This window comes from Globicephala melas, chromosome 1 (genome assembly GCF_963455315.2).
Source record: "Globicephala melas chromosome 1, mGloMel1.2, whole genome shotgun sequence".
NCBI lineage: Eukaryota > Metazoa > Chordata > Mammalia > Artiodactyla > Delphinidae > Globicephala > Globicephala melas.
In genome coordinates, this window is record NC_083314.1 from 149535531 (window position 1) to 149652516 (window position 116986).

Sequence of the window (116986 nt, forward strand, 5' to 3'; positions counted from 1 at the left end):
CAGAGTTCAGTGAGGCAAGACACTGACATGAATACTAACTACAATACAAGGCAAACTGACCAGTGCCATCTCAGAAGAGGGGCAAGGAGGGTTAGAGAACACTACTGGGTGCTGTGGGGAATGCATGTCTTGCTAGACCATGGTACCTGCCCTGAAGCACCCATGGCTTAACAGGGAATAGAGGGTAGATGATATTAAAATCTCAAAGAATATATATTCCATCCAAGAGACAGGAGGCGCTCTGAGTTCAGAGTTGGTCTCAAAATATATACACGTTAACAATACCACTAACATCTATTATTGGGGGCTTACCATGAGCCAGGCATGGTGCTGAGCCCTTTACTTGGATCGTCTCAGTCCTTCTAACAACCCAATGAGATCAGCAGAAACCTGCTGGTTGGTGGGATGTGCTGCTGCTCTCCTTGCACCCCCTGCCTTCCCCCACCTCCAGCTCAGAAAAGAGGGCAGCTTCCCAATCACCTCAAACCCGTTCCAATAGCCAGCTCAGGCCTTAAGAAGTCATGGGTGTCTCTTGAACAAGCCCTTGCTCTGAGAAACAGGTGTGCCAGTTATCCTGCCAACAACTTAAGAACAGAATGCACTCATTATACATTTGTGATTCATCCAAACTTTCTTTCAAGAGCCATCATGTTCTACCTAAAGGAGGACCTTTTTATGCTCTGTTTCATACCACGTGGAACATTTTGGTCTTGGCAATTCTCTTAATGTGGCAGGGTGGTGGCAGCATGTTTATCCCTATTCTGCTAAAGGAGGGACTTGGTGCACGAAAAGGCAAGAGATGACTTGAAGGTCGCTGCTTCAGGAACCAAGCCAGGAATAGAAGGCCGTGCTCCAGACTTAATGGTATCATTGGTAACGCCCACTGAGCAGGCTTATCCCTCAAATTCACAGGGCTACTGCTGAGCCCTCTGGGCCTCAGGAACTGCAAGAGCCACAACAAAAATCAGTTCATACGACTTACGAATCCTCCCAAGCTGCCTAGAGCTTTCAGAACAAAGTCCCTTTGGATCAGCTCACAAGAGCTTTAAGAACTGGTCTCTGGTGACTTCTCCAGGCGCATCTATTGCTAGGCCCCTCTGACTCCCTTAGCTCCAGCCAGTCCGGATGACCGGCAGTTCCCCAAATACACTCTGCTGTTCTTCCCTCTGCTCTGATCTTAGCATAGACTTTGCCAGCTTTTCCCCCTTCATCAAGTTAATTCTTACTTGTCTTTCAAAGCTCCACTGAAACATCTCTCCCAGAGCCTTCCCTGGCACTTAACCCCCTCTACGCTGTCCCCACCTGGTGTGTACTCCCCTGAGCGTCCCCAGCATTTTGTGCTCTGCCTTTACAAGGCTGTCTCTCCCAGAGACTGGACACTCCTCAGAGACACAGATCATATCTTACTGGACATTGTATTCCCAGGGTCCAGCATGAAGCCCAGCACAGAGAGAGAAGATACCAGTGACTGTTGAATAAATTCCTCTTGGATGACTGCTCAGCTCAGACCACCTGTGTCCGCAAACATCCCTCGTACAATGAGACCCAGCCTTGGCAAACCCATCGTGATTATGCCCCAGGCCAGCCCCAGGCAGTGGCCATTTCGCTTGTTCTTACTGCAGAGGCTGCATGTGAAAACAAAGCCAAGGAGCCATCAGAGGAGGCAGCTGGTCCAGGGTTTGTAAGCAAAAGGAACTGAGACAGCGAACAAACTTGGGGAGCAAAACAATTATTTTTACCAGCCTGGCACGTTCAAGCTCCTGTCTTGGCTTACCAGGGCTTAGCATTAAAAAGATCTCATACACGCTATCTAGTAACTAGTTTTCAACTGTACTTCAAGAACATCCCAACAGTTCCTCGAGGTGGGGATCCTGGTAGCCTCGTCCTTATCCCCAGCTCACCCAGAGAGAAGCAAGGTTTTTGTTTTTGTTTTTGTTTTTGTACTGGGCTTCCCATAAGCTGTCATTTGAAGAAACCGTTTCCAAGAAAGACCGAAGAAAACCTTGTCAAGTTTAACCTCCCACCCACCACAGCAGCCCTGCCTACAGCATCTCCAAGCCATTGGGCAACTGTTCGAAAACTTCCAGGGACTGCAAGCTCTCTACCCTGCTGGCTGACCTGGGCCCTGCAGAGACAGCTCTGAGTGATTGCGAGTTTGTCCCCACCATGCACTGAAATCTAACCATCTCTCCCTCCCCTCACTGGGCTTTGTTCTGCCCCACATAACTGGAGCCTCCCAGAAAAGTCTGTTGGCTTTTCTACCCCACAGCATCTCCTGCTGATGTGTGAAGATAGCTCTCAAGTTGCCTTGGAGTCTTTTCAGCAAATGGAGCAACCTTCTGTCTTTCCTTATATGACCCAAAACCCCAGCCCATGCTTCTGGACAAACTCACCAGAGTCTGCTTCACCGTTGGGGCCTGGAGTTAAGCCAAAGATAATCCTGTGGGGTGACCAGAGTGGATTTAGGATGGAAGTCCTTTGGAAGTTGGCCTGGCCCACTCTGAAGTCACCTCTCCACCGTGCCCTCCCCTCAACCTCGTCCCCACTTCCACCCTCAGCTGTCTTCCCAGGATCTGCTGTCAAACATGGCTTTTCCTACCTGGAACTCTTGACTTTTGGGTCTCTACACTTATCCCTATATCATTTCATCTGACTGGTTTCAGCCCAGCATTCCCATCACATCTTGACTTGAACCTTGCCTGTTGCCGGGAACCCATGTCCCTCCCTACAGATGTGATACTCGCTTTTCCTTGGTGCTCTTCTACACCTGCCATGGCAGTAATCAGAGGTAATCAGAGGTGTCCCCTCAAGTGTTTCACTTACTCCACCCCCTCCCCCCCACACACACACAAAAATCCTTGCCTTGGTTTGAAGCATCACTACTGGGTCATGTTTGACTTTTGGTCCATTGTGATCCCCAGATCACTTTTTTTTTTTTTTTTTTTTTTTTGGCGGTACACGGGCCTCTCACTGTTGTGGCCTCTCCCGTTGCGGAGCACAGGCTCCGGACGCGCAGGCTCAGCGGCCGTGGCTCACGGGCCCAGCCGCTCCGTGGCATGTGGGATCTCCCCGGACCGGGGCACGAACCCGTGTCCCCTGCACCGGCAGGCAGACTCTCAACCACTGCGCCACCAGGGAAGCCCCCCAGATCACTTTTGTTGTTATTGTTCCGACACTCATGATTTGGCATGAATCCTCACCTTGCATTCTTATTTCTTCAGTCTACATTTATTTTCGCATTTTGGCTCTGCCTCTGGTCAGGTGGGAAGAAGCTGACAGATCTTATATTTTGACACTGATTTCGCAGGGGAGAAGAGGAAGCACAGAGGTGTTTTCCTGAGTCTCACTTGGTGTATGATTTCCAACAGACTGAGGTATTTGCTTCCACTACCTAAGTTTCTTCCATTTGATGTTTTTCAACAATACTATGAGGATAACATTACTCCCATCTTACAAATGAGGACACTGGGGAGACAGCATCGTAGATGTTAAGAGTAAGGACTAAATTAGAATCTCAGCTCTGCCTTTGGACAAATTACTCAATCTCTCTGAGCCTTTTTTTAAAAAATTAATTAATTAGTTAATTTATTGGCTGTGTTTGGTCTTCATTGCTGCGTGCGGGCTTTCTCTAGTTGTGGAGAGCAGGGACTACTCTTTGTTGCAATGCAGGGGCTTCTCATTGCGGTGGCTTCTCTTGTTGCAGAGCATGGGCTCTAGGCGCATGGGCTTCAGTAGTTGTGGCACACGGGCTCTAGAGTGCAGGCTCAGTAGTTGTGGCACACGGGCTCTAGAGTGCAGGCTCAGTAGTTGTGGCGCACGGGCTTAGTTGCTCTGAGGCATGTGGGATCTTCCCAGACCAGGGCTCAAACCCGTGTCCCCTGCATTGGCAGGCGGATTCTTAACCACTGCGCCACCAGGGAAGTCTTCTCTGAGCCTTTGTATTCTCACCTGTAAATTTAAAAGTTAATGTTCCTATCTCAAAAGTTAAGAAAATAATTAAATGATACATGTAGAGTACTTAGCTCCATACTTCACACATAATACAAGTACAGAGTAGTAGCTGTTAGATTAAGTTCTTTACCTTTTCAAGGCACACGTCTCCTATATAGACGAGGTGGGAACTTCTGCTTCTGGAACATAGATCTTCTACTTCTAGAACACAAGTTTCTGTTGTGCTATTTTTCCTGCACTGTATTTGCCATTTTCAGAAATTCTCTTCCAAGAATTTAAAGAGGCTTGAGCAATAGTAATCATGCCAGAGAGCATGACATTAGGAATTGGGGAATCTCAAGGCTGGATTCACAAGCTGGCGGGCGGGAGCAAGGAGGGGAAGGCTGGGTTAAGCCCAGACCAGAGCATACAGGTTGGAGTGACCACTATTTCTCTCTCCTTAACCACCAGCTGGCTGGACCTAGTGCCCATACCTGGACAAAGAAAGGGAGGTGTGGATGCAGGACTCAGAGCCTGGGAGCTGACATCTGGGTCAGGAGCCAGGTGGCACTTGAAGTTCCAGGCCAAGGTGCAGGGCCTGCCAGATTATTTGGCTTATCAGACCAAGTTACTCCTGATTACAGACCGCTACTTACTTAATTCCTTGCCAACTCACCGCACATAACAGTTTACAGCTTAAAGAGACCAAAGCCTGTAATTTACCCACCTGGTTGGGCATCAGAAACACCTGAAGAACTTGCCAAAGATGTTGATTCTTGGGCCCCACCACTGAAATATGGATTCTTTTGGTCTGGAAAACAATTTTTTTAAAAATCTCTAGGTAATTCTGAGGCTCAGCCTGGTTTGGGAACCCCTGCAAAAATTAGTGATTTTTATAGCTGAGGAAAAAGACCCCAAACCAGGTGAAATGACTTCCCCTACATCACACAGGGTATTGGTAGCAACATTCCTTCCATCCTTTTGTTGCAAATTTTCTCTGCACTTTCGTCCCAGGCAACACAAGTGGAAGATATCTGAAAAATAAGGATTTGATTATTGTCTGCTTCTAGGGACAATTTCTGGGGAGACACTAGCTGTTCCTAGCATGTCTTGGGTGAGGACCTTGAGGGATGACAGAGGAAAGCAGAGGCCTTCTGACCCTTGAAGTCCAGATAGCTTCCTCGTTCAGTTGTGAGAGCTGAGAATTCCCCAGGCCCATGACCCCTGGAGCCCAATGCTGGATAATCTGTTGCACTGGGTTATTGTGCCTGGCCCCTGTAGCTGCATGGAGAATTGTGTGTTGCCTGTGTAGGCTGAAGCTCTCCGTCCATCGTATGTGCATTTGCTCTCGCCTGTGGTGAGGGAGCAGAGGCAGATGATGTACGGAGAGCTGGGCAGGCAGCAATGATGGAGAATGGATGGAAACTCAGCTACAAAGCTCAGCTGGGAGACTCACACCCCACTGGAGCTGGGATTGATTGGCTGCAACTTTCTCGCCCTTCTCACTTTTTCTCAGAGACAGCAGCCTGCACTGTGTCCTCTGGGTGTCCCGGTGGAGAAGGAATTGCTCTCACGGTCAGGCAAGCTCTGGGTATCTCAGAGGTGATCTACCACGTGCCTTATTCCCAGAGGCAGGCGACCCTCCACCCTAGAAGCCAAGTGACCCTCCAGTAGCCTTCTGCTTCCTGAACCCCTTCTCTCTGTACTTGGTCTCCTCCCTATCTCCTTCTCCTTTTCTACCCTCGGCTCACACTAAGTGACGTACTTTCTTGGGTGCTATCTGTATGGAGTATGACCTGTCCCAGCAGATTTCGCCAGGGTATCAAAGAGTAAGCAAGAAGTCTAAGGTGGTGTCAAGGTTACTGAGGATGGTTGATGATCTTAATGCTGTTAATTGCATTAACACGGATCCAGGTACGCATGTCTGCATTCATCTACTTTCCCAGAACACTTAGAAAAGTGCCTACCCCCTTTCAAATTTGTTCTCCTTTCCCTAACCTACAGGGTGGGTCATGTGACTACATCTGCTAAGCGCTCAGGCAATGTTGGGCAAGGGGGTGGACCATGAATGGAGTTGGGAGGCGTGGGTTTGAGTCCCAGCTCTGCCACTTTCAGGCTGTACCCCTTGGCCAAGTCATTTCACCTTTTGCTGCCAATACTCACCTCCCATGGTTGTTGCAGGACTCAAAAACGTCTGGAGTGATGAAAACACTTTGTGAACCAGAAAATCCCATACAACAGTTAGTTATTGCTACAGTGTTCCAGGGGAGAAGGTAAAAGAAATAAGAACCCACTTTTAAGGGTTTACAATCCAAAGGGAAGACAATAATCTCATGGGCTTAAGCAAGGAGCATTTCTGCAAAGCACTAAGAACTTTCTGTGCCAAGGGCTCCCCCCTGAGGAGGGTTGGTTCCAGGCAGCTGGCATAAGGCAGGAAGACTTCCTGGAAGAGAAAAGCACACGCCCTTAGTTCTCTTAGCCTTGGGCAATACTGTGCTCCTACAGATGCTTCTTGAAAAAGGCCCAAATGCAGCCCATGACCAGCTGGATAACAACTTCAGGAAGTCACAGGCTGTACTTGCCATGGAATCCAGACTCCACGGAGTGCAGTGTGGGTCTCCACCAAGAAGTAGTTCCCGCCCACTGCCTGAATTGCTGCTTCCTGGATGTGGGGGACACAGTTTTCCCATTTCCAGGAAATGAAGCCACAAAGGCACCTAGGGGTTCTCCCAAAGAGAACTGCAGGGCAGAGTTTGGGGTGTCATCCTAACATGTCCAAGGCGTTCTTCCCCCTTAAGGGGATTGTCTTTCTCTCTTTCATGCCCCTCCATCCCTCCCTCTGGAGGGAAGGACAACTTAACAGCTACAGAAAGACAAATCTCCCTCCTTCCCAGGGTTGATGAGAGGAAGAAAAGACAAAATGCATCTCCAGCACATGTGTAGAGACGGTTCAGAGAATGTCTGTCATCATCAGTATTTATCTGTGGGCTGATCCCTTTTGCTCCCTGCTCCTCAGTTTTCTCATGTACTCTGTTGAGATTAGACTGAGTGATAGCCAAGGACCCTTCCCCTTTAAGAACCACCCCCTCTCTGACCTGCTGCTTACTTAGCATCTTCTGCAGCCTCAGTCTTATGAGCTATGAAGTGGGACACCTGGGCCTAGTGGAAGTTCCTCAGAAGACTGAGGCTTTGTCATCACCTACAAAGCAAGGGCAATATCTGCACCTGGCCCCAGAACAGTGCCTGCCATCTAATGAGCCCTCAGTAAATACTTATGGAATAAATGAATGAATGAACAAATGAATGAAATAGATATACTGTTTCCACCCCACCATGCTGCCTCTGTAAGATGTTAAAACTATACTAATTTACCACTTTTATTATTAGAAGACATCACCCTAGCCCTCTTGGAAGTCTCCCATTTTTACCCCACCCCACAAGTACCAATAGTATATGGGGAACGGGAAGAGGTTATCTTAGTCCATCAGGCTGCTATAACAGAATACCATAGATGTGATGGCTTATAAACAACAGAAATGTATTTTTCATAGTTCTGGAGGCTGGGGAGTCCAAGATGAAGGCATCCACAGATTCAGTGTCTGGTGAGGACCTCCTTCCTGGTTCATAAACAGCTGTCATCTCACTGTGTCCTCACATGGTGGAAGGGGGAAGGGGATTCCCAGTCTCTTTTATATGGGCACTAATCCCATTCCTGAGGGCCCTACCCTCATAGCCTGATCACCTCCCAAAGGCTTCATCTCCAAATACCATCACAGTGGGGGTTAGGTTTCAACATATGAAACTGGGGGGACACAAGCATTCAGTCCATAATAGAGGTTCTCAAACCTTAGTCTTCTATATAAACACCACTGGGGAGCTTGCTAAATGGCAGATTCATGGGCTCACCCCAGAGACACTGAAACAAAATCTTTATGAGAAGAGGCCCAGAAATCTGCCCTTAGTGTAGTTCCTTTTTTAAACACTTTATTGTTGAAATGTTCAAACATTGAGCCAATAATAGCATGAAACCAGGTCCCTATGATCCAACATTTAAAAATTTCAACACATGACAATCTGGTTTCATTTATATCCCCACCCACTTTTCCTCCAAATCCTGGATATCATATTGTTTCATCCATATATACTTCCATTTATATTTCTAAAAGACAAGTACTTTTTAAAAATTCCTAAAATAAATAACAATAATTCCTTAATACTATCAAAAGTGCAGTCATATTCAAATTTCCCCAATTGTCTCATAACTTTTTTTAACATGATAGGAATTTTTATTGAAATCAGATTAAATTTATTCATTAATTTAGGGGAAAATCAACATCTTTTTTTTTAATTAATTAATTTTTTTGGCCGCGTTGGGTCTTCGTTGCTGTGAGCGGGCTTTCTCTAGTTGCGAGCGGGAGCTACTCTTCCTTGCAGTGCGCGGGTTTCTCATTGCGGTGGCTTCTCTTGTTGCAGAGCACGGGCTCTAGGCACGTGGACTTCAGTAGTTGTGGAGCTTGGGCTCTAGAGTGCAGGCTCCATAGTTGTGGTGCACAGGCTGAGTTGCTCGCAGCATGTGGGATCTTCCTGGACCAGGGCTCGAACCAGTGCCCCCTGAATTGGCAGGCGGCCTCTTTACTGCGCCACAAGGGAAGTCCCAACATCTTTAATAATGACAGTGTTTCTATCTGAGAATGCATATCTTTCCATTTGCTCAGCTTATTTTGTATCCATCAGTGTTAAAGTTTTTTCATATAGGTTTGCATCTCTTGTTAGATTTATTATTAGTTATTTTATCATTTTTTGTTGCCATTGTAAGTGGGACTTTCTTTTTCCATTATATTTTCTAGCTAGCTGTAGTTTGAATATATGAAAGCTATTTATTTATGTATATTTTTGTACTCTGCTACCTTACTGAGTTCTCTTATTGTTTATAGTAAATTTTTAGTTGGCTTCCTGTGTTTTCTAGGGAGACAACCGTACTGTCTGCAAATAATAGCATTTTCCTTCTTTTCCATTTTTACACTTCTGATGTCTTTCTCTTACCTAATTGCATTGGCTATTACCTCCAATATAATGTTAAATAATAGACGTGGGCATCCTCATCTTGTTTGTGACTTTAGTAGAAATGATTCTTGAATTACCGCTTAACAATTAGCAGTTCTTAAAAAAATAAATATTAGTACCATAACTACTCCATTTGGCTCTGAAAAACATATATTTTATCACATTAGGAAAAATGCCCTTGATTTCTATCTTATAGAGTTACTTTTAAAAATCAAGTGTTGATTTTGTCAAATGTTTTTCCAGTACATATGGAGATAATTTGATTTTCACCCTAGATCTATAAATGATGAATTTTATTAATAGTGTTCCTAATTTTTGGTGGTTTTTTAAAAAAATTTAAGTCTAGTTGATTTACCATGCTGTGCTAGTTTCTGATGTACAACAAAATGATTGAGATATATATATGTATTTTTTTCAGTTTCTTTTCCATTAGAGGTTATTAGAAGATATTGAATATAGTTCCCTGTGCTATACAGTAGGTCCTTGCTGTTTATCTATTTTACATATAGTAGTGTGTATCTGTTAGTCCTATAACTTTTCTTTTTACAGTTGGTTTGTTCAAATCAGGATCCAAATAAGATCCATACCTTGCAACTGGATAGTCTTTTAAGTCAGTTTTTTAAAATTCATTTTTTAACAATTTTAGACTCACATAAAAGTTGCAAAAATGATACAGAATTCCTGTGTACCCTTTACCCAGCCTCCTCCAATGATAGCCTTACATAACCATAGTAGAATTATCAAAACCAGGAAATTGGCATCAGTACAATACTATTTTTTTTTTTTAATTTATCGCCTCACTAGTGAGTGACCTCTGCTCAATTTCCTTAGGCTTCTCTGACTTGCCTTATTCACGAGGCACTCTTTTTATTTCTTTCTTTCTTTATTTATTTATTTTTGGCTGTGTTGGGTCTTCGTTTCTGTGCGAGGGCTTTCTCTAGTTGCGGCGAGGGGGGGCCACTCTTCATCGTGGTGCGCGGGCCTCTCACTGTCGCGGCCTCTCTTGTTGCGGAGCACAGGCTCTAGACGCACAGGCTCAGTAGTTGTGGCTCACGGGCCCAGTTGCTCCGCAGCATGTGGGATCCTCTCGGACCAGGGCTCGAACCCATGTCCCCTGCATTGGCAGGTGGATTCTCAACCACTGCGCCACCAGGGAAGCCCAGTACAATACTATTAAAACTACAGACTTTATTTGGATTTTACCAGTTTTTGTATGTACTCATTTTTCATTTTTCTCCTTTTGTATATAAGTCTATGAAATTTTATCACATGCATAGGTTTGTCAGGATACAGAACTGTCAGGATACAGAACTGTCACCCACAAAGTCCTCTGTGCGATCTCTTTTTTAAAATTTATTTTATTGAAGTATAGTTGATTTACAATGTTGTGTTAATTTCTACTGTACAGCAAAGTGATCCACATATATATATATACATATATATATATATATATGTATATATGTTCTTTTTCATAGTCTTTTCCATTATGGTTTATGTGCTATGTCTTTATAGTTGCATGCACCTTGGCAACTCTACCTTCTGGCAACCACTGATCTGCTCTCCATCACTATCATTTTGTTATTTTGAGAATTTATATAAATGAAATCATATAGTATATTACCTTTTAAGGTTGAATTTTTTCACTCAGCATAATGCCCTTGAAACCATCCAAGTTGTTACAAATATCAATAGTTGATTTGTTTTTATTGCTGAGTAATTTTCCATATGGTCACTTTTAACTAATAGGTGTCCCCTCATCTCTTTTGTTTTCTTGCTATTTATTTATTGAGAATCTAACCTAAGAATTTTCCTCATTCTGGATTTTGCTGATTTCATCCCCAGTGTCATTTCACTTGTTCCTCTATTCCCAGTCCTTTATATAACTGATAGTTAGATTTCCAGGCCTAGTCAGAATCAGATGGTTCTCTGTAAGGAACCTCCATCCCTACTGGCAACTCTGAGGCATATGTTACTGAATACACTTGGAGAAAGGATACTGCGGAGGAAGGAAGAAAATGCCATAGGGACTGGAGCAGTCTGAAGAGGCTTGCCTGTAGGAGAAGGGCTATGAACTGGGGTGGTGCTCCAGGCAGGCAGCTTCAGAGGCTGAATGTGAGGCACCACTGTGGCAGAGGAGCGGTTAGGGTTGGACAGAACGTCCTGTGCAGGCTTCGTGGTGGGTTCTATGGAAGTCTGAGCCTGGGACACTGGTGAACCTCCCCCCACCCGACTATCACCTCCACTCATGGGACACTTCTGAGCTGAGAACAAACCCAAGTGATTGGAGGGCGTGCACCTGGGGGAGGGGGCAGTGCCTAGCAGGGCCATGTTGGGGGTCAGGTCGGGGGGCTGTGAAATTGTCCTAAGGCCCTTATGCACCCCAGGTTTCCACCACAGCCTCTAGAGGTCTCCTTGCCTCCAACTCGAGAGGTGGATGGGGAGCTGAGAGGGAGGAGGACCTTGGAGCATGGGCAAGGTTCTCAAGGTCAAGAGGGCACTCCTGCTCTTCAGAGGGACTGAAACCCTTTGAAGCCCATGTCACAGGGGGGCTGTGCCATTTTCGCTTGCACACTTCCCTCCGGAGAAGTGAGTGTAGCCATCCAGGCTGCATGGTTGGAGAGCTCTGATGTGCCAAGTGTCTCCTCGTGTTATCATGGTCTCTGCCCCGTGCCCTCCAGGACCAGAGAAATAAGTGCAGTCCCTCTTCTACACAAAAGCCTGCAGGGTGCTTGAAGGCAGTACCCCTAGAAAGACTGGCTGCAGACTTCTGCTGCTTATGAGGACTAGCACATCTGATCCTCACAGCTCTTCCATGGGAGGCTTATTATTACTATTGTTGTTGTTGTTTCTTTGTTTTGTTTTGTTTTGTTTTGTTTTGCCATGCCACTCGGCATGTGGGATCTTAGTTCCCCGACCAGGGATCGAACCCATGCCCCCTGCAGTGGACACGTGGAGTCTTAACCACTAGACCCCCAGGGAAGTCCCAGTTGTTGTTGTTTCTGTATTACAGAAGCGGAGATAGGCTCAGAGAGGTCCCACAGAATTTTGATGTACATACTTCTCAACCTTGTCTTCCCCTGTCACATTCCCTTGAAACTTGTCTTCTTCAAGCTAAAGGAAGTCCAACCTTAATTCCTCTTACTGCCATGAGGGTGTCCTTTGCTTTTCCTCAGTGTGCCAGGATGGAAGACCCAGGATAGGAGATCCTACCTTCTGGGCAGGGAGGGGCAGAAACTGAAATAGAAACCTTTTCTTGGGAGAGTGAGGAGAAGGTGGGCCCCATCAGACTACAGGAGAAGCCTGTAGTCTGGTGGGGTGAGCTGGGACTACTGTTGCTCATTCTGGGAGAAGTTTGGGATTGGGGGGCCTTTCCTGGCATGGGAGGGGCTAGGGAGTTCGCAGGGAGAGGTCACTCTGTATCAGTGGAGTCACTGGGTACAGGCCCACAGAGGCAGGAGCAGGAAGCTGGTCTTGATAAGGCACTTGGAATGGTATGGCTGGAAGATGCTTTTGTGGTACAGATGGGGAAAAGTGAGGCCCAGAGAGGGGCAGAGGCTTTCCCAGAGACACAGAGCAGGGCAGGAGCCCAGGTCTGGACACCACTCCACTGCCACTTGGCTCTCCCATCAAGGAGCCTGGGCTGTGCAGTGGGAGAGGGTACATCTTCAACTAGGTCCTTGACGACTCCTGCCAAGCTTCAGAGATGGCCTTATATGAACACTTATCATACTCAGGACACAGTGTCAGGGAACAGTGCCTGTCCTGTGTAGGTAGGCAGTGCTGTGGTATTACAGCATGCCATCAGAGAGGGTAGGAGTAACCCAAGGACACACAGCTAATACATGGTAAAGCCTGGACCTTGTTCTCCAAGGTCTGGGTCTTCTCAGCCCCAACAGAGCCTCCTGGAAGAACACAGTCTCTCTAGCCCAGACTGAGAGTCATAGGAAGGGGGTACAGGATGTTTGTGGGATCTGGGCTATCTCTGGCTTCTCCCAACCCTTCCACCTGCCTCCCATCCCACATGCCAGCCTGTCAGCTTGTATTGAGGCAGACACCCAGGGGCTCTGTTGATAAGCTGGGAACTCCTGAAGTTTCTTCAAAATGGATCATCTAAATTTCCCACAGTGTAAGATTCCATGCTTTTCACTCTTCAGCAAGCAAACTCCTGCTTATCTTATAAAACCCAGCTCAGAGGTACAGCAAATGACGATGTACAAAGCCACAGAGGGAGTCACATCACATTCCAAAGAATCTTACAGTCCATGATCTCTGACCACAATGAAATACCATTAGAAGTCAACAAGAAATATAAACCTCCCATAGGTTGAGAAACTAAAAAACACACTTCTAGATCATCCATGGGTTAAAGAGGAAATGACAATGAAATTATGAAATATTTAGAACTGAATGATAAGGAAAGCACAAGCAGTTTCTACTTCCTTTGTGAAGTCAAAGTCCCTGGGCCCACGTGCTGAGTATCTTCCGCTGCCCCTCCAGATGCACTCCAACCTCCTCCTCCAAGCTCTAGGTCCCAGGAGGCTGACCTCTATGGGCTGCATCAACTGGTTCCCTTGCCCTTGGCTTCTGGTAGGATTTGGCCAATGGGGAAATCTTGCCAGAAATCAGAGGGAGGGAAGTGGGGTCCCTTTTACCCCCAGTCTTTTGCAGTATGATTGCTGTGGGCTGGGTATGTCCCTCAAGCTCGGGCCACAGCTCTGGTCAGTAATGCCATCCTCATGGCTCCCACTTTTACCCCTCCCTCCAGCTCAGGATAGACAGCAAAGGGCTACTAGTCCTTTGGTGATATGCTATCCCTGTGGTTTCCTTACACCCTGACTATACTTGTAAACACTGCTTTCTTTAAACTCTCCTCAAAGCACCCACTTTGGGTATTCCATGTGTTTCACGCCGATAACTCCACACTTACCAAGTGCTCGCTGTCAGTCCATAACCGTGTTCTCACAACTGGATGACTAAGCTCGGACCTCGTGTTATCTCTGTGTGTTGACCCCCCAGCTGACCTGTCAGCACCTGAGGCCAGCAACTGGGTCAGCTCCGTCTCCTGATCCCCTGCTCTCAGTGCACAGCCATGCTGAATAAAGGGTATTAATTACGATATCAAATAAATGAAGGACTAGGTTTGAATTCCTTCTGCATACACTAGAGCATGCAAATGTTGGCCTATAGAGGATCTGGGGCTGAGTTAAGACTCAGACACCAAAAAAAAAGAGAGCTTTAGACTGGGATAAAAATAGGTATTCAACAAAAGAAAGAATCTTCAGTTCTATGAGCTAAGATGTTTAAGGATCCAGTGTGTTCTCATGCCATCCAGCAAGCAGAAGATCCAGACACAAGGGGAGCCCAGTGGGGCTTCTGTGCCATGTAAATGCCCATCTCCTGCCTCGAGCTCTCCCTTATCCCTGCCTGCTCACCTCTCATACCCCTCCAAGGTGACTTCTGTAGCCCATCTGTCTGCCTTGGCTCTCCCACCCTAGAAGGCCTCGAACCTTCCCTACCACCCTAGGGCAGAGCCAGCCAACTGGTCCCTGGGCCTGGGGCGCACCGTGTGCATTTTGTGCTGCTGCAGAATATTTGTCTGCCCTCAGGGGAAGAACCCAAGTAGAAAGTAGCAAAAGCAAATCAGGTCTTGAAGTCTTTGGATTTGGCTGGAAGAAAGTAAGGAAAGAAGCTATCCCAAAGTGGGAACAGCTGGAACAAAAATGTGGTGGGGGAAATGGGGTGACTTCCGCCCAGGAGTGAGGACCATCTGCCCAGCCTAAGTCAAGACCCCAGCCCTGGTGGGGGAGTTGAAAGTCTGTGATTTGAGCACTCTTGAGGGCCAGTCCTTTCAGTGCTGGGGTAAGGGACTCAGCTCATTGTACGCAAGGCATTCATTCATTAAGTGCCTGCTATGTGCCAGGCACTATGCCAGGAGCTGAGGGTATGGGAGTGCATAGTGATCTCCAGCTCAGGGACACACGAGACACAGAAGATTCTAGGAGGGCAAGGAAACCACCATTATCCAGCTCCAGACAGAAGCTGGGCTTGTCCCCATTTTACAGTCGAAGAAGTTGAGGCTGCCTCCTTGGCCCTCCTGAGAGGGCCAGCTCTTAGTCCTTTGCCCCTGGGAAGCTGGGGGAGCGATACAGACTCTCCGGAAAGGCGGGGGTATTGGGGTTGGGGGGGTCCCCTCTCCCCGCCCCTTCCCCGCCCCCTGGCCGCAGCGTGGCCGGGCAGGGAGGGCCGGGGCGGAGTTGGCGTCGCCTTGGGGCGGGAGGGCGACGCGGGCTCGGCAGGCAGACGGGCGAGAGGACCGGCGCGGCCGGCGACGAGCAAAAGGAGGGGACCGCCTGCTGGGGATGTGACCTCGCGGCCAGAGTGGACTCGCGCTAGCCCACCCGGCGGACCCCGTGAGTGCCCCTCGCGCCCCGCCGCGCACACGGCCCAGCCTCGTTTCCACTTTCATTTCTCCGGCCGTCCCGGCGTGGCACCGTCCCGAGGCGACCTGTGCCCGAGCAGGCTGGCCACAGCCCTCGGTCCGTGTCCGAAGCTCTGAGCTGGAAAGTCGGGGCTGGGGTTGAGGCGAGTCGGTTGAGTAGGGCGTGTCTTCGGAGGCGGAAATTTCAGGCCTGCTCCTCTGGGTCCTACGACCCGTCTGTCCTGGCGTCTGGGCTGGGGAGGCAGGGGCGTCAGGGGTCCTGGGAGAGGCCGAGGAGTGGTCGTAGGTGGCCAAGCGCCGCGGGGAAGAGCTGGGAGTCCTCGCCTCTACTTTTCTCTTGGATCTCAGCCCTCAGCCCTCCCGCCTGCCCCCACCCCCAACACACCAACACACACCACACACACACACACACACACACACACCAACACACACACACACCACACATACACCACACACACACCAACACACGCACACAACACACACACCAACACACACACACACCCCACATGCACACACACCACACACACATTAACACACACACACCAACACACACACACACCACACATACACCACATGCACACACACCACACACACACCACACACACATTAACACACACACACACAACACACACCACGCACACAACACACACACCAACACACACAACACACACAACACACACACACACACACCTGCACTACTCTAGGCTGGATTCTGGCTTCAGACTGGGGCCAAGATCCTGGGTCAGGCCTGGGGGAGTGGCAGGTGTGGCTGAGCATCAGAAGCAGGCAGGGCCCCTCTGTGGTCTTCATTTGGGAAACCAAGATGCTCACCCAGGGAGCAAGCCATCACTAGCCACTTTAGGAGTGAAGGGACATCCAGAGTTAGGAAACGGGGGCCAAGAGGGGGAATGGCCATGGTTCGGAAGTTCAGGGAGGGGACAGAGATTCTGTGAGAGTTAGAAACTCAGTAAAGGGATGGGAGTGGGAAGTGAAGACAGACAAGTGGCACGGATACAAGGGCATCTATCCATCCTCCCACCCCCAAGCTTTCATTTTCCTGGGGAAAGACCCGGGCCTTGAAATTGTGCAGCAGGAAGGTGGGACTCTAGCTCACTGGTTAGGACACCAAAGTTGCTGTGGGGTGTGGGGAAGGCTCGGTGTGCTGGGGGAACAGGAATTAGGTTGGTCTAGTTGATGGGAAGATGCTTCCCCTTTCCCTTCACTCCCCTCCTTTCCCCTTATCTCCACCAGACCAGCGACCAGGCAGTGCAGGAAAATGGCCCTTTACTAGTTGTCATGCCCCACCTTATCCCAGTGTCCAGTTTTGCCATTGGAGATCCCCTGCCTATAACTTGCTGTGTGAATGCAGTCTCCTCAAGTCCCCTTACTGGGCCTCAGTTTCCCCATCCATACAAGAAGTGGGTTGGGCCAGTTGATTTCTCAGGGCTATTTCAATCCTATGATTCTTGATTTTGAGCTTTCCTTAAAGCCTGAGCATCCGCTATGTGCCAGGCCCTGACCGAGGCTGGGGGGTGGGGCTGGTGGGGGACCAAATGGCCAAAGAGTAATCTCCACCTAAGGACAAAGAGATCTGGGTTCAGTAGAGGGGCTGTGGGAGGAGGTAGCATTCAACCTGACAGTGTGAGTCAAGCCAAGGGACCAGTGTAAGAAAACACACAGAAGCAGGAGTTGGGGGCATGTTCAGGGATCAGGAAGAAGCCCAGGGTAGTTTCTGTAGGGAAGTGAGGCAGGAAAGCTAGGGTGAGGTGTTGAATGCCAGGGTGAGGGACTGTTGGTAGCTGTCACTGAGGGGGGCTGTGCAAAGGTGGAGAGCCCAGGGACCCAACCTAATTGCAGTGTGAATGATTTTGGAAGGTCCTGCCCCAAGCAGAGTTTAGAATGCAGGCTGCAATTCAAGCATGGAAATCTCCTCTTGGATCAGGAAGTCCCACACTGGGAACTTCTTTGGGTGAGAAGTTGAGGGGTGGGGGATGGATGACCTGCCACATCTTTGAGGTTTTTTCAAGAGGACAAGATCTTGCTGGGAGACCTGCCCCTACTCTCCAAACTCCTCTCATTTTACTTGACTTCCCCTTCATGGCCTGTGTGTTGCGTGTTTTAGACTTCTCCACTAGCTTGACTTGTCTGACATGATGACCCACATGTACCTTTGGTTACATCCAATTGTCACCTTGTTCCCACCCTCCCTTCCCCAAACCTGTCCCAGTATTTCTAGAGATGTGAGAAAGGAAAATACTCCAGTGTCAGCTCTGAGGTCAAGGCCAGGCTTTGTGGCTGTATTCAAGCCTCAGTCTAGGGTTAGAGTCCAGGACTCAAATTGACCAGGGTCAGGGCCAGGTCACAGTTCAGCCTGCAGCCCAAAAGCTCAGTGTTTAGCCTACACTTAGCCTTAGTGCTCAGTCTGGGGTCAGGATCAGTGCTCATGTGGCTAAATTCCAGTGGGTACTTGGCTCTGCATTTCCCAAGAGCTCACACACTCACAGGGGAGATGAGGTGACTACCCTGGAAGTCCCAGGAACTTGGCCTGTGACTGACGGAGGAAGTTGCATGGCCCAATCCATGCCTGCTGTAGGGGTCACCCAGCAGTGGTGGATGAGACTAGAACCCAGGTCTCCAGCCTCAAAGCCTGGGGCTCTTATCACCGTCCCCAAAGTCTGTTTGGAGACTGAGATCCTTCAATTCTAAGAGGCAAAGCAAATCCTTCTGAATTCTGGATGGGCCCAGCTGGGTGATTTGACTGCATTTTCCTACCTTCCAGTGCCGGGCACATAGTATGTGCTATAGGAATGTCTACTGAATGTCAGGTGCAGTGGGAGGGGCCGCCGGCTGTTCTGGTTTGTGTTTCAGGCTGGAGGAGGCTAGCTTGGGAGGAAGGATCTCCAGCCACTGCTGGAGGAAGTGGTGCCCTTCTGGACCTGCCACCTCCCCCTCCCTCCAGTGCCTGCAGCCACACTCAGAGGCCACCCAGCTGGCCATACGAGAGCGCTTTCCTTTCAGGGTAATAAAAGGAAAGTACATTTTTGGTAGAAAAGTCCCTTGTGCTCCCTGGGAATCCCCGGTGGCCGGATGGACTGCGGGATATCTCAGAGGAAGCCGAGGGTGGGGGCTCTCCCCCTAGCCCCAGGACAATGCAGGCCGGCTCTCCCACGCTTTACCAACTAGCCCATGGGATCCCCAGAGGTCATCTTGTCCAGGCCTCTGCCTCCTGCAGGGGCCTCTGCCTGCAGGAAGCCTCTGCCAGCTCTCTAATGGTTCACAGCAAGTCTGAGGAGCACCTGTCTGGAGCCCAGGCCCAGCCCTCTCTGAGACACAATGAAAGTGGAGAGGAAACTAAACAAGATGGGAGGGCTGTGGACGCTTGGCAGGGGGAGCTAGGGTATCTGGAAATAGGGCAGGATGCTGGACTGTGGGGATGAGGAGGATTTAGATTCCAGGCAGAGAATTCCAGGCCAAAAGCCGAGAGGTGGGAGGGAAATGATGTGTTGGGAAGTCAAGCCCATTTGGTAAGGACCTGACCACCATGCTCCCCCATGCCCTTGGCCCTGGCAGGGCATCCGCAGGGCCTGCCCCTGGACCCCTGGCCCTCGGCCTATCCTGGCCATGGCGCTGTGCCTGAAGCAGGTGTTCGCCAAAGACAAGACGTTCAGGCCGCGGAAGCGCTTCGAGCCGGGCACACAGCGCTTTGAGCTGTATAAGAAGGCGCAGGCGTCGCTCAAGTCGGGTCTGGACCTGCGCAGTGTGGTGAGGCTGCCACCGGGCGAGAACATCGACGACTGGATCGCCGTGCACGTGGTGGACTTCTTCAACCGCATCAACCTCATCTACGGTACCATGGCCGAGCGCTGCAGCGAGATCAGCTGCCCGGTCATGGCCGGCGGGCCCCGCTACGAGTACCGCTGGCAGGACGAGCGCCAGTACCGGCGGCCGGCCAAGCTCTCGGCGCCTCGCTACATGGCATTGCTCATGGACTGGATTGAGGGCCTCATCAACGACGAGGATGTCTTTCCCACGCGCGTGGGTGAGTGCCGCCTGGCAGGCAGGTCAGGCCTGGCTAGGGAGGAAGGGAGCCAGCGGGGCCCATCGCGCAGATGAGGCATTTAGCTTGATACAGCCATGTTGTAGAAGAGGAAACGGAGGCTCAGGGAGATCGTGTCTGCTCAAGATTGAGCATCTTGAGCTAGGGCTGCCTGGCTCCCAGTTTGGGGCCTCTTTTTGTCTGAAGCTTGAGTGTCCCTCCAGGGAACACCCTGGCAAGACCACTGTGATTCTCAAAACCTTCCAGAACAAGTGCCTCAAGGTGCTCCTAGCAGGTCGCCCGCCCTGCTTGGGCTGATCTGACTTGCAGCCTCCTGGGAGTCCCCTCTGACTCCTGGCCCCAGGAAAGGGAAAGGGGTGGGGCCCCATGGGGGCCAGACGGTATGTCCTCCTCAGTGGGCTCTGAAGGCAGAATTTTCCCTGTCAAGCCCAATCCATGGAGCCTTTTCTTTTCTCAGCTGGGCAGCCTGGGCAGGTGAGGGTGGGGAGAGGAGATGAATGATGTCATCCTGGTCCGGCTTCCCCACCCAAGGGCAGCAAGACACGGTATTGGCTCAGGAGCTGAGCAGGCATGACCCTGTGTTCATCACAGCAGCCGCGCCCCACCTGGCCTCCTGTTCATCTGTGTTAAGGCTATGGGAATCAGAGATGGGCGGGGCAGGGTGGTCAGGCCCGGAGGGGAGAAGTCTGAATGCTGAGGGCCTTGAGTCACAAATCAGTGCCCACGCCCCTCCACAGTCAGTGGCCTTCCATTTCCTGCACTATCAGGTCCAACATGGGTATCTTCACTTCACATGAGAGGAAACAGGCCGAGAGAGGGAGAGTGCACCGAATCAGGAGGGACTCAGAACCAGCTCAGGTCTCTTGAGGCCCAGGGCCCCACATCTAGATGGACAGGACAAGTCTGAGGGACCTCGGCTGGGCCTGGAAGGGCTCACAGGGAGACAGGGCTCAGCCCCACCCGAGAGCAGTGAGGAAGGGGAAGGGCCTCATGGAGTGGGGAGAGTCAGTGTGGGCCTGCGTCTGACCGCTTGTTCCCTTCTAGCCTTCACCCCCAGGCCTGTGCGATCCCAGGTGCCTGTGCCTTAATTCTGGGATGGCTCTGCCACCGCAGAGAAGAGAGAGTAGCCCCCAAGATCTCCACCGTGAGCATGGGGGACTGTACAGAAATTGTGCCTTTTTCACAGGTCCTGGACCTTGTCTCTGGCAGGGTCTGTGGCATTTATCCGAGGGGTGCTGCAGTGCAGTGCAAAGAGGGCTTGAATCCTGCCTCCAGTCTGTATTAATTAATAGTTGTGTGGCCTTGGGCAAGTGGTTCCACATTTATGCACCTCTGTTTTATCAGATCTAGAATGGCTGCCATACCCATTATCATACCAGGCTAAAGGTGCAAAGGACCCAGCACAGGGCCTGGCTCACAGATGGAAGGTTCTTGTGAGTCTTATTGACTATTTGAAGGACTGAGAGATATACGAACTTGTTCATGAAGATTTAGTAATTCTCAGGATTGGCGTCTGGGGCCTGCCGTGTGAATGTTGCGAAGGGGAAGGAGTCGGTAGGGCTGGAGAGGCAAGTCAGGATCAGATCATGAAAGGCCTTGAGCAGGCGCCATGCTGGGAAGTTAGGACTCAATCCTGAAGGCCCATATTCTTAAAAATGGACCCCAGATATTGATGAACTCTCCTTGGAATTGCATCCAAGGGTGTTGTGTGCGAGCACCTACAGATGCGCATGTTTCTGGGGAGAGTTTTGGCATAACTTCTATTATAGTCTAAGAAGGGTTGGTCAGTGACCCAACAAAGTAGCAGAGTCCTGTTCAGGGTGATGGGAAAATCAGAAGATGATTTGTATTTCAGCAGAGGAGAGGCACAGTGCTTCATTAAAAAGGGAAGTATGGGAGAAAGCAAACCTTGATCTCTGTTTCCCACAGGGAAGTGTGCTAGGGAAGAGGCCATCTTGGGCAGAGGCTGCCTGTGTCGGGGAGGGCAGGGTTGGGCAGAGTTTCATCATCAGATTGCTGATGCCCCATATCTGCCCATCCCGCCCCCTAGGAGTTCCCTTCCCCAAGAACTTCCAGCAGGTCTGCACCAAGATCCTGACCCGCCTCTTCCGCGTCTTTGTGCATGTCTACATCCACCACTTCGACAGCATTCTCAGCATGGGGGCCGAGGCGCACGTCAACACCTGTTACAAGCACTTCTATTACTTCATCCGTGAGTTCAGCCTGGTGGACCAGCGGGAGCTGGAGCCACTGGTGAGGCCAAGCCCCTACTGCCCTCCCCCACCAGGGCTAGCCTCTGAGTTTTCAGATCCGAAGGCTACCTGCTTTAAGAAAATCCAATATCCAAGTGGATATGTTAGGGGACCGCAATTCATTTAACAATGGATTTTGTACTTTAATAGCGACTTCATTCAAGTATCAGTTTACAAACACAGATCTGCAGCCTGGAGTTGGGAGGCGGTGGTGGCGGGAAGGGGCCAGGCTCAGGCAGAAGAGTAGCCAGGCCCTGTGGTTTGGAAACGGGCTGCCTGGCAGGTTGAGCTCTGACTGACCCCTCCCCACCTTGTGTCTCTGCAGAGGGAGATGACAGAGCGGATCTGTCACTGAGCCCAGACCTGGACCTTGTTGCCCATCAGATGGACCATCTGAACACAGAGTGGCCAGGGAGGGGACCCTCAGAAGTCTGGTAGCAGAGGGACCTGAAGGCCCTGGGGCCCCTCCACACACCCAAAGCCCCTGGACTTCTGGTTCTCAGGAGTCTGCCCACATGTCCCCCTGACTGTTTGTGAGTGGAGTAGGGAAGAGCTTAAAGGTGGGCAGACAGGTAAAAAGGAGCAGCTAAACCCTTAGCATGAAGTCTAGTCTGCTCTGACACTTGACCCTTCCACGGTGGTTGCCAGGCCTGTTTGGGGAACGTGGATGTGGCTGAAGTGACGGCAAGAAAGATGCAAGAGCATGAGCAGCCTGTGAGTGGACACGGATGACACGTGTGTATCGGTGTGTACGTGTATGATTTTGACTGTGGGGTGTGTCTGTGAGAGCTACGTGCCTTAGACTGTTCCTGGCACATAGTAGGCCCTCCATAAATGTTAGGTAAATTGATGGATGGATGGAAGGGAAGGAAGGAAGGAAGTAGGGATTAGGGCCATCGGACCATGACCACTTAGGAATGATGACGAGTCAGTCTCCCCATTTGGTGTGTCTGACTGTGTGTGTAAGTGCACGAACTGTGGTGGTAGATGTGGCTCCATGTTTGAATCTTCCAGGCTACCATCTTCCATCAGCATGAGCTCTGGGGAGCCACTGATGGGGGGAGGTAGGAAGGGGGGCCCTGCCCTGACTAAAATCCTGGCCCACCATAGGTTCTGATTTGCTCAGCTAGAGATGCCCAGGAGCTGTCATTTCCCCCATCCCTCTGCCTCCAGAAGGCCTGATTATAGATAGCCTCATGGGCGTCAGGGGTGATTCTTCATGTCCACAAAGATCCCCAGTCTTTAAATCAGGAATCATACACTCCAGTCTAGCTTCCTGAATCTCCAGATGTGGTTGTGAGGATCTGAAGCCCAGCACAAGATCATCCTCCAGCCCACAAAGCTAGTGAGCTTGAATTGGGAAGCTCCGGAGCCTTATCTCCCACCTGAGACATTGAGGACCACATAGCTGTGAATGGACTCTTCCAGGCTTGGAGAGCCCCCATCCTGCAAGTGCCTGCCTCCTTCCCAACCATCCCTGAAATATTCCAGCTGGTTGGATCTCAGAGCATAGCTGTCCACAGAGACACTGGCCATGCCCAGCCCTGCGCCCAGACCCACAGGTGGGGAAACTGAGGCAGGGACAAGGCCCTCCTCTCCTGGAGACTCCAGGCTGGGGGGCCAGGATGGAGAGCCAGAAGGAATCTGAGGATCATCCAGTCTCACTCAGAATCATCCACGTACATGGGAGGAAACTGAAGCCAGAGGAGAGGCGGGAGAAGCTGTCCAAGGCCTCCCAGCAAAGCTTTTGTGGAGCTGGAGTGGAAACCAGGGGTTCTGACTCCCACCCCTGGCCTGTGGATTGCTACACAGGGAGATGAGATGCACTCCAAAGGAGGGAGCTTCTCTCCAGGATACAACTGTTCCTGCTTTGAGCAAGGATTTCTAGTCTGATGCCAGAGTACCCCACCACCCCTGTGGTCTGCTGGGGTTGTCTGCTGAGCCAAAACTCCAAAATCATGCCCCTCTCCATGGCCCCGCAGCTGCCAGATCTCTGGGGAAGCAGATGGGGCTCCTGGGTCCAGCCAGCTGGACCTGGGACAGCTGCCTCCAGAGAAGTTCCCGAGGGAAGCACTGGCCCAGCAGCTTTGCCAGAAGCTCTGGTGTGAGGGGGGTGGTGGCGGGTGGTGTCAAAGGTTCTGCCAAGGAGGACTGTGGATTGGAAGATGGAGTCTAGGCTATGGCCAGTACTGATTATGCGGCAGGGGGCGGGGGATGTATTTTTTTGTGAAACAGAGGGAAATTTTATTGTTGTTATTTTTGGTAAAATAAAGGAGGCAAACTAAAGGCCCTGGTGGGAAGCTGTGGTCTGGGTGCCACATGGCTCCTGGGAAGGCTGTGGAAGGAACTGGGCCAGAATGGGGCAGGGAGGGCTTTTTGTCCTGAGATCCTGGGCCATGTGGAGGGCTGGCTGATGTGGTCATGTCTGGCCCAGCTCTCCAGGGTGGGGTCACCAAGGTTTTCCCAGGGCTCTGAGAATCCTAGGCCCAGAATTCCTGGGCTAGGCTAGGAACCTCAGAGTGGGGAGGGCTTCGGGGAACTCAGTCTCTTGGGAAAGTCTTTCCTTGTTTTAGCTCAGGTCACCTGGCACTGGCTACTCTCACTCCACCCCCTTAATCTGGGTGGTTTATTGGAGCTAATGGGTTAAGGTACAGGGCAGAAATACAGCCCTAACTGTAATCACAGCAGAGGAAACACTTCTCAAAAGAAGGCTGTCTGTCGGGTGCTGGCTAGAGCTCCAAGTGGTGGCAAGACATGGGGCTGACTCCTGAGCTTCTTCCCCAGGAGACACCTGACACTCTTAGCTCAGGTCTTGCCATCAGTCCACTGCCCCTTACCCTCAACTGCCCAGCCAAGAGTTGAAAACCAGCTTGGTTCTTAAGAGTCAGCAGAGGCCCACCTAGAGCTCTTCCTTCTACCCGAGGAGACAGCCTGGCTTTGTGCAGTGCCTCTCCTGGGAGACAGAGACCTGGGTTCCAGTCCCAGCCCAGCCCCCAAGGTACTCTGGCATGTACTGCATGATCAGGTGTGGGAGTGAGGGACTTAGATCTCTAAGCGCCTTCATTACAGTCTGTGGATCGTTCACAATAATAATACTGTGTGTTAGGTACAGCTCTAGATGCTTGACGTATAATAGCTTGTTGAATCGTTTGTCTTTGGCTAGTTGCCTAGCTCCCTTCCTGGTGCCCGGTATCCCTCCTTTCATTGCTGTAGGAACTGTAAGGCCCTGCACTCTGCAGCCCCTTCTTCTGGCTTACCAGAGGAGGCCCCAGTCCAGCATTCTAAAAGGTGGCTCTGCTTGCATACCTCCTATGGCAGGTCACACACTACTTCCTCAATTACTGGACAGCTTAGACTCTTAGAAACTTCAGGCTCTGGGATCATAGTTGTTCTGGAATACACCATATGAGCGTAGACTTATCTCAGAACTGTGTGGCCAAGGCCTGCACCTTACATGAGAATGTCTGAATACATCAGGAAGCCCTCACAAAACTACTTTAAGAAATTCAGAGAGGGATGCTTGCAGAAGACTAGACAGAGAAAGGAGAAGATAAAAGAGAGAGCTGAGGCCTCGCTACACAGAGAAAAGAGCCCCCCATAGGGCAAAACTTGGCAGGAGAGGATCCTTGGAGAGGCAATGTATTGAAGGTAGAGGGATAGTTTGGCTTGCTTCCTCATTCCCTGCTCCAAATATTTTTATGACTCTTGAGCCAACAGGAAAACAAAGCCGTCTGCAGCCTAGCTGCCCAGCCATTCTCCCCACCTTGGAGCAGAGCATTCACCTGCTGAGTAAAAGATAGCCCACCACCCTTGGCCCCCAGGAACACTGCAGCCTCTTGGAAGTTTCCTGCTGCCACTCCCACTGCCCCACCATCAGGAGCTGTGTGGAGTGTGTGGTGAAGGGAGCCACAGGCATGGCTGGAGCTCAACTGATTTGGGAAGCCCTTCTTTAAGCCATTCCTCCTCTGAGCCCCCCAGAGCCCTCATCTCTGCTGTTAACTGAAGTTGGTTGCCATGCAGGGAACACAGCAATTTTGGGAACCTGAGCTGGAACACAGACCTGAGTGACTGAGGATCATCTAGCTCTTGAGACATTCAGGGAACAGAGATGGGAACAGGCTAGCACAGCCTCTGAGTATTTGAGGCTTGGATGGGCCTGGAAGGCAATGGTGGGAGAGGTCAACTTACACAGGGGCTTTCAGGTTGAACTGAGAGATTCTGGAAGTGACTTTCTTAATACAGAAGCTTGGGAGAACCCGCCCTGCCTCCAGCTGTCACCCAGACTGGGAAATCTAGCAAAGCCCTGAATGTTCCCTATTGTTCCAGACCTCCTTCCATCATACAGATGAGAAGACTGAGCCCAGAAGGGGAAAGGGGAACGAACATTTGTCGGGTGGATGATGGGAAGGAAGTCCAAGAGGCTCTTTCACGAGCATTGCTCACCAGACCCTCACAGCAATCCTGACACAGGCAGGGAGGGATGTTTACTTCCATTTCACAACGGAGGAAACACACTCAGTTAGGGCCTGCCTTAACCTCAAGTCAGCACTCTCACTCCCTCATCACACTTGCAGCCTGGGGGAGGGTCGGGGGTTGGTTGAAATATTAATTTATTTGCAGGTAGTTTTCTGCAAGAAATGAACTTCTTACGTTTTTTATTTTAAACCACCATTACCTACTGGGGGTAATACTTTACTCAAGGAGAAACTCTCATGGTGAAATTACAGGCACGCAAACCTTTTAAGAAATTTTACAGAATTCGTTCTCGTCTTTAAAAAGATTGGCAGCATTTCCCCATATGTAAAAGGGATTTTAAAAATTCCTTCCCGGCATGCAGAAGTGCTCGGTAAATATAATTATACCTGCTGCTGCCGTGCCTCCTCCCTCCTTGCGCTTCCCGGGTTTCCCGACCTCCACTCAGGAAAGGGACGGCCAGAAGGAGCTAAGCCTTGCCCCCTATCCCAGCAACCTCCCCGCCCTTCACCCGTCACGCCTGCGCAGTTTGCTTAGCCCCCACTCGCTGGGCGTGGCCATCAGGGCGCAGGCGCAGCTCCTACACGCCGTCGGGCCCACCTCTCGGGGCTAGTATATCTTCTTCCGTGTTCTTGGCTGAGCGAGCAGGTGGTTGGTGTGCGCGACAGGCCTTGCCGGGAGTCAGCTGAGGTAAAGCCCAGACAGCGAGGTTTCCCTGCCAGTGAAATGGTGCGGGGAGCGGGGTGGGTTTGTGAATGAGTCGTGTGCCTGGGACGGAGCAGTCGGGGCTTTCAGAACGGCCCGAGGTCACGACCAGAGTCTGCTGCGGGGGGCGGGGACAGCCGAAGGGGACGCTTCTTTAGGGCTCTCCTTTGGCAGGGCTCCGTCTGGGACGAGCTCTGGGTGCAGCGTGTGTTTCCGGTCCGGGCTCAGCCTGTGCCTAGGGTCGGGGCTTGGGTTGTGACAGGTGTCTGAGATCGGAGCTCATCCTGGGGCCAGCTTGAGACTCAGTCCCTATCAGGCTATATGGCTGGGCTCAGGGCTCAGACAGTCCAACGTCATGAATAGTTTTTCATGTGAGGAATTTATCATATCTGTGTACTCCATTATTTTAAAGTTAGATGTTTTCATTTAAAAGCCCCTGACATAGGTGGGTCGCTGTACAGTGAGGAGAGAGAATAGTGTCAGGTACCGTCTCTCTCCATAGGGAGTTTCCAGGCTACCTGTCACATGGTCAGTAGCAGATAAGAGGCCATCGCTGGTGACAGGATTGAAGTGTTGGAAGTGCTTGAGTTTGGGTCAGGCAGTCGTGGGTTCAGATCTCACCTCTGCCACTTCCTAGCTGTGTGTTCTCAAGAAAGTCATTTCCCCTCTCAGAGCTTTAGTTTCTCCTGTATTAAAAGAGCTTAGGAGGGTCATTGTGAAGGTTGAATGGGGTTACATGAGTCACCTTGTATGGCACCTGTCATGAATTGGGTGCTGAATATTTGGCACATGAAATGGGTGTGATATCTAGGAATTAGGTCATTTTGGACTGGGGTACTTTAGAGAGGCCTTTGAGGGAAGAGTTAAGGTGACTTAGGTCTTGAAGCCTCAGTGGGATTTATCGGTGGAACTGACCTTGCAGGTTGGGTCAGTGCTTACTGACCAGTGCCCATGTGCCCAGCACTGTGCTGGGCATTTCATATATATTGTTTCACTAGATCTGCAGCCTCTGACCAAGTGCTTTCGGCCCCACTGTACTTAGCTTCAGCCCCTGTAAAGAAGGCTTGGCTGGAAGTGATATAAAGAGGAGATCCAGGGTTGGTTTTTTATGCGGAGCTGGGCCAGGTGGAGACTTTGGTGCTCCCTCCCCAACTTCTCCCGCATCAGCTCTTCCTGTTCTGTGATCCATAGGGTTAATTGGGTTTTTTACTTTGTCTGGAAGTCCTGTTATGCTAGCAGATTTTGACGGTTAACGGGCCTGGCAAGGGAACACCTCTTAAACTCAGATTACATGAAGCTGAACCTGGGCAGTGAGAAGCTCTGTGAACAGGAGCTGTTGGATTCCAACACATACTTATGAAGCTTCCCATAGTAATCTAGTAATTTGGTTCCTTTTGCATCCTTTTCATGGGTGCCCATGTGATCTTCCTGAGACAGTGTTCTCATCATGTTATATCTCTGCTCAGAAACCTTGGTGGGCCTCATTGCCTGCCATATAGACTTTGGACTCTTCAGCCTCGTGGATGAGTCCCTCCATAATCTGTTCCCAAATCTCTCTCCTGCCCTGTTTCCCTTTGTTCTCCCAAACCTGCACCCTGTGGCCCAGGCAAAATAAACTAGTTTGTTTTTTTTTTTTCTCTAGTACTCCCTGCATGTTCCTTTGCCTATATTCCATCTTCCTGAGGTTCCCACCTCCCCATCTTTCAAGGCCTGTGTCTCATGTAGCTTGTCATTGAAGCTTCTCTGGTCCCCCCTACTGGATTTGTTGCCCCCTTCCCGTCTTCCGTAGCAGAGGCTACACCTCAAATATAGCTCTTATTACAGTCTGCTTTGGGATGTGTCACCCCATATGTACTCTGACTACATTGGTGGAAAGGGATCATGTCTGTTTCATACCTCCTCTGCCTAGCACATAGTAGGCCTCTGCAGTGTGTTCAGTCGAATGATTCAGTGACATTTTTTATTTACTCGCTTTGGTCTTTGCTTTATGAGCTTTCATGCTCAGAGTGGGCCTTTGTGTTCTTCCTTCTCTTTGTGCCTAAGGAGGGCCCTAGTTTAGATTGATGGTGCCCTAATTACAGGCATCAAAGGTAAGAAAGTGCAGGAATTTTGCACAAGGCAGGATTCTTCATTGATGCTATTGTTTTCAGGCTCTTGTCTTGCCTTTGCTGTGAGTTTTCTTGGCAGAGAGGTGGTGCTCTGTTCAGGAACCTGCACTGAATGTGTTATAGTTCACACAGGGGAAGGTGCACAGGTGGTTTACTAATCAGTTGTCCTGGCCTTGCCTTGGTCTTGGCCCCTCTCCTCTGGGAACCAGCAGCTACAATTTTTCCTTGCCAGCAGCTTCAGCATCTGGAACAGAAGGCTCTTTGTTGATCATAGAAAAATATACCTCGTTGAAGATAGAAGGAGCTTGGAAACCGTCTGGTTCTACTTCAGTTTTACAGATGGGGAGAGGCCCAGAGAGGGGAAAGGACTTGATCAAGATTGGACAAGACATCAGTCAGTGGTGGAGATAGTACTAGAAGTGAAAAGTCCTGACTCTGTTTTTTCCAGTCTACTACATTATAATAAAATTGTAACATTTATTGAGTACTTACTATGTGGCAGATCCTGTTTTAAGCGCTTTTTATGTAACATCTCAAAACTCTATATTTTACAGACTTAGAAACTGAGACAGAAATCATTCAGATCTATTTTCGGGTTCCCCGACTCTGCTTTTTAATATGGTTTTAATGACTGTCGTCTCCTAACCAGTGGGGTGGAACAGTTTAGGAATATTAGTACACTTTAAAAATTGCATGTTGATCAAGTCAGGCAGTGAGAGCAGAATTTTAGAGTAAACTCAGTCCAGGATCTTTCTGTAAAGATGCCCAGTCAGTGGTGGCAAGATTCAGTTTAATAAACGCATATTGAGCTCTTGCTATGTACAAGACCCAGGTATTGAGAAATATACACAGAGGAGAACAACGCATTTCCCGCCCTCCTATAAGTAGTTCTCTTTTTTTTCCAGTGCATGTTCATTTTTTTTATTGGTTATCTGTTTTATACTTATTAGTGTATATATGTCAATCCCAACCTCCCAATTCATCCCACCACCACCACCCCCAGTAATTCTCTTCTTAGAGCCTTCTCCCTCCAGTGTTGTTGGCAAGATAGGTAAGTACATAAATAACTGAAATCAGACTGACTATAGTAAATGTAGTAAAGAATGTAAACAAAGTGGGAGTTTGGGAAAAGGAGAAATCAATCCCAGCACGACCGAAGAGGGTCTAGAAAGGATTCCTGAAGGTGGAAAATTCATGTTGGGCCTTAGAGGAGGTTCATTCCTGTGAGAAAGAACAGCTTGAGCAGGGGTCTAGAGGTGGCGTGTGTGTGTGTGTGTGTGTGTGTGTGTGTGTGTGTGTGCGCGCGCGCGCGTGCGTGTGTGTGTTGGGGAAGAGGAATGGAGTTGGTGAGGAAGGGAAATAGCTGAAATGATTGATTGTGGCCAAAATGTAGAAAGGGGTGTGGGAAGAAGAACGCTAACATTTATCCAGTCTCTACTCTGCTTTGTGGCCAAGAGTATATTAGATGCACTATAATTTATTTAATCCTCAGAATCCTGTAACAAGGAGATATTTAGCCCCAATTTAAAGATGAACAAACCGGACCTCAGAAAGATTAAAGTGATTTGCCCAAGGTCATGTAGCTAGTAAGTGACAGAGTTTGGTCCAAACCTATGAGTGTTGGGTTCAAAGATCCATGTTCTTTTCATTATGCTGCAAGGCTTAAATGCCATGACTGGGGCTCTGTTTATTCTGGCTGCAGAATGGAGGCTAGTCTGGGGCAAAGGAAGTCTGAGAATGGGGACATCAACAAGGAAGCTGTTGAAATAGTTCAGTCCAGGCTTAAACTGTGAGCCACTGACTTAGTATGGTAGCTGCCTGGTCTAGGTCTGCTTGATTGGTTTACTATGTGAGCATTTTGGCAGCTCCTGTAGTACCATTAATCAGTTCATTGCCATCTCTACTACTAGAATCTTAGACTCAGTCTACAGAGGCTGCTGGCGCCTTGGTATTTCAGGCACAGGTTCTAATGTGAGTTTAACAGTTCATTACAACAGTGCCTGGGGAGGGAGCCCATTTGGCACATACTGTTCCTTCATTTTCTCACCCTCAAATTCAACAAGAATCTATAATGGAGGAAAGAGGACTCCACTTGCAGTCAAGAGGCTGGCATTCAAGTCCTGGTTGTGCTCATTAGAATCTGTGAATCCTTACATCTTAGCTTCTTTCTCTGGAATATGGCGGGTATTTTTGGTTTACATCTGAGATCTCTTCTCTTGCTGATGTCATATGTTGCTCTGTTCTTCCTGGCTTGGGGCAGTATAAGGAAGTAGCTGAGAATATGAACTTGGATTCAGAGGGGCTAAGGTTTAAATTCCAGCCTGTCACCCTTCTTATACAGGGAGACAGTAGTTAGTAGACTCTACGTTGAACTGCCTGGGTTTGAGTCCTGGCTCTGACACTTGCTAGCTGTGTGTCTTGGGCAAGTTATATAACCTTCCTGGGTCTCAGTTTCTTCACCTGTAAAATGGGGCTACATATATAACCTACCTTATGGGGTTGTTATGAGGATTGAGATAGCTTATGTTAAACACTTAGCACAGTGCCTGGCACATAGTAGGTGCTCAGTGGATGTTAGCTTTAATAGTAATACTATTAAAAATTATTATTAATATCCAGTTAGGTATTGTTTTTATAGAAAATATATTTTTTAGGGCCATCTTCCCTACTATCTTACTCTGACATTGTTGCCTTCTCCTTCTTTCCATTGTCTCTTCAGGAAAATTTGAAATACAGCCATACCCCATTTTATTGCACTTCGCAATTATCGCGTCTTTTACAAATTGAAGGTTTGTGGCAACCCTGCATTGTCAGATGATGGTTAACATTTTTTAGCAATATTTTTAAATTAAGGTATGTACATTGTTTTTTTAGACATAATGCTATTGCGTACTTAATCGACTACTGTATAGGGTAGATATAACTCTTATATGTACCAAGAAACCGAAAAATTTGTGTGACTTTCTTTTTTGCTATAATTGTTTTATTACGGTGGTCTGGAACTGAACCTGCAGTATCTCTGAGGTATGCCTATACTAGGTTGTTCCATCACAGGACTGCAAAACATGACATGACAGAAAGTGCCTATAGGAAAAAGGGTCAATTAAAAGTCAGTGGCGGGGCTTCCCTGGTGGCGCAGTGGTCGAGAGTCCGCCTGCCGATGCAGGGGACGTGGGTTCGTGCCCCGGTCTGGGAGGATCCCGCATACCGCGGAGCGGCTGGGCCCGTGAGCCATGGCCGCTGAGCCTGCGCGTCCGGAGCCTGTGCTCCGCAATGGGAGAGGCCACAGCAGTGAGAGGCCCACATACCGCAAAAAAAAAATAATAATAATAAATAAATAAAAAGGGAAGAAGTCAGTGGCTTATTAGAAAATCTTACCCAACTTGTGTTTTCACCCACCTGGTCTCCACAGCAAACAGGAACAGAGCAGCATATTCATTTCCTTTTGCACAGCCTTCAACAAAAGTGCTCAGCGGGAATTCCCTGGCGGTCCAGTGGTTAGGACTCTGTGTTCTCACTGCCGAGAGCCCAGGTTCAATCCCTGGTCCGGGAACTAAGATCCCACAAGCCACACAGTGTGGCCAAAAAAAAAAAGTTTTCAGCAAAACCCCTCCAATTCACTCGTCAAAAAGTACAAAAGTATCTTTGGAAAAGTGGTGCCTAATTTGGTTCTTTCTCTTTAGCTTCAGCCCCTCTGGCCTTAACTTAAGCTATTTCTTCTTGTTCCATTTTCCATGAATATGGAAAAGTTCCCTCTGATTATAAAGGGAGGATGAAATCAAGATTTTCTTATGAGGACCTTTTGTAGACTTAAAGCCAGAATCGAGTTGGGCCTCATCTTCTCTTCGGCAGGCTAAACAGCCTTGCTTTCTTTTACTTCACTCTTAAAACCTATTTTCCGTTGCTTGGATCACATTGGTCATGCTTCTTTTCTTTTTCTTAGATCTTTCTACTTCTTGGCAGTGACCCAGACTGTGCTTAGCTGCTAATAAGAGTCCAACTAAAACAGTTTAAGGGAGGAATAATTTCAGGTGTTTTCATTCATTCATTAACATTTATTGGATGTTTTCCCCATGTCAGGCACTGTGCTAGGTGTAGGGGACCCAGAGATGAATCAGACACAGTCTCTGCCCTGTTGCTAGCTCACAGTCTAGGGGGAGATGTGCAGTAAAATGTTACAGGTGCTATGATTGAGTTATGCACAAGTGTGGGAAGCTGGAAATTGTTTAGGGTAGTTAGGTAGATACTGTCTGTTTTGCCTGGCCTATAGGTGAGGACTTCTACAGAGGAGTAGTAAGATACAATGCAGGAGGGGTGGCTTAGGGCAAGACTGTGGAGGCCCTGAGTGACAGCACAGGAGCTTGGTGATTCCAGAGGCAGTAGACCCCCATTAGACGTGTTGGAGCAAGGAAGTACCAGGCTCAAATCTGGCTTTTTGTACCGAGGGCAGATACCACAAGCTTATCTGTCCTATCTGCCCACCGCTGATGGTTTATGGGGGAACCCTTGTTTGTATACTTGGTGGGTTTTTTTGCTCTAAAACTTCTATAGAGAGACTAGTTCTTGACCTCTGAAAAAAGTTCATTCTCTGTACAGCAGGAAATTCATGAATAATTGAGAGAGAGTTGGGTGCCTGGTCTACTTAAGACCCAGTGGCAGACCAGTCTGTGAGGTTTGGTCTGGCCGCATTCACCCTTTCCCAGCCCTATACGAGAAAGAGGTGCAGGAATGAGGAGAGGGTTCCAGGGCTCATATGGGTATTTGGTAAGGAATGCTAAGGAGATTCAGGTAGTGTGAGAGTCAGAAGTTCTTTCTGAGGAGGAAAGGAGGCCCAGTGGAATTTGGAATGGTGTCAGAAGGAATCGGGGCAAACCAGGCACTTAGAATCCTGGGTCATGTGTCTGAAAACCTCCAAATTCTATCCCTGCCTTTGTACTTTGCTCTCAGTTCATTCTCTCCTGCTGCCCAGTTGTGGTTTACAGAGTGTCTGGATTGCTTTCCAGGGTCACAGCTGATCTGGGGAAGCCATATCCCAAGCTAGAGTAATAATTACTATTTATCGAGTGCCTATTATAAACCAGGCACTATGCCACGAACTTGATACACATTAGCTCGTTTAATTCTCACAAAATCCCTGTCATGTAGGTTTTACTGCCCCCATTTTATAGATGATGACAGTGAAGTACGGAGAGGTTAAATATTATGTCCAAGGCTACCACATTAGTATATGGTAAGGCCAGACTCTGAATCTAGGCCTCAAAAGCCCATGCATTTTCTACCTCCCCTGCCCTAGAGTGGCTCCAAACAGCAAAATAACAAAGTCCACAGAGGAATTGTGCAGGTTGTTTTTACTGTAGGCCTACTAGAGGTGTGTGTGTGTGTGGTGGAGTGGAGTTGGTGAGGAAAGGAGATAAGCTGGGTTGGCGCACTATGGCCTACAGGCCAGATCTGGCTCACCACCTGTTTTTGTCTGGACTGCAAGCCATTTGCATTTTTAAATGGCTGGGAAAAATTCAAGAGAAATTAATATTTTGTGACACAAAAATCATATGAAATTAAAATTTCAGCATCCATAAATAAAGTTTTATTGAAATATAGCCACAATCACTCATTTTCGTATCATCTCTGGCTGCTTTCGCTCTGCAAAGGCAAAATTGAGTAATTGTGACAGAGACCATATGACACACAAAGTATAAGATACTGACCGTCTGGCCCTTAACAGAAAACAAATTGCCGACCTTTACTATAGGCAACAAGAAGGGACCAAGGGGTTTAAACCTGTGGCAAAACTGAAGGCAAAGGGTTAAAGTCAAGGTGTTCAAGTTTGCCCCTGGAAGCATTGTGGCCATAGGGAGATGGAACGTAACCTGAGCTTCTTTGGGCCCTGGAAGTAGTTTCGTTGGGCCACAGAGATTTGTTTGGGAATAAAAGGCACAATATGAAGGATAATTCTACGTGCTGACATTCTCTTTTGAACAATAAAGAAATATTTTGTGGATGAAGTAATTCATTCAGATATTTACTGGAGCCCTTTTTTGTGCCAGATACTACATTAGATGCTGGAAATACAAAGATGAAAAAGACATGTCCTTGCCTTTGAGGAGGTTATGGCCTCATGGGAGAGCCACATGTGCATGAGTATAGCCTACTCTAAGCATTACAATAGTATTTAGATGTGGTTTCAATTAAATGCAGAATGAAGTAGAAAAAAGAGGGACTATTCCTGTAATTTGTGGGACTACTTTCAGTAATTTATGTTAGGCCTGGAAGGATGAATAGGTGTTGTTTGCAAGGAACTATATACCAGGCTGAGGGAGAGCCTGCCAATGGGAATATATAGAGTTTATGAGGTTGGAGGAGAAGGCAACATTAGAAATGATTTAAAGGTTCTGTGGCTGGGTGACTGGCAGAATGATATAATCTGATAGAGAAGAAGAAGAAGGAGGAAGGAGGTGGTAGATGGGGGTTGGGGATAAGTACAGTTTGGGACATGTGATTTGAGGTAATGGTGAAACACATCTGGCTTCCAGGGCCTAGAATTCGGATTTAAACTACATTTTTAGAGCTTTTCCACTGGGAAAAGGGGAAGTACATATTCATTGAGTAGAGAAATTGACAAATCAACTTTGACACATGGTAACTAGAGCCATGAGATTAAAAATAGCAGTGGACATACAGAAAATGAAGTCATCAGATGGAAAACTAGCAATAGTTATGCATTTGGCATAAAACCTTATTCTTGTTCATGCCACCTGCTGCTCTCAGCATCTACTTTACCTTTCTGACCCTGGTGCCGCCTGCCTGTGAGTCTTGGACCTAACCACTAGGAGGTGAAACCAGAGCTCATTCATCTCTAAAAAAGTGGACAACAGAAAAGTGGCAGCTTTTACCTTCCATGTGAGTCTCCTCAGCGCACAGAGGTGCCCATATCTGTCATTCAGGTCCAGTTACATCTTTTTGGTTCTGGAATCTCACAATGGAAGCATAATCCGAAAACTTTTACCCAGACCCTTGTTAAATCTTCACATGCTTTGTGTCAGCATTTTACATGCTCCAATTTTAAAGACTGGGGAAATCTGTGATTGCCTTGTGATTACTTCCTTACTGGTGTAACACATAGCTTTGGGGAACACAAGTTGATCTTTATCTTCTCTGTTCATTTTTTTTAAGTCAGCATTTTTACATCCTTTCTGTTTCTGCTTTCTGAAGATTTTCATGCCAGGTATAATGAAGCAGAGGCCAATGGAAAACTGAAGAATGTCTGCTATGTACAGAGGCCATTGAAACACTTCCTGCAGCTGGAAGACAGCAGCCCCCTGACAGGAGCATTATTGCATTTGGAATTTCAAGTTTACAGAGGGTCTGCTTCGCAAAGTTGGGCAGACCTATAGGTAAGATTGGATGCACATTTTATTTAACCTTTTAGATTGCATCAGGTTGAAATTGCAGATTCCCCCAATATCTGAAAGTAGAGTGTTCCCATGAAACCTTTCTTAAGCAGAAATGGTGTAAAGCAATTATCTTAGGACACATCTTGCTAACGGATGCACAAAATAAACGGAGGTCAAGCATAGATGCTCACAGACACAGTTCCAAGCTCTGTCAGTTTGATGCTGAGTGTAGTTCCTGGGGAGGGAGCTTGGCAGTGCCACTCTCACTGCTCGTGGTGCGTGGTTCCTCTATAATGTTCACTGGAAGACAAATGCTGAACCCCATTTTCACTTTTCACCCTTTCTCGTAAATATGAAAATCCTCTTAGTATGTCTTGAAAACAGGTACATACTAATGTAGGTCTTTCATAAAAGCAAAGTGGTGTGAAGCGAACTTTCTAAAAGTTGGGAGACCTATATCTGATATTTCCAGAGGAAGGGGTGAGTCAGAGACTCCAGTGTTCAGTTGGGCAGCTAGGATTAGCTGGGCTTTCTGGCATGCCTAAGACAGTTACTCAGTAGGGTGGAGCACATTTCTACCAGAATAAACTGGCAGAGAGGGTCATAAGGAAAACTATGCAGTAAGGAAAACATATTTATTCCCTTTTAATTATAAAGGTAAAATGACTGTATCATAACAAAACAAAATCAAATACAACAGAAGTATCAGAAGTAAAATTCTGTACCCACTCAATTTCATTCTTCCAAAGTTAACTATTGTTAATAATGGCTTGAGATGTATCTTTCCAGGTTTTAAAAATTTGTGACATATCTGAGGACATTTTGAAGTGTTCTGTATGACACAGTATCCTGAGGTCTCATCATGCCTGGTGGTTTATAAACAATGCCTCATTTGTAGATTGTTTCAGATGAGGGCTAGGTGAGAATGGCTTTAGCCTGTTCTGAGAGTTTTCAGACTTTGCTGCTATGTCACCCTCCTTCAACTGAAGCTTTCCCGGGGCACAGTCTTCCCCTGCTCCCCATCCCCAGCCAGCTTCCCTTCCTGAATTCTCCCCTTCTTTGATGGTACTACTGCTCTTACAGTTACCTGATTTTGGTTAATAAGCATATATCGAGGTCCCCCTGTGTGCCTGGTTCCATACAGGGCAGTGGGGATAGAGAGAAATTAGACTCCGTGCCTTCCCTTCAAGGAGGATAGTGGTCTTGGACTCCTCCACCATCTCCAGTCATTGGGCAGGACCAGGACCAGCTTTGCCTCTCTGGCTTCATTACCACTCCCCATCACACCCCTCACCTCTTCCTCTTCCTTTCTATCCCCACCTCAGCCACACACCTTCCCTGCCTTCCTCCGGGTTGTTGCCACAGCCTCGCTCTGCCCTCTCATCCCCCTCCAGCCTCCAGTTTATTCTGCCATCACAGCTGGTTTGATGGCCCTAAAGCATAGCTCCAGTGGGGCCCAGTCCCTCCCCATTGCCTAGAATAGTGGTTCACAAGTGTGCTCTACAGACCCTGGGGATCCTTGAAAACCTTTCAGATATCTGCAAGGTCAAGACTACTTTCATAATAGTGCCAAGATGCTATTTGTTGTTGCAAAGCAACAGTGGGCAAAACTGCTGATGCCTTAGCGCGAATCAAGGCAGTGGCACTGAACTGCACTAGCAGTCATTGTATTCTTATTGCTATGCACTCACAGTTTTAAAAAAATGCCGTTTTCACTTAAGTATGTCCTTGATGAAGCAGTAAAAGTTATTAATTTTATTGAATCTCAGCCCTTGAGTACACATCTTTTTAATGTTCTGCATGACACAGTGGAAATGCTCGAAAGCACTCCTGCTGCATACCAAAGCACAGCGCTTGTCTCAAGGAAGCACTTGTGAGGTTGTGAACTGCAAGCTGAACTACCTATTTTCATTTTTCCTTGAAAGAATGACTGACTGATGGTTAGTGAGGCTAGAAAGTAGACAGGCACTGGATGTTGGAGGGCCTTGTAGGCCATATTAATAAGCTTGGATGAGCTGACTTCAGCCTTTTTCAGCTTTTTATACAGTCCTGCTTACACAAATCCAGTCCTTTACTCCTACTTGCTATTTCTTTCTTTCTTTTTTAAAAAAATTAAGGTATAATTGACATAACAACATTATATTATTTTCAAGTGTACAACATAATGATTTGATGTTTGTGAAATAATCACCACAATGTCTCATTAGCATCTATCACCATACATAGTTACAGAATTTTTGTGTGTGATGAGAACTTTTAAGATCTACTCTCCTAGCAACTTTCAAATATGCAGTACAGTATTATTAACTGTAGTTGCCATGCTGTACATTCATCCCATGACTTATTTATTTTATGACTGGAATTTTGTACCTTTTGACCCTTTTTACCCCCAATCTCACGTACCCTCCACCTGCCACCTCCAGGAATCACCAATCTGTTCTCTGTGTCTATAAGCTTGTTTTTTGGTTTTGTTTTTAAGATTTCACATATAAGTGAAGTCCTGCAGATCATATAGTATTTGTCTTTCTCTGTCTGACTTATTTCACTTAGCCTGATACCCTCAAGGACCATCCATATTGTTGCAGACTGCAAGATGTCATTCTTTTTTATGGCTGAATACTATTCCATTGTATGTATATGTGTATGTGTGTGTGTATCTCCCACTCTTTATCTGCTCGTTCATCAGTGGACACTTAGGTTGTTTACTTATGGGGAGCAGATACCTTTTCAGGTTAGTGCTTTCATTTTCTTCAGAAAAATACCCGGACGTGGAATTGCTACGTCATATGGTAGTTCTGTTTTCCTCTTTGCTATTTCTTAAGTACACACTCCCTTTACCCCCTGCACCATTCCTGTTCTCATTCCTTCCACCAGGTGATGCAGTGAGAGCTCTGAAGGCTGCATATGATCCCAGAATCAGAACCGAGGAAGAAGGTGGGCCTGAAGCTAGACCTTTTGCCCCTGGGAATCTTACCATCCCAGCCTGTTTGAGGCCTGTTGTGAATCACCACCCCTCTGGCACCTTAGTGGGCCTCAAGCTGCTTTCACTGTAGTTGAGTGAGAGACTGCAATCTGCGTAATGCTGCCCAGCCCCACTACACACTGGACTCTGCAGCAAACCTGTGAAATACCTTAGCCCCTTGGAATCACATTAACAGACCGTCCTTTGATCAGGACAAGCTGATTTCACAGGGGGACTCCTTTCATCCACCGTGTGTTAAATTTGACTAGCTTCCATTTGAGTGTACCCTTGACCTTGTCCCCTACGTGGTAGTGATACCATCAGAAACCAAATCAACCAACTAATAGGTCAGACAAAAGAAGAATACAGTAGCCTTGTCCTGATACCAGAACTGCCATGGAATAATGTGGTTGGACTGGCTTGTAGCTCATCCTACAAAACAGGCCAAAACACAAAGCTATCTCAGAGCAAGGAGAGGAAACTTCTGATAAATTAGATTTTAGATTAATATAATCGTGATAATATGGTCGTAATGCCCTTGTGTTTAAGCTGGAGCAGTGCCACCCAACCTTTTGGACATCGTAGCACACAGAAAATGATGTTGTTCAGCCTGGTGAGAGGATCAGTATCTCACTCACAGCACATCAGTGGGGAGGCTCTGTGCTAAGGTTTCTAAATAAAAGCATTCTTGTTGGTGCCCAGCTGACTCTGACTGGCTGTCCCCTTCTGCCTTTCAGCATTAATGTTTAAGTATGCTGTAATAGTTAAAAGCTTGAATTCTGAGCCAGACTGTTTAGATTTAAATCTGAGCTCTGCCACTTACTAGCGATGTGATCGTGGCAACTTACTTAATCTTTTTGCACCCAGTTTCTTCATCTGTAAAATGTGGATAATAATTGTACTTACCTCATAGAGTTGTGAAGGTTAAGTAAGTCAGTATATGTAAACTGTGGTATTTGTAAAATGCCTAGAACATTGCCTGGCATGGAGTAAGCACCATGTAAGTGTGTGTACTACCACTACTATTACTACTGCTTCAGAGAAGTAAGTGTCCCGGGCTAGTCTCCCCATTCCTCCTCACTGCCTCCTCCTCTGCTCAGATTTCTTAATCTTGGCCTCTTCCTTAGGAGTGTCCATCCCCCTTCCTTTCATTTCCTCAGTTCCCTTTCGTTTTCTCAGTTCTCCATTTGTTTGGGGGCCCTCAGCCAGCTGATGACTGAGAAGGCAGATGAATTGATAATTACCCTCATCAGCTTACTGTCACCACTATTCCTTCTCTAGAAAGCTCTAGCGACTGAGGGAACTAGCTGTCACATGTTGGGAAGTGAATCATAGATCTTGAAAAGAACTCTAGGTGGTTGGGAGAGGAGCATGAGCTAAGTTTGTCAAGCTGAGTTAGCCAGAAGAGTCATGTTCTTGGGGAAGAATGATCGTCTTTGGTGTGACATACCAGATGTTAGAGCTGGTTAATTCTCTCTAAGCTCTACCAAAAGGTGGAGAACAGATCTGGTGCCTTTTGGGGGCCATGTGGCTCATAAGACCTCATGGAGAAATGACACAGTTCTTTCAGAAGGGGGGCCTTGAGGTCGACTTGTGGGCTGTACAGTGGCTCGGTACTGGCATGTTAGGAATATCTGTGGCTCTGGTAGTCCCCCCAGGTGAGACCCCTCAGCCGCTCCTCATCTGCTCTGTGGGTCCTCTGGGCCCTCTCCCCGTGAAGGAGCCAGGTTGGTGGTTGGATCTGTATCTTTAGCACCTACTACGCCTCCAATGAATACCTGTTTTACAAAGAAAGGAGAATATGCATCCCTACACTTACTTTAATGGAGAAAACAAGATAAACTTATGCCTAGGAATAGAAACACATAATAGTGATGATGGTGATGATACTATGGTGGTGAAGCTGCAAATGATCTGTCCCTGCTCACCCCTTCAGCTGACTTGTCATCACTCCCCACATACTCTGTGCTCCAGCCAGCCTGAACAATTTGCAGTGGCACTAGCTGGCCATACTGCCTCTCCTTCAGGCCTTAGCTCATGCACCTCCTCTGTCTCTCTTCCCAGCCCCCACCCTGGCTGGTTCCTGGCTGGCTCCAGCTTAGCTGTCCCTTCTTCTAGTGATCAAACTGGTCACTAGTGACCTATAGTGAGTTAGCCGCCTGTCTTTTGCTCCACAGCACCTGGTACCCCTGTCATAGCACTTGTCCCACTGAATTGAAATCGTTTTACATGTCAGTGGATTTAAATTCGATAAGGGCAGAGACTGTGTCTTCTCTTATATTCTCACTGTCTAGCACTGGACAATCAGTAGGTGCCAAATAAAAAACAGTATTTGTTGAATGAGTAAGTCAGCAGTGCTTTCACTTCTCCTTTCTTATTTGATCCTCACAAAAGCCTTGTGATCCAGGGAGGCCAGGCCTTACTCTGACCTTATTTTGTATATGAAGAAACTGATACTCAGAGAAACTAAGCAACTTGCCAAAGCTCACACAGTGTGAAGACCAGGATTTGAAAGGGTGTATCTCAGGTGCAGATGTTCCGTGCATTATTTGGGGGTTTTTTCACAGAGTTTTTCCTTTTAAAACATAGCATTTATAAAGATAAAAGTTAAAATGCCATTTGTTGTTTTCCCAAGATTATAAAAATTCAGGGCCCCAATATTCCTGAAATGTTTTTTCTTTGCCTGCTGTTGAATTTCAATATAAAGAAATCTAGGTATAATTTGTAAAACTGTACAATCGGACTCTAAATTCCAGTGTGCATTGGAGAAATGTTACTGTGTATTTTGTTAAAGATGAAACTTGACTGAAACAATAGCACTTAAAAAAAGTAATAAACATCATTGTATACAATTTGGAGAATACTGAAGAATATAAAGAAGAAAATAAAAATCACCCTATCACACAGAGAAAACTACTATAGATAAGATGTGACCTGGACTTGAAAGGGCAGCATTGTGTTTGAATCCAAGTTAAACCACTAACTAGATGTTTGGTGTTTGGTAGATAATTTAACCTCTGAGCCTCAGTTTCCTCACTTGAAATATGGTGAAATATTTACTTTGGAGATTAGTGTAAGAATTAGAGATAATGTATGTAAAATACCTGTGCTTGGCACATAATAGGCACTCTTTCAGATTGTAGTATTTAACAATTTTGTGTATTTCTGTCTAATCTTTCTACTCTGTTGTATGTGCATACAGACTTATGCATACATATATGTGTTTTTTGGGGTTTTTTTTGCGGTACGCGGGCCTCTCACTGTTGTGGCCTCTCCCGTTGCGGAGCACAGGCTCCAGACGCGCAGGCTCAGCGGCCATGGCTCACGGGCCCAGCCGCTCTGCGGCATGTGGGATCTTCCCAGACCGGGGCACGAACCCGTGTCCCCTGCATCGGCAGGCGGACTCTCAACCACTGTGCCACCAGGGAAGCCCCATATATGTTTTTCTGAAGTGCATTTATATTAAGTAGCTCACTGGGTCCTCACAGCATTGCTGGAAAGGGCAGGTATTATTTTTAAACCTAACCTGTAGATGAGGAAACGGAGACGCTAAGAGGCGAAGTAACTTGGTCTTGGTGCTACGTCTAGTAATATCTGAACCAGACTTTCACTTAGGTCTCCCGATGCCAAGCCCACGAGCCTTCCCTGTCAGCAGTGTGCTTCCTCTCTAGCTCTACCTCCGCGGATACACAAGTAGTGGACCGACCGCCAAGCCTGGCCCAAGAGGAAAGCAAGGGCTGGAGGCAGTGAAGTGCTGGGAGCCTCCATGCCAGCTGAGGTCTGTCTACAGACATGAAGGAAGTGCTCACTCCCTCCTCTGAAATAGCAGACACATCGCCCAATCCTATAGCAAAGACCAGGCTTCTTGCTAGAAAGTTAAGGACATTTTGAGTCATAGGGCTTTGTTGAGAGGGAGTTTATCAGGGAATTCATAGACTGAGTAAAGCCTTACTCTGTGCTGCCTGCAGGGCAAAGGTGTACCTACGTTTCTTTCAGTGTGTGCACTCGTTACCTAGAGGGCCTGGGTGACAGGCCTGCACCTAACCCCGAGGATGTGCGTCCTCTCATATCATTCTCATTTCAGTACACGTTTTCTGATGCCTGATACATGTCTGACACCACACCACAACTCATAGGAGACGCAGAGATGAACAGGCAAGGATAGCCCTGGCCTTTAGGAACAGTAGAGAGAGCTCAAGGCCAAATAAAACCAGTGCTCTAGTATAGCTGCTAGCAGGGTGTTTGGGAACAGAGGATGGAGCACCGGATTCGTGCTCTGTGCAGTAACACCATCTATTTGCATAGATTTCAAAAGTGTTTGTGCAAACCTTAACTTACTCTAAGGTGGGGAGACTTTTGAGCTGGGTTTTGATGGCTGAGAGGAGTTCTTAGGCCAAAGGAAGGAGGTAAGCCAGCTTGATTGTGGAGCCTCACACCCTGAGGAAGCCTCTCTCAAATGATTGCATGCATAATAAACTAAGGTCCCAATAGAGTGTATGGACAGGCTCCAGGTGAAGAGCTTTCAGCCCTTTGGTAAGGTTATGACACATCTCCATCCCACTCCCCCCGCTGTAAACAGGGAAGTTAAGCATGTTTTTTTCACTTCACTGTCTTCCTACATTTTTTTCTTCCTAGTTTCAAAAACAACTCTCCTTCAACAAGTTCTGTTTCCAAGGAAAGTCTTAACCATTTGTCCCTTCTGGCGCACCCTCTTCCATTGAAATCCATGCAGAATAGACCAGGTACTCGATCTTTTTGTGTGTGAAGCCATAAAATCTAATACCATGTATGCGGCAGTGCTCAGAGGTATGCTTCTTCCACGAGAGGCTCCCTCAGCCCTGCTGTGGTGAAAACCAAGTATAAATTGCAGCTAACGGGGTTTTCTAGCTAGAGTCATAAGTATGTCTGCGCGTCCCCCATGAACTATAACACCGCCAGCTGTCTTGCTGCTCCTCTCCATTGCTGCCTGTGGGCTGTTTTGCTTGTACTTTGGCCCTCCTTCAGAGTGTGGGCAGGGGAAGGAGGAAGAGAAGTGAATCCCAAATCTGTCCCGTCTGCACTCAGCTCGCAGTGCTGGTGAGAAAATAGATGGGGTGGGGAGGGGTGCCACTGGACTGCACTCAAGGGCAGGGCAAGAGGGGCAGTGGTCCCTCCTTCTCAGCCTGCTGTCCCAATGGCCAGCACCCCTCTCCTGGGGTCCTGGAGACGAGTGAGCCTTGTTTCATTTCTGTAGAATTTCTCACTGTGTTGGGCAGCTCTTTTCCTTTTGATTTCCCTTGGTGAGGGTGGATCTTTGGCTGCTGCCGTTTGAGTTCGGTTCTTTGAATTCATAGCATGTCGCAGTCCCCAGGTATATCTTGTGCTTGAAGCTGTTGGCTAGAGTAATACTTGGGGATCCTCTGTGGATTCCTTTCCTCCACATGTTTATCTTCTCTAAAGTGTAAATGAAAGTCTACTGTCATCAGATCCTAGAAATGGGAGGAAGAATGCAGCTCAATTGAGCTGTCAGACACTTGGCTGCTTAACCAGGTTCTGGATTGTGGTATTGAAATGCGCCATTGTTCTGTGTGCTTTCTCCTAATGGTTGTGTGTACTTGCTTCTGAGAACAGTGTGCAGTAGATGTGCGTAGGCTCTAATCAATCTTCCTGAGCAGACTTGCCATTTTTCTGATCATGTTCAGCTGGGGTCCTCTGAGAAGAGAGTGGGCCTTTCCCCTCAATGGGCAAAGAGCCAGCTTCCATTTCAAAATCTCAGAAAAAAACATCCAGCAACCCAGAGCCTGTGTTTATTGAAGGTTGGTCTAAAAGTCACTCACATTGTATGCCCCATCAGTGCTCGACCGCCTCTATTTTAGAAGGATGTAAAGGTTTAATCACGCTGGTGGGGATTTAGACCCAGAGACTTCAGAGAAATCTTATTATTTCTAACTGCAGGCGAAGAGTATTAAGGCTCCACTCTGGATCAAGGGCATGGCATGTTCTATAAGTAATTTATCTTTAACATGGGAAGGCCTTTACTCCAGTGTCTTAGAAACAGGACTATGATTGGCTGCTGGTTCATTATTCCTCCTTTTCTCTTTCCCCCTCTCAGTCTTCATGCTTATTCTTTCTGTCCCCACCCTTTCCTGCCCAATCTGTCCAATGTCTGAATGTCTGCCTCACAAATCCTCCCTTTAAGGTGGGGAGCCAGGTGCTTGCCAGAGAGATAATAATGTTTTTGCAATAAATGACTGCATCCAGCAACCCGGTGTAGACCCGTCAATTGCAGGCTTCTGAATGGACCCTACCTGCCTCCTCTCAAATAAGGAGCTGAGGAGGGAGGGTATGCGCTGGCCTCCCAAGCACTCAAGTCTGTGCTCTTGGACATGAAGGAATTTAGGGCCATCCTCAAACCCACCCCTGCCCTGTTGTACCGTCACAGAGGCAGCCTCCACTGAGGGCCTTTTGAGTCCCTATGCACATCCACAGGGATGTTACTGAGCAGCATGCGATTTCATTTGCATGGACCACCCCACCCCCCCCCACCGCAAACCCGCCTCCCTTCCTGCTTAAGCTCCCTGGGTCCTGCCTTTCTGGTGCTGAGGCTGAAGGAGGATGTCACATGTGGGATTCTGCTTAAGGATTCGTTGTTCTGTTTGGGGGCAGATCTAAATCCATGTGCTAATGAGCTTGGTTACAGCAGGCTTCTGCTATCCTCTTTTAATCTAGCGTATCTGTCTGAGTTCCTTTCCACAGTTAATGATCTATAATCGTTTTGCTTTTAGTTTTGCCTCTTGGGTCAAAACAGATAAATAGCCCTCATAGATATTTTTAAAATGTGAGTGGAAAGCTCCTGGGTCCCCCCCTCCTTTTTTTCCTTTTGGGTGAACTTATAGCCTGATCAGTCCAGTGATATTTCCCTTCTATCTCCTCTTTTCTCCCAGAGATGGGCAGCAGTGAACCTGTTCCCATTGCAGAAAGTGACAAGAGGAAGAAGAAGAAGCGGAAGGCCCGGGCCACTGACTCCTTGCCAGGAAAGTTTGAAGGTTGGTCACTCTCTTTGATCTCTTAGAGCTGGGTTGGTGGCTTCCCAGGCATGGGAGGAGTGTCCTGGTAGCCCAGGGGTAAAGGTCATAGGCTGCATCATCTTAGAGCCAGCTTCATGGTTCTCCGTGTGATAGGCATGAAAGATAGGGGTGAGAGAGTTTACAGAAAGGGGTGATAGAGAGTGCAGGGATGGGAGAAGCTCTTGGATGGTGCACAAGCCTCCTCTGAATGGTCTGAGCATTTCATCAGGGAGCAGAAAGGCCAATGTGTCACGGTTGCACGTGGAGTGAGATCGCCTGGTATGCTTCAGCTGCTTTTCAGATATGATCTTTCCCTCAGCTGGTCCTGGAGGAGCTGCCAAGAGGTAGAACAGCCATGTCAGAGGAAGAGGGAACGTCAAGGGCCATGGCTGCAAATGAAACTGAAATCTTCTAGGGAATTCCCTTACGGTCCAGTGGTTAGGACTCTGTGCTTTCACTGCCATCGCCAGGGTTCAGTCCCTAGTTGGGGAACTAAGATCCCGCAAACCACGTGGCGCGGCAGAAAGAAAGAAAGAGGGAGGGAGGGAGGCAGGGAGGGAAGAAGGAAGGAGGAAAGAAAGAAAGAAGGAAAGAAACTTCAGTATTCTATAAGCAGAGAATTCAGCTTATAGAGATTGCAACTACTTGTGCTGGATGAGTTTGACTCTGTTTAATAGTGCATGTTGTGTTCAGGGGACACGATGTTGAGTTGTCAAACATTTTGAACAGTGTGTGTGAGGCACCAGGCTCAGTGCTGGTCCTGTTATCACTGGGCACCAGATGGGATGAAGTGACTCATTGGACACTCCTGCGAAGGACTGAAAGGATAAGTAGCTCCTCCTAGGAGTGACCGAGCCCCCATCATCTATTTTGTTTCTTTCATTGTGAAACTTGAAATAGCTTCTCTTTACGGTCCCTCTTACCAACACTACAGACATACTAGTGAACTGACTGTTTTGTAGAGTGGTCCTAAAAACAAGCCCTTTATGAGTCAGGAATATTGGACCTCCAGCCACCAACCTATCCTGACACACGCAAAGGCTAATACCCAAGTGTCCATTGTAAGAGAAGCACGTCATTTAAAATACTTACAGCTGTGAGACCAAACCTTGATGGAACCAACAGGGTGCTTAGTGTAGGTTTTGTCTGTTTGTCTTTAACAGTAGATGTGTGTGCATGGCAGAGGGGGTTGGGGAATGAACAAAAGTCCCAAGGTTTTTTAGAATAGTTTCCAAATCAACAGGTCTTCCTCTTTCAATGAACACGAGAGTATTTCCTGTTATTCAGGGATGGCTTGTGCAGTTATGGGGTTTCTCATGACTAAGAGTGATAAAATCTAATTTCATGGTTAAAAGTATTCTGCTCAGTAGTCTGTGGGTTTAAATGCTAGGCTGCCTCAAGAGGAAAAAGCTGAAGAATGGAGACCAAGGGAGGAGAGGCCTCGGCAGAGACCATGATAGAGCTATGGCTTCCTTTGGAAGGGGGTCAGAGAGCTTGTGCTCTTTGTGAGGAGCGGGCCTTGGGCAGGCCACCTAAATATACTTTCACCCAGGCCTATTGCTGTGTTAGAGCCGCTCTGACTCAGCACCCTAAAAACCTCAAGGCATCCATTTGCATCTTACTTCTATCTCCTGTTTCCTGCCGGTGACTTCTGAAAATGTCTCAAAAACCTCCGACTTAGGGCTTCCCTGGTGGCGCAGTGGTTGAGAGTCCGCCTGCCGATGCAGGGGACACGGGTTCGTGCCCTGGTCCGGGAGGATCCCACATGCCTCGGAGCGGCTGGGCCCGTGGGCCATGGCCGCTGGGCCTGTGCATCCGGAGCCTGTGCTCCGCAATGGGAGGCGCCGTGGCGGTGAGAGGCCCGCGTACCGCAAAAAAAAAAAAAAAAAACCTCCGACTTCCATTGTGTGTGGTATAAAATAAAACAGCGCTTTATTCCCCTTTGTATCACCAGTTCCTAGCACAGAGCTGGGCACATAGGAGGTGCTCAACAAATGAGTAAATGAATGAATGACGTCCACTCAAATCACATCCCTTCTGTGAGGATCCCCCAGACTCCCTCAACAGATTTAACCTTTCCCTTCCCCTGCTTTTTTTTTACTATGTCTTGTCCCTCTGTGACAATAGAGTGCTGACCACTGCCTGGTTTATTCTGGGGTCACTTGTGTATGTGTCTGTCTTCCCCACTGGATCGTGACTCTCAAAGGGCAGGGACTATACTTTATTCCTCGCTGTGTCCCCATCGATGTCGTCTGGCACATAGTAGGTACTCGGGAAGCATGTGCCGAATTGAACCTCTTTCACTGACCTCATCTCTAAAATGAGGAACAAGATCCTTCAGTGATGTGGCCTGGTCGTTGTGAAGCCGAGTCCCAAGGCAGCTGGGAGCACTAGACTCTCGTCATTGAGCACTGCAGAGTCCTCGTGCGCCTGCGCTGTCAGACTGGGGAAGCCAAGTGACACAGCTCTTCTTTCCTTCTATGCAAAGGGGTGACTCATCTTGTTATTCTTCTCACCCGTTTCACCTCTAGATACGTACAAACTGACCTCTGAGCTGCTTGGAGAGGGAGCCTATGCCAAAGTTCAAGGTGCCGTGAGCCTGCAGAGTGGCAAGGAGTATGCTGTCAAAGTGAGTGTCTCATCTGGATGCCAGGCTTTACTTTGCAGGTAGTCAGTCTTAGCTTGTCCTAAACCTGATAAATTTTATATTCTGCGATATAGTGGCTTAATAAGAACGGGAGCTCTGAAGCTGGATTCACTGGATTCACTGGTTTCTCTACTTACTTGCCGTGTAACATTGGGCAAGTTACTTAACCTCTTTGTCCTTCAGTTTCCTCATCTGTATAATGAGTGTAATAACAGAACCGATATAGTATATAGTATTGTCATGAGGATTAAATAAGTTAATATGTGTGAAGTGCTTAGAACAATGCCTCTAATGAATGAAGTTAGCTTCAGGGAGCAGACAGTCAGATTTGGAATTAGAGGGCCTATCTGAATCTCTCTTTTGACAAACTACTACTGTTTGACTTGGGGCAAGTCACTGAACCTCTTTCAGCCTCAGTTCCCACATCTCTAGAATGAAGATAATAATACCTGCCCTTCCTGTCTCAGGGAGTAGTTATGAAGATGAAAACAAAAATGAACTGGTAGAAGTAGAAACATTTTATAAATTACAAGATGCTATACAAGTGACGTACAGCAATGTGGTGATGAGGACCGAGCACTCAGCTTCGTGGCAGGAGAGGTGACTTCCAGCTGCATGACCGTGGAGTGGCTCACCGTATCCCTCTATGCTTCCATTTGCCGACTCTACATGGAAGAAGGGATGGATCTAGAGCAGTGGTTCTCAAAGTGTGGTCACTGCACCAGCAGTACCAGCATGGCCTAGGAACTTGTTAGAGATACAAATTATCTGGCCCTATCCCAGACCTCCTGAATCAGAAACTAGAGGTAGGCCCCAGCAACATTAATTTTAACAAGCTGTCTGGGTGATTCTGGTATCCAGCAAAGTGTTCAAATCATCTGCCAGAGCCACCAGGTCTAAGTGCCGCCTCATATGGGCAAACCCAGCCAAATTGGCTCCTGAAAGAAATGTTTCTTCTTTTAACCAACTGGTCATAGTCCTAGTCCCAGCTGGATTTATAAAGGAGAACACTTCTGCTAAGCCATGTCCCTTTTTGCTGGAGTGTTGCTTCATATGGTAACAAAAGCATTATCTCGATTCCTTGTTGGAAACAGGTCAGTATAAATTACAAGTAATTTTTTAAAAAAAATATGCCTAAGTGTGGTAAAAAACACAAATGTAAATTGATTTTCAAAGATGTGAATACATTTATGGATGACAGAACTATTTCTTCAAGGCTGCCCTTCCTTCATGCTCCATGGCATCTTTGGGCAAACACCAGACCTGGGCTTGGCAATTCTTTGGTTTCAGCAGTTCTGCCCATGTCTCATGTCTCTTCTGTTCTTTGAAAGCTCCCCAGACGTGGGCTACTTCTCCAGCCTGGCTCCACAGTACTTGGTTTTATTAGGACTTTCCCTACAGGCATCCAACTGATGAATCCTAGAGTCTCACGGTTGGAATGGAATTTCAAGGTAATCTGGTCCTCAGCCTCCCCTGTAACTCTTCACATAGTTTTCCATGTTTGGCACCCACCACCCCCATCTCTGGTAGCAGGAGCTCATTACCTCCTCAGAAAAGTATGCCATTGCTGAATAGTTGCCGGCGAGAAAGTTCTTCCTGACTTTGATCTGCTTGGTGAACAAATGAGCTGAATAGCTTCTGTGCCCCAGCACCTCACCTCTCTGACAGCTCAGAAAATGGGTTCAGTGGTCTACTAACAGACATGTACTTGTTTAGAAAATTACTTGATTGTGGATGTTTGTGCTGCTGCATATTGGAGAAGTGTGAAGTGTCCTTGACAGCAGTCTTGGAATGAAGGAACCAGATGTCTGTCCACTCCGCACATGGAACTATAAGGCAGAGCCAGCTCTGCAGAAGACTTGCCCACAGGCTCTACTAGCAACGGTTTGGGGCTCTGGATGGGTCTGTAGAGATGTGCACGGTCAGCCAGTCCCTGTGTAAACCACCTGCTCAGCTGTTGGCTCCCGCATTCCTTCAGTCAGTACTTGCCAGGCATCTCCATGTACAGGTGGGGAGGGGGAGCAGCCCACAGTATCGTAGGAGAGACAGAGCCTCTAGGTTCTGTGCGAAAAAGCTGTGTAGGATATAAGCAGGTATAGGATAGCAAGGGCTTTGGAGGCAGCTCTGGGCTTGAATTGCAGCCCTGCCACTTACCAGAGCTGTGGGCAAAATGTTTTACCTCTGCCTATCTTTCGGGATTGTAAGGATTAAGGATTAAGGATTAACTGAGATTATGTACCTAAATGACTTAATACGGTGCCTGCCAAAGGTAGATTCTCAGAAGAATTGCAGAGGTGGCATCTGAGCTGGGCCTTGGGGCTTTAGTTCCTCTTCACTGTATCCCTTATTCCCCTTGCTCTTCCTCCAGCACTAGAAGATCCTTTAGTAGAGCTTGTAAATTCTTATCCTTAAAGCAGACAGAGATGTTTTCAGGGTAGGAGTTTGGTAGAGCTGGTTCTTTGTCTTGCTGGCTGCCTCGGTCTCCCCTGGGCGGCTGGGGGTAGCAACCTCACAGGCTTCGATGGTGATGTACTTGGCCAGAGTCAAACAAGCCCAGGTGGGCTAGAAAGCCCTGGGGCCAGTCGGTTGCTTTGCTGACAGAGCCACAAGGCCTACTCCAGACTTGCGCTTGAAACTGGATTTGGGCTGAATTTGGCCTTGCGCTGTCCCAGAGGGCACCCGCTGAGGGGTGTTTTGACCAGGTGGGTATATATGACAGATTTTATTTTTCACACAGATCATTGAAAAACATGCAGGACACAGTCGGAGTAGGGTATTTCGGGAGGTGGAGACGCTGTATCAGTGTCAAGGAAACAAGTGAGTATAGTGTTGGGTTACTTGCTGCTTCCCTGGGGGGATGCTTGGCTGCAGAAAAGGAAGTTATTCTTACCGTCTCCTGACCCCAGCAGTTAGCTCTCACTCTTTCCCCCAGAACTGTGTATAACTCCTTCCATGTTTCAGTGTTGAGAGAGAGAGAGAGAGAGAGAGAGAGAGAGAGGAAAAGCAGCAGCAGCAAAGAAGCTGTCTTCTATTTAGGCTGAAATACTGTACATATCAGGAATTTATGCAAGTTAGAAGAGCAAGCAATCTGAATCAGTGGCTGCTTGGGAAAAAACGGGGTTTTATTTCTTTCAAGCGCCTGTGGAAAGCAGGCTGACTGAGTGTTGCCTAGTAGAGATCTGTAGGGACCTGCTTTAGTTAATAGATGAGGATGATGAGAACTATTAAGACTATTTGCGCTTTCTGTTCCTAGCATATTTATATACGTGCAGCTGCTACTAAGGGTCCTGAAACCTTGTTTCACACTCGTTGCTTGATAACTGGGCCAAGGTGGTGTCTAGCCCCGTCTTAGTCTACTCACCACCCTCTCCAAATGAATGGCTCTCCCACTGTGGCTTTAAATCAGGGTGACCTCTAAGACGCCGCTCCGGCCTCTCTCTCCCTCCATGGCAGGGTCAGCAGGGAGCCAGTGGCCAGTATTGATGGTTTTGTCATTAAGCTTGGAGGAAGGGGGCTGCTGTTGATTTAACTCCAGGCACTGCCTCTACAGTCTTCTTTCAAATTAGGCCATTTGGCCATCTTATTCGGACGCCCTTTTGCTAGTAAATGTCCGGTGTCTCCCAAAATGGTCAGCATTTTTTATGAGGAACAGATTTTTATTTTCAGCCCTGCAGCTTCTGAGTTCAGCATTACAGACTCTACTTGGTTTATTTCATTCTTTAAAAGAAAAAAAGCCCCCAACACCTCCCGTATCCAGGCTGGTGGCTTCCCTACTGAGTTACAAGACGACCTTGTTGGCAGAGCGCAGTAACGCTCAGGCAGGCAGAGAGTGCTCACCGGGGAAGGCCATAAGTGCTACAGTGGCCGGGAACGCAGCCGTTTCATTAAGTAGCGCTTAGCAGTTAGGGCCTAGCGGTGCCCACGTTAGGCCCCAAGTCTATTTGACAGATGTTTCCATTTTCTCCAGGCAATGTAAATACTGCCCCGTGATTTATGGGCAAGAGGGAGGGCAGGTAATTATTTGCTGCTTGCCTCCAGGACACACACCTACTATTCAGTGTTATTAGCCGCAATTGCTTCCAGTCGGCTGCAGATTTTATTCAGTTTAATGTGACTGGGACTTTTTTATAACTCTACCTAGTGGGTTTTAGGGTTGGGGTTTGACAGCACAGACTTGGTGAAAACACCAGAGACTAAACATTATGGAAAGATAAGGTGACCTGAATCTTGCTAACACCATTGGCTACTTCTCAAACATGGGGCTTTAATAAGCATTCTGATTTCAAGTTGATTTCTGCCCTGTTACAGGGCATTGGTTTTTGTTTTGTTTTGTCTTTTCATTGTGTATTTGTAAGTGGGCTTCAATATATAATACTGTTTTCCCTATTTAAGGAACATTTTGGAGCTGATTGAGTTCTTTGAAGACGACACAAGGTTTTACTTGGTCTTTGAGAAATTGCAAGGAGGTACTTACTGTTGAGTATGTGTTTGGACTTCTGATTAAGACCCAGGGCGGTGATCATCCATCATGAATCCCAGAGACTTCTAAAATGAGTCAAGCTAATAAAAAGGATGAAGGACTTAAAACTGCCCTTGATTTGGGAGAAGGGAGGCCGGAGGGAAGGATGTAATTAGCATTTTGCAGAACTCAGAATGTCACCTGTGTGGACTTCTATTGCCTTCTCATTATAATAGGACTCATATATAGATACATTTAGTCATCAATTTATCAATCCATTGTTTTGATACATTCACTATTTAATGAAGTTAATTATGGGGTGGGAGCTCTTGCATTCATTGTGAAGTCTAACAAGGCTCACCAGAAGGTACCATCCTTCAGATGGACAGATGCCATTCTCGACCATCACCACTGTCACCCACACACATGATCATCGGAATATATATTTAAGTTGCTTTTCTGACATAGAGAAGCCCTTTCTCTCCCCATCACTCACCCAGCCCTAGGAAGCATTTGCAAGGTGAAGGTTAGGGAGGATGTCTGGAGCCTAGTCTAGTGGAGGGCTACACGGAGGGGTTTGGTGGTTAAGGGAGCTCCATCGCTTACTAGCTGTGTGACCTTGAGCAAGTCACGTAATCTTTCCCAACAGTATTCTCTATATCTGTAAATAAGGATAATGACAGCACCTACCTCCTTGGGACACTGTGCAGATTAAATGAGATAATTCATGTGAAATGCTTAGCTCAGTGCCCCATAGGCACTAAGGGTTCAATAAATGTCAGCTGTAACAATTGGGTATGCTGGGGGCTATCTTAGAAGTGTGTAGAGTATTACTCGCCACTCTCCCTTTTAACAAATTTGAAAACGAGAGACTCACTACAGTAGAGCAAGCCTGAGACCTAGCCAAGAGCCAGTTTTCTCAGAATGTTCCACAGCGTGTTGGGATCCTTTGATTGTTTAATCTGGCAAGTGGAAGATCTTTCATCCCCTCTCCATGACAAAAAACCAGAGATAATAAGTAAACATGTGCCATTTTTAGGATACAGAGATGACACCTTCTGCCCCAAAATGCTGGCTTCCAGTGGTGAGCACAGACCACATGGAGCCAAGCCATATGTTCGTGCCTGTGTCTACCCCGCCCCTCCCAACCACACCAGCACCATGAATTACCTATCTGAGATGCTTGATGCAGCCGGGGTCATCAGTAACTATATCACTTAGAGCGCAGCTCTACTGAGGGCAGACTCAGCGGGTAAAGAGAGTATGTGGTTGGCTCAGGAAAACCCATCCCCCCAGGAGTCAGACCATAGGTCCTGCTGAGGAGAAGTCTGCACAGGCTCCGAGACCTGACTTACTGGGCTTGGGTCCTGATGATGCCACCACTTCCTGGTGTATGATCTTGAGCAAGTTGCTTAACCTTTCTTGGCTTCAGGTTCCCCATCTATAGCTATGTAGTGGGGATAACTCTATTTTGTACATCTTGTACAATTGCAGTGAGGATAAGATAATCTATTTAAAGAGTATCACATAGTGCTTTGTATATAGTTAACTACCCAGTAAATGTTAGCCATTGACAACAAAATAATAATAATAAATGGGAAAGTTCGGGGGGAGAGCCATTTTTTTCCCTTTACTAGACCTTTACATAACGCGTAAAGGTGTGGCTTTTCCATTTGAAGGCATATGCTTTTGTTTGGACTGAGATCAGATGCAAGGGAGGAAAAGTTCCTCTAGAGAGGCCCCCAACCTCGTGTGGATTCACTTTTAGTTCTTTTCAATTTCAGAAGCCGAATCTGCCCCAGTGGCATTAATATTTTTTGGTCACTTAAATGGTATTCTCTCTCCCTTCTGTGCTTATCATAGACAGATACAGAAGATAGGCTTCCAGTTCTGTTTGGTCCAGTTTTGTGCTGGTACCTGCTCTGTGCCAGGTACCACACTGCTGCTGGACATTTAGCGATGAATAAGCCTATGTCCCCACCCCAAACTTTTGAAAACTTGGCCTCTGAGAAGTTACACTTACTAGGGCCTGAAAAGGCATTCCTCTGTGTCCCTCTGCTCTCCAGGCTCCATCCTGACCCACATCCAGAAGCAGAAGCAATTCAACGAGCGAGAAGCCAGCCGAGTGGTGCAGGATGTCGCCGCAGCCCTTGACTTCCTGCACACCAAAGGTTAGCCAGGCCTTGGCCGTTGTGGGTGGATTGGGCTGGTTGCCTCTGAGGACCAAGGGAGAGGGGCAGGCCAGGTAGAGGGCTGGGCCAGGAGCTGGTACAGCTGGCAGGCCCACCCAGGAGGGTGAGGGGGCAGGCCAGGGTGGCTTCTAGATCTCTGATGTGAATGGTGGGTAGACGTGGAGCTATTAAGCAGGATAGGGATACAGGAGAAAGAGCAAGGAGTAAAAAACAATGAATTTCATGCTGAACAAGGCATGTCTGAGTGTGTGTATGTGAATGATCCTTTACTAATGAAGAATGCAAAACTCATGCATAATATGACCTAGACTCTAATATAAATATTTGGGTATTATTCAGTCTAGTCTTTTAAAATATATCACCTGTATCTCTCTTTTCATAATTGGCATGGTAGTATACCTGTAGTTTTATATCTTGTTCACAATAAATGGGAAATGCATTTTTCTATTAACATGGTGAGTTTGAGGTATCTGTTGAACGTTGTGTAAATAGCAAGCTACTATTGTTTGAATTACACTTCAGTTTACAGTTCCTTAGCTAGAACTTTTGTAGTAAATTAAATATTTTTGCAAATTATATGTTTTTGCATTTCTTGAAATATGTTTGACTATTACATATGTTTTTAAAATTTGCCTAACAGCAGTGCCATGGCAAAAATGAATTCTGGCTTCACCTTTTTACCAGCTGTGTGCTCTCTCAGTAACAATGCCTACCTCCTAGAGCTATGGTGAGAATTAAGAGAGATAATAATGACATCATCAACAGTAGCTAATACTTACGTAGCCCTTGTTATGTGCCAGGCACTAGCCTGGGCCTTTTGTATATATTGATTCACTTACATAATTGTGTGTCTCTTGTGTATGTGTTGTATACTTATAACATATACATATATAGGTGGAGCATAGTGCCCGGCACATAGTAGTTCTTCAGTAACATTTCTTCCACCCTCCTCCCCAACAAGGCAGAAGGCATTTTTACTCCGCATACTGATTCCCTTAAAATTACACACTCTGCCTGGTGGGCGTGGGGGTGGAGCACATGCTCTGAGACTTAGTTCTGCTCCCTTCACTTCCATGGACGTTGGCCAGCCTCATTGGTTGTGAGCGCTCAGGTCCACTTGCAGGCATGCTGCTCCCGCATACCACTATGTGCCAGTGATACCGTGCAGGCTGGTGAGACCTGTGCCGGAGGGGAGGTTCACCAGTCCACCTCGCTTCCTCCCGTGGCTGAGGAGAGTGCTCCGTGCTGACGCTGCCCGTGTTGGGGGCCTGACTTGCACATGGGATGAAAATTCCTAGAAGGGGGTGTCTGTACTTTGCACAGCATGATGAATAGCAGTAGTTCTGTTTCTGAAAGCTGGGATGCTTGTACGTAACACCTGCCTGACAGAGATTTACAACTGCTCCCCAAGCTGCCTCTGTAGATTGCAAAACTGGGTCACACTTTTTATAAGATCCATACCTTGGAGGGGGGTAAAGGCAGGTTTTTGTGTGTGTTTTTTTGTGTTTGTTTTTTTTTTTTTTTTTACCAGAACGCACTACAGGGAACAGAGGCTGGTGGTGTCTTAGGAGTTCTGAAGTGCTAGTTAACATCTAGCTGGCCAGCTGCCCATGTGACTAGAAGTTGGAGGGGATGAAAAACGATTTGCAGCTGAACTTGGCTGTTTTCTAAATAACTTTATGCTGGAAAGATGAATTGGGCTAGAATGGGTCAGCCTGAAACAAGTTCCATATTTTAAATACTGGACATACTGCAGCTCAACCTCTGGGAAATGAACCGGAGCAGTTCGATGGCCGGTGTGCTCACCGAGGAGGCCCACTATTACGGCCTGGCTCTCAGTTCGCAGGCCAGGGGACAACGGGGCCATCGACACCTATTTGGAGAGTAAGGCTCCACGTGTGGTTCATGATCCTTTTGTGGGAGCATTTGCTGTAATGGAAAATATCTTTCACTTTTAACGCGGCGAGCTGCAGCCCAGCTCAATTTGTGCAGCCTGGACGTAGTCGCTCTGGGTTCTCATTCAATTAGGTGACTGATGAAGTTACTTAGGCTGCTGGAGCTCAGGTTCTTCTTCCCTAGTGAAGTGCCCCCTGCTGGGGATCTAGAGGGCTGCTGAGAAGTTGATCAGCAAGGGAGTTGTAGTGAAGCAGAGTCTGCTTTTCCCCATTATTCCACGAATCCTCTGCTGCTTCCCAGTACTTCCAAGCAGTAGCTATTTGGCTTTTGCTTGACTTTACAGCCCTCTATCTCTGCGCCGTACACTCTGCAGGAGGAAAAAGGAATGGGAGGTTTCTGTGTCCACCACTAGAACACCATGGCCATGAGTTGGTTCTTTGTCTCTGTCTTTGGTTAAAGGGGTTTGCCCCCAGGTGCCTTCTTGGCCAGTTCAGCAACTTTTAATGCCTCACAGGGTAGGCTATAAATCCGCAGTCTTCTTCAAGGAGGTCTGACCAAAATACAGGAGAGGTTTCTCTTAAGAACAGCACCCTCGGGCCAAAGCTGTCCTTGCTGAGCTTCTGGCAGGACTGTCTTGGACATGCAGAGCAGGTGAGAAGGGAACCAGACAAGCTTTGGGAGACTTGTTAACTAATGCTTGATCCTCTGAACATTCAGGGAGTCCCACTGAAGGAATCATTTTTTTTTTTGAATCGGCCACACAAGAAGAAATGAGGTAGAGCAGTCCCAGCCCCCTGAGATGCTCTTAAACAAGGCACTAATTATTTCTTCATTGCTGTTCCAAGCATCGCTGTTTGCAGAGCTCTTTGCTTCATATTAGGCTGCTTATTCTGGGTTGTCAGTGCGGTGCTGAGAGGTAGGCTGGCTGGGATTCATTTAGCCCTTCTTATCCCTGACTGACTTCTAAAGCTTTCGTTTCAAAAGAACTTGCAGAATCAACTGTGCTTTTGGTTTGCGTCTCTGGCTACTTCTGCCTCCTGCAGCTAGTTGATTTTTTACATCTTTTTTTTTTTTTTTTTTTTTTTTTTTTTGCGGTACGCGGGCCTCTCACTGTTGTGGCCTCTCCCATTGCGGAGCACAGGCTCCGGACATGCAGGCTCAGCGGCCATGGCTCACGGGCCCAGCCACTCCACGGCATGTGGGATCTTCCTGAACTGGGGCACGAACCCATGTCCCCTGCATCGGCAGGCGGACTCTCAACCACTGCGCCACCAGGGAAGCCCTAGTTGATTTTTTAATGTACCATAATTGGGAATTAATTTGCGAACAACAGCATTTGGAAAAAATTAATTGTGTGTGGAATGTTTGATACTCAAGTGCATATGTTAACCATTTCTTTGCTCTTTGTCATTTCAGGCATTGCTCACCGCGATCTGAAGCCAGAAAATATATTGTGTGAATCTCCAGAAAAGGTACTTAGGGCCTGATTTGGGATGTCACAGTTCATACTGACTCAGGGAAGCCACCCTTACTTTCAGTGTAAATCATTAGCAGCTCTCTCGGCCGCAGGTACCAAGTTGAACTGATTATTATAGGCACATGAGAATATTATACCTAACGTGTAGTGTTTCTACATCCCAAGTAGGGCTAATCCTTGGCCCTTCGGTGCTCTTTATCAGCAGATTGGCTTAAGCCTGAGTGTTTGTAAAATGTATGAGACCTGCACAAAATGAATGTTTTCTGATCCAATGCACCTACCTTTAGAGCAGTAGATGTGAGTCAGACAGCACCTCCATCTTACATCAAGCAAATCTCTGCCTGTAAATGATGTTTATGTTATGGTATATATGCCTGCCGGTGTCCACCACTAGAAGTGATAATTAGGAAGCAAGTTCTTGAAAAGGGTTTCTGCTTCCATTTTTATTTCCAAAGATGCCCATTAAAAAGAAGACATTTATACTTGGTGTTGAACAAATGCAGCCTATTTTAATCTTTATCTTAATCTATTAGTAAATAGAAGTGTTTGCATCTTCATAGCATGTATGAATTTGACAAAGTCTTTGTTTGTTAGGAGGGACTTAGGCCCAGGTGGTTTTGATGGCCCACATTCCTAGCTGTGTGTGTATACATGTGCATATGCATGACACACGTGTCTTGGTCTGGATTAGGGGAGAACTCATAAATAAGGAGTGGCTGTGAGGGAACATGTGAGTCAGCCTGCTACTTACAATGCTTTTGTGGGGAATAGAAATGTATTCGCTCAAATAAATCTTGTGACTTCCTGTCAGTGGCTCTGGCATAAAACTTTATAATTTATCATGATTATCATTATGGTTATTATTAATAATTATGTTTAACATTTCTTGAGCACTTAACATTGTACCAGGCACTTACACTTGTTTTATCTAGTATTTATAAAATCTCATGAGGTAGACACTATTATTATATTCATTTCATGGGGATAAGGAAACTGAAGCTTAGGTAGATTTAGAAACTTGCCCAAAGTCACTCAGCTGTTAAGTAGTAGAGATTAAAACTAAGGTAGTCTGACCCCAGACTCCACTGGTGCTCTGAACTACTCTGTCATAGTGCCTCTGGTTTATAGTGTACTTTCATGTCCTTTGTTTCATTTGATCTTCATGACACAGGTTTGTTGCCCCTTTTTATGGCTGACGTTAAAATTAAGAGAGACTGAGTGTAAAAAGACATTATCAAGAAAGTGAAAAAACAACCCATAGAATGGGAGAAAATATTTGCAAATCATATGTCTGATAAGGATTTAATATCCAAAATATATAAAGAACTTCTAAAACTCAATGTCAAAAAGACAATTTAAAAATGGGCAAAGGGCTTGAAAAGACATTTCTCCAAAGAAGGTATACAAATGGCCAGCAAGAACATGAAAAGGGGCTTCCCTGGTGGCGCAGTGGTTGAGAGTCCGCCTGCCGATGCAGGGGACGTGGGTTCATGCCCCGGTCTGGGAGGATCCCACATGCTGCGGAACGGCTGGGCCCATGAGCCATGGCCGCTGAGCCTGCGCGTCCAGAGCCTGTGCTCCACAGTGAGAGAGGCCACAACAGTGAGAGGCCCGCGTACCCCCAAAAAAAAAAAAAAAAAGAACATGAAAAGATGCTCAACATCCTTAGTCATCAGGGAAATGCAAATCAAAACCACAGTGAGATACCATGTCACACCTACTGGGATAGTTACAATACAGAAAATAGAAAATAAAAGGAGTTGATGAGGACGTGGGGAAATGGGGTCTCTTCCCCATCGCTGGTGGGAATATAAAACAGTTCAGCCACTGTGGAAGACAGTTTGGCAGCTCCTCAAAAAGCTAAGCATAGCATTACCATAGCACTCAGCAATTCCACACCTGTGTATATACCCAAAAGAGTTGAAGACAGAGACTTGAACATCAATGTTCATAGCAGCACTAGTCATAATAGCCAAAGCCGGAAACAGCCCAAGTGTCCATCAGCAGATGAATGGCTGAGCAAAATGTGGTATATCTATATAATGGAATACTGTTCAGCCGTAAAACAGAATGAAGTTCTGACGCGTGCTACCACATGGATGAACCTTGAAGCCAGTATGCTAAATGAAATAAAAGGACAAATTTTGTGTGATTCCACTTATGTGAAATATCTGGAATAGGCAAATTCATAGAGACGAAAAGTAGATTAAATGTTACTGGGGCTGGAGAGAGGGGAAATGGGGAGTTATTGCTTAATGGGTAGAGTTTCTGTTTGATGTGATGTGACAGTTTTGGAAACATACTGGTAGTGGTTGCCCAACAGCATGAATGTAATAATGCTACTGAATTGTACACTTGAAAATGGTTAAAATGGCATGTTTCTGTTATATATATTTTAACCACAGTGAAAAAGAGAAGCTAAGTGAAAAAGAAAAGAAGAAAGCTAGAATGTAAGGCAGAGAAAAGGGAGGGAGGAAAGAAAGAGAGGTGGGAGCTGCAGTAGGTAAATGGCAAATGGGGCCTAGCACTTTTGACTGGCTGCTGTGCTATTCCACCACGCAGGCCATTCTCATGCACTCACACAGCGCCTCCCACTTGACTCCAGAGATGACTCATGCTCTCTGCAGTCTCAGGTGCAGCATCTAGTCCCAGTGGACTGGGCTGCTATGTTGATGCTGCCTAGAGTGACCGACCATCCCAGTTTGCTCGGGCCTAAGGGATTTCCTGGAATGCAGGACTTCCGGTGCTTAAACCCAACAAAACCCCAAGTAAGCAAAGGCAGGTTGGTCACCCTAAGCCACCTGAGGTGGTCAAGGGTTTTATGCAAAACTCCTTTGCCCTGCAGTGAGTGAGCTACAAGGAGTCTTTCAGGAATACGTGCTAACTTCTCTAACTTCTGAGTTGCAACCTACATTGTTGGTGAGAGTTCCATAGGTTTGCTCCCTGTCTTATACGAAGTTCACAACCACAGTCTGACCCCGTGTAGTGCACACATTTTCTCCTAGTCGGGAAATAAGGAAAGAGCATGGAGAAGAGGACACCTTAGGACAAATCCTCAGGTGATTTCTAGTTCACTCAAGAAGAGGAAACATGACTGCCAGGTAAAGCTGGGCTTCAGCGTGGCAGCCACACTGTGGCAGTATATACCCACATAGACACGCGGTCTCCTCACGCCCCTTGGCTGCTCCTGTTTGTAACGTTGCTTCCTGCTTTCCGTTTCAGGTGTCTCCGGTGAAAATCTGTGACTTTGACTTGGGCAGTGGGGTGAAACTGAACAACTCCTGCACCCCCATAACCACACCAGAGCTGACCACTCCAGTATGTATGGCTGGGCACCTGTGCCCTCTCCTTCTGAGCTCCTGTCCCTAATGCTCTGGAGACCAGAACAGAGGGCTAAGGAAGGGAAACCAAGTGTATCTGCTGCTGCCTGAGTTGTTGTTTGGCCTCACTTCCTATCTTAACAACCACCCCCATCCCCCACCCCTCCCCTGCTTAGGTGCTAGTGGAACTGACATTAGAGCTTTCAGTTTGGGGTGGGTCCACTGCTAATGAGGAGACTAATTATATCCATAAGAACAGGCTGAGCCCTGACTCCTGACCCAGGTGCAGACAGACACTACTCTCAGGCCCACTCTTGCATATGAGCATGTGGACAGCTCCCATTCCCATGGCGGAGTCGGGGCATGTCCACCTTATGGTGAAGGTTAGGGAGCGTGGCCTCTGTGGCAAGAACTGAGAGGTCTTTGCACGTAAGGGCCTGGCTGAGTTATCCTGTTGCTTCTCTTACTTCCCATTTCCTGCCCAGATGGTGCTGCTGGGAGCTATTTCTTACTAAGACATCTCTTGTACATACTGGATATACTGTAATTATTATAATTCTTTTGAGATTTGCACACTTCAAAAGTGAGTTTTCCTTTTTTTTTTTTTTTTGGCCGCATTGGGCCTTTGTTGCTGTGCGCAGGCTGTCTCAAGTTGCGACAAGCAGGGGGCTACTCTTCGTTGCAGCACGCGGGCTCAGTAGTTGCAGCACGCAGGCTCAGCAGTGGCGGCGCACGAGCTTAGTTGCTCTGCGGCATGTGGGATCTTCCCGGACCAGGGCTCAAACCCGTGTCCCCTGCATTGGCAGGCGGATTCTTAACCACTGCTCCACCACGGAAGTCCTTAATAATCTTTTTTTAAGACGTTTTAAAATATGCCCATGTCTCATTCTAAGCAACATTATTAGAGATGTCTCTGTATTAGCTTCTACTACACTGAACTACCTTATTCTCAAAGGCATTAACTCTGATTGCCAATAACAAAGAAAATGTCCTTTCTCCACTCACCATCTTCCCGTCAAATTAGTTGTGTATGTTGCGAGGCTGTGGGGAGGGTTGCCTCCTGGTGAGCCTGAAATAATGAAGAGGGAAGCAAAAAGAGTTTGTTTTGTTTTTATCAGCAGTCTTCTATGCAAGTATGGGAGGAAGGACTCCTGGATTCTTGACCTGGGTTTACCACTGATGTGCTTGAACAAATCCCTGTCCCATTCTAGTCCTTGGTTTTCCCATCCATAAATGGGAGAAGTGAGGAGATCAGCTTTGTTCTAAGAGCTCTCCTAGCTTTGATGGTCTCTTAATTCTAGATTCTTATTCTTCCATGCTCAAAGCTAGCAGGGAAGCTTGGCAGGACTTCACTTTAAGAAATCCTTGCTGGGCTTCCCTGGTGGCGCAGTGGTTAAGAATCCACCTGCCGGTGCAGGGGACACAGGTTTGATCCCTGTTCCGGGAAGATCCCACTTGCCACAGAGCAACTAAGCCCGTGTGCCACAACTACTGAGCCTGCGCTCTAGAGCCCGTGAGCCACAACTACTGAAGCCCGCATGCCTAGAGCCCATGCTCCGCAAGAAGAGAAGCCACCGCAATGAGAAGCCCGCGCACCGCAACCAAGAGTAGCCCCCGCTCGCTGCAACTAGAGAAAGCCCGTGCGCAACAACAAAGACCCAACGCAGCCAAAAATAAATAAATAAATTTATAAAAAGAAAAAGAAAGAAAGAAATCCTTGCTTTATGGAATTGGATCTCTTCCCGAGAGCTGTGCTCCTGGTACGTTGAAGTATCTGCTCATTGAGTGACTGTTTACAGAGAGCCAGGGCAGGGAGAGATTCCTGGAGCTTCTTGACCAAGGGTCTCTGCCTACTGGAGAAGGACCTGAGAAGATAAGAAGGTGACCTGGAACTAACTGGTCCTGTGGATTGTGGGGAATGACAGGACTCAGTTTACAAATGTCCAGTGGCCCAGCTTTTCTAAGTGCCTGGGTGGCACCAGTCAAGCTCTCTGGCCAACTTTGTCGACAGTTTCTTACTCTGCAACTCCATCCTCTTGCTCAAGTCCCATTACGGTCCCCTCCCTGTGACTAAGCCTCTCTCTTCTCTGCCATTTCCCCATCTCCACCTCTGGCCCTGCCCAGTGTGGCTCTGCAGAATATATGGCCCCTGAGGTGGTAGAAGTCTTCACGGATAAGGCCACTTTTTACGACAAGCGCTGTGACCTGTGGAGCCTGGGTGTGGTCCTCTACATCATGCTGAGTGGCTACCCGCCCTTTGTGGGTCACTGCGGAGCCGACTGTGGCTGGGACCGGGGAGAGGTCTGCACAGTGTGCCAGGTGAGCACAGGGCCTGCTGGGAGGTCAGGTGGCTGGGGGAGGCCAAGCAGGACTGGGCTTGGTGATTGTGCCTGATCTGGAATGGGGTGTATCGTGCCCTTCCCTCTCAGTCCAAGAGCAGCCACCAGGTGAGATGGAGATCATCAGGCCCTCAGTCCAGAGAGGAGTTCAGGGGAGGATTGTTAGAGAATATCATTCCTGAGCTGAGTGAGTCTCAAAGGAGGAGTCTGGCCCCCTCCAGGAGGGGAAGAGAGGCAAGAAATGCAAGTAGAAGGAACAGCGCGAGCAAAGATAGGAGGTTTGAAACAGTGGTGTATGTTGAGGGAGGAAGAGGAAGGATAAGGATTCTGGTGGCGGGAGATGAGCCCGGTCATCTGGATGGAGGGCCCTGGATGAAAGGCCGAGGAATTGGGCATTGTTCTCTAGTTGACATTCCTCACTCATCACCCACCTGGCCCTCCAAGTAGCATTGCCATCTCACCCACCCAGGGCGTTCTGTGTGGTTGGATGATTTAGGGGAGGGTGGGGGTTGGGGAAGGGGCCCTAGTCTGGGAAATACCCAGGCCACTAGCCGCAGGTGCAGCTGAGATCGACTGGACCCACATGATCAGACCATGACAGGCACACTCTGCCCATCCCCTGGCCAGTGTGGCCTCAGTAGGAATTTTCCTTACCTAGAACAAGCTGTTTGAGAGCATCCAGGAAGGCAAGTATGAGTTTCCTGACAAGGACTGGGCTCATATCTCCAACGAGGCCAAAGACCTCATCTCCAAGCTCCTGGTTCGAGACGTGAAACAGAGACTGAGTGCCGCCCAAGTTCTGCAGCACCCGTGGGTGCAGGGGGTGAGTGACTGGTTGGGGGGGTGGGGGCGTCCACCTCTTCAGGGCTGCAGCAAGGCATGAGGAAGCTCTCACACCCCCGTGGCTGATCTCAGCTGGAGGGAGCCGGATGGCAGCATCAACCCCTGTGCACGTAGAACTGAACTGACCCCTGGCCTAACCCCACACCGAGTGCCTTACAGATATCACTGACTGGGCTCTAACCTTGGCCACAGACTAAGCCCCAGGCAGCGCATGCCCCTCTGGAATGGAAAAGGCCTCTGGGAGATTGTCCATGTGCGTCCCACTATTGGCAGAGGCACCCAGCAGAGGGAGCAGCCTGGATGGTAGCACCATCCCCTTATACAGAAATTTCCTTAGCTGAGAGCGCGCAGAAACAAGGCCTTTCCACCCTGCTTGCTGTGCGGCTGCATTGGGGGCTCATAGGTTCCTCTTGTGCTGCTGGGGTCTGGCTGCAGCTTTCCTGAAAGGCAAAGGCTGGTGTTTTCCCCAAAGGAAAGCTCCAAGTCTTCACTAGAAAACATTTTTAACCATCCTCCTCAGTTAATCATGATACCAGACCTCTGTCCCTCCAAAGGGTCTGCCAAACCTCCTGTGATTTACTGTGTCTTCTTGGTCTGCCAGTCCCTAGCCAGCCTCAGGGGAAGGAAGCAAGTGTTGCCAGCCCCAGTTACAGGTGGGAACCCCATCCATGGGTCTCCAAGTGGCTGATTCCCAACCACCCAAGAGCTGCTGCAGCCACCCAAGTGTTGCACCACTGAGCGCTTACCACATGCCAGACACTGGCAGTAGTGGGAGGAGCGAGACCCAAGCTCTATCTTCATGTTCTGATGGGGAGAGGGAACCAAGGGAATAAATGATAGGATAGTACGACAGAAGTGTTATCAAAAGTGTTCAGGGGCTTCCCTGGTGGCGCAGTGGTTGAGAGTCCGCCTGCCGATGCAGGGGACACAGGTTCGTGCCCCGGTCCGGGAAGATCCCACATGCCGCAGAGCGGCTGGGCCTGTGAGCCATGGCCACTGAGCCTGCGCATCTGGAGCCTGTGCTCCGCAATGGGAGAGGCCACAGCAGTGAGAGGCCCGCGTACCGCAAAAAAAAAAAAAAAGTGTTCAGGGCACCAAAGGACAAGGACCCACCTCTGCTTGGGACAGGGGTTAGGGGGCAGCAAGGAAGGGGGACTGTCTCATGGGAGAAGTGACCCTGGAGCTGGGTCTCGGAGGGTGATTAGGACTTTGCCAGGTAAAGAGAGGGCTCTCCATGCAGAGGCAGCTGGGTTGGGGTCTGTACCTTGCTTTCTGTCTCCTTGGAAGGTCTGACCCTGCAGGCATGCATGGGCAAGTCCCTGTGCTGGGCCCGAGCCTCTAGTAACCTGCCCACTCCCCTGGCTTGGGTGGGGGCAGCTCTTGAAAGAGGGAGCAGCGCTTACCCACACATCTGTCCTTCCCGTTCTAGCAAGCTCCAGAAAGGGGACTCCCCACGCCGCAAGTCCTCCAGAGGTAAATGCTCCTGCTGCACTCCACGCCCTTGCTCATTTGGCTTTGACTTTCCCCTCGCGCTCTCAGCCACACTGGGGCCCATCCCCCCGTGGGGGACGGGGAGTCCATCTCTAGGCTCAGGTATCCTCTTCGTGAATGGGCTCCTGGCCTCCCTCTCCTTGCTCCTCTTCCTTGTCTCCCTCTACACTAGGTCTGGCTCCCTCTCTTCTCTTCTTCCACCTGGATGGCTTCCCCTGCCCCAGCAGCTTTAAGATCCCGCCTTAGGCTGTTTGCAGGAGAAAAACCTGTTTTGTGGATCCACATGAACCCTAACTGGAAATCACTGTTTACAGCCCGAAGCAAGGTTTCCTTCTACTGCTGCGGGTTGGTGAAAGTAGCAGGAACCTGGGGCCTTGTAAGGCAGAGGGACCAAGTGTCATATACACTACTAGACAGACAATAATAATGGCCACTGTATAGGAAATACTTAACCACCCGCCAGGGATCGTACTAAGGACTTTACATATATTGAATCTCATAAGCTTTACGACACATTTAAAAAAGGGGCGCTCCTATTGCCCCATTTTATAGATGAGAAAACTGAGGAATAGATAAATCAAGTTAACTTAAGGCTACACAGTAGCCTAGGGAGTGGGACTTTGAACGCAGATGTGTTTGACTCTAGTGCCTTTTAACACTAGATCATGTTCCCAGTGAGCACTCCCTCTTCCCCAAGGACCAGGGCTAAATAAAGCCTCATGGGAATCCCTCTGGGAACCAACCTCCTGGCCAGTTTCCGGGAGTTAAACAGGGAGGTATTACACCTTTATAGTCACAGTTCATTTGAGCCCAGCTTGGGCTCCTCCCTGATTCTTTAGAGCTGCATCCAGATGCCTTGAGCCTCCAAACCTTAGATCCACCTTAGAAAACTGATTCAGCAAACCCAGAGTGCCCGTTACATGCTAGCCCTGAGCTGGGTTCTAGGGACACAGACGTAAAGGCACAGCCCCTGCTCTTGGAGCCCCATGTCCTGACGGGGGAGAGGGATGTACGTGGGTGAGTTTCAAGTGCGTGACCCTTCCTCTGGTAGAGCGTGTGCAGGGCTCAGAAGAGGGGGCTCTGGATGGAAGGCGGCATTTGTCCCAACTCTTAAGTCCAGAGACTGTCCTTGAGGCTCAAAGCCTTTCCAGCCCCAGTGAAGTCAGATTCCAAACCCATGCAAGAACTTCAGAGAGCAACCTGTGCCAGCTCAGAAAAATCCAGTGGGAGCATAGAACCGCAGCAACTGGTGCGGGTGTCGAGGAGCTAGCTGGCGGACCCCACTGAGCCCTGCCTCCCTCTCTTCTCTGCTCCCCCCATCCCTGCAGAAATAGCAGCACAATGGACCTGACGCTCTTTGCGGCTGAGGCCATCGCCCTTAACCGCCAGCTGTCTCAGCACGAGGAGAATGAACTGGCGAAGGAGTCGGAGGCGCTGGCCGAGGGCCTCTGCTCCGTGAAGCTTTCCCCTCCCTCCAAGTCACGCCTGGCCCGCCGGAGGGCGCTGACCCAGGCAGGCCGCAGTGGAGACACGCAACTGAGCCCGACACCCACAGAGCTCTGTCCCACTCCGGGCCCCAGGCCTGGCCCCTCTGGAAACCTGTGAGGGGCCTGCTCTGCGGCTCCATCCAGGCCTTTTCATCCACAAAGGCTCTCGTCCTCCTTTCCCCAGAGTCCTCAAGGAAAAAGCTTTTTCCTAAGGGGTTGTCTTTGAAAGGGAAAACTATCACTTGTCACTTTGCATAATTGCCTGCAGCAGGGACATCTCTTTACTGGGCTCCTGCCCACCTGCTCACCCGCCTGCGGATCGAGGATCCAGCCCAGCCCGCTCTCACCGGCTGGGGCTGTGGCCTTCAGGGAGCCAGCCTTGAGAAGCGTCAGTTGACAGAGGCTCTTCCCTCTCCCTGCACTGTCACCCCCCTCTGGCGGTCCTTCCACCTTCCTCTGTCCTCCGGACGTCCTCCCCCGTGGCTGAGGGAAGCCATCCCCTCGATTCAGGGAAGGGCAGGGAGCCTTCTGCATTCAGGAAGCCAGATCCGTCTTCCAGTCGATAGCTCAGAGAAGCACATAATCTTTCTGTGCCATGACCAAAATGTGTCCGTCATTTATCATCCTCTGCCTTGTTTGGGATTGCTGCTGAAGTCAGTATTATTTCGTGTTTTACAATATTTGGCATTTTTTCTAACCGTGCTCTTCCGACAAAGATGAGACTTTAAACTCCCACTGTGAGCCCGTGGACTTTCCAGAGCTCTTAGGGTTCATTCTTCTCTCCTGAATTTCCATGCATTTGGAAGGTTTTAATGAGCTATTTCCTATTACTCTAACTGGTTTTAAGCTGTTCAGATGATGAGTGACTTAGAGACCAGTGTGTCTGCTGCTACCTTCCTCTAGCCTGGTGTGGAGGGCAGCGCAGGTCTGGGGCACTGAGGAGCTCTGTGCCTGAGGTGGAGCCAGTCCGGAGCCTGCCCAGCCACCCTGGTCTGAGCCGTGTGGTGCCTTCTGCTGGGGAGCTGATAGCTGAGCATCAGCGGAGCTGCTTAGTTATCTAAGAAAATCGATTTGCATATGTCAGATGTTTTTGCAACACAAGGATGCTATTATGCATTGTGCTTATTTTAATAAAACTGTTTTAAATTCTAGTGCCTTCCTGGTGGTCCTTTCTTCACCTGCAACCCTGAGGAGGAGACAGGCCTTCTAGAGAGGGGCTGGGTCCTGCCAAGGGGAGGGTGCCCGTTGTCAAGACCTCTAAATATAGCACAAGGTGAAGGAGAGATCATTGCTTCTCTTTTTTCAGTGAGGAAATGAAATTCATCAAACATTTGTCAATCTCCTTTTCTGTGCCAGGACCCAGAGATAAGTGGGAAACAGCCTCTGCCTTTTAGGATCTCCCTATCCAGTGGAAGAGGCCGTGTCAGCAACCATCACACAAGCTGGCTTCAAAAAGCACTTTAACAGGCGTGCCCTGTACCCAGCCCAGCCCACCCACCCAAGTGGAGCAGAGTCCCGTCTGTCTGAAGCAGCACTAAGCCTTTCTTGAGGCTCCATCGTGTGCCTGGGACTGTGCTTGTCCTGCCAGAGTTAGTAACAAAGAAAAATGGCGCCTCGATCCACAGTCCTCACGTTCTTCAAGCAGAAGGCTTCTGTGCGCATTGCCTTAGTAATCCTCAGAACCAGACTCAGAGGACTGTATGGGGAGGGCCTTTAGAAATTCCCAAGGAGGTGGCAGAGGGAGATCTGAGTGTCAGGGCAGAAGACTGGGCACTGCTGCCAGCTTTGCTCCCTGGGGGAGCAGAGAGCCGAGGTGGGGTGCGGGGCTCTTCCCTGTGGGGACAGGTCATGGGCCAGGCTGCCAGGTGTTCTGCACCGTGAATCCTCCATGTCAACGAGGACATACTTTTTGTTGATGGTCCTTCCTTTGCAGGAACCCGTACCATCCTCACGTCCCCTCTTCATCTACCCGGTGTGGGATGGGCTGGATAAATTGGCCTGCAGAATCTGAGCCTTTTGACCCAGTCTCCTTGTCCCTGGAGACTGGGAAGCAGGGTGTGACTTTTGTCTCTGGACTCCAGCCCCACCCTGGTCAATCCTCCAGGTTGGTCCAGCAGGGATGTGACTTACAGGAGCTTCCTGGACCGAGTATTCCACCCATCCCACTCCCCAGGTCCACCTGGCAAGGCCTCTCTCATCCACAGCTCTGCTTAAATGCTACTGTGCCTACTTTGGTTTTGCTGGCGTCATTGTGCGCTTACTAAGTAACAAGTGCTTTCTGAGAAGCTCACAGGCATTACCTCATTTAATTCTCAGAGCAGTTATATGAGGTAAGGTGCTATTTACCCCACTTAACATGAAGAGCCAAGCGGAAAAAGGAAAAAAATAGCTTGCCCACAGCTGTAGAGCTAGGAAGGTAGAACTGGAATTCTTCCCAGAGACCTGATACCCAGAGCTGTGCTACCTGGGTTCAAATCCCAGCTCTTCCACTCACTGGCCTTGGGCCCTGGGCAAGTTACACAATCTCTGAGGGTCTCAGTTTCTTAAACCAAAAATGGGGGAGGCGAGTGCTTACCTCATGGTGCTACTGTGAAAGTTACAAATTAATAAATGTAAAGTGTTCAGAGCAGTTCCAAGCACACATAGTAAGTGCTCAATAAATATTACAGTAGCCGTGATGGTTGTAGTTACTTTTATTGTTGTCTCCTGGGGCATAATTGCTCAACTGGGCCCCAGTGATGGAGATGAGGAAACCTTCTTCTTGGCTTGTGTGGGTGGAGATGTGTCTGGCCTTTCCACACAGGGCTGGCCTCTGGCCCTTTGTGGGATCCTCCTGCTGGCAGGCTGCTCTGTCCCTCTTGGTGGGGGTCCCTGTCCCCACGGGGCAGCTGTTATGCCACGGGAAGAGCCAGGTTGGGGGCTGGAGCCCTGGATCCTAGTCTTTCCTTTACCACTGTTCACTAGGTGACCTTGGGAAGTCCCTTGCCCTTTCTGGGGACCAGGCCATGTGCCTGGCTCTGCTGGGCAGAGGCAGACATGCTGAGGGAGGCCCTGGGGCCTGGAACTGTGGCAGCCAGAGCCCCAGCTCTAGGGCTCACGTGCGGGCTGCCCTTAGGAGAGGGCTGGAGTGTCCTGGACCTCAGGCTTCTTGCCTCAAATCCAGTCTCGGCAGGCCTCGACCCCAGCCCATCCTGATTCAAATGGACCCTGAGGACTCCTGTCTGAGCTCCGTCTGGGGGCTCAGGTACAGGGAGGGAGTCTTTCTCCCTCCAAGTGTCCACCTGCCTGAGCTCTGAGGTCCCCTCCTCCCTTCTGGCTGACTGCCCCTCTCCAGATCCAGCTTGGTGAACAGCAGTGCCCTAGTCCCATGCCAACTGCTCCAGCTGCTGAGGTCTGAGGGGAGCAGCGAGAAGCAAGGTCCCCCCACGGCTGGCACTCTTGTTGCCATGGTAGCAGTTGCCTTGGAAGCCACTTCCCCGACTTCAGCTTCCAAACAGTCCAGGAAAGCTGCCTGTCCCCCAGGGGATCGGTGAATTAATCAAGTTCTTTTCCAGGGTCCTCACCCCTCAAGGAAAATAAACAGAACTAAACCAAGCTGAGGCCTTTTCACCCACTCTTTCTCCCCACCCCCATGCCACCCTTGGACTTGGTGCTTCCAGGAAGGAAAGAGCATAGGCAGGCACCCTCCAGCCCTGGCTTCCCTGTCAGACAAAGAGATTTTGTGACAGAGTTCAGCAGTGACTCACGGCCTAGCCACACTCTGGATCCGGGGGCCTGGAGGACCGAGGCTTCAGCTAGGAGGGCTCTGAGCTTGGGGATGGGGAAGTGTGGGGTGGTCAGGCTCTAGAGCCTTGGGCTCCCATCTCATCCACCTGTGCCAGTAAGCTCATCACCCAAGGGCAAGCATGCACTTTCTTTCTCAGAGCTGGTACGGCCAGTATTGAGGAAAGAATTGGCAAGTCTCCCTCTCTACATTTGTAATCAACAGAGGAGCAGGCGTCACAAGTTTCCAGTAGCCTTTAGCGACACTCCTGTCATGCGGGAACGACGCAGGCCTCGACTGATTCTTCTGAACACCATGTCTCCCTCTAATGATGGGGTTGCCAATTCCTCCCACCTCAAATAAGATAATTTAGAGATGTGCTAGCGTACTTCCCAGCTGAGCGGGGAATCTGGACGTTGGGTTCCATCATGGACTCAAGCCGTCCTTCCACCTCCCCATGTCTCGGTTTCCCCATCTGTTCTGGAAAGGAGCTGGGAGGTTCTGTGATCTTGTAACTGATAGTGGCTTAATGTGTCTCTCCTCCATATGCTCTGCTCTGCCTCTGTGCCCTGAGGGATTTACAGTGTCAAAGGAAAACTCTAATTTAGAATTTGTCTCCAGTTTTTAGAGGTCAGGGTGTTCTGGAATCTGAAACTCACAATGCACAGGCATCCTTGACTCTGGCCCCTGCCATCCCCATCCCCATTCACCAGATGAGCAAAGTGAGTCCCACAGTGCAAGGTTCCCACCTCGGAGATGTGGCCGGGGAGCCTCTGTCTTGCTGATGGTATGGGAGCGTCGCCCTCAGACTGACACCAGGAGAGGAGCCGGCACAGGCCCTGCCCGGCCAGAGTTATGCAAACACTTAATAGGGGCGGGGGGGGCGGGCATTGTGGAGGGTGTTCAGGTTCCCAAAGCTTCATGTCTCAGGAACACGTTTTCATGGACAACTATTTTGATGGCTCCTTCTAAAACTAGTCAGTGGGGGATAAATTGTGTGACAGAGACATGGGTTGTCATTTGATGCCTAATTAGAGGAATAATCAGACCTCATCCTGGCGAGAGACACAGGGGATGTTGGCAGCAGCAGCTGTGGCTGGGATGCCCACCTCCAGGGCCTTCCTCGTATGGGGGCCGGGAACATGGCCCTGGGGCCCATCGGTGCTCTGCGGTCACCCCTCCTCTCTTCAAACCTTTGAGTTCACACGTGTCCCCGCCCAGGCCTCACTCCAGCTTCCTGACAGGGCCTTCCCTCAGTTGAAGCTCAGTCAGATGACCCTGGCCTTCCCAGGCCCCTACCCCCACCCAGGAAAGCCTCCTGTTAGAGACAGAAGTCCCATGGTGCCCGTGGCCCTCCTCTCTGCCGACCTGAGGTGGTCGTACAGGTCCAAGCCCTCCCCGAGCTCTGTCCTTGTGTCCAGAAGCCCAGCCCGGGTGCCCACTGGCCACTCAGTGGTGCTCACGCCCTGAACCTGCCCTCAGGGGCTCACCGTCTACAGAGGAGACAGGTGGCAGGCATTTCAGTGTGGGGATGCAGCCACTCAGGAGCCCTCAGGAATGGCTCTGCAGGGTCCTGCAGGATGAGGGTTCTCCAGATGGCAGAGGCCAGGTACACACTAGCAGAAGGGCCGCAGAGGAGGGGGGGGGGCCGGGGGCAGGAAGAGCTGTGGAGGCAGGTGGAGGCCAGAGGCCTTGGGCCTGGCTGCATCGGACGGCAGACATGGAGCGGAGAGACAGGAGATCCAAAGAGAGGCCAGTGGGGCTGGTGATGGGACCCTGGGAACTGTGCTGTTTCATTAACGGCCAGAGAATGCAATTAGCGATGAGGGCTGGCACTGGGGTGCGGGGCCGGGCTGGGCTGGGTTACCGCTGCCCGGCCTTGACTTGGTGGCTTCTGCAAGTAGGTCAGACAGGCTGGGCAGAGCTCAGCCCAGAGGTCAGGAGGCGCCAGCCTTGTCCCCGTCTCCTGACCCCGACTGCTGACACCCAGCCCCTGCCAGTTCCTCTTCCCAACCCTAGCCCCCTAGCTTGCATGTGTTTCCTCCCACCCCTGCACCCACCACTGTTCTTCCCTGTCAGCCCCCCCACCCAGGATCCCAGGGCAGATGGAAGGGCTCACCTTCTCAGCCCACTGGCAACTGAAAGGAAGCCTACCTGAGGAGGAGAGGGTCGCCTGAGATCGTCCTCATACTAGGACCTCTCAGCCCTGCCTGGGGGCCCAGAGGTTGATGGGAGGGGGGAGGGGGAGAGGCGGGGTTAGCGAGGGGACTTGGCAGGACCCTCTTCCCCTCCTCCTCCTGTCCCCGTCGCTGTTCCTGTCTCCTGAGCCTCGTCCAGGTCTCCTTCCATGCCTCTGTCTCTGAGTCCCCAAGCAGAGGCCCCCAGGTGTACCTCCAACCAAAGGGACAGCAGAGTGGGTCCTGAGCATGTGGCCAAGGAGTCTCCTCACGTCTCTGGCTGCCGAGCCGCACGTGAAGCCGCCTGCTCATCCTGCCCCATCCAGGACCAACAGTGGAACCTGGGCTGACTGCCCTAGTGGGCCTGTGGGCAGCAGCTCACATTGCAACCTCATAAATAACTCAGCACCTCCTGCCGCCTGCATCTCTGAGGAAGCCACGTCCTCTGGACCAGCCCCGCCTCCCACCTCCATTGCTTTAAACTTTAATAGGCTGAGGCTCAGTGGCAGCTGAGCAGGCTCCAGGGAGCTGGGGCAGGAGGTCCTGGGCAGGGGAGGTCCTGGGCAGGGGAGCTCGGGCTGAGCTCTCCCGAGAGGAGGCTGACAGGGGAGGAGCCCGTGGGGCAGTCCCAGCTCTCCAGAACTCTGACAACCAAGGCAGGATGTGAGCAGGCAGAAGTTCCGAGAGTGGCTTCCAGCTTCAGGGGTCTTTAGGGGAGGAAGAGTAAGCTGGGGCGACCTGGGAGAGATCCTAGCTAAGACTATTGTCGGATAGGGTTGCAGATAAAGCCAAGGGTTACCATCCCAGAATCTTAATGCCCAGAAACTCCCTCCCTAAAGGTGGAACTCCAGCAAGGAGACATCCAAGAGGACTGAGACCTCCAGGGCTCTTCAGGGGAAAAGGCTCCGCTGGCTGGAGACTGTGCCCCGGGTGGGCCTGCATGGACATCCCCATCAGCAGCAGAGACTTCCGCTGCCTGCAGCTGGCCTGCGTGGCCCTCGGCCTGGTGGCCGGCAGCATCATCATTGGTGTCTCCGTGTCCAAAGCTGCAGCTGCCGTGGGTGGAATCTTTATTGGTGCCGCTGCTGTGGGTGAGCAGGTGCTGGGCTCGGAGAGGGAGCCGGGGCCATGGTCAGGTGAATGAGAAATGGAGGGAAGAGCTCGGTCATCAGGAATTTCGTTGGGGAGGATGGAAGCAAGAGGTGTGAGCAAGGCAGCCATGGTGGGGGGGGCGGGTACGGGGAGGGAGAGGGAGATTGGGGTGAGATTCCCGCAGCGCACTGCAGGGGTCAGCAGGTGTGGAGGAGGCGCTGGCGACCACTCCTCTTGGGCTACTCCAGCTCCGGCTCCCAGTCCCAAGCCCTGGGCTCTTGGGTTAGTGTTGGGACTCATAAGCCTGCTGGGGCTGAGTTGATGGGGGGCAGGTGGAAGAGAACAGAGTTCTCTGTGGGACCCTCCTTGAGCCAGGACAGGATCTAGCTCAGAGAGAAGGCTTCCTTTTCTTTCCCCAAATGTCGCAGCAGCAGATCTGTCTGTCCAGGCATCTATCCGTCTATCTGGGCCAGTCCCACTCACCTCCCCACAGTGGTGTTGGGTACCATCCCTCGCCCCACTCCGCCGCCCTGGGCCACAAGCAGAAGCAGAAGCACGAGGCTGGTGGGCTCTGGGCATCTGGACCTGTGAACTCAGGCCAAGGGCCACAGACCCTTGGGAGTGGGCAGAGCAGGACCCGCTCTTCTGCTACCCCCTCCCCAGGTCTGGGTGAAAAGGAGCACACTGAGGAGCACCCCCAGTCCTGCCCTGGGGGCCCTAGGGGAGGGTGGGACATCAGAGAGTTGGGGAGTGTCAATGGGCCCATTTCCAGCCAGCTGGGAAGGAAGAAAGCCAACCTGCTCATCACCTGGGCGGTGTGGAGCCAGGAGCCTGGGCCTTCACAGCCTGTAGCCCCTTCCGCAGAAGGCACTGCTCCCCAACCCCTCCTGGGGCCGGGTATTGGGGAACCCCCCACGCACACACTCACAGGCTGCATTTACACACCCACAGTCCCAACCCTGCCACTGGGGTTCCTCCCATGCTCACCCATAATCCACCCCCAGGCTCACAGCCCACAGCTTCATGCAGCTCAGACTAAACAGGCTCCCTCCCCATCACGGAACCCCTCTGTGTCTCTCTTCTCAGGGCTCCTCATCTTGGCCTACCCCTTCCTGAAGGCTCGGTTCAACCTGGACCGCATCCTGCCTACGATAGGTGAGTCCTCTCCCCGGCCCCCAGCAGAGGACCGGGTGAGACGCTTTGTTTTTAAGTCTGTGGCCCACTCTGCAGTGGAGCCGAGCCCACGTGTGTCGCTGGTACTGGCTGTGTGTGAGACCTTAGGACCCTTGTACAGCTCCCCTCCTCTTCTCAGCTCCCCACAAATGCGCTCCCATCTCCATCAATCCTGTGGGGCTATGTATCCCTGGGTCTCCCCGGGACCTCCACCTCCTTAAAAATCTGCCACCTTGGGCTTCCCTGGTGGCACAGTGGTTGAGTCCGCCTGCCGATGCAGGGGACACGGGTTCGTGCCCCAGTCCAGGAAGATTCCACATGCCATGGAGCGGCTGGGTCCGTGAGCCATGGCCGCTGAGCCTGCGCGTCCAGAGCCTGTGCTCCGCAATGGGAGAGGCCACAACAGTGAGAGGCCCATGTACCGCAAAAAAATAATAGTAATAAAATAAAATAAAAATCTGCCACCTTCTCCTTCCAGGGCCCATTTCTTCCACCTTCACTCCTCTCCCCAGATCAGCTCAGATCACGTGGGAGACGTAAAGGGATGTAGTGGAGCAAAGACAGCAGCAGGGATGGAGAGTAGATAACAGGAAGGCCTTCCCTTCCCAAAGCTGGACTTGATTTGAGAATGGCTTGGTAACCAGGGGGCTTGGGGTGGTCTCATCCTATAGGGAGCCTAAGAATCCACCCCCAGCCAGGGCCAGACCACGGGGAAGGAAGATCCAGCGCCAATGGTAATAAAGAAGGTAAGTTCTAGAAATCCCAGAGGCCATCTGCCATCTTCCCCCTCTGGGTGCACAGCTCTGTGGGGCCCCAGAGAAACCTTGAGGGAAGTGCAGAGGGGACTTCTCCGATCACAGGGAGGCAGCAGCGTTGGGTATTTCTTCCATGAGCTTAGTCAGAACCCTTCTTGCTCCCAGCTGAGCTCAGCTGTTCTGGTCCCCAGGGTTTCTCTGTCAGGCCCAGCATGACACCGCACTGCCCCCTTCCCTGCCCTAGGCCCCATGCCCGCTTATTTTCTCACTCTCCTCTTCCACTGTGGAATCCAGCTCTCAGAGCGGGTACCTGAAACTGGGCATCTCCCTCCTCCCTCATCCCCACACACTGGAGGATGCCAGAGCAAGAGTTTCTCAAAGATGCCTCCATCCTGTGTCTGCTGCCAGTAGAAGTGCCTATTCCAGACACCCTGCCCAGCACTTTCCATGTGTTAATTGGTTTCATTCTCAGAACAGGCAGGTGCTATAATTATGTTAATTTGTTTCATTCTCAGAACAGGCAGGTGCTATAATTAGCCCCACTTTATATATGGGGCAACTGAGGCACAGGGCGATTACGTGAGGCAGCCGGGAAGTGGTGCAGCCAGAAACCAGGCCTTCAGCCCCGAGTCCTGCCTCTAACACCCACACCATGCTGCTGTCCTCCAAAAGGGCCATTCTGACCATCCACGCCTCCCTCCCTCCCCATTCTAGCCCGCTCTGACCCCGGGTCCCTCTGGGTGGCTCTGACCCGGGACCTGTCTACTCAGCAAGCCCTGTCCTGGTCTCTCCCGCAGGAGCCCGCAGCAGCCTGTCCACCGTGAGCAGAACCCTGGAGAAGCTGAAGCCAGGGGGAAGGGGGGCTGGGGAGGGCTGAGGCAGGGGCTGACGGGCTGCCCCCTGCCCTGCCCTCTCTTCCCACCCGCTACCCCAATCTCAGAGCCTGCCCGGGTCCAAATCAGAGATGAACCAGGTCCTGGAGATGCCAGACCTGCTTTCACCAAGGCCATTGGAAATGGATTCCCTGTAGTGGGGTGGGGCCTGGACCACGGTGTCTCTGGTTTCAGGCTCTTGACCTGGATTTTCTCTCTGAACTGCAGCTTGGCTTTCTTCCCTTTTTGATCTACTGTCTGGATCCTCTGGAATTTGGGGCCCAGTGATACCCCAGTCTCTTGCTCCAGCCTGGCCAGGGAAGTGAACCGCAGGCTCACAGGAACCACACCGGGTCTGGACCTGGCCCTGGGCCTCAGGAGCTCACTGGCTGCATAGAGGGCCTGGACCAGACTCCCCTGAATATCAAAAGCTCCAGGCAGCTCCTCAGGAACGGGCCCTGAGCAGCAGTGAACCAGACAGCGGCATAGCCTAGAAAAACAAAATGGTCGCTGCCTTGACAGGAGCCCAGGTGACGCATGGGCCTGGAGGCTTCCAGGAGGAGGTGTCTCCTGAGCTGAGCCCTGTGCTGAGACTCTTGGGGTTTGACTCCACTATTTAAGGCTTTTCATGATCTGACTGCAAACAAGACCTCCAGCCTTCCTTTTCTCCCCACCCTCTCACTGCTCCTGAACCATCGAAACACGTTCCAGCTCCCAAGCCTTGGCCTGTGTTCTCCTGGATGCCCCCCACTCTGCTCCTCTCTGCCTATCAGATCCCCCATCCTTAAAGGCCTCCTTCCAAGTGTCCCCTTAACCACAATGCCCTCCTCATCCTCTTCCACCAGCCTCTGTCTCCCTCTTTCGACACCCTCCAGGCAGGTTGAAGTCTTCTTTTTCACAAAACAGTTACTAATCCTGTCTAAACCTACTGTCTATTGCCCTTTTCCAGTTACCATCATGGTGCACAGTAAGTGCTCAATAAATGTTAAATGGCTTAAATTTAGTGGAAAAACAATTCCCTAGGCTTTCCCGGGAGAGCCACTTCAAGGCTCCACATGTGCACAGGGTTTGGAGCCAGGCTGTACAGGAAACATTGCTCCTCCCTCCACGCCACTCCTCATACACCTGCGACCTCAGGGGGAAGCAGACCTCTGTGGAGACATCTTCTCCATGTGGCCTCTGTCCTCGTTGGTGAGCAAAAGACAAGCTAGGAAGAGTCTCATTCTTCAAGAATCAGTGCAGATGACACCTCTTCTTGGAAGCCTCCCCTGACTTCTCTGTGCTCCCACAGCCCCAGGGCTCCCCTCCATCACAGCCCCCAGCACTCTGAGTGGCCTCTGTCTATTTAACCCTCACGAGAGTGGGGGCGCTGAGGGCCAGGCACGTGGAAGGTACCCAGTGGATGTTGGAAAACCACACCAAAAGCAGGAGAGAGCACCCTATTGTACAGATGGGAAAGCTGAGGCCCTGCAGGAAAAGGAATCATCAAGTCCCATGGTGAGAGATTGTCCCAAACCTCGCATCCAGGCCTCTTCTCTCTCCCCACCCACGGCTCTACCCTCTGCTGCCCCCTGCACAGGCCCCAGGGACCAACTCCCTGACCACAGTGGGACAGACCTCCGTGGATAGAACAAATTTCACAAATGCTGCTGGGCTGGGGAGACCTTTGTTCCTCCAGCCCGAGGGAAGTCAGTGTCCCCCTCCTTGCATTTCCCTCCCGCCTGCTCCCTCTCCCTTCTCCTTTTCCTCAACATCATCGTCATCAACAATAACTCGGGCCTGGTTTCCTTGATCAGTAAGGAAATGCTTCCTCTGGTCCATCTTCATCCTCACCAGCAGCACCCCAAAGAGATGCCTAGAGGTGGATCGGGTGGAAGTGGGAAAGGTGGTGCCTGAGCTGTAGGGATTGTGGTCCCCCCCTTACCCACCATCAACCCTTCCCAGCCATGATCTCCCCCAGGCAGGGCTATGGTATCCCAGATGCCTGGCAGCGCCAGGCACAGAGCAGCGTTGGGCATCAGAGCGGATTAAATTAGGAAATGAACACGTGAAAAGGCAAGAGCTATGTCCTTTGGGGAAGAACTGGGTGGGGCTCCAAGGACCCTTGAAACTCTGGGAGTTCTCAAGGCCTGGGCCTGTTTCCTCTCTTTCCCCTGCCATGGGCTTCCTGAGAACTCCCTTCCCCCAGTCCAGGTGAGTGTCCAGATACGTCCTCCCCAACTGCATCTCTACCCCTGACCCCCACCCAACCCCTTCACCTGGTCCCAGTAGTGGCCCTGTGGAGACACGTGACTTCTCCCCATCCATGCTTTGGAAGAAGCTGAGGTTGGGCCAAGCAGGCAGGGGTGGTGCGGTGGGTAGTGTTAGGGGAAAGCGTCCTCTCCCCTCCGAGCAGGTCCGGAACCCTCCATTCAGTGGGGGGGTGGGGGGATGGGGGTGGGGGTGGGGGGACAGGGACAGGTTATACGACAGCGGTCTGTTCAATAAATGAAATCAGTTCTATCCAATAGCCCTGTTCTGACCTCAACTGTGGATGTGACTAGCCAGCCTTGGGCTGGGTGCTGACACTATACCAAAGGTGGGGAGTCCAGGCAGCCCCCTGGAAGTCACATTCCCACTGGGCCAACCTGGAGGACTGACCAGGCTGGTCCTGGAGTCTAGGGATAAGACTCAGTACTGGTTCAGCAACCCCCCTCCCACCTCCAGGGCCTGGGCAAGAGACTGTGAGGCCTCGAGCCTCAGTTTCTTCATCTGCAGGTGGAAGATGAGTGGTCCCTCCCAGGCCACTGTCAGGATGAAGGCTGCCTGGCGCGTGGTTCACATCAGGGCGGATTTATGAATGGATGAGTGAATGAATGAAGGGGGGGTTGGAGATGCTCCTCCAGCTGAACTCCCCCAGGTCCTGGAAAATCAGCACCTCAGACTCCCACCCAGTCCTCGCCAACACAGTCCAGCCTGGAGGCAGGCCAAGCGCTCCCTCCCCGCTCCCATTCCCCGAAGAAACCCTTACAAATCCCACCAAATCTCACCAGGAGCTGTATAAGGGGCTCGTGGCCACACCTCTTTCTAGGATGCAGGATTTGTGGAGGGTGATTGGAGAAGGGTTGCTGAAAACAAGCCCCATCCCCGGAAAAATCTTCCTGCTCTCACCGCTCCATCCCCCTCCCATCTGCCCCCCAAGCCCCACCCCCGCCCAGGGTTGGGAATCCGCCAGAAACTGAAGACAGAGCCAGTGAGACCTACACCCCTCGCTCTAGAGTGAACGGCAATGTGTCCATCACGGACTCAGGAAGTCCAGACTGGAGAGTGTGTGGGCGGCCGGGAGTTCATTGCCAGGCGCTTGAAAAGCGTTAAAACCTAGAGGCGGGGAGGGGAGAAGGGCGGTGCGGAGCCGGAGCCAAAGAGAAGAGGAGACTTGGTGGGAACGCTGATCCGTGGGGGGTCAAAGGGAGCCGAGGGGCCGCAAGGAAGCTGAGATGGGCGCTCCGAACGGCACAGCCCACAGCCAGGGCCCTCCCGGCACCTCCGGGTCCCCGGGAGCTGCTCCCTGGAGCCCCTCTGCCCTCACGCCCCCGCCCACCCGCTAAGCCGGGGATCTGCAAGCCGCCAGCCGACAGCCGGGTGAGTGAGGGGGGCCGGCCGCCACTCCCCCCAGCACCCCCCTCCAAGTTGGCACCCCCCTGGCTGCCCTCCTCTCTAGGGATCCTTTCTCCCCTGGGGGTTCCCGGGGGCAGGACCAGCAGAGAAGTGTCCACTGGACCGGCTCAGGCAAGTGCAAGCTACAGGCGTTGGGGGAGGCTGGAGGGAGGGCAAGGGGATGAAAGGAGAAGGGAGACGATGGGGAGGGTAGCTTTAGGATTGGAGGAGATACTCTATATCCAGCCCTAAACCCCAGGGGAACTGAGTAGTGCCCAGACAAGAGGTCAAGCACCTGTAGCTTTGAGCACAGTTCTCTGAAAAGAGATGAGAACGACAGAGAGGGAAACAGGAGAAGGGGGACACACAGCATGGAGAGGCTGCCCTGGGCCCCTCTGCTTTACCCTGAGCCCTCCCCCGTCTTTAACTCAGTAAGAATCTGCCCTAGAATCCACCTCCAGTCCCCACCCAGCTGTCCACCACACCCTCCCAAGACCCAAAGTGAGGAGGGAATAGGGAGAAGTGGGCATAGAGCGACTTCAAAACCAAGAGACAGATAAAGGCAGGCCGCAGTGGCCCCTCTGACCTTAACCATTTGTCTAACCAATATTTCCTGGGCACCTGGGGAGACCCAGACACTCCAGTGGGGATGTGGCAGCTAACAAGGTGGATATAATCCTGGTCCTCAAGGAAGACCAGTGGGGGGATACAGACCTGGACACAGCAGTTCCCCATCACCGAGGCAAAGGAAGGCTTCCTGAAGGAAGCGACGTCCCAGCTGCGCTCTGACGGTTGAGCTGGAGTTAGCCAGGTGAACGAAGAGGCAACAGGAGCAGCGTGGCCACCCGACCACACCTGGCGAGTTCTGCTCTCCGCTCCAGCAAAATCTAGAGGGCTGCCTGGAGGGAGCTGGGGCTGGGAGAGCCCAGGAGGGGTTTCAGCAGGGAGCGAAGGGGGAGGAGAGTGGAATGGGGTAGCAGTGAGTCTAGAGAGGAAGGGATGGGTTCTAGAGCCCTGGAGGGAAGAATCTGCAGGGCTGGTGACAGACTAGATTGGAAATGTGGCGGGGAGAGCCTGAGGGAGGAGGAGGTGCAAGGATGAAGCCAGGTTTCCGGCTGGGAGTCTGGGCTTTGTGGGAGAAGATGAAGTTTAATGGGCTTGTTTCTAAGAGGAAGAGAATGTTCCCAGGAGGGAGGGTTCAGGGGTCCAAAGCTGTGGAGAGGTCAAGTTAGCTAAGGACTGAACCGTCCTCACTGAATTCAGCACCGAGGAGGTGACTGGCGGCCTTGGAGCAAGCGCCTTCGGAGCGCGGTGGCACAGAAGCGCGACGGGAGTGGACTGACCTTTGAGAAGGAGGTACAGTAGGGAGCGCAGACAGTGCTCTCAGGATGCAGGCAGGTGTGGGGGAGGTGGGGGCTTTGTTTGGTTTCAAGCAGGAGAGGCTCGAGTGCCTCCAGGAGGTGCAGGCGCGGTGAGAAGGGCTGAGCACTGACTAGGAAGGGGGACGTTCCCCGGGATCCTTGAGGGCCTGAGTCACGCCAGAGACAGGGATGCACGAGGGCCCTGCTGTCCAGCTGGTGATTTTCTTTTCACCTACAAAGCTTAGCAGTTTGGGCACAAACGTGGAGGAGACAGAAAGCTGGACTGATGCAGGGTCGAGGCATCACTGGGCAGCTTTGGCAGAAGGACAAAGGAACAAGTTGCAAGACAAGGTAAACTGCAAGAGGGTAAGTGAAGTAAGGCAGTGGGGGTTCTCGGGTGGAAGCAGACAGAAGCAGAGGTGAGAGGCTCACGGAGACAATGTAGAGAGAGTTCCAGGATTGCACTAGGTCAGAGCACTGTTACAGCAAGAGGCTGCGGAGTCGTGGCGAAGAGCACAGATTTAAAAGACACACAGCCTCGGCCAGAATCCCAGCTCTGCCACATATTATCACCACGTCTGTGACCCTGGGCAGGTGATTCAACCTCTCTGAGCCTCTTTGTCCCCATCCCAAGCTGGAGATGGCAATAGCATCTATCTACATGGTTGTCATAGGGCTTAAGTGAGTTAATAATATAAAGGGCTTAAAACAGTGTTTGGCACATAGTAGGTGCTGTGCAGGTGTTTCTATAGTGGTCGCCATGGGGTTTAGTCAAGAGTAGGATGGCTGGGTTTCTCAGAGGTGGAAGGATTCAGGGTGATGACAGGGGTGGTGAGGTCCTTGGGGTGACGAGGGGGAGCATAGTTGGGGTGGAACGGAGGAACTGGGCGTTGGAAATGAGGAGCCAAGGAGCTAAGAGGGTGCAGGGTGGGGCGGTCGTGCGAAGGATGCTGAAGTCCCTCAGGGCACTTGGGCTGGAGGAGAAAGAGCGCCTCCCAAAGCCTTGGAAGGAGGTGGGCAGTTCCACTGCTGCCAATCTGCAGTCCACCTCCACGCTCCCAGGCAGAGAAGTCTCCAGAGGTCCCTCTGCTGGGCAACAGCTTCTTTCTACCACATAGGCAGGCAACTGAGAGGGTCTTTGTGTCTGGCTATGTGTTTGCAACTCTCAGTGTGTAATGCATCTGTGTGTGTGTTTCTGGATATGTCTGGCCACTGAGTGTACACGTGTGATGTGTGTGTGTGCACATGCACTCAGGGATGAGGATCATGGGGCCCAGGTGTCAGACGCAGCAGCTGGGAAGCCACACCTCCAGATTTCACTCTCTTCATTCTCTTGTTTCCAGCCTGGAGAATCTGGGTGAGCCTCGTGTGAGTGTGTGTGTGTGTGTGTGTGTGTGTGTGCGCGCGCGCGCGCGCACTCTCTCTCGCATGTCTATTGCCTGGGCAGAAGTAGGGGAGCCGTGGGATTGGCTAGGGTGGGGGTTGTGGCAGCTTTGGGGGCTCCCAGGAGGCAGAATTCAGTTGGCAGAAGCTGAGAGCTTCCAGGGTAGTGAACAAGCTGGCACTGAGTAATGGTGATGTAGGAGGTTCCCTGAGGATGGGGGTGGAATGGAGGGTGGTGGATGGGGAGGCCAGGGGAGAGGGCTGGCCCAGAATTTCTGGGACTGAAGGGGAAAAGAGGGGCCAAAGCTAAGGAAAACAGAGGGGTTCACAGTGAGGGGAGAGCTCAGACTGAGCAAATGAGGGACTCAATCTCACATGGAAGACAGGGGGCTGGGACCAGTGCCTGATGCTTGGACCGAAGCCCCAGCCCCCTTGCCCAGAGGCTCCTGGGTCCTTGCAGCAGGAACCTGGGACCAGAAGGCCTGGAAACTGCCCCTGGTCAAGTAACTGCTCTAGAACAACACAGACATCCAAGATTCAGAGACTGGGTGGGTTAGGCTGACCTGAGGGGCTTCAGACGGAGACCCCCTCTCTAGGAGCTCTGCATCCACCTATGGAGGACCATCCTCCCTGGGCCCCAAGCTTGTTGATGATTGGCTGGATAGTAATAATCAATTACTAATTTTTAAAATAAATATCTCTATACCTTCCGTAAGCAGAAATTCTGGTGTAGCAGAAACAACATGGCTTTCAATCTGACAGAACTGGGTTCAAATCCCAGCTTTACCTATCACAACTGAGTAAACCAGGGAATGTTCTTCACCTCTCCCAGCCTCAGGTTCTCACTGTGAACTGGGTTCAGGATGGCAACAGCCCACGGGGTCATAGTAAAGATTAAATGTGTGAGTGCAGGGAAAGTGCTTAGCACAGGGTTGCTGTTCAACGTGAGTGCCCATCTCCCCAAAATCAGAGCTACCCCCCACCCCACCCCCACCCTGAACAGCAGAGCATCAGGTTACTTCTGCAGGCCAGGGTGAAGGGAATGATTTAATCCCGGCCCAAAGCAAAGAACAGCCATATTACAGGTAAGTGCACAGTTTTTTGAGATCTTTTGCTATATTGGCAGTAATTTCTGATTGGTTTCCATGTCCACCTTCACAAACCACCAGCAGCAGGAGGACAGATTCAGAGACAATAATCTGGTTAAACCTTTCCCTTTACATTCAGCAGCTGAGGCCCAGAGAGGGGCCCTGGCCCTCCCAAGTTGCCCAACCAGACCAGAGTCAAGAACCCTGGTTATCTGAGGCCCAGCCCCTTAGTGTCTGCCTCTGCCCCTAACTGCTTATGGCCTGGACTCCCAAATAGAGTCCACAAGGCCTCCCAGGCCAAGGCAGGGCAGGGGGGACTCTGGCTGCCTGACCAGGGTCATGCGCAGCTGAATGGCAATGGTCAGAGCCCTGGCTTTGTGGGAAAAGGCCAGGTTCTGGTCTGGCTTGGCCACAGACTCCCTCCATGAACTTCCTCACTCCTAGCCTCAGTGTCCCCCCTCTGCAGATGAAGGAATTGAACGAGATGATCTTTACAGGTTCAGCAGCTTGGGGTGCTCACTAAAGAGAAGGTTCCAATTCTAAAACTCAAGATTCAGAGCAATGACCTTCCCTCCTGCTCAGGAAATGGGGTTGAAGACTGGCCTTGGGATGAGGTAGAAAGGGTTTGAAGGGATATTTGAAGGGATAGCAATAGCACCAACTCGGAGGGTCCTGCTTCTGAAATTAAATACTCCATCCTAGAAGTGACGAATGTCACAATCCATTGGCCAGAACTAGTCACACAGCCCCACCTAATCACAAATTGGCCAGAAAGTGCAATCATAACATGTGTTCAGAAGACGGGAGTACCAGAAAGATTTAGTGAACAGCACCAATGACACCCAGAGCACTCACTACAAAACAGTATCCACCAGCCCCAGCTGGAGGGCCACAGTGCACCAGATGGAAATGGTGCTGCGGACTGAATTAATTGCAATAGCTGAACGACCTCAACACCTCACCCCTGCGTGCTCCAGGTCCCAATCAACCAGGATGGAGGCAACTTCAGGAATCAGCCCTTAGCCTGTTCTCTGCCTGGGGTGGAGACTCTGGGAGCAGTCTGTCTTCCAGAGTCAGTTCTGCCTCCCAGGAGCAGGTAAGGATCACTTGTTGGCAGTTAGCCTCTGGAAGCTCAGCCCTTGGGCAGGTATTTGCTTTAGTTGAACTGAGTGTGGTAAGCCAAGGAAGGAGCAAAGTGAGTTTACCTTCCTTAAGAGACACACAGAACACACCCTGTCCTCCTCTGCTGTTGATATTTGAGCAGCATAAGTACTGATTACAGGAGCTTATCCACAGAAGCCTCTGCCCTGTGCTTCTGTCATTCAACAAGCACTTAGCAAACCTAGCGCTATACTGGGTTGAGAACTCAGGCTTTGGTGTCAAGACACCAGTTGTCAAATCCTGGCACCACCACTGCCACTCAATGGTCTTGGGAAACTTGAATCTTTCTGTGCCTCAATATCCTCATATACAAAATGGGGATATGACAATAATACTTAATCTCATGCTGTGAAAATTAAATTAGATGTTATTGCAAAGTGCTCAACATAACACAACTAACCTGGTTAGCAATCTGAAAGTGCTAATTTCAGATTCTCATATAGACTTGTTTATGGCTAAGAAAGACTAGCTTGTATCAGACCAACTCACTCACTGAGGGTAACTAAAAAGGCTGGATTAAACATTTAAGAAATCTGTTTAAAGGCATGGGAGAGCTACCAAGGCAGTAAGGACCTGAGGGGCCAAGATCTTGGAAAGAAGAGAAATAATATTTTATTTCACTCTTTCCCTTCAGGCATTTTCCAGTTTGTAGGGGGCAGTGGCCATGGATTTAGGAAGTCAAAATTGGAATTTAGGGCTTAAAAAGTGGAAAGGCCCTGTTAAACACCTCCAGCTTTTAGTTGGGGGCCCCAAAAGGCTATCCTCTGCAAGTACTGGTTAACCAGATATAGACCAGACCCAGGAAGACTGAAACACAGCTCCCAGTCAGTGCAGTCCCAGATTGGGCCTGTCCCTTCTTCAGCTGCATGTCAGAAGCAAAAGTAAATCTTCTCTAAAGGAAGATAACATCATCCAGGACCTCAAGCTATCTCTACAATGTTGGGCGTTTTAAAAAAAAAGTGATCTGGCATTACAGGAGATAAGACTTAATGACCCCAAACCAAAAGCAATAAAACAGACAATAAAAACAAGAGATCCAGATGTTGGAGTTTTCAGACATGGACTTCAAAGAGTTTAATATGTTCAAGAAAATACATAAGAGGGAGTTTTTCAGAAGAAAACTGAAATCTATGAAAAAGAATCAAGTGGCAATACTAGAACTGAAAAGTTATAACAACTGAAATTAAGAACTGAATAGATGGATTTTACAGCAGAGAAGACACAGGTGAAGAGAGGATTAGTGAACTGGATGACAGATTGGTAGAAAAATAGCCAGAGAGAACCAGGTCGGGGTGGGGGGGGGAGGGCTAGAAAATATAGAATAGAGTATAAGAGATGTGTGGGACAATGTCAAATGGTTGAACATGTATGCAATTAGGTTTCCAGAAGGAGAGAAGAGAGAGAATAGAGGGAAAGATAATGGCTGAAAATTTTCCAAAAGAGGCAAAAATCAAGCCACAGATTGTAGAAGCATCAGGAAGCCCACAAAGGATAAATACAAAGAAAATCTCACCTTGGCACATCATAGTAAAACTGCCAAAACCCAAAGATAAAGAGTCTTCTCTATAAGGAAAAAGAAAGGAGAGCCTTGGATCCTCCAGCCACCTAGGCCTCCCCCCGCCACCCCCCGACCCTTGTCCAGTGTCAGCTTTCAGGAGTCTGCTGTGAGATAAGGTGAAAGGCCACACACTATCCCTTCCATCAGCCTCAGACAGAGCCTTCCCCATAGGAAGGACAATGTCAGATAATGATGAGGTACAGAAGGGGTGAAATTTGGGAATCTCACAGCACCTCCTGAGGGCAGCAGGAAGAAAGTGTTGGGATTTATCTCCACATCAACACCAAGGGGATCAAACCCTTCTCTTTAAAATGAAGCACGATTGCATACGTTGTGAACTAGACCATGTGTTCTCTGATTCTGGTCTTCCTTTCAGTCCAGCCACTAGACCCAGATCAACTTCCCTCTCTGAGCCTCCATTTCCTCAGTTGTAAGATGTGGCTGTTAATAAGTATCAAGCAGGTGTATCATTCGGTGATGTCATGCATGTGAAGCTGCTTTAAAAATTGTACCCCTTCAGCGGTTGCTATTGCTGCCTGGCAGAACCGACAGCTGCAGATCAAAGATGGTTCGCAGGGCTTCCCTGGGGGCACAGTGGTTGAGAGGCCACCTGCCGACGCAGGGGACACGGGTTCGTGCCCCGGTCCGGGAAGATCCCACATGCCGCGGAGCGGCTGGGCCCGTGAGCCATGGTCGCTGAGCCTGCGCATCCGGAGCCTGTGCTCCGCAACGGGAGAGGCCACAACAGTGAGAGGCCCGCGTACCGCAAAAAAACAACAACAACAACAAAAAAAGATGGTTCATGCAAATATGGCGCTTCCTGAGGAATCTGTGGTCGGTAGATGCCCTCAAGGGTCAACACATGCTTTCTTCACCAGGATTTTGGGATTTCTGAATTCCTGCCAGCTTACTGTGTCAGCCAGGAGCTTCTCGCTGGAGTTGCAGGACAGCTGTCACCTCCCCTGGTGCCACCTCCCACTGTGATGCCCGGGGAGGAAGCCCTGGAGTCCTCACATTGGGCAGGCCCGGAGGTGGCCTCCAGACCTTCTGACCTGCTTGGGCCAAGCTGATTCCTACCTGTGTCCAGAGTGACAACCTGAGCTGCCCCTCCCCAGCACTAGTCCTCGTTTTCACACACCCCATCATCAAATTCTCTCCAACTCCTCTGTGTACAGGCTTTGGACTCGGGAAGGATAATTCAGGGCCCGTCCCTGAGGCACTTCCATCTGAGGGACAGACTAACTGTTCTGTTTCCAAACTTGACATGACTGACCCCCCCAGATCTGAGACCTTAGAGCCCCTTCTTTATCAGCCACCACTGACATGAGTAACATGGAAATCTCACTATGTCCTGCACTGTTCTAAGCACTTGATTTAGCTTACAGCATTTAGTTATCACCACACCCTATCAGATAGGTTCTCTTATTAGCCCCACATTACAGGTGTTAACACTGAAGCATAGAGAGTTAGGCCACTTGTCCAGGTCATGCTCCGTTACTCATCCAGCATGCTCCGTGCCAACCAGTAGTCCCATCTAATTACTCCCCTCCCACCCCAACTCAGAGCCCTTTTCCGACACTTTTTCACAATTCTAACACAGCTCCATGGCTATGATCTCATCCTTCGAGGGCCTTAATACCTGTGATTTCATGTTATAGAGCAGAATTCTCAAATAGAAGTCTTAAACTCCCCAGACTCTGATGACATTACCCTTGCTTCTGTACACATTCCCAGAATTATAGAATCCAGTGATAGATCCCACAACCAGATACAATGAGAAAATCCTAGAAAGGGATCCTAGTACCCAGTGATTGGGCTTTTGAGTCCAGGTTCAACACTAGACTCCTGGGGGATGCGATGGGGGTAGAAGTGGAATCTAATAGAATGCCCAGTCTGGGAAGGACCCGGGGCCTTGGGTCTGCTCCAGCCCAACCCATGTAGGGACTGTCTCTTCTCACTGACCATCTAAAACTTCAAGAGCTCCTCACTCTCATGTGGTCATTCACTCCAGGGCCTCATCTGATAATTCGGGAAAGTTAATGTCATTGCTATGCCTATCAGAACCTGGGGTGGTGGCCCCCAGGCCAGGCAGCAGGTCATGAGGTCCCGGTCCCGGATACTGGGTAAATCGCTAGATCTCTCAGCACTTCAGTTTCCTCTTCTGGACGAGCTGGGGCTAGACCAGATGATTTCTAGGGCCTCTAACACTCAAGGGAGGAAGCTAAGTCCCAAGAGCTGCCACCTGGCCTCTGATTAGAACTACTGATCATGATTATCACGGTGCCGAGGACTTTCCACCTATTTACTCACTTAATTAGCCCAAGAAGGCTTTCTGGAGGAGAGGAGGTGGAGGACTGGTGTCTGTCTGGAGGACATAAGGAAGTGGGGAGGGAGGGAAGATGGCAAGATTAGCCACGAGGAACTCCAGGGACCTGGTGGGATAAGGGAGTCCTCCCATGGGGGGTGAGCTGTTGCTTCCCAAAGGCAGAGGCAGAGACAGGGGCTGGCCAAGATGGCATGGCCTCTGCACTCCCAGGCACTGAACATAGCCACAGAACGGAGAGTGGGGTTGGAAGCCCAGATGCCCAGCTGACCTCTCCCTTGATCTGTGCCCACAGGACTACTGTGAGCTGAGCCCCTGACATGTGGGCTGGCCGGGGCCGGCGCCAGGAGGGAGCTGGATGAGTGCCCGGAGTCCCCAGGCCGATGCCGCCCCCGGAGAAGAGCCAGGGCCCCCCAGCCCGGGCGCCCGTGGGCCGCGCTCAAGGCCGGCTGCCCGGCCCGCCGTCCCCGGCGCTGTTCTGCGCCTGCGGCCTGTGCGTGCTGCTGGCGGGCGTGAACGTGACGCTGGTGGGCGCCTTCGCTTTCTTCGTCCCGGGGCACAACGCGCCGCTCATCTTGGGGCCGGCGCTGCTCGTGCTGGCGCTCGGCTTCTTCGCGGCCTGCTGCGTGTGTAGCCGCCGCCGCGGGCCCGCGCCCCGTTCGCGCTCGACGGCGGCCGCGGGTCCCTGCCAGGGCGGGGGCGGCGGGCGGGTGGCGCTGGAGATGGAGAGCAGCGAGCGCACGGCGCAGGACACCACGGCCGTGCAGCTCAGCCCCGCCGCCTCGGCCGCGTCGTCCGGCCGCTCAAGCCCCAGCCCCGGCCCCTTCACCCTGGATGCCCCCGCGCCCGCAGCCCTCTACGCGCCGCGCGCCGACGGGGTCCGGCTCGACCTGCCCCGGGAGGGCGTCGCCCCCTAGCCTCCCGGGTCCCCGGCCCTGACTCCCCTGTCCCGGTTCCCTCCCATCAGTGCCATTAGGAAAAAAGAGAGGGAGGAGGAGAGACAAGAAAAAGAAAACTTTTATACGGGTCCGGTGCTGGGCACAGGTGGCCTCCTCTGTCCCATCTCTGGAACTTCCGGGAGAGGGAGGGGGGAGTGTGAGGATGGTGTCCAGGCACGGCCCTCAAAGGGTGGGGTCTGCTGGGCCCTAGTTTACCTCACTCCCCAGACATCTGGAAACCGGGCTGCTGGTCCTTCCCTTCCTGGGCACTGTGAGCAGAGCCACTCTGAGGGGCTCTCAGCAAGGCCCGCGCCCCCAGGGGGTGGGTGGAAGAGGGGGAGAAAGGATGGGTTCAGCCTGGGCTGTCTCCTGTCCCCGCCTGCTGAGAAAGGCTGCCCGACCCCCTTCTGTCCCTCCCCACCCTCCTTGTCTCTACCCCAACATGACCTTTTGGGATTAATGGGGGCAGGATCTGATTTGAGCCAGATCATCCCTAAGATAGAGCTGTGTTGAGCACACTCCACCCCTTCTGCCCGACTAGAGCAGGGGGAGCTGAGCTGGGGGCCGACAGGGAGGAGTGGTGAGGGGGCTCCTCCCACCCTGAAGGTCTCGGTGTGCACCGCACTGTGTATTCCCGCTGTACCTCCCTCGCTCCTTAATAAATCACCTTTGGAGTCGTCCTCTGCCCTTGTGCAGCGCAGGAGGGAGGAGCTGACTGCGGGGCCTCTGACCCAGCACCCTGGAGTCTTCGGTCCCCCCACCCTGCGGCGGAGTGCTTCATCATCCCAGCACCAGCCCCCCTTGGAGACCTGGAAGGGAGCCCCAGGGAGAGGAGTGTATGACTGTGAACAAAAGACTGAGACTGTGGGTGCCTGTGAACATCTGTGGAAACAGGGTGTCGGATAGGGGGCTGGATGAGTATATGAGTGTGACTGTGGGTGAGACAGCCCGGCTACGTTATGAGATGGGGAGTGTGGGAGTATTTTGGGTGACACTGTCTGACATCACACCTGTGTGGGAGCGTGTGTGTGTGTTAGTGGTTGAGGGCTCGGTCACCCAGCAGGGATGGTGAGGCAAGAAGGGCTCCCCAGGTCTTGCAAAGCCTACACCTTTCTCCTGGCCTGGCTGCGCTTGCAGTCTGGGCTCAGCCTGTCCTCTGTCCAGGTGGGTGAGAGAAATGCAGGTAGAGAATCCAGGTAGAGAAATGCAGGCTGCCCTGCAAGGAGAAACAAGGGGGCTGGGGGCTGGAGGAAAGACACTGCAACCCTGGGCCAGCCCCTCCTCTCACTTCAGGGACCCAGGCAAGCAGTGCCCAGGGATGGTGGCACGCGCTGGCCCACCACCCCTGGCTGGCCATGACTCCCTGTCCAGCTGCCCTTGGCTTCATCAGCCTCCCTTCCTCTTTCCAGGCTGGGTTCTGCTGCTCTTCTGCCCTGGCACAGGCACTTTCCACCAGCCCTGGGGCTCTTCCTCCCTTCCTCTGACCCTCTCTCTGCCTCTTCCTCTCCTGCTGTCTCCCTCCCACTGACCTGAAGAAGGGTGACTCCCTCTCAGTGGGCGCTGAGCAGGTCATCTCTATTAATTAGCACGGGTCGATGGTCCTAACCTTTGAAGCATCTAGCCCCTGGAGCTGATGACCTCTTCTCAGAGCACTTCCCCACCCCCACCTGCATTCGTGTGTGTGTGTGTGTGTGTGTGTGTGTGTGTGTGTGTGTGTGTGTGTGTGTGTGTGTGTAAGGAAGGCCACCTCTCCAGGCTCCAGGCCTGTCTCTTCTGGTCCACTGGCAGCCTCGGACGCCACCTGCTGCCTTGGAAGAGTAGGAGGTGAGAGGGGCCACTGCTGATGCCGCCTTGGGGTGTGGACCACCCTTCTCCCACCACCTTCTTAAGAAGAGGCACCCCAGATTCTAGCCCAGGAATGCCAGGCCCAGCCCAAACCCCTCCCCCTCCTGCTGGCAGAGGCCTGGAGTTGCACCATCAGGGTTTCTTCCTCTTCTACAGGAAGACTTTCCAGATCCTGTCTTGGAGCCTGGCTGCTGGGGAGGAGAGTGAGCATGTGCTAGGGTTCAAGGCAGTGGGCCACAGATCGATGGTGTGAGTGAATAGAATGGGATCAAGGTGGCAGCAGAGGGCGGGTTGTGGGGCATGGCTCCTTGGAGTCTCCCTTGCATTGTCACCGCCAGCTGAAGGTCATCTTTTGTCCCGTCTGTGCCTCCTCTCCCTCCCCAGGCACACCAGGAGATATGCTCTATACCCCAGGACCCACTTTCCAATCCGCCAGCCCTAGTAAAGCCCCCCAGTATCCCTCCAGGCCTGCCACACCCGGGGACTCCTCCCCTCATATCCCTTCAGGCCCCCCTAGGGCAATGCATCCCCCGTGGAGCCAGCGAGGCCCAAGGGCAGCCACAGTCTCCACGCACAAGGAGGCTGGAGGATTGCCCTGTCTCCGCACGTCTGCAGTCCCCTCCCCGGCAGGCTCCAGGCCCTGAGGGCAGAGAGGGGCTCCAGGGCGCCACCGGGTGGGGAGCAGGTTTCTGTGGAAGGAGAGGAGGTGATTCTGAAGGCACAGAGGCAGGAAGCTCCCTGACCTTGAGGAATCTGAGCAGGGACTGCCACCTCCCGCTGGGACACTGCGGAGGGGTCCTGGGATGAAGGCTGAACCCTCCCACTCCCACTCCTGGCCCTGAGAGTCAGAACTGAGGCAGCAGGGTATGTCCTCAGAGGTCCAGGGGCTGCACGCAGTCCTATGTGGAGGACACATAGCTGGTCCTTCTGAAAGGAGGGGTGCCGCCTGGGGCCTGGGGGAGCTCAGGGGTGGCACAGTGAGGCCACCTCCCAGAGGGCCAAGACAAGGGAGCCCACCAAGGGCCACTAAGGACCACATTCGGAGCCTTGAACTCAGATCCTCTCCCTCTCTTCCCACTAGAAGAAATGAGGGTGGCCACTTAGGACCATTTTTTACTAATTAATTCAACAAATAATTCCTGAGCCCTACTATGAACCCATAGCTTGGTGAACAAGCTCTGGAGGAGCTTACGTTCTACTTGGGGGAGAATTAAAGCATTAAATAAGTAAGCAAACAAGACAAAAAATCCTAGCTGGTTGATAGTGCTGTGCAGAAAATCACAATAGGGAGGTGTGACAGAGGGACTTCGATGGCTGGAGAGGTCTTCTCTGAGAGGTGTCATTTAAGCTGAGCTCTGACTGACAAGAGTTAGCCACGCATGGGTCTAGAGCAAGACCATTTCATGCTCAGGAAAATGGCCAGTGCAACCCTAAGGTGAGAATGAACTTGGCTTCCATGTGTCAGACCAAGAAAGAAGGGCTGTAGAGACAAGGGTGGGAGATGAAGTTGGAGAAGGGGGGAGCGGGCGTCGTGCTCAGCTCCTGTAAAGCTTAGTAAGCAGGGTGAGGAGCTGGGGTTTTATTCTCCGTAAGATGGGAGCCACTGGCGGGTTTTAAGCAGGGAAGTGACATGATCTGATTTATGATTGCACAGCTCGCTCTGCCTGCTATGTGGAAAATAGATGTTGAGAGACACAAGGGAAAAGAGGGGCCAGGTTGGGAGGTCGTTGCAGTGGGAAACGCTGGGAGTCAGGACCGGAGCTGTGGCTGTGAGCTGGGCCGATTCGACACCCATTTTTGAGGTCTCCCTGTCAGGGGAGTTTAAGGGAGTGAAAGAGAGGAATCTTGAAGGAAGTTCTAGAATTTTGGTTTGAGCAGCTGGGTATATGGTGGAGGAAAAGCAAGGACTGTTGCCATATGAAAGGTCTGTAAACCCAGTGGAGCTGTCCTGTAGGAGCTGGAGCCGCAGGCCCGAGTTCCAGATGGAGAGCCCTGGGGAGGCAGATGCAGAAGCCACTGACCTGTGGGTGGTGGTGAAGCCACGAGTCCAGATGAGGCGTATGAGGAGAGATGAAGACCAGGAACCAGAACCTAGAGTAGTCCAACCTCTGACTCTTAGAGGAAAGAAGGGACTTGAAGTTGCCCAGTTCTGAATCTCACCTAAACTTCTGCTGATGCCAGTGCCTTTCTGATGAGGTCTGTGCACTAGGAGTCAGGGATCAGGGAGAAGTGAGTAGAATGTGAGCTCGAAGAGGTTGGGACTTTTGGCTTATTCACAGCTGTGCACTCAGTGCCTACCTGGCACAAGGTAGGTGCCCCATAAATATTTGTCGAACGACTGAATGAGTAAAGAGTGTGAATGTTATCACACAGCTAAGGTTCTGGGCCTCCGGAAACAGGGATTTATCAAGATGCCTGATTCTGGACAGGAAGGGAGAAAAGCTCCTTATGCGTGTGGGAGTTCTCCTGGCCAATTCCTGTTTTCTGCTTTGTGTGTGTGGGGGGGGGTGACACAGGAATACAGATCTGGCTAGATGAGCATTAATGGATGTACCTGAGAGCGAGGCTCCCCTGCATAGGAGACGGCCAGCTGGATGGGCTAAGACTGAGGAAACCGGCACTGCTAGGGAGTGCCACCAGAGGGCACCCTGGGCACATGACAGGGGATAGAGGTGACAGCCCAGCCAGACTGCACAACTTTGCCTTTTCCTCTTCTGAGGAGGTGGGGAGTAGGGAGTTGGGTGTGCATGAAGGGGTGGGTGTTAAAGTCACCCAGATTCACTAAGTGACACCTCCAACCCTGGAACCTGAGCTTACGACAGAGGGAGGCCTGGTGCTGGACACAGACATCCTTTATCAAGGACACAGGTGAGTCCTGGGTCTGGTCCTGGACTGAGCCCTCACTCTGATTTTAGACTAAGTCCCGACCTGAGCTTGGTCCTGACCACATTCGGAGCCTTGACCCTGCCTGGGCCACACAGTGAACCCTGACCCTGATCTTAGACTGAGTTCTGACTTGAACCCTGACCTTTACCAAAAATTGAACCCTGATCTGGGCACAGACTGAGTCTTGGTCATGGACAAACATTAAGCCCTTATTCTGGGCACAGACAGCCCTGACCTTGATGCATGCACTAAGGCCTGATTCTAGTAACAGGTTGAGCCTGACGCTGGTCACAGAGCCCTGAATCTGGTCCCAACCTGAACTCTGACCCTAATCAATACACTGAATGCTGACCCTGAACTAAGACAGATTTCATCATGATCACGGACTGAGCCTTGATCCCGAAGACTGGCTCCCACACACCCCATTGACTACAGGACCTTCCAGATGAGGTTCCCAGGCCAGGCTTCAGCCCCAGAACGAAGTAACTTCTGGAAACACTTTGGAAGGGGAAAGAAGGAATTCTGGGTCTCTGAATGGTCTGGAAACTCCTAGACATTGCATCCCTGAGGATGCAGAGGCCAGACAGAGAAAGGCCGGTTCTAGGCTGTCCGGGACATGAGGGACGAAGGACAGCTGGGCCTTCTCCAGATACCCCTGGAGCTCCGGTGAGGCCTGCCCGCCTGCCTGTGCGTCTGGGGGCCTCCAGCCTGGGCGCCTCTTCCATCTGCACTTCTGACTCCCGCTAAAACCTGGGCAAGTCCCTTCCACTCACTGGGCTGTGCCCCACCCCTCGTTACCTTTCAGGGCAAAAGGAAGAAGGTGACCAGGTCATGACTGAGGGCCCCGTGTCCCCACCGTGTACCCTGGCAGGAAGAGAAGCCCCCTCGCTCTGGCCGGTCACTGCAGACAAGCAAGAGAAAGTGAATCACGCTCAAGGCAGCTCCAGCCAGGCCTCAGCCTCAGGTTGGCAGTGGTGGGTGAGACAGGAGCAGGGAGGCGGGAAGGAGGAGTCCCGGAGGTCCCCGTACCCTCCCGGGGTCTGGTGTGTGTGTGAGGACAGGCAGGTCCGCGAGGCACCACGCAGCCCCTCCGCAGGGCACACTGCCCAGGTCAGGGCCGGCCCGGGGAGCCTCGGCCCTGCGGGGCCCGAGCGGGCCCCTGCCAGGCCCTCCCCAGGCTCACCTTGGGCGGCACTGGCGCGGGCGTGGGGACCGAGCCAGGCGGGAGCCGGGGCGGGGGAGGGGCGGCTCGAGTCAAAAACGCTGACGCCGAAGACAATGAGCTCTCCCAGGCTGAGGCAACTCATTTGGTCCCGGCCACGCTTTATTAAATTCTCATAAACCTGTCAGGGGGGACAGGGCTCGCTTCAGTTTACCTCATTAGCCCGACACAATGACAGTGGGGGGGGGGTGGCGGGGGGTGGCGGCAAGGGGAGGCCCGCGCTCAGCTCTGAGAACCGAGCCAGCCGGGAAGATAATTGAATTAAGTGGCTTTTGTTAATGGTTTTTAAGACTCCGAAGTGTAAATAACATTTAGGGGCTTTCTTTTAACGGGGCTGGGGTTTCAGAGACCCGGGGAGCTTAGGGGAGGCCCAGCCCAGGTCCCTGCCCCTCTGCCCCGACCCCAGCGGAGCTTGGGAGGGGCGACCCGCCGGGGCTGCCCCGGGATGCGGCGAAGTTACGCTGCGAGGAGCGAGGGGAGGGGCCAAAGAAGGTGCGACAACTTCCTGGTGGGGCTTTGAATAGAGACGGGGAGAGAGGGGGGCCGCGATCTCGAGCGGGCGGAGAGGCAGGGGCTGCCGGTGGTGAGCTGCCCAGGCCTGCAATGCCACCATTGGACAGAATGGCCAGGGCTATCCCTGGGGTGCTACTGGAGGCGTGGACTGTGAGGGTCAGGGGACCTGGCCTTCTGGGGGTGTGGGGCGGAGTAGTGTTCATTCCTCGCTGCGAGGGCAGCGGGACTAGGCGGTTATGGCTGTATTGCTTATGGCCGCTGGGAGGGGCCCCCCGGGAAAGAGTGGGAGCCCCTTCACAGGACATGTGGGAAGGCTGTGGTGGCCGGTGGACTAGACCCCAGGTTTCCTGAAGGAGACTGGACTTGAACTGAGCTATAAGAGAACCTGCAGATAGGGGTGCGGAGTTCACGTCTCTGGGGGCACAGGGCCTGGGCAGCTGCATTCCAGGGAACAGGGCCATGGAAAAGCTGCTTGGAAAGCTGTCCCCTGGCTGTCCTCAGTCACAGCTTCTCCCTCTCTGCAGACAGAACCAGGTCCAGGAGCTGATGGGGCTGGAGGCGAAGGGCTCTGGGCTAGGTCCCAAGGGGCTGGAGGGGGGGCGGGGCTTGCCCTAGGCCAGCCCACAAAGGGTTAAGGCATTAATCGCCCTTGCGTGCGACAAAGGGAAGTGAGTTTTCTGATCCAGAAAGGATCAGTCCCTGGGACGCCCCATCAGGCCCTTCAGCGTGAAATTACACCCCAGCGGGGGTGCTCCCCTCCCCCACACACACACTACCCGCCTAGGCCTGGCACAGGATTAGGGCCTGGAGTCATCAGCTTAATAGATCCCACCCCCCCCACCCCTTCTCCCCCAGAGCCTTCAGTGGAGCCTTCAGTGGAGCCTCCAGGCCTGCACCAGGCTGTCTGTCGATCTGATCTGTCTGATCCTCTCTGGCCTCACTCTCGGTCTCCTCCTTCCATCCGTCTCCTCAGCTGCACCCTGACCCCACTCTCTATTTGAGTTTCTTCATAACCTTTAATCAGCACCCCAAACATATTTGTTTCAGCACCTATCTACCTGTTGTCTGTCTCCCCACCAGCAATGAGTGCCTTGGGAGCAGGGACAGTCTCGTTCAGCACTGCATCTCCAGTTCCCAGGCTGTGTCTGGCACATAGATGGTGCTCAGTAAACATTAGTTGACTGAGGCCCCTCCCAACCACCTCACAAAGACTGGTGGCGGGTGGTCCCTAAAGTGTGGGCACTGGGACTCAAGACTGAGAGGAGGGAGCTAAAGCCTGTGCCAAGACAGGGCCACATCCTCAGGAAGAGAAGAGACAGGAAGAGACAGGGACTGGGCTACAGCCTCAGCCTCAGGCCCAGCCTCATCTCTAAAGGAGAAGGGCGAGGTCCTGCATGGCCAAGGGGTGCTCACTGGTCCTTGGGCACCATCCCTGGACACCCCTTCATCCCACTTCCTTGGGCAGCTGCTGGGCCTTTGCCACGAGTGCCTCCAAGCCCCGTCTGCACCCACAGCGGGTCATGTGGTCCAGCATGGGGAGAGGCCCTGGGTGGAACAACTGAGGAAACTGGGGGGTGAATATCACACAGAAGAGAAAACTCAGCAGGACATTCAGAAAGCAAGGCCGTCCAAGGCAGGCGGGTGGCCTGAATAGACTACCCTCCAACCTCTACACAGGAAACAGAGGCCCAGAAAAGGCCAGGGCTTGCCCAGGGCCACAGAGCAAGGCCAGACAGGAACCGGGCTCCCAGGGTCCCAGGCAGAGCCCGCCGCTCACGCTGCACCTCCAGTTCAGTTAGACAGGTGCAGTATTGGTTCCACAACAACTCTGAGCCTGGCTCTGCCCGTGCCAAGTCCTGCTCAGGGAGCTCCATCTGGGTGATCCTGGATGGCCAAGAGGGGTCAAGAGAGGGAGGGGCTGAGTGATCAGGCGAGGCTTCCTGGCGAGGGTGCGTATGGATGGGTTCTGAAGAGTGAACAGGCTTTCCCCAGAAGGCCTGATCAGCAAGAGCAGACAGGTGGGAAGGGGCACAGTGAGTGCGGGAGGTGCCACGTGGTCCAGTTTGGTTGGACGTCCCAGAACAGTGTGAATAGATGTCTCCTGTGTGCACACCACCCCCACCCCCCAGGCCAGGCCTGATGAGGAGGAGGCAGGTTTCAGCTCAAATGAGGAAGAACTTCCCGGTCAGACCTGGAGCAGGCTGCCCAGCAAGGTAATGAGCTTCCCATCCCTGTGGGTTTGTGGCAGGGGCTGGGTGTTAGTGACTCCTGCCCAAATGGGGACTGAACTGGAGGGCCCCTGAGGATGTCTGTTCTGAGAACCTGTAGCAGGAATCCCCAGGCCATCCACACACCAGGCCCTCCAGTAGGCCACCGCCAGCCCACACTTGTCCATTCGCTTGGGCTTAGTGGGATCCTGGCAGCTAGAACAGGAGAAAGGGAGAGGAAAAGACAGGCAGAAAGACTCCTTTTGCAGGTCTGGCTACTCCAGGTCCTGCCTGTATACCTGGAGCTTCCACCCAGTGCAGTCAGGGGCTTCAGTCGAAGCCCAACTTAAACACAGGGACTGAGGCCCAGAGAGGGACTTCTCCCATGTCCCACAGTCCGAGAGGCAGGTCGGAGCTTGCTGGCTGCACAGTCTCTCTCTCGGTGGCTTACCAAGAGCAGACTGAAGGTAAGTCTGAATGAGGCAAGCCTCTCGGGCATCTTGTCGGCCCTGCCTCCAGAGGGTCCGTGTGTGCTGGGGAGGGACCCCAGGGCCGAGGATGCCCTGCACCTGCTAAAAGAACCCAAACTCCCTTTCATCTCTCCCATGTTGTCAAGCATCCACCTCAGCCTAGCCTACCTTGTTCCTGAGGCACTAGGGCTCCTGTTTCTTGGAGCTCTCTCCTCCGGGAAAATCTTAAGGTAAGAAAGTGTTCCCGCCCTCCTGGCTGCCCAGCACATCTGTGTGGAGGTGAGGGATGGATGGGCTGAACTCTGAAGGACCCAGGCTTCCAGGTCTGCAGCCGCTCAGGTGGGGACGGCAACAAAGAGCAGCTTTGTAAGCACATGCTCACACTCACACGCACCCGCACACGCCCCACACGAGCTCTTTCCAAGAATGGCTCTTCAAACCTGGTTGCCGAGATAAAGGAACCACTGGGCAGTCAGTCCCTAGGAGGAAGTATCGCTCCCGTGGCCTTTGTTGTTCAAAGGGCTTTGCAAAATCTCCAGAATCCTCTTGGAAAGGATCCCAGGCTGGGGTGGCGAGTTCCCCACAGCTGGGGACTTAGGTGAGGATGGCACGGCCTCCCCAGCCTGGCAGGGGGAGGAGCACCCCCAGGGGGCCAGGCTTAGAATCAGCAGCAGCTGTGGCAGCGGTTTAATCCTCCGCTTCCATTATTAGCTCACTGGATTCCCACGGGCTGGGGGGTAGACAGAGATCTCCCCATTTTACAGATGATAAAACAGAGGTTCACAGAAGCCTAGCAGCTTATTAAAACAGCCCCACAGTGAGTCACTGCTAGAAATGAAATTGACTTGGTACCAGTGACAGACTTAGCTCAGCCCTGCCCCAAATTGAGCTCTGCCCTGGCCCCATTCTGAGCCCCAACTCTGACCTCTAATTGAGCTGTGATTTGCCCTAGACTGAGCCCTACCCCTGGCCCCAAATGATCCCTGATTCCAGCCACACACAAAGCTTTGACCCTGGCCCCATTCTGAGCCCCACCTCTGTCCCCTAACCGACGTGCCCCGGGCTGATCCCTGATTCTAGCCTCAGACTTATTCCTGGCCCTGTTCCAGACCAATCCCTGATCCTTGCCTCAGATTGCCTCTCCTGTTAACTGTAAACCTCACGAGGTTAGAGACCTGTGCTCCCCATTCACTGCTGCTACTTCACATTCATGTATGTGTGATTATTCGAGTAATCTCTGTTTTACCCACTAGACAATCATAGGGCCAGTCTAGTTTTGTTCGCCAGCACTTATAAGAATGTAATCATAGCAATAATAACAAGTATTTATTGAGTATTTACTAAATGCCAGGCTTTGTGCTAAGTGTCTTACAGATGTTATTTAAACCTCACAAAGAACCCCGAAGTCAGTGTTATCATTAGGCTGTTTTACAGATGAGGACACTGAACCCCGAGATCGCACTAGGAGGAGGTATATAGAAGTGTAGTATATGCTTAGTAGTTCCCTCCACCCATCACACTCAGCTGCCTGGTGAGGGATGGGGGTGGACAGGGAAGGCTCAGCTGTAAGACGAAGCAGAGGCATTCAGGCAGGTGGGAGAAGTTGAGAGCTTTCTGGAGACTCGGAGTTTCTAAAGCCTCAGCAGGGCCGAGTGAGTCAGACTGAGGGAGATTGTGATGAGGGCGTGAGAGCCGCTCCACAATTGGTGGAGTCCAGGGCAATATGAAAATGCAGGGTCCTTTGTTTAAAAGTTAAGGATTTGGGGGCTTCCCTGGTGGCGCAGTGGTTGAGAGTCCGCCTGCCGATGCAGGGGACACGGGTTCGTGCCCCGGTCCGGGAGGATCCCACATGCCGCGGAGCGGCTGGGCCCGTGAGCCATGGCCGCTGGGCCTGCGCGTCTGGAGCCTGTGCTCCGCAACGGGAGAGGCCACAGCAGTGAGAGGCCCGCGTACCGCAAAAAAAAAAAAAAAAAAGTTAAGGATTTTGAAATGGAGACATCAGAACAATACAGGGCTTGAGCCCAGGGGCCTATGTCTCCCCAAGGTGTCCTCAAGAGAGCAGATGGTGTGTGAGGATGGATGCATGGAGTCAGGGAACAAGGGTGTTAAACGGCAGCTCGGGCCCGGGTCTGACTCTCGTGTGGGTATCTGGGCAGTGTCTTCAGCAGGCCCAGGGCAGCAATCGTGGAGTATCTCCAAGCACCAAGCTGGCAGTGTGGCTTGGAGGCCTGTGTGTAGGGGGGAGTTGGAGCCACTATCCCAGCGTTGGGGGGATGCTGTCTGGAGTGTAAGCCAGGAAGAGTGCACATCTGGGAGTGGGGCAAGTGTGCAACCTCCAGGCGAGGCTGAGGGCTTGTATGGGTGGTGTGTGCAAGCGTAGCAGAGACAGACACACAGACACCCTGAGACTGTGTGGTGCAATGCAGAAGTCAGCACATCCCGTGTGTATCACACAGAGGATACGTGTGTGAGTGTGTGTGTGGTTGTGAGCGGGGGAGGGTACGAGTGTCCCTGGGAGTTGGGAGTGTGTGTGTGACTGTGGGTGAGAATGTATGCAGATCCCCACCTGACCTCCTGGGGCTGGCCCTGTCCCCGTTAGGAGGGGATCCCAGGGGGAGATATCTCCCAGCCTGCCAGCCCCCAGGCCTTGGAGGGGCCAGGTCCCCTCTGGGAGACCTTCCTGCCTGCATAGGGTGAGCAGAGCTGCACAGCCGCCTCCTAGGCTGCCCGGGTGATCCTGGGCCAGTGGTGTCAGGTTCCTGGTGCCGGGCCCTCCCTCTGCAGCCCTCTGAGGGCCTTTGTTGGAAGTTCAGACAAACTTGTCAGGGGGGTGGGCAGGAGGCTGCCTCCTAATCCGCTTTCCCAGAAGGGAGCAGAGAATGAGAGATGGGGTGGGGTGGGGGTGGGGGAGCTCCAAGCCCGGCAGCTCTGTAGGAAACGGGGGAGGGGCGGACCCCACCCCGCCCCGCCCTAAAGGGGTCCATCCCCCAGGACCCTCTCAGATGGTGCCCCTTCCACAGGGCCCCCAAAGAACCCTGGACCGAAGGAAAACACGGGCCAAGGTCTAAGGAAATGAGGATTCAGGGAGAAGCTCCAGGGAGCCCCATGCCTTTCTCATCGCACCCACCGTGGGCTGTCTGAGCACCTACTGCGTGCCGGGCACAGGCCACTCAGCCCCTCGGCCTCCTCCAGACCCTTCTCCTCTTGGTCTCACCTAAGCCTCCCAGGAAGCAGGCTGGACATAGTTAATGATTCCCAGCCAACAGAAAAGGAAACTAAGGACTAGAAAGGGGCAGTTATTTGCCCAAAGTCACCAGCAAGCCAGGAGCAGCTTGTCCCAACTCCATAACAGAATTTTCTTTGCTTTGTAGTCAGTGTTTCCCTGAGGTCCCATCCTCAGAGTCCCCTGTGTGATCTTACTTAGTGACGTGGTTTCATTCTCTATCTCTGTTGACAACCACCAAGGTGAAGTGCATGGATTCTGAGGTTAGCCAGGTTCATACCTTGGTTTGCCCAATACTTAGCTGTGTGGTCATGGGCAAGTTATTTAACCTCTCTGCGCCTCAGTTTCTTTATCTGTTAAATGGGGATAATAATACCACATAGAGTTATGTGAGTATTAAATGACAATATCTGTGAGGTGCCAGTCACGGAGAAAGTGTTACGTAAGTACTTATTAAATAAAGTCTAAGCAGCGCAGACAGACCCCTCTTTTGTGCCCTGATCTAGTACATCCCAACATCTTCCCTTGAATAAATTAAAGGTGCCCCAAAGACCAGTCTAACTCGGGCTCATTCCCCTCACCCCAGCCCAAGGGTCCCCATCCACCAAGCCAGAGACTCAGGAGCACCCTTGACCCCTCCTAAACCTGCAGTAACCATAGTAATTCGACTTCCTTCCTCCCACCCCTCCTCCCCTAGTCCACATTGATGTCACCCTCCTCCCACCAGGATGTGACAGTGGCCTCCTCTCTGGTTTCCTTACCTCCTCCTGAGCCACCATGCAGCAAAGGTATGGGGGGTTGGGATTTTCTAAGATGCAAATCTGATCACCCCACTCCCCCACTGGGTGGGAATAGCTCCCAACGCCCCTTGGGCTTGAGTCCGAGCTCCCAGCTTTCCTTTCCCTCCTCAGCCCCTGACACTACCCCACACCGTTCTCAAGCCCCACCTGGACAGGCCCTGGCTCCCCCAGGGCTCGGGGCTCACCAGCTGGCGGTCCTGCAGCTCTGTGTGTGCTGTGCCTCCCAGGATACTCTTCTCTCTTGCCCTCCTGGTGAACACTGGACCTATGGGACTCAGCTCAAAAGTCTCCCTCCCAAGGGGCCTTCCTGACCTCCCTGGGCTGAGCTAGGGACCCCTCCTCTGAACTCCCATGGTTCTCTATTTTTTGAACCCCAAGTAACCCTGTTTTATACTGTCTTTTTTTTTTTTTTTTTTTTGTACTGTCTTAAGAAAAGGAACCATGTTTTCCTTACTCGTTTCTATGTGCCCAGCACAGGGCCAGGCATACAGCAGGTGCTCAGTAAGTGCTGAGTGCATGAGTGATTTGAACTGCAGAGTTCCCAGGGTGCCCTCTCCACCAGGGAAGGTGTATACCTGGGGCAGAGGTATGTAGGGGCAGGCAGGGCTCCGGTCCAGGAGGGGCAGTAGGAGATTTGGGGCAGACATTTGATCAGCCAGCCCCTCCCAGGGAGGTGGGAAGGCAAGGTGAAGTGGGTGCTCCCCGCCCTGATCCTCAGCCCCACTGGGGAGAGAGGAATGTGCCTCCTAGGGTCCAGCTTCGACCTGGGAAATGGGGGGGTCAGGGCCCCATGGGTCCCTCTGGCCTGAGGCGCCTTCCCTGGGAAGCCCAGGAAGCAGCTCCCTGCACACCAGTCAGGTCTGCTGGTGTTCTCCTTCCAGGAAACCCCCGGAGGGGACTCTCACCCCCAAACCCCAACCCCGAGCCTGCACCACCCCTTCTGGCTCAGGGGCCCTGTGCAGACCCTCTGTGCAGAACCCCAGGGAAGGGCCGTGACGGCTGAGTAGGGGAAATTGCCAGTCGTCTTTTTCTTAAAAGGAGGAGCTTCATACATCTCCAATCCATCCGGCACCGCAGCAGAGTCCCTCCTCCTCCTCTGCTTCCTCACCTCTGAGGACAAAGGGCTCCCTCCCTCCCAAAGCTGCCTATCCCACTGGAGAATCCCATTGGAGAACAGTTCTGGCTTTAGATCCAGTGTGCCCTCCTGTCATTCCCACAGAACCCCCGCCCCTCTCTGTCCGACATATCCATCCCCCAGACTACCCCAATACCCTCAGCTGGCCCTAGCCCCCAGCTGCCCTGCCACACGGGCCTGGGCGAGGACCAAGCCGCCCAGAGAAGACGGTGGAACCCTTCCCCGCCCTGGTCCCTCTGCTCCCCATGACCTCCCCAGAGTGGCACACCAGCCACAGACTGGTGAGGGCCCTGGAGGGAGCTAGACCACCGTGACCACTGGCCACAGCGCTGGATCACCGTGAGCAGACCTTGAGGCAGACGACATCTGCTCAGCCCACCATGGGCATCTCTGGGAATGAACCTGGACCGAGGGCTGTGCTGCCAGATTCTCTTTTATTAGCCAAGTAGGACAAAGAACAGGTCACAACGTCACAGGAAGTCAGACAGACAGACGGAGGGATACACGGGACAGAGTGTCATGCTGTACTACGCAGGGGGTGGAGCTGGGGAGGGGCATTTGAGTCTTGTTTTTTCAACTAACAGAATAAATAAATACGGTACACAGTGGTTCTGCCACGGGCTGGCACGACCTCTAAGCACAAAAGGTCACAAAACAGCTGGTTTGGAAAGCAGTCTGTACAGCCCGCTGCTGCGGAGTCGGGGTGGGGGCCCAGGCCCCTGGATCATGCTCTGGGGAAGTGAGGAAGCAGGGAAATGGAGACCTCCAACAGGAGGGAGAGGAGAGGAATGAGGCCTTCCTGGAAGGAACAGTCAGAGCCTCTGGCTCTCAGCCTTGAGATGACCAGGCCAACCTGGGCGAGACTTCAGCCTCAGTCTCAGGTGTGCTGGGCCCACCCCAAGCTGACAGGAGATGCAGGGTACGGCTTACAAGTACTCTCCCCTCTTGCTCTCTAGCTGCTTTCAGTCACTGAGGCTGGTCCCCTAAGCTACGCTGAGACTTGCCCGGGGAAGGGGACCACATATACTTTCCTTGCCTTCTCTGGGCTGGTGGAATTGGGTCAATTGAATGAGGAAGTATTGACAAAGCTCTGAGGGAAGCTGGGCTGAGCCAGAGGTGGGCCTGGTTCTGCCATAATAGAACATGACTCTGGGGTGGACTTGCTCCTTGGGAAGTCAGGGGAGGCTTCCTGGAGGAGGTGGTAATGTCTAGAGCTATTGGATTCCAAGGTCCAGTGACAGTCATTTGCCTCCAGGGACAGGCAAAAAGCTTCAGTCCCCATGCCTGGGCTAGATGAGATTGCTTTCATTTCGGAAACAGAACTTCCTGGAGCTGATCCCAGAGGATAAACCAGAAATCCCTATTGTCTCCTAGAGTCTCTGCTACCCTCCTGTCTCCCTGCCCAAGTCTCTCCTCTGATCTCCTGTGGCTGTTGGATTCACCTTCCAAATCTCAGATACCTGATCCTGGCTCAACTGATCCCCCTGTTCAGAAACCCTCACCTGCCTGCCTTGGTCCCTGCCACATCCAGGTGAGATACTGGATTCAGGACCCTCAGCCCCACCTCTCATGAAGCCAGCCACCATTTCCCCATCACCCACAAAGTCTCACTCCACTGCTTTGTTCAAACAGCTTTCTTGGCCCAAGCTACCATCCCCCTCACTTTGCTCCCATCCAAAGCCTTCTCCATCTGCCCTAGGCCAGACGAACTCCCCAAGGGTCATGGGCATCAACTACTCTGCAAAGCAATCCTGCCAGTAGACCCCCCTCTCTTACCACTGGGAGAGGAGGTAAGCCTTAGGAATCTTTACCCTGGTTTTCAGATCCAACTTCCCTAAGCAGGGTGTGGAGGCTTCAGTGGTGAGCTGCACAGGGTTGGGCATCATGACCCAGAATCTGTGCAAGCCATTTCCCTCCCCTTACCCTGAGCCCCTGAGACCATGTGAAGGCTTAGAGATGGGGGGACCACAGAAGCTGGACTAAAACTCAAGAACAACAGGATCCAATCCAGATTGTCTCAACTTGAAAGGACCCATTATACTTACTGGGGCAACTGAGATGCAGAGACTGGAGAGGAGAGGTTGTGCGTGTGACACCCACTGCTCCACAGCAAGGCAACAGTCATTTTCTAATTCATACATTGTGTTTTTGAGAGCCTTTTCGTGGTTGTTATTAATTTAACTAAAAACTTCTGCCCCGCAAGGTTGTAAGCACAGACGTGCAGAATGTTAGAGCCGGACAGGACATTACAGGCCATCTAATCCAGGTGGAGAAACGGGCCCAGAGAGGCTACGGGCTGACTCAAGGTCACTCCACCCGGAGAGGGAGTCTGCTGGGCTGGGTTCCTGGCCATAAGCAGGAGCATACCTTTCTGAGCCAGTGACTAACTGGACAGAGCCCTTACTTCGACAGTTGGCTCTGGGACAGGATGCCAGCAGAAGCCTGAGACTCCGCACTGCTGCATGGTTTGCGCTTACCGTGATCAGGAGCTGGAGTCCGACCTTCCCTCCTGGCTTAGCCACATCCCTGCCCTGCACACTAACTGCAGAACCTGGAGGCCCAGGGCGTGGGACCGCATTCCTCTGAAGACACTTCTCTGAGAGCACCCATTCCCTGCTGCCTCCCTCCACCCAGGGAAGTCTCACCGAAGAGAGGTCTGGAGCCCTGTGGTCAGGCCTGGATGAACGCCGTGGCAGCCGGAGATGCTGCCTTGCCGTTTTGCTGCCTGCCCCAGTCTGACTCCTGCCTCCACTCCCTTCCTCCTCAATCAGGGGTATGGGGGGGGCCTCAAAGCTAGAAGAGAGAAGAGAACATGCCCTTCTAGAATCTGGGCTGGTGGGGGGGGGGTAATTTAGTGCCCCCTACTGCCTGAAGCTCCAGTGGTTCCAGGGTCTCCAGCGAGGACCGTATCACCTCTACTGGGGATGCAAAGAAACAGCTGCCTCAAGAGGGTGCCGGCGGGGAGGAGACAGGCAGGGAAGAAGCAAAAGGAGAGGAACAGGAAGAAGCAAAATTACTGAAACTAAAAAGCCACAACCCCAAACAAAGCATAGCTTGGGAATTGACAACACCAACACAGCCAGCCAAAGAAAGAAAGCGGGGGCAGGGAGGAGAGACATGGGGGAAGATCCAGAGTGGGGAAAACAGAGGCTGGGGAGAGACGGGGTGGGGAACTGGATAGAGACAGGGAGAGAGCGGGCAGGGAAGAAGGAAAGGGGAGACAGAGAGACAGAGAGAAGGGAAGGCCAGAGTGAGATGTGGAAGCTGCAGGTGGAGGCGGGAGCAGCAGAGGAGAAGAGATGGAGCAGGGCAGGGGGCCTGGGGCAGGCAGGTGCCTGAAAATATAGCTTTATATATCTCACATTCCACACACAAACTTACTAGGGACAGAAGGGGAGGAAGGGAGGGATGGGAGGGAGGCAGGGATCTAGCCAGCTGAGAGCCTCTCACTCCCCGAGGAAAGCTGGGGGCACCAGCCTCTCACCTCCTCCTCATTCAGCCTCCGTGGGATCCAAGCAGGGCCATGCAGAGGGCAGGGCGTAGGTGTGGGCTTCACCGAGGGCTGGAGCTTTGGTGGGGGGAGGGGGAGAGGGGCAGGAAGCAGGACTCCAAGGCTCCCGGGATCCCTGGGCTCCTGGAGTTAACTCCCTGAGAGCCGTACTGGGTTAACCATGGGGCTGGGCTGGGGGCACCCAAGAGCCCTGGCGGGTGGGAGGCCAGCAGTCAGTTGGGCAGCGTATCGAGTCCCAGGGAGGCCGCGTGCTGCTTGGCCCGAAGCCGCAGGTTCTCGATGCTCGTGGTTTTACTGTTCAGGGCAGCCGAGGCAGGTGCCAGGCCTGCGGGGGGTGCGGGCAGCAGTGGAGACCCCCATACGCCCTGGTGGGCAGCAGCGGCCGCTGACAGCGACTGGTAGTAGGACTGGCAGTGCAGTGAGCCCAGAGGGGCCATGTTGACGCCCAGGTAGGGCACGGCGGCGGCGGCAGCCGCAGCAGCAGCAGGGGCCGGGCCCCCCACTTCGAAGGAAGAGTAGTGCACCAGGTTGTTGGTGGCGGCCATGTGCTGGCGGAATTGCTCCTGCAGACGGAAGAGGCTCAGCGGGGATGAGGAGTAAGAGTGGGAGGGGCCCAGGAGGCCGCCCCCGGGGGCTGCAGGGGCCAGGGCCAGGCTGCCCGGGGAATCTGCAAGCAGAGAACCAAGAATCGAGGACTCAGGACAGGGCACTGGTCTGCCAGGAGGGCTCCCTCGGCCTTGCCACCCCCTTGGAGCTGCAGACAAGACAAGGCTTTGGCTGAAACCATATCCACCCACGTCAGCCAGGGCTGAGCATCCCCCAGGATCCTGGGAGGGAGGGACCCAAGCTTCCTGGAGGAGCACCAGACTCTGGAAGGCCCCCAAGTCTGACTTCTTAGGGAGACTCCTTTTCTTTTTTCCTTTTTTTTTTTTTTGGTTGTTGTTTGGTTTTGGTGGGACAAAAGAGTTTTATTTACTCTTGAAATCGTCACAACAGAATCACAGATTGACACGGGGAATGGCTGAGCCATAAGCAAGTCAGGCAGTACAGAAATGTCCCACCCAAAGACTCCTTTTCTTCTCAAGGGCGGTCACCTCCCCTTCCCCTCTCCTGTCTGTGGCTCCCCTTCCCCTCCAGCTCTCAGCTCACAGCCCCATCCACTCCCTGCCTGAGCCCAGGGTTTGTGTCTGAGCTATGCCTCCTGCCAGAGCTCTGTTCCGTCAAAAACACAGCTCTGAGTCTCTGCTGCATGTGGGACTCTCTGGTACCCATATGGTACTCACCCAGTATGCACTGGTACATCTGTACTGGTTGTTAAAATACTGGAAAATTTCCATAATGGTTGATAAATAGCTTTTGCCCTGAGCTCCCCAAGTACCCCTCCCCTGCCACACAGCCTCTCCCCTGACCCCCTGAATTCCCTGGACCCTTCCAGGATTCAGCAACTAAAGGGTGACCACCTGGAACAGGCCTGCTATGGCCAAGTCCTTTCTCTGGGTCAGGTCCAGTGCCACCAAGGCTAACTCTATCACTGCTCTGACCCCCCTCGCCAGCCAGGCCCGCGTGCGACTAGACCTGCTTGTTCTCCCTCGGCTGGGCCCCGGCCCACCACAGCTGCTGCTGGGCCTCACCTGCCTTGGGGCTGCCCCTCTTGCAGCCCAGCCCCTTGCTCTCAGCCCCAGGGCTCTTCTCAGTTTTGGAACCCGCAGCCCCTGCCCGGGGGTCTTCCTCCCGGTCTGGCTGGTCTTCGGGGGCTGACTCGCTGGCCGACTGCTCGGATAGGCTCAGGTGAAGCTCAGCAGGGGGGTTGCCGCTGGGCAGGCTGGGGGGCTGGTCGGCCTCCAGCGGGGTGTCTGGAGTCGGGGCCTCAGTCTTTCCTTCCCCGTGGGAGCCCTCAGCCTCCTTCTGCTTCTGGAGCTGCTCTTTCTGCAGGCTGCGCTGCTTCTTCCGGAACTTGGCCCTGCGGTTCTTGAACCACACCTGGGAACAGGGCGAGGAGAGCAGGAGTGGGGGGGGAAGCAGCAGAGCTGAGGGGCAGGGTGCTCCCGGAGGGAGTGTGAGTGGCAAGGTTGCCCCCGCCCTGTAGCAAACACACACACACAATCCTTTCCAACCCGCCCTCCCTGTCGCTGAAGGCATTCGTGGAGACACCAGTTGCAGTGTGGCACCGAGGGCTAAAGTGCTGGCTCCTGGACAGCAGGAAGCCAGATCGATGGGCTGGTGCTTGCCTGCAAGGTCTAGCTAGAGGAGCTGGGTCCTACCTGTACCCGGGCCTCAGGTAGGTTGGTGCACATGGCCAGCCTCTCACGCATCACCACATCCGGGTAGTGAGTCTTCTGGAAGGTCTTTTCCAGGGCCTCGAGCTGCTGAGCCGTGAACGCCGTGCGGCTGCGACGCTGTTTGCGGTGCTGGGAGCCATAGCGGGCCTCCAAGATGATGTCTTGAAATGTACAGCCGTTGGAGGGCAAGGAGAGGGGGCCCATTTAATTATGGGAAATAGATTTTGAATCTTACCCTGCTCTGACCCACTGTGGTCCTGCCAGAGCTAGACCCTGGTCCTTTCCCCCTTGGAAACCCATCTCCTCTCCACGTGGCTGGATTTTCAAGATCGCTCCACCCCATCATTCACTATCAGGACCACTGAGGTCTAACTCATCTCTATGAATGGCTGTCAGGAATATGACTGAGGGGGATCTTGCTTATTTGGTTTGGGATGGGTGGGTAGGTAGGTGGGTGGGCATTGCCCTAAAATCCTTAAAGTCCCAGAATAATAAGGGTATAATATTCTGAGAGTACATGATGCTAATAATTTGGAAGTCCATGTCACAAAGCTTCTAATAGCCTATGACCCTTAGATTCTAGATACCAACAAAATACTGTCCCGACCATGAGAAGCCAGGCCATGACTTATCTGCAAGGTACACTCAGGAGAGGTCTGACTGAGGAGATGGAATTCACTGGCACTTGATCCTATGTCCTCTGGGTATGAATCTCATCGTCCCAGTTGGCCTGTGAATCTCTGATGGCAGGACCTGAGGCTCCTGCTCTTATGTCTCCTCAACAGAAAGCCTGGCTCTGGCAGGGCCCTCAGAACACAGGAAAGCCTTGTTGCGTGTGGTCTTGACCCTTCTAGCTGCTTCCTCCAGGAGGGAAGGACAAAGAGAGCAGGTACTAACCACCACAGGCTTGGAGGGGAGACAGGCCTGGTGGACCACAGATTCCACAGTCCTGCCCACGTGCTGGGAACATGAACCTCCCAGCATAGATGTCTGTCTGGGGTTGCTGTCTAGCCTCCAACCCTTCTGCTTGACCAGTCCCTGGAGGATGGACAGTTAACCTCTCTCTCCCCGCCTACCAACACCCATAAGTGGACCCTGGACTATCTATGCTGAAGGGAACCCGAGCTGTGTCAGCCTCTGCACAGGGCTGCCAAGGTCCTTCCCCTGCACTCCAGGGACTGGGGAGTCAACGCCACACTCTAAACGAGGAAGTAGGAGGCAACTGGGTATCCAGGAAGCCTCAGACTTTGGGCTGCTCCTTTTTCAGTGTAAAGAGGGAGCCCTGAACCTCTTACAAACTGGTACTGATCCCAGCCTGGACCGAGCCCTGAGCTCATGCTGGTCACGCTGCGGGAGGGGAAGGAGTGAGGACCCCTCTCAGTAGAACACTGGGTGTGGGAGCAGCAGCTCAGCCTTCTGCTGCTGGCTTCAGGGACTACAAAGGTGGGAGGTAGTCACAGCCTGGGACGCCAGGCTCTCTGTACCGTCAGCAAAACCTCCTGCTGGAAGGCGAGGCCTCCATACAAAGGCCCGCCTGGAGCTCATATCCCTCCTTCTCAAGATTAGAGAATTGGTGGGAGCACTGAATACTCCACTTCCTCTGTCCCCACCAGCAGAGGTGAGCCTCTGTCCCTGACTCTTCCTCTCTGAGCCCTGGAACATGGTAAGGATCAAATGTCACCACCAGCTTGGGCACAGGGAATTCACTCCAAACCAGAGAAGCAGCCACAGCCCGGGCAGGACTGCACCCACATCCCCATGCTGGACACTGATGACCACAATGCTGATCTACAGAAGGAGACCAGGGGCTCCATTTTGCCCACTGAGCCCTTCCCAGAGCCTGGCAGCATCTAAAGGAGTAGAAGCGGCCGCCTCACCCTCCCTGCCAGGCCGGAACCCCTACCCAGGCCTCGTATCCCAACCCATTTCTGTGCCTTTACTCACGCTAGTCCTCCTTCCTTGTCCTATTAAGGCCTGACTCCTGCTCCGTGGCCTCCAGGAAGCCCTCCCTGACTGCATCAGCTGATCATGCTTCTCTGGTCTGCCCCACCATTTGATCCTGGCCACATTCTTCCTGCCGTGCCCTCTCATGAGTCTCTGGGCACCTGGCCTCCCTGGGAGTGTCCTAAAGCTCTCTGAGGACCACCTGGCCCAGGGCCAGAGCAATTCACCAGCTGCTTGAGGTTTGGCCTGGGACAGCATGGGGCAGGTGGCTTCACCTCCCAGGAAATCACGTTCCCCACCTATGCCATCAAACCCTTCCCATGCTCACTGAGGGGCTGCCAGGGCAGGGCAAAAATCAGTTGAACTGGGAGAGGAGGGACCAGGCTGCAGCTCCCTCATGGGCACTTCCCCTGGGACCCGGGTAATAATTTCCTCTGAGCACCTACCAGTCCCTACTGAATACCTTGATTATGTTATCTCAAATAACATCCCAACCATCCTATGGGATGGGCACCACCATGTTCCCTTTTATAAAGGGGGAAGCTGAGGCTCAGAGAAGAGAGGTGAGTGGGCAGACCCTACAATGACTGCAAGTCTGTAACTTCAAAGCTCAGATTTTTAGCCATAATGTCACATTCTAATCTCCTACCCCAGCCCTGCCTAGAGTTAACCTCTCTGACCCTCCATTTCCTTGTCCATACAATGGAGATAATAGCCTCCCTTTACTGGAGTTGAATGGTTAGACGCACAGAGAGAGAGAGCGCGCCTCACACAGTGCCTGGCATACAATCAGTGATCAAAACATGGGAGCTGTTACAGATGGGACTCCCTGGGCACTCCAGCCACTTCCTAGCTGGAATGCTCTCGGCTAGTCCCTTACCTCCTACCTCAGTCTCTCCACCTGTGAGAGAGGCTAATGAATCCCTCCCTCACAGGGTGGTTAAGGGAATCTGAAGGCATAGGGCAGCTCCAGGGCCCAGCACAGTGCTGGCAAACAAGGGTGCTCTGGACACTCGCACACAGATTTTGAATTGACATCTCCCTGTGTTACTAAGTGACCTGGGTCTTCCTGAGTCTCCCAGAGTAAACGTTCCCAGTACTCCCTCCTGTCTTCACCTTCCAGAGTCTCTTCCCCCAGGTCTCTCCTCCAGGCCCCCCAGCCCCCGTCCCCACAAACGGCCCTTACCAGCCAGGCGCTCGGCCAGGGTGAGCGCGTGCACCGAGGGCCGGTAGTCGGGGGCATGCTGGGCCTGCTGGGCCGCCTGCTGGTGCAGGTTGTACATGGCGCTGAGCGAGTTCATGGCGTGCAACGAGTACCCGTTCACCCCGTAGTGCTGCATCGCGGCATGTGCCTGCAGACCAGGGAGAGGGAGGGGATGTGAGTGAGGCCATGCGGTCACACTCTACCCTGGCGGAGACACCACCCAAGGTCCGCACCTTGGATGCCCACCTCACCCCTGAGAGATTCTGCTTCCCCATCGGAAAGTGGCCTGCCTTGCCCACAGCTAAGAGCAAGAGGGCTCCTGCATGTATTTATTCATTCACCCACTCATTCATTGATTCACGCAGCAGGACTTGTGTAGGGTTTAGTGCTCTGGGCTCTGGAGTCAGCCTGCCTGGGCTGGAATCTCCACTCTGCCACCTGGGAGCTTTGTGGCTTTGAGTAAGTCACTTAACTTCTCTGACCCTCAGTTTCTCCACCTGCAAAATGGGGTTAGTAATAGTACTTATCTCATGTGGTTGCTGCATGGATTAAGAGAAGCCTTTACAATAGGGTCTGGCACGTAGCGTGTGCTCAAACATGTTAGTCATTGGGATTCATCAATCCGTTTGCTGCTTCATGCAGTCATCTCTTCATTTAATCACCCAGGCACTTACTCACTTGCACATCATTGTTTTGCTCACACACCTATTATTTATTCAACAAACAGCCACTGAGGCTCACACAGGGCCAGGTCCAGAGCTGGCCTGGGAACACTGAGGCATTCGCTCTGATGATATCGTGGATTACAACCCTCATATGCTGCACAGCTTTAAGAACACTGTTGCTGTGACTGTCATACACACACTGCCATTGCCTCCCTCTATTCTCACCGTATTGCCAAGAAGCAAGCAGGCCAAGAGCAATGAATCCCATTTACCGACGAGTCAACTGAGGCTTGGAGCAAGAGCAGTGACGTGTTGAGGCCACACAGCCTGTCCAGTGCCTGCTCTGCCCCACATTGCTTCAGCCTCATTCTTTGGTGGCCAACGCATCCGAGAGCACATCCCTTCTGCTGAGGTGGCTCGCATCAGCATGAGGCTGCCGGGGCCCCACCAGCCCCAGGGCTCCTCCAGACCCTTGCAGTCCTCATCTGAGTGCCCACCATGTATCGGCCTGAAACGTCACTTTTGGAAAGTGGTCCATTTGATAAGAGGAAGGACGTGTCCAGATGTCTCAGCTCCCCACCCTCACTGAAGTGGACACATCACCAAACATCCACAGCACATACGTGCACACACGGGCATACACACGGTTCATGCACAAATACACATACGCAGACATTCTCAGCAAAGCATTCACATAAGCAGTCAGATTTGCACACAAATTCGTGAACATTCACAAACACAATGTCATTACCTCCACAGTTCCACACATAGATGTTCTTACAGATAGCCATCCACGCAGCAGATGTATCTACACACAAACGTGACACTCATACACATTCATGTATTACACATATTCATTCAACAAATATTCATTAAGCACCCACATACTAAGTACCAAAGTCCTTGCCTTCATGGAATTTACCTTCCAAGGGAGGAAGGCTATAAAACAACAAATAAACCTATGTAATAAAGTCAGACAGGAATAAGTGCTCTGAAGAAAAATAAGGCAGAGGCAGAGCATGACAGGAGGAAAGGTGAGGCTGTTTTAGAACGTGTGGTCAGGAAAGGGCACTGTGATATTTGAAGTAAGCCATGTGAATCTCAGGGGTCGGGGCGGGGCGGGAGTAGATTTTCCAGGCAGAGGAACAGCAAGGACAAAGGCCCTGAGGCATGAATAAGTTTGGTGTGTGTGTGAAACCGCAAGGAAACCAGAGTAGCTTGAGC

General features: G+C 51.4%; 5 protein-coding genes across 14 annotated transcripts; 4 read left to right on the forward strand and 1 right to left on the reverse strand.

Moving 5' to 3' along the window:
• Window positions 1-15264: 15264 nt before the first annotated feature.
• Window positions 15265-23949, forward strand: MOB3C (MOB kinase activator 3C). 2 transcript variants are annotated; one of them, XM_030870046.3, is made up of 4 exons: window positions 15265-15404; window positions 19004-19472; window positions 21541-21743; window positions 22068-23949. In XM_030870046.3, exons 2-4 carry the CDS (start codon window positions 19055-19057, stop codon window positions 22095-22097), a joined length of 651 nt encoding a protein of 216 aa, XP_030725906.1. In that variant the 5' UTR covers window positions 15265-15404; window positions 19004-19054; the 3' UTR covers window positions 22098-23949. The 2 variants fall into 2 exon arrangements, with proteins under 2 accessions (XP_030725906.1, XP_060161875.1); XM_060305892.1 differs by lacking the exon at window positions 15265-15404 and having other exon boundaries at window positions 17004-19472.
• A 2818-nt stretch (window positions 23950-26767) lies between these two features.
• On the forward strand, window positions 26768-69729 carry MKNK1 (MAPK interacting serine/threonine kinase 1). Of its 4 annotated transcripts, XM_030870040.2 has the most exons (15): window positions 26768-26905; window positions 31748-31881; window positions 36238-36419; window positions 44017-44123; window positions 46305-46406; window positions 48959-49056; window positions 51812-51891; window positions 53467-53540; window positions 55600-55704; window positions 59038-59093; window positions 62321-62416; window positions 64543-64737; window positions 65416-65580; window positions 67030-67073; window positions 68420-69729. In XM_030870040.2, exons 4-15 carry the CDS (start codon window positions 44108-44110, stop codon window positions 68694-68696), a joined length of 1308 nt encoding a protein of 435 aa, XP_030725900.1. In that variant the 5' UTR covers window positions 26768-26905; window positions 31748-31881; window positions 36238-36419; window positions 44017-44107; the 3' UTR covers window positions 68697-69729. The 4 variants fall into 4 exon arrangements, with proteins under 4 accessions (XP_030725900.1, XP_030725901.1, XP_069901389.1 ...); XM_030870041.2 differs by lacking the exon at window positions 31748-31881 and having other exon boundaries at window positions 26769-26905; XM_070045288.1 differs by lacking the exons at window positions 31748-31881; window positions 44017-44123 and having other exon boundaries at window positions 26769-26905.
• A 5729-nt stretch (window positions 69730-75458) lies between these two features.
• On the forward strand, window positions 75459-78415 carry KNCN (kinocilin). The gene is made up of 3 exons (XM_030870392.2): window positions 75459-75609; window positions 77455-77529; window positions 78336-78415. Exons 1-3 carry the CDS (start codon window positions 75459-75461, stop codon window positions 78413-78415), a joined length of 306 nt encoding a protein of 101 aa, XP_030726252.1.
• A 3214-nt stretch (window positions 78416-81629) lies between these two features.
• TMEM275 (transmembrane protein 275) lies at window positions 81630-92518 on the forward strand. Of its 5 annotated transcripts, none has more exons than XM_060288220.1 (3): window positions 81630-82031; window positions 83310-83402; window positions 91216-92518. In XM_060288220.1, exon 3 carries the CDS (start codon window positions 91304-91306, stop codon window positions 91835-91837), a length of 534 nt encoding a protein of 177 aa, XP_060144203.1. In that variant the 5' UTR covers window positions 81630-82031; window positions 83310-83402; window positions 91216-91303; the 3' UTR covers window positions 91838-92518. The 5 variants fall into 5 exon arrangements, with proteins under 5 accessions (XP_060144203.1, XP_060144182.1, XP_060144198.1 ...); XM_060288215.1 differs by lacking the exon at window positions 81630-82031 and adding an exon at window positions 83648-83758 and having other exon boundaries at window positions 83037-83402; XM_060288199.1 differs by lacking the exon at window positions 83310-83402.
• Window positions 92519-109882: 17364 nt separating this feature from the next.
• On the reverse strand, window positions 109883-115233 carry DMBX1 (diencephalon/mesencephalon homeobox 1). Of its 2 annotated transcripts, none has more exons than XM_030870388.1 (4): window positions 115082-115233; window positions 111932-112127; window positions 111302-111650; window positions 109883-110337 (listed from the first exon to the last, which is right to left on the reverse strand). In XM_030870388.1, the coding sequence occupies exons 1-4, from the start codon at window positions 115231-115233 to the stop codon at window positions 109883-109885; spliced, it is 1152 nt and encodes a 383-aa protein (XP_030726248.1). The 2 variants fall into 2 exon arrangements, with proteins under 2 accessions (XP_030726248.1, XP_030726249.1); XM_030870389.2 differs by having other exon boundaries at window positions 111932-112110; window positions 115080-115233.
• Between the last annotated feature and the right edge of the window lie 1753 nt (window positions 115234-116986).

Excerpts from the sequence above, each read along its gene's own strand:
- MOB3C (XM_030870046.3), top strand. The coding sequence starts at position 19,055 with ATGGCGCTGTGCCTGAAGCAGGTGTTCGCCAAAGACAAGACGTTCAGG. Across the intron at positions 19,473-21,540 it reads TGTCTTTCCCACGCGCGTGG|GAGTTCCCTTCCCCAAGAAC; the intron begins GTGAGTGCCGCC and ends CCCGCCCCCTAG. Across the intron at positions 21,744-22,067 it reads AGCGGGAGCTGGAGCCACTG|AGGGAGATGACAGAGCGGAT; the intron begins GTGAGGCCAAGC and ends GTGTCTCTGCAG.
- TMEM275 (XM_060288220.1), top strand. The coding sequence starts at position 91,304 with ATGCCGCCCCCGGAGAAGAGCCAGGGCCCCCCAGCCCGGGCGCCCGTG.
- DMBX1 (XM_030870388.1), bottom strand. The coding sequence starts at position 115,233 with ATGCAGCACTACGGGGTGAACGGGTACTCGTTGCACGCCATGAACTCG. Across the intron at positions 111,651-111,931 it reads TACCTGAGGCCCGGGTACAG|GTGTGGTTCAAGAACCGCAG; the intron begins GTAGGACCCAGC and ends CCCTGTTCCCAG. Across the intron at positions 110,338-111,301 it reads GAGGGGCAGCCCCAAGGCAG|ATTCCCCGGGCAGCCTGGCC; the intron begins GTGAGGCCCAGC and ends CTCTGCTTGCAG.
- MKNK1 (XM_030870040.2), top strand. Across the intron at positions 64,738-65,415 it reads AGGTCTGCACAGTGTGCCAG|AACAAGCTGTTTGAGAGCAT; the intron begins GTGAGCACAGGG and ends TTCCTTACCTAG. Across the intron at positions 67,074-68,419 it reads ACGCCGCAAGTCCTCCAGAG|AAATAGCAGCACAATGGACC; the intron begins GTAAATGCTCCT and ends CCATCCCTGCAG.
- KNCN (XM_030870392.2), top strand. The coding sequence starts at position 75,459 with ATGGACATCCCCATCAGCAGCAGAGACTTCCGCTGCCTGCAGCTGGCC. Across the intron at positions 75,610-77,454 it reads TATTGGTGCCGCTGCTGTGG|GGAGCCTAAGAATCCACCCC; the intron begins GTGAGCAGGTGC and ends CTCATCCTATAG. Across the intron at positions 77,530-78,335 it reads CGCCAATGGTAATAAAGAAG|GAGCCCGCAGCAGCCTGTCC; the intron begins GTAAGTTCTAGA and ends TCTCTCCCGCAG.